The 117,368-nt window shown below is 39.3% G+C and overlaps 2 protein-coding genes across 2 annotated transcripts; both read right to left on the bottom strand.

Annotated features, from left to right (window-relative positions):
- Positions 1 to 2,121: 2,121 nt before the first annotated feature.
- Positions 2,122 to 9,601, bottom strand: LOC121518135 (glycerol-3-phosphate dehydrogenase [NAD(+)], cytoplasmic). Its single transcript, XM_041800361.1, has 8 exons — positions 9,460 to 9,601; positions 7,725 to 7,902; positions 7,352 to 7,492; positions 7,025 to 7,163; positions 6,489 to 6,601; positions 4,055 to 4,291; positions 3,243 to 3,349; positions 2,122 to 3,140 (listed from the first exon to the last, which is right to left on the bottom strand). Exons 1-8 carry the CDS (start codon positions 9,501 to 9,503, stop codon positions 3,044 to 3,046), a joined length of 1,056 nt encoding a protein of 351 aa, XP_041656295.1. The 5' UTR covers positions 9,504 to 9,601; the 3' UTR covers positions 2,122 to 3,043.
- Positions 9,602 to 13,614: 4,013 nt separating this feature from the next.
- On the bottom strand, positions 13,615 to 113,276 carry LOC121516999 (acid-sensing ion channel 1A-like). The gene is made up of 10 exons (XM_041798476.1): positions 112,396 to 113,276; positions 102,311 to 102,506; positions 25,897 to 26,047; positions 25,624 to 25,751; positions 23,319 to 23,469; positions 23,128 to 23,184; positions 22,817 to 22,970; positions 21,927 to 22,018; positions 21,743 to 21,822; positions 13,615 to 17,650 (listed from the first exon to the last, which is right to left on the bottom strand). The coding sequence occupies exons 1-10, from the start codon at positions 112,755 to 112,757 to the stop codon at positions 17,531 to 17,533; spliced, it is 1,491 nt and encodes a 496-aa protein (XP_041654410.1). The 5' UTR covers positions 112,758 to 113,276; the 3' UTR covers positions 13,615 to 17,530.
- Between the last annotated feature and the right edge of the window lie 4,092 nt (positions 113,277 to 117,368).

A 117,368-nucleotide genomic window follows, 5' to 3' on the forward strand; every position in this document is an offset into this window, starting at 1 on the left:
AGAATTTCTGTAGTTAATCTCAATGAATTGCATCCTTATTATCCCATTTTAAAATTCCATGTTTTTGTATCATTTTCTATTTTTCTACTGTCTTAAACTAAGGGTAATTGACTCCATGTGTTGACACAGGCTCGCTGTTTTAGATTGAAGATTATGACATGAACTTAACCAGGGAAGAAAAATAACTTGTTGTGGATTGAAAGGAAATTAGAGAACAGTCAAAAGGTAAATGTTTAATATCACAAGGAGCAGATGACTTTTGACTTGTCCACAAAGCTGTCTGTGATTCATTTTAAAGATGAGATATTAAGGAGCAGTGGTGTACTTATTTTACATCACTGTGGCTGCAGGGAAATGCTGCAGTGGATTAATCAAAGTGTGCTAAAAGGGACGATAAATAATGGGATTAATCGTGATTTAAAAAACTGGTGCACTAATTGTGGACCATTAATCCTGATGGATGTGATTAATCTTGACAGCAGTCACAGTTTTGCTGTGAAAAAGGTCAAAAAGTCTTTGTGCAGTTTCACTAATCACTTTGCTTGACACCTGCCCCTCTGACATCACTTACTGGTAACACTTTAGAATAGAATAAAGAATAATTACCTTGTAAAAAGTTGACATTTAATGAGTGACAACCCAGAAATAAGGTAACATTAGAGAAGTATTTTCCTATTAATAACATTTTATTTGCTAAGTTATTCCACACAATGTTGTGGCAGTTTTCTGGTAATTGCGTGTTTTTTAATCCTAACCCTAACTCACTAACCCAGTGGTTTTCAAATAGTGTGGCAACGCACACTGCTGTGCCTTGGAAATCTGTACAACCATACACCATTAATACAACTCTACAACAACAGAAAGTATGTTATCATGTGTCACAACAATCATTTGTGCAGTGATGATGTGGTGCCTTGAGATTTTGGCTTGAGCTTAGGTGTGCCTTGAGCAGATAAACTTTGAAAACCACTGCCCTAACCTTAAAAATTACTAAATAAATTTTCAGGAAGGATTCATTCAGGTAAGTAGGCCAATATAACGAAATTACCTGGGAATTATCAAGCAACTTATATAGAAAATTATATTTTTTCAAAGAAATTACCTGTTAAAATGCCACCTTATTACCAGAGAAGAGCAAGAAAATTACAAGGATCTGCCTGATAATTAATACATTATTACTAGGCCAATGCTTCCTTAATATTTTTGCATTATTACGCCGTTGAATGCCAAGTTTTAGAGGTAATTACCACTTTTTCTTGAGAAATTATATAATTACTACTTATAACTATGAAATTCTAGGTAATAAGAGCACACTATAAAAAAAGTTACTTTATAAATTAAGTCAGGATTTATGTTTATGATCTTGTTTGCTTTCATAGCACATAGACACCAAGTTTGTTTGATAAACAACTAAAACTTTGCCAAAGCAGCTTTAAATGGAACAACAAGGGGATAATTATGACCAAAGATATTTTGACTGAAAGATTTAGCTTTTTATTCCCATCTAAAAAAAGAAAAAGAACTTACTCCTCTTGCCCTGTAGATGGGGGTGTTGTCATTTCAAAGAAATTGATCAGCTCAGACAAGTTCACACTTTAGTTTTGTCATCAATAGAAGTACATTTGAAATCACTGGCCAATTTAATAAAATAATTTTTTGTTTTCTTAAACTAAAAAACAGTTAAATACCTTTACAACCTAACTAAAAAATGCTTGTGTATGTTAAGTATAAATTCAAGCTAAATGGCTTGTTTAGTTCCCAACAGTCGTCTTCTTTATTGGCACATTGCAGCAAATCTTAACATGTTAAATCTGCCATCACAGAGGAACTTCTAAGACTTCACAAGGAGGAATTTGATAAATTATTATGAAAATTACCAAATATTTATTTAGTAGATATTTGCTGAAATTTATAGTTATAGATGCTGGTATATATAGAATCTGTATCAATGTCTGTGTATAAAAAGGATATTGCTTTAAAAAAAAAGAAGGTGTACTTCATGTCACATGACCTTCCCAACATTTATCTTTCAGTCAAGACCCCCTCTGAGCTGCTGATTAATCTAAATAATAGAGATGGTTGTCATTTCAACGAGAGAGTGAAAAATGAATCAAGCTATGATTTGATGACTTGAATTAATTTATTCACAGACAAATGTTGACACATTTCAAACACAGGTTAGCTGTAACACAGAGGAAGACGGGATCAGGCAGGGTCACAATAACAATTGGCATTATGGATGGACTTAATTAGTCAAGTCTTTGGTCGGACCTCCCCCCCCAAAAAAGACAATAGAGATGTCGCAACTGTGCTTTCTAAGGCACTTGCATTTCTTCTTAAAAACAGTTGCTGTGCGATTTACAGTTTGTGAATATACAGTACAAGACAGGAAATATCTTAGTGAATTATGTAAGACACTTATGATCATACAAAGACAACAAAAGTGAGGTATTACTCTATGATTAGACAGCTTACAGTCATGGACAGGCATTAAATGGACGGCAACATAAATGTTAGATATCAATGATTACCTCATCAGAAGGCTTTCAACAGGTCTTTGCCCTGAGTTGTTGGCCCTGCAGAAATCTGAATGCATGATGTATCAAAAAAATTAACAGTAGGATTAAACTGAAGAAATCGTTTGAAAAATGTGTTCAATATGATTCCGATGGAGTCAAATCTGTGTAGTGTATCATCTTGGCACCATGCACCCAGATTTCATCAAAAACAAAAAAATCAAGGCAAAAAGATCCACCCAACAATGACATGAGGAAAGAAACATCTTCCATCGGTCATCCTTCAAGTTGCAAATGTCAGGAAATACAAGAAAGCACTTAAACGACGTCAGAAACTGAATGTTAGAGGACAAAGATGTCAAACTAGAGCTTAACAAACAAATGTTATGCAACCTGTCAACTCGCCGCCTGGAGCCTCAAGTTTGCATGACAGCTGTGCAGCTGCTGGTCATCCTCCATCTTTTTCTGACAGGTAACAGGTGAGTCATGGTTATGTTCTCAGAAGGCACGTGGTTTCTTTGCAGCTTTTACATGTGCTCAGGATGGTTCTGCAAACAGCTTATGAACTCTGTGACTGGATGGCCCTGATAGCAGATCTGATACACTGCATTGAACAATGGAAACCTGGAGGGAGGAGTGTCGTGTTTAGTGAAAAAAAAAAATCATGCATTGTTTTAGTTTTATTGTCTCATTTAGCGCTGCCGGTAACAACTCTTCAAAACTTACTTGTCAATTAGGTTTTTGTGCTTGAGGATGAGATAGACCTCAGCTGCTGTTGCTGGTCCCTGCAGCTTCTGACCGTTCAGCATCTCTTTCTCCAGCTCCTCAATGGACTGGGGAAGAGAAGACAGGTGACATAAATAAATTTTAACTTAACAAAAGAAAAAATGGTCCACACAATTAATTTACAAGCTCTTATTATTGACGTCAACAAAACCAATTCATTATGAAGGGCAGTAAATTATCTTTTCCATGGTGGATATAGCATGCTCAGCCTAAACATGAACCTTTTCTGTTTGACTGCAGGATTATAGAAAAAAATATACTGGCCTGATTTTCATAAAATTTTTTAAAGAGTGAACAGGCCTAGGAAAAACTTTAGAACTGTTTTTATGTTCTTATCTTGAACACCAAAGTACACACTGTCACATTTTGAAACAATGCTAGTGTGTTTGAAAACAGTGTGCACAAGTCTGCTATTCAGGAATTTACCTGATATTAGGTCCCTCTGACTTGTTTTGCTACTGTGGTATTGAACTAAGTTGAGCTATTATTTGATTTTTACTCATGAATTTTAAAATGCCAGTATCGTGACAGCTCTTGTAGTGTTCATGTATCTGCTCTGTAGCAAAGCTTATGAATCATCAGTCAGTGATTTTAGCATTCATCAAGGGACACCTTCACAGTCACTTTTTCCTCAAACACACACCACTGATTTTGTCAACCAGCCAATGCAAACTATCAGCTTTGATTCAGGATCAAACCAAGTAGGCTGTCAAAATTATAGGCAAAGTTACTTTAAAAATCAAAGCTCTCACCTTTCCCGTCTTCACAAAGGCTTCAGCTACTTTGCGATTACGGCCACCATAGCAGGTTGTGATCAGGTCTGCCACACCACAGCTTTCTAGGAAGGTTGCAGAGGACACGGGTCCAGCAGTGCAGAAGATGCGGGCAAATGCAATCATCTCCATCAGACCCAACCTGATCACTGCTGCCTTTGTGTTGTCCCCAAAACCCAGGCCATCACAGAAACCCGCCCCAACTGCAACAATGTTCTGAAGGAGGGAAGAGGAGGACGATGTCAAGAAAGACCAGTGATACCTGAAGATACCTGGATGCTTTGGACAAGTATTGAAGCAAAGTTACTGCATTCATAGTCTGCCTAATGAACAAATTACTTCAATTTCACACTAAACTTTATAATGAACTACAGAACATGGACGAGTTTAGACCAACCCTTGTTGTATTGAGCTGAATAGTTGTCTTTTGTCTAATTCTTGAGGAGCAGCATGATTGTAGTATTTTCTTTTTTTAAATGTTTCATATATTGATATCTATGTTCCAATGTGCCATCCACTTAATATTTCAGCTGTAATTTGGTACACAGACATCAAGAGTAATTTATAACAATGAATATAAAAAATACTGAATACCAAAATATTTTGAGTATGCAAAAAGAAAAATTTCTTACTGCTTTTTACTTACAGAATCATGAAAAAATATTCCTTCCCTAATACGCATGACAAATCAAATGTAAATAAAATTAGGTAACATGAGGATACAAAGCAGACACAGTGTTTGGTCTTTATAACAAGAGACCAAAGAGTATGAGTCTAGACCTACCCTCTTTATACAAAAATAGACTGACAAAAATCCAAACATAATTCTATTGAAATTTTTATGCTTTTTTTGGATATATGTCCAAAGTACAGATTTATAAATTATCAATATTAAGGAGCCATACTTCATATATTAGTCGATAATCTTTTTTAATTGTATACCACCAAGGACTGTAAAATCTGATGTAGAAGATATACTATTAATACTGTTTTTTTGTTCATGTTGGCTGCATCCTATATTCCAGTGTGATTAATATAACACAATAAAATGCAAACATACAGTGCTTAACAAATTTATTAGACCACCTAAAGTAAAGTTTATGCCACAGTTGCCCTAAATTAACAGCATTGGTAATTACCAAAATTATTTTTTATGTTTCTGCAATGGTTAATACACCAATATGTAGAAGCTCTTTAACCCAAATGATGTTTTTCATGCTAAAATATAATTATTATTGTTATCCATGAATTTTCAAATTGACTGATTTACAAAAAAACTGAAAAAATAGTAAAGCACATTAATATTTCTTGATTTATCTGTTTATTTACTTGCATTCCTGAACAGAAAAGTTAGTTTTAGTGGTTGAATGTTATGCTTGATTCATTTCTGACTTCTCAGAGAAGCCCAGTGAGCCGGCTCAAATTTGGGTGAATTCAGTTTGAAATTCCTCATTCCTGTTCAAAATGGAAAAATGTGGAGAGCTGACTGAAAATGAAAGAGTTCGCATTAAAGCACTTCATGAAGCTGGATGGTCTCTGAGACAAATATGACAGGTGGTCTAATAAATTTGTTAAGCACTGTACATGCAGTTATGACTTTTAATGAAGCCACCAATATCATATATTGCACCTGACACTATTAAAAAAAACCCTCCCTTTTCTTTGTATATTGCAAGTAGCCACTTTCAGGGCTTTCAGTGTGCTGGCATGCATAGCTATGGAGACCAGGCCAGCATCTGTTGGCACCATTTTTAAACATTTAAATAAAAACTGTGGTAATTTTATTTTATTTTTTCTATTTTTTGTCTTGTCTCTGATGATGTCTGTATTGTCTTGTTTGTGTTGTAGAAAATAAAAAAATAAAAAAAAATGGCAAAAAAACAAACTAACTGTGGTACACTGTTAAGCAAATAAACCTTGTGGAGTGCTGATGTGATTGCAAAGACTTAAGCTGTGGGTTATACTTCAACCATCACCATAGCCCGAGAGCTAAACCACCCTATCACAGTAACCTTGTAAACAAACTCTACATGGTGAAAAGATATAATATTTGAAAGAACTACACAGCTGCAAAGAAACTGTGCATTGTAGACTTTGTTGAATACAATCAAAATAGTTTCAGAGGAAGGCATTTTAAATATAGGTTTCCCTTGTGGGAGAGCTCCATAATCAGACTTTGACTTAAATACTGGTGCAACTTTTTTCAGATTTTATGGTACTTTACCTCCACATTAATGCATTTGGTCAGTTTGACTAGATAGGACAACAGAGATGGAATCTAAGCGCATTATTTGTGCACGGTTTAGTTTCCTACTGTATGTTGTGATACTTTCTCAGCCTTGATTAGACCCAGTATTTGATCTATCAGGTATATTTCTGTAGCATTCAACTGATGTTTGAAATTAAAGCTCACCTTCAAGGCCCCACAGATTTCCACCACATCATACTCCTCGACTACAGTCACTCTGAAGTTGTTTGTCTGCATAAGTTCCTTTAATAGAGCTCCATGGTTTTTATTCTTACATCCTGAAAATAGAAAATGTAACAGGTTATATTGTCCTTTTAATTTAAAGCATTTTTCATATTTAGAGTACAGCTGTACTGCTCCAAAGCCCTTAAACAAGTCACATTTATACAGCGCTGATCGTGCAAAACATAATCCTTTCAGGCACAGGTTAGAGTTCCCACAGTGCCATAACAGTAAATTCCATGAAGCATGTTGTTCACATCTAGTAAATGTCAAGCTGAACCAGCTCACTTTGTCATTTTCACAGCGACAGCAAGCTGATTAAACTTTCACCTCCATGCTGACAGTGCAGAAAGCTTTAGAACAGACTGAAACCAGACTTACACACTTCCTGATTCAAAGCCATAACTGCTTATTTTAATTTAAACAATCATTAAAGTTCAAGGTTTTGAAAGGCAAAATACAGTGAGCATGACACTAACCAATGGTGGTCTCACAAAACTTCTCATCAGCAACCTCATTGGCAATGTTGGCTCCCATCAGCACGCTCATAGTGATACCAAGCTTCTCCTGGATCACATCAGAGATAAGTTTCAGCCCATCCGGCCCCTCATCCACACCCTGGAGGAACAAAGGATGCAGGTTTACATTAGGCTGCGGCCAGCTGGTATGTGGGGCAGGGATCACACTGCATAACTGGCTTACATATATTCTAGCAGACATGATTTAGCATCACACCTGGATCCAGAGAGAAAAGGTGAAAAACCCGTACAATTATGGCAATGCAGCACAAAGAGCAAAAGTCACACCTTGATAAGGGATATTCCAAGTGCTTCAGTCTTTATCTTCCCCTTTATGGTGTCGCACACTCTCCCAACAAACTGATGTGGAATCACAAACACCAAAATGTCTGCGTCGCTAGCAGCTTCCACTAGATCTGGTACCGCCAGCTGTGGAGGGCGAGGACGATCGCGTAAGGGACAAATGTTTGCATGAGAACTGATTTAATGACATTCAGAAAACTATCGTTACATTCATACAAAAATCCCAACTGAAAGCTTTGAAAAAACAAGAATTGATGCATAAACATAGTATGGTGAGTCTGTACATCCAGTGTGTAAATGCCTCAAAAAGATTACCATTTTCATAAAAGTAAAGCCTGAAAAACCAACATTTTCTTACCACATTGGCTGGTAGCTTGTGCCCAGGAAGGTATTTCACATTTTCATGCTCAGCGTTAATAATTTCAGTCAGTTTGCGTCCGTTCACAGTCTCCTCAAACACCCACATTTTGACGGTGTTGTCGAATGTTGGCTTCTGAGCAGCATTGGCACCAACTATCTTGGCAATGGCAGAACCCCTGTATGTAAGCAGTTATACGTTATCGTTTAATGTACATAAGCAACTCTGTATCTCACTGCATTTAAATCCATGTGCATTCAATGAAACAGGCAGTGCTGGCCAGTTATTACATTCACATGATGACTGGGTTGATCAACAGGTCATCACTAAAAATGGCAAGTCAGATCATGTGCCGTCTATTGCTTCAGTAAAAAAAAAAATGCTGCTTTTTTTAACTTTCAGCTGGCTGTCAGCACTTAAGATTAGATGATGTATTTTGTTATCTACTCTTGATTCCTGTAGTATGTGACAAACTTCAACGTGAATCATACCAATTAAAGCCACAGTCATATCTTTATGGTAACCATGAAGATTTTTCTGTTTTATTATGGTGCCACCAAATTTATTTTGCATCAAAGCAAAGCATTAGTAAAATTGAATAGATTTAACCTTAGGACCATGCTGCAAAGATAAATCAATTAATCATTTACTGGATTCAATATAATGCTCCCTGGCTATTAAGATATACAGGTGATCCTATAGCTTTTGTGCAATAATGTACATTTGTGGCTTACAGTTTCTTAAACGTTGCATCCTTTCTTTGTGACTTTAAGATTGCAAACGTTTTCATTTTACATCTACAGGAGACAAAATGCCATTTTGGCTCCTATAATGTTAATGATTGTCTATTATTAACATAATTGTTGTTAAATTTTATTGACTAATGGATCAAACAATCCAAAGTTTATTCGATTAATCATTGGTTGAGGCAGCACTTTTTGCTTACCCCTGTAAAACTAAACGCTAAACCTTAATACAACTTGTTTGTTTCGTCTTTAACGGAGGTAATTATAATTTGAAAAAAAAAAAGTGTTGAACAAATCGAGCTAGACAAGCATTTTTTGACATTAACTTAAACTTTGCACTATCAAGCACGATCCTTAATTTCATTACAATAGCTCATCTACCAACACACATAAATAAAACTCAGGTTTACTAATGAAACGGTCTAAAACTATAACAAGTAAAATATTCATGCACAGGTTGAAATAACGTGCAACTAGTGATTTTCGACTCAACACAACTTTAAAATATTCGAAAAATGAATGGAATACGGCGTCTAGTTTCGACTCAAGCAAAATGACTTTCATATGCAAACTGCAGAGCAATGCTTATTGTAACAGGGTGGTTAAATGGCTGTTTAATAACTTGTATTTCGACTTTATCTGTGCCAATGAGAGTGGGGCAACATGTTGCTGACAGAGTGGCTAGCACGACCACAAAACCCACTGAGTCGTGACTGACATGTGGCTAGGTTTCCGTTTATCACTCAGCCTGTTTCCTGGCAACATGATGTGACTCTAATCAATCTGAAATTCAACATAGTAGCTGTAAAGTCTACAAAGCGTGATTAAAGCCTTCACCACTGAAATGCAGCTAGTTAACGTTAGCTGGCTGTTGGCTAGCAACGAGACACCGGTTTGATACGCAGCCTTGAACACACGTAGATGAAAAAAAAAAGCCATTTTTGACCCCCATTCATTCCCCAGTTCAATACATCAACGCAAGAACTTGCCAATTTCCAGAGCCAACGATGCAGACTTTCTTTGGAGCTGCCATTGTGAAGAGCTAAGCCGATGAATGGAGTGGAGACCTACACTGACTGCTGCTGAGTACCCGCAGTACGGTTATGCAACACGCACAGCAAGCTGCGAGCTGCTGCACTCCGATTTTATTGGCCTGTCCGAGGGGGAGACACTGGCCCGCCCATTAAAGCGAGTTACACCAGGTCATTCATTCATCCAGCTGACGAGACGTGAGGTTAGTAGGCTCAAAGTAAGTCGGACAGAAGTGAATGTCAGTGCGAACTCTGATGACTCACATTGATCTACATTTTATGGTATAAACAAAGTGGTTTATTGCTGTGATAACACCAACTTAGAAAAAATGGATCTGTGAATTAAAACTTTTAATTGACAGTGATTGGAGCTGTTTGATCTTCTTTTATTGCAACTAGAAATACTGGAATGTAGGAATCTCACTGTTAGATTTTGTTAATATTCTCAATTTTACACACTGTGCCTTTCAGCCCAATTCACACTTGCACATACTTCATCAAAACCTCTTATAAACCTCTAAATTTATCAGGGTGGGCTGCATGTGTGAATGCAGTCATCAGAGTTTCTCACCCTGACTTACACCTGGGATGGTCCTGTTGGCCCCCCTCGTATTATTCCCCACACCTCACCTGACAGGCAAACTAGAGGAAACATTTTTACAAGGCATTTTTGTTAGCTAGCTTCAAGCAAAAAGTAAATACTGAGCAATATCCTAGCTATTCACTAACATTTATTTGGGTTGTTAGGGGTCTACACACATAAAGAGGTTGGTAACCACTAGTTTGGAGCATAAAGAGCGTACACAAAGGTTATATACACATTAAAAGTCCTTTTAGCACTGTCCTAATCACCCAAATTATGCTGCCCATTCACCTTAAACCCCTTATGCTTGATAGGACAGCATTAAAACAACTTTAATCTAAATACATAAAAATGTTCTGACTGGTTTGGTGGGAATACTCAGATTCAGCGGGTTTGACAATTTAATGACAATAAGATGAAAACCAGTTAAAGCCTGTTTTTCATCTCATGAATTACAGGATCATCCTGTTTGATGCTCACTCAACCCACCTATATGATGTCACACCAAAGAGGGGATGGATTTTTTATGATGTGGTCTCTCAGAAAAATATTTTTATTTTCATTCATCGAGTGAGAAAATAATCCATCTTTTGTTTAACTGTCCCAGTTACCTTATGTCCCTCTCACGCTGAATTAACCTTTCACTGCAAAAACATCAAATCATAGCAAGTGTATTTGTCTAACTCTTGGTCAAATAGATTACACGGCAGACTTTATATTTATATTACTTTATTTCTTATATAGCCACTTTGAATTTAGTGAATGACATAATAACATACTCCTTTGACCACCAGTTTCACTCCGCTCTCTGTTTGTTTGTACAGTCAGCTTACATTCCTTGAACTTAACCTGCACAGTTTTAATGTGCCATAGGAGAAGGTTATTGCTACAAAGTCACATAACATTCAAAAAACGTACATGAAAGGCTGATTTAATGATGTTTTAATGGGTATTTATCTTCTATTTGAAGATATGAGATATGGTGTGTGTGCTAAAGCTGCCAAAGGTCATCAAGTGCTGCACAAGTGATTTAACATGACTACTTCTACAGTTTGTTCCTGGTTTTTATCTTGCAAGCAGGCATTTAAGAAAAAATGTAAGCCGCATGAAAGTTAAAGTAGAAATGCTTTTATCACAGTTGATCCCATGACTTGCCAAGAATTTAGATTTTACTTTCAGCGGCATAAAGCCATATATAAAGTCAAGTAGTGCTTTTACATTTCTTCTAAATGTTCACTGCATTGCATAAGAAAATGTTTGTGGTAAAAAAAAGTAAGAATACATCTCTCCGCAACGTATGAAAACAACTGGCAAATACACAAAGACACACACAGACACAACATTCAAATCCAGCAGACTGAGGTCAGCTACGCTAACAAGGTTTAGGGTTCAAGGTTAATCATTATGCAAGATATGATTGTAAAGTGAGGTTGTAAAAATATAAAGGAAACTACCTCATACTTTAGGAAAGATAAAGACATGTTTATGTAATATGTGCAGTTACAGGACAAGCCAAGCCAAGGGTATGGTAGTGTTCATTAGAAGATAAACACAGTGTGTAAAAATAAATGCCCTGTCTTGTGAAGAACAGAGAGCAGACTAGAAAATAGTACACATGTAGAAATGAGGTTTATAAGAAGAGTACTTCATTTATTGAGTTGAACAGTGGATCTGCTGTAGTTTAGGACTTTTAGCAGTTTTGTGGTCTGGCAGTACAAAACTTGTGCATTGCTTGCTGAACCACAGTAGCGTGTAAAGGTTGTTGCTGGGGTGGTTATGTATTTTCTTATCCTTTGAGCTTTGCACAGACAGAACAGATTTATCTGATTTATATGGTATACTGTGGTATTTACCACTTGCTGCAGGACCATCATGTCCTGACCTGAGCACAACTCATTTTAGGTTTAGGAAAGGATGATTTCAATGGTATCTCTGCCTCCTTTCCCCCCAACATCAACAATCAGCATGCTAGTTTTGCTGACGTTCAGCAGTAGGTTGTATCTCTGCCTTATTTTACCTATCCAGACAAAGTCAGTGGAGTCATCCAGGCTTTTTTGTGTCACGGATTGTTGAAATGTGGGCAAAGGATGAAAGACAGGAGTCCAAGCACACAGCCCTGGGATGCTCCTGTGAGCAACAGACCTGTAGTTACTGTTGAGATTCTTGTTTTTTAAGAAATCAAACATAAAGTTTGGGGTGAGTGTTGAATAGTGCTGATCTTACCTTTAATTCATGCTAAGCTGAAAATGTGACTTGACAATATGGTAGAAAGATAAACTCAAAGATTCACATCTAATATTCAGTTTTGATAGATTTTGTTAAAAATAGTATCGTGTGCCGCATCAATTGCAGGCCTTTATTTGAGATGTCAGACTACATTTCTCCTTTTAGACAAACTTCACGGTCTGTGTTAACATTTTACCTGCCTGTGAAAAGAAAGCCGGCCTGAAGGCTTGTCCTAAACATCTAATTTAATGAATTTGCTAAATTAATTTTTGGCTATGGCTGCATGGTGGTGTAGTGGTTAATACTGTTGCCCCACAGCAAGAAGATTCCTGGTTTAAGTCCCCGTTGGACAGAGATGTTCAGTTTGCATGCTCAACACAATTTCATTTTTAATGCTTGACTTGTATTTGCTATGCTCTGCTTTTGGAGTAGGGTTCTGCTTCTTTGTAATTAATGCTAAACAGCAGCACTTTAGCATTTCAGTAGATTTGCTCCACAAAGCCTTCTTTTAACCATCTCCTTTTTCCTTTACAGTCCACTCACTATGTATTTGCTGTGTTGAATTTGCTCTTCAGTGTGCCCAAATATCCAGCACATTAAAGTCACTTCCGTGACCACAGAAAGTTCACTGTGGGAGAAATTATTTGGTCTGGAGGGCTCAAACAAAAGGGGACCTTGTTACATAAGAGTTGGAACAATTATCAGAGGAGGAGATGTAGGAAGGAACAAAACATTAGATTCAGCAGTCTGGTTTCTGTGAACACGCAGAAGTGGAGCTAACTAAGTGGGATTGTGAGCCACAGTTTTCACAGACTTTATTTCTGTGAGTGTCATGAGTTTTTACATCAGAGTAGTACTTCAACAGTCATAGATTTGTAAGTCTTGCATATGTTTTTAACCACTGCTGTGCCATACTCAATTAGGCACAACACTTCTTTAATCAAAAGGCCAAACTGCATGCTAACAGTATAAAAGGAAGGAGTATTTAGTCTGTAACCAGATTTGTAGGCGCGTGAAAAAGCAAAAGAAACAAACTTCTCATCACTGAAGAATTAAGAAATAAAATGTATACTAAGGCTCATTTTCAGACATACTTCAGCTATTAGAAAGCAGTCATATTTAAGCACTTTGCCAAATATCACTGAACACAGAGTACAACTGAGACTGATGAATGTCATTTATTTTGAAGTTTCAATCAAAAACAGTTTAATATGACAGCACTAAATAAAATATTAAGGCATCAAAGAAACTACAAATCATCCTGAGGCGGACACAAACATATGCACAACCTTTTTTTGTGTAATAATCCATCAAGTATTTGTTGAAACATTTTACTGAAGTCCAAACATTAAAGCAATATCTGTTAAATAGAAAGCGGAGCCACACGGCTCAAATGACCATAAATGGAGAGCAAACGGAAATCTTTATAAAATACAGTGAAGGTTTCCCCATGAAACCATGCTTTATGATTGTTTCCCTCCCCCCCTTTTCCTAAACCTAGAGTATAAATGAGGACACAGAACACATTAAACTGAATAAAAACATGTAAAGGTAGCATTTTATCTTTAATATTACAAATGCTTCAAGTTCAGTATGTATCTACAGGCCTACATCACCAGACTTAAATAAACATCCTGTCATATTAGCGATGAAAAATTAAGAATGGAGGCAAAACTAAAAGCTAAAAGCATGGCGGCTGGAGAACCCTTGAACTCTCATAAATCTGACCTCATGCAGTGGAGACCTGAAAATGACAACCTGTCTGTTCATCCTGATGTAATGATATTTACATTATAAGTACGTAAGAAATAGCGTCATACTTTAATAGCATCTTTGATCAGTATTCTCATATGTACAGAAAGGTGAAGTTTGGATACACAGCTAATCTAAAATAAATGAATTTACAACATTAGACAGATCAGCCTCTAATACAATAACATCATTATCAATAGTTTTTTTATTATTATGTACAATAAATTACATTTAAAAGTAAGATTGTGCTTGATAATAACACAACACAACTACTGGCCAGTTGGGAATAAGATTGAAAATGAGCTGATCATCCAAATGGAAAATGATAAAATGGTTTGATTTTTGTAAACAGCATCAGACAAAACCTTTAACATGCACATGACATGTTTACAGCTTATAACAGATACAGTATTCTAGACATGAGGGCTGCTTTTTCAAATTGCCAATCATATTGTTTACACAGAAAAAATAAATACATGCCGATAATAGACAAATGAACACACAGACACATGATGAGACAAACCACAGACTGATGTGAGGATTAACTGTTGGACCACACAGGAGACATCTACTGTACAAGTGCTACATGCAACTAAGAGCCCTAGAAGATGGCAAAAAACATTCAGTATACTTCATCATTTTATTGACATGTTAACAGCAAAATAAAGAAATTCCCTTTAATATGATGAACAGCATCTATATATAGCCTAATTTAATAATAAATGCAGTTCCATAACTTCCTTTAAAGTTTGTTTTGTTGCCTGGAAACAGAGCTACAGTTGAAAGTGATTGTCATTAAAAGGCAAATTATAGCATGTAGCACCTATTGACATGGAAAAGAGCTTGTTTTGCTCTCATTAGGGTTTATCTGAGAGGAGCTTTGTGGCTGTATCTATGCACAGATGTTTTAGCTCATGTGGTCTAGTCCAGACCCTAATACTTAGCTCGTTTAAAGGTATAATATGCAACATTTAAACATTATAGATATCAAATGAAATATACTGTTAATTTATGAATTTCTGAATAAAAGTGAATCCTTCTGGGTTTGTTGTTGTCAGCTCTATGTTTACATCAACAGGATGACCCTTCTTTCAGTTTATGTTTTATTCAGAGGCTCAAACATGTTTGAAATGTGTTTTTGAAGTGAATTGCTCCCTCTCTAACTGTAAGCCATGCCACAACATAAGGGAGGAGCGATGGCCCTGCCCACTAAGGGATGCTGTATGTAATGTCAGAGTCTTGTTGTAAGAGTATAACTCAAGGAACCAACCTCTGAAATTGAAGGAAAGATTTTGATTGGTAAAAAATAGTTTTGTGGGTTGCACATGTGAATGGAGATCAGCTGCATTGGTCAGAACACTGAGGGAGGGAGGGTCGTGAGGTTTGTTTTGGTCTGAGACACTAGAGCTGGACATTTCTGAAAAGTCACTTATTACACCTTTAAACACTTGACATTTTGTGTCATACGTCAGGCGAGAAAATTGGTACCACTCATATCAAGTAAAGGTCTTTACACACTGGGTCCGTTATTTTCAGGTGCGTTTTTTTCTGATCTGTAATCTGAAAAAAGTCACGCACTTGGACCTTGCACACTGGGTCCGATGCATTTTTTCGCCTTCACTGTGAAAATGCTGAGAGTGCTGAGCCAAGTTGGAGAGATGGAGAAAGACTTTTTAATTGTGTCTCTGTTCTGACCTCTGAGTAGGCTACAGACTTCTGCCTTTATCTGTTATATTTCCATGGTTGATATCTACATTACACACCTGCAAACTACAGTGTTTGAAGTGAGGTTTCAGTGTGAGAAGGAGGAGTTGGGCAGGAGTGAGCGAACGAGAGAAAATAAAGCAACAGGTGCTGATCTAAATAATCATTCATCCATTTAAATGACTTGGACTGATGCGAAATTTCGCATAAAATCATGCCTGTTCCGAAAAAAATATGACAGACAAAAATTTCGGTGTCAGTGTGCAAACTTGATTAGAACAACATGAGCTCAATTTTCCTTTTTCAACGTGCGAAAAATTTGGACGAAGAAAACTGACTCTGTGTGCAAGGGCCTTAATATTACCAGCAGTTAGCGTAGCTTAGCATAAAGGCTAAAAACAGCTAATTTAGCTCTGTCAAAAAGGTAAGATAGAGTAAAAGATAGAAACATTTGTGTTATCAGGGAAAGCTCAATAGCTCAAAGAATGGTCAAAATGAATGCTCCGTTCTTGTTAAGTATAATTTTGTAAAAACACAGATTGTTGGAGTTGTCGCATGTTTGCTAGCAATTTATCCATGGTGGACCAAACTGCACTTTTCAGGACAGCATCAGTGATGGATATTTCTTTGGAAGGGTGCAGATTTTTGGAGCCATGTCATCACTGCCGAAGTGCCTTTTCACATAAAGGCTTGTGTACTGATTATATAGGCTATGCTACACTAACTGCTTGCAGGTTGTAGCTTCTTATTATACAGGCTGATATAGAGGTGGTAATAATATTTGCATATGCTGCCAGATGGTCCTTAAAGTGTGACGAAGCTCAATCTAACACCACAGACTCAGGGATTTTTGCCTCTTCAGCCTTACCTGGTATAATGAGTGACTCTCTGTAACTTATGTTAGTTGATTTTGATGAACATTGCTTTATAATTACACAGATTTAATTAAGAACATCAGACAAAGCTCTTCTGCTGTGTTCAAGTGTTCCCATCTGCTAAAAGAAGTTCAGCTATCATTAATTATATTTTACACCTGTGCTGCTTCTACAGGGACTCATCAGGAGATGTAAGGTGGGTTCTTTTCAACCTGCTAGGTTCATTTCTATACATGGAAATGACCTTTTCATCACTAATTGGCTCGGCCTGAGGACTCTTCAGAGCGCTGTCCTCCTGTAAAGATGAGGTAGTACTGTGTATGTTGGCAAATGCTCAGGGAAGACTGTAGAGGATGATATTTGGGTAAGTCAGACTTCTTGTAAATCAAAAATGAAAAGAGTGAAAATGAAGGAAAAATAATCTGCAGTGTTCACATGCAAATTTCCCAAAAGAAACACCAAAAATGAAAATATTTTAAGTAAAATGCAAATTTGACAGGACATTTTGAAGAAAGTTTAGCCCAGATAATAAACACAAATCACACAGCTGGAATAATAAACACTAACTGAACCCCCTGGTAGTTTAGGCCCTCTTTTACTGTATCTGTTACTGTCATGAAGCTGTTTTAAAGATGACCATGCACTTATTCTGACATATTTTGAATACATTATGCCACGTTGATCACTGGTTTCTGCTGTCCTGCTTTTTGTGTGGCTTCTCCTGGCCTCAGCCACGTGCTGAATTCACCTCGTTGTTCAATAACTTACCCACGGGCAAAGGTCAGGCATTTGATCTGTTGCTTCTGCAAGTCTTAAAGCTCTGCAATGAACAGAGTCCACAAAGCTGCTCAAGAGAGGGTTGTGTTTCCCACCTTACAGCTGCAGAAGTTCAATGAAAGTTACTGACGTGACACTTGACGTCGTCTAAGCTCAGCACCGTGCCCTGGTCGTTGCTGTTGTCATGCTGTTGCCGCCTATCAGAGCAGCGGCACAACTTGTACTTTAACACCTGAGGAGAGACAAAACAGTGGAGTTTAACCTAATCAGTCATAGAAGTAGACTGCCTTTTCCTCACAATGATCAAAGAAAATATGGGGAAATGTGTTATTTCTGTTTAGGAGTCTAATCTTCATGGATCAGTTAAAGTTTTCTAATAAATTTCTAATTGATTTGATATAGTTTGATTTATCAGAATATCTTAATTATCATGATGTTTGCCTTCACTGACAATATTTGGGTTTAATTGCTGTTTAAAAGCCTTTCCTCTGCCATTCCCGACACATCCAGGGTTGCTGATACAGAGACGCGTCTTTAAAGAAACATGAGCTCACTGGGAAGTCTGATTTGAGTTATCAAGTCAGGTCAGGGATGGGAGCATATGCTGGTTTGGCACTTGGCTGCATCAACCTTGGTGCTGTGCTGCTCTGGCCTCCTGATGACCATCCTCCAGACCTGCACTAGGCCCATGCCCCACCTCAAGGTATTCTCCCAGCTGCCCTCTCCAGAACGCACACGGTCGCCCCCAGCGTCTGGACCAACCCACTGCATCCTGGGAATCCAGTATGCGGTGAGCTGGATCAGCACAACCGTTCCCGTATCAGGCGGCTGACCCTTCCCATCTTCACTCTCCTTAGCACGTCAGCATAGACACAGGGTCTTACCAGCGATAACCAAACATGCGCCGTAGCGAAGTTGTCACAAAGGAGTCCAGCTGGTACCTCTGGCCATCAGTCAAGGTCCAAGGCCTAACACTGGCCTCGTACTTTCACTTCATGTATGAATTTGTTTCTGTAAGTGCTCAGAAGAGCTGTCCGTAAAGTTCACTTGGAATTTTACTACAGGAGCAGGAGTGTGTTTAATGGCCACAGAGCTAGATCTTGTCTTGCAGTGGCGTTATTGTTTCTTATGGTAAATGACTCATCTTTGTTGTCCAAGGCTTGATAGTTTGAATGAATGACACCTTAACTGCTTGATTAAAGTTTGTGTTGCACCATGAATGTAAAAACAAAAATGGCAAAGCAACAGCACAGAACAACACAAGTTTAAGAAGTGCAAAAGGCCAATTTCATACTAGTGTATCGCTTAATAAGTAGCGAATGCTCCGTGGAATAAAGGATGTGACGCCTCTTTGGGCATCCTGAAGTCAAGAGTGCACACTTCCCCAAATGGAATTCTATGGTTCTGTTGTAATTATGATAGCAAAATCCAGTGAGTACTGATGTTTAATTTGTTTCCCATTTCTCTTGCTACCTCCTTTAACTACCATGTCCAGTCTGTTTACTGTCTTGCACAGACAACACTTCCCTTCAACACTGAATTCAAGCCATTGAGAAAACCTGTGACAAGGAGTGGTGTATCTATCCTGGAAGCAAGTAGCCTACATCTATTGTCATACCTTCACATAAAGTTTTAAGAGTTAATGCTGGTTGATAGAGATGATATGATACACTCAACTCACAATATGACATGTAACATTATACTGGGTTCAGATTTTTATCAATGTCTACTGTCAAAGAGACATGAAGTTGAAGTGAATTATAAATGAATGTGTCTGTATGGACTTGAACATGGACAAAGAAAGAGGGCGATAACCACTCTGATGCCCCATGTTTGGAAAAATGTCAAAAAAGTGCTCTTTAGGATGCCTTTTTGGAGATAAAAATGACAAAATGCCTTCTTTGGTACCCTCTAAGGGGACAAAACTGCTCTCTTTGGTGCCTTGTTGGTAGATTACTTTGACAAGTGCATTAAAGTATGCAGTAATTCAACTTTTCACACACAGCAGGTGCCCTTATTATCATTTTGGCACCTGCCAACGAACATCCTGAGTCTACCACTGTCCATATGCACATGATAAATACTAATATCATGCTGTGATTAATGCATGTTCTTTGTGTTTTTGATGTTTAGTTTGTTTGAAACATAAACCACACTGTTGACATCTGAGATATTTAAGTACACAGGCCTGCCCACAGAAATCACCGGGCCCCTCATAGGCCCAATTAAAGGGCCCTCCTCAGATCTGATTAAATTTCAACACACAGATTGGCAACGTTAGCACTAACCTCCAGGCTACCATCCAGTAGAAAAATCCAAAATGACAAAAAAAAAAAAAAAACAGTTTTGAATGCAAAAGAAACTCTACAAATGATAAGATGCTATACAAATAGGGCGTTAAATTAACTTGTTATGTATGCATTTTTCAGTTTCAGGTTTTAGGAGCTAAGCAGGCAGAGAAAAGGTGGAAGCTTCTACAGAAACAAGAATATATTGAGCAGGACATCGTGTGGTACAGGGAGAGGGAGGGCAGGAGAAGAGTCTACGCTCAACAGGGGAAAAAAGGACCTAATTTTACTGTAAATAGGGCTGCATACACTGTGTGAATCAAGGCTGTTTCTCTCATGATTTCTGAGTCACATCACTGATTGTGAAGTCAAGCTTAATTTCAGCTCAGTTGTGTGTTGTCTGCTGTGTGATATTCATGGGACACAAGGACCAATCACGGCCCGATCAGCTGCTCCCGACTGGTTTGATTAATGTCCGGCGTGGTTGAAATTTGGTCAGCTGCCTGCAGACTCTCACACAGGGAGAGCAGAGCCACAAGTCCATTCTCCAACTCCATGGCTCTTTTGGTGCTCCTCTCCAAAATGGTGTCAGAAAGCACCATGAAAACAGCAAGTGTGCCTCCCCCATCCTATTATGGAACATTTTAATGAGAAACGGCAGGAATATCTGCTGACCTCCTGCTACCAGGGAACATTTACAGTTTAATCAGCCAGTTAACAGCTATTCCTGCTCAGCTGACAGTCTGCAGCTGCTTTCACCAATGTTCTCTCATCCATGTCTTCCATGATAACGTCAAATAGGCAAGCTGCCTGATGTTGTCTGTCAGACAGCAGGCAGGATCATGGAAAAAAGCCCTGAAGTTGGGGGATCGACTCGGGACTCTGTTCTTGCTTTGTCAGGCTGCAGACAGCTAGTCAAAACTTCAAACATGCCAATAATTTATCCAACCTGTTAGGAGCAGCTGATAGGATTGTGATTGGCCCTCATGTTCCCCTGTTCCCTGTACAGCAGACTGAGCTGAAATCCAGCCTACCTTCAGAATCAGAGAAAATCAGAAATCAGCTGCAATTTGAACAGTGTATGCCCAACCTTACCTAACATAAATTACATACCTCATCCCAACCCTGACCCTCCCTAAGCCATGCTTACAGTAACTTATTCCACCAAACTATGGCTCAATAAAAACAAACCTGGACTGAACTGGCATCAGCAAAGATGAGCTAAGAAAGCTAAAAGTAGCCAAACTGTGGCCATAGGCAGCATAAAGGTGGTACAAGAGGCATTAGGGGGACTCTTCAGTCTTGTAGCACACTGCTGGTACATCTCTACTGGCTGATCAGGATATAATGAAAGGTCAGATATGGAAGGCTGTAGTACCAATGACAGGTAACATATTGGGACAACCTAAGGCAGGTGCCACCACGATTACTTGACCTTAAGCTGCTGTGAGCAGGCAGAGTCAGTGATGATCTGCTGCATTGTCTGCCCTAGTGGTATCTGTGTGCTTTGATAGATTTCTTTGCCTTTCGTTCCACACAACTACTGTCTGCCTATGCAGTGATTTCCTGTACAGAATTGTGCCTGTTTTTAATGCAGTGCAACCTGAGGGCCAGAAGATCACAAGCATCAAATATTGTCGGCATTGTCCCTTGCACACAGAGATTTCTCCATATTCTTTGAATCTTTTGATGATATGAATCTCATACTGCTGACCTTTTGCCAATGAATCAAAATAGTTGCAAAATGTTCCTTCAGTTGCTTTTCATTAGTACCACTTACTTTTCCAGCCTCTTGTTGTCCTGTCCCTATTCTTTGAGATGTGTTGCTGCCATCAATTTCAAAATGAGCTAATATTTTTCATGAAATGGTAAAATGTCTTAGTTTCAACATCTGCTGTGTTGTTTATAATCTATGGGGAATAAAATATGCCTATATAAGATTTGCAAATAATTGCATTCTTTGTTTATTTTAAATTTTACACAGTGCCCAAACTTTTAGGGAATTAGGGTTGCATATACAGCAGGAATGTTCTCACCTCATAAATGTAGTCAAACAGCTCCAGAATAGTGAGTATGCTTGCACCAATAAAAAGCCCCATCTGTCCACCGATATCACCTGGAAAAAGAAAGCAGAGGGGGAGGAGGATGAGGGAGACAGTGAAACTAGAGAGATAATACATTCATAATACATAAATATGTCAGAACTCAACTGATTGTTACCTAAAAGTCCAGCCACCTCATAAGCCTTCTTCTGTTCGATTGTTTCGTAGTTGAGAGCCTCAAAGAAGATGTCTAAAACCAGAAGATTCTCCCTGAAAGAGAGTAAAGACACTGATTTAGTTTAACACTCCAACATCAAGCATCAAGAATCAGTTTGTTGATATTTTCTCAAAAGTTAGAATGTAGTTGCATGCAGATGCAAGTGTCTACTTTGCTCTATAATCTCTCCTGCTGGAACCAATAAGCACAGGCTGCTTGTATAAACATGATGAATCAATATAATAAAACGCAGCTGTCATAAAGTGTAACGTAATTTAAAAAGGTTTAATTATATTCACACCAACCCATAACTTAGGATGAGTAATAAACCTTTTAATTAATGTTTATGTTCAGTTTCACTTCAGTTTGAATTTATATAACCATTACAATGAGTTTTGATAAGTAAATAGATAAATGTAAATGTTGTTGGTGCCTTTTTGGTAATAGAAAAGTAATACATTAATGTATTTTACTTAAATTGATCTTCTTTCTTTTGTTAAATTTATAAGCCAAATTATATTAACTATAATTGGTTTATAGAATCATTAAAAGGGTAAAAAAACTTTTTGTATGCACTGTATATGCAGAAACACATGCTAATGCACAAACAGGTTTCTATGGACACACACTAATGTAGAGATGATTAGTTTGTGCTGCTGCTCTAAAGGGAGCACCCCCTGAGCAGTTTGGGGGTTTACAGTACTTAGGAAGTGAACTGGCACCTCTCCAGCTCCAAGACCAATTTCTGGACTGGGACTTGAACTGGCAACCCTCCAGTTCCAAACCCAAGTCCTCACAGACTGATCTACTGCTGCCCTAAAATACAAACCGTGTCAGAGACTGATGCTTACTTGATATACTGCTCTGATTTGTTGTACTTCTTTGCAAGATATTTAGCCGAGGCCTTGCTGGGGATCTTGACGAAGGACAGCTCTTTACTGTATCTGGTCATGTTGCACGGCGTCTCACACACACAGAAGTCATTGTCTATCTCCACCAGGAAATCTGCAGAGAGGAAGACCCGAGCATCGTGTGACCTTTGTAACAGATCAGGGTGCCTGTGGCTTAAGATGTCATGAGATCTTAGTGTGTGATTTTGTGTGTGTGTGCTGCATCAGTTCCTTAAATATTCAGACCAGATGTGGACGAAGCCTTTTCTTACCCAGAGCTGGGTCAGCACATTCTTTGTACAGCTCTGGGGTGCAGTACGGTGCATCTCCTGCAGTGAAACAACACTCACATCAACAAACTTTTCTTTTTTACCACCTTCAAAACAGAGTCTTCTGCATTTTTCACAGCAGGATTTCACTGATGTAACTCTATAAAACATGCACAGTAAGAGCAGCTTCCTACCAGGCATGTACACCATGCGACAGTTGCAGTTGTCCACCAGGTAGCGAGTTTCACAGTCGATGCGACACGCTGTGATGCTGTAACTATCAAAGAAATCAGACTCCATCGCTGTCACCTTACAGTCTCCCCAGGGAGGGGGGAGATAAATCAGCTGCAACAAACACAGAGCACATACTGAGTTAATAAGAGTTACACATGCAGATGACAGTAGGCCAGTGATTTATTTCAACTTTTATCTTATTTTCAGATTTGTGTGTAGTTTTCTATGGATCCCCAACCTCCCTTCATCTCACCACTAACAGAGTCTTTATAGATAAAATGAGAAAATAAACCTAACATGAAAAAACGACGCATGCGTGGGTTCTCTCCGGGTACTCTGGCTTCCTCCCACCACCAAAAACATGCTCATTAGGTTCACTGGTGACTCTAAATTAGCCGTAGGTGTGAATGTGAGCATGCCTGGTTGTCCGTCTCTATGTGTCAGCCCTGTGATTGACTGGTGACCTGTCCAGGGTGTACCCCGCCTCTTGCCAAATGACCACTGGGATAGGCTCCAGCCCCCCCCACGACCCCCAATGGGATAAGGGGTATAGAAAAAGGATGGATGGAAAAAAAATTGATTGAGTGATTGGCAGAAATATGATTTCTTTCATGGTGCAGATTCATGTTTTGTAGTAAAGTTTATGAGGGTCAAATTGACGCATAAAATAAATACAAGTTTAATTGGGATAAAGGAAATAGCTCCCAAAAAGCTATACTTTGATAAAAGGTCAATGCCTCCTCGCAATGTGTAAGCTCACAGTTACCTTTGACCTCCACAATCTAATGTATTCATCTTCAAGTCTAATTGAAAGTTCATGCAAAGTTTGACAAAAATCCCTCAATGCTTTCTTGAAATATTGCACTCTAAAGATTTGAGGACGGAGTGACCTTGAAGTCCTACCTCCAAAATCTTATCAGTTCAACCTTGCAAAAGAGTCAACATTTGCACAAAAGAGTCTTTAAAAGCATCCCTGAGAAGAATGATCTGGACAGACAGATGGATGGACAACCTGAAAACATACTGCCTCAGGCCCTGGCCATTGCCACCTTGGAGACATAAAAATCTATTATGTCAAACAAAAAAGGGGAGTCTGTGCTTTAGCTGACAAAAACACTTGAAAAATGGTGTGTCTCAGAACAGGGGTAGATGATCACAGCATGGAGGAAAACTTTTTGGGCACTCAGTCAATTCAGCAGTTTTACTTTGGTGCAAACATACTGACATTTCTACACCATAGGTGTCCTCCTCAGAGTCAACATAAAAATCAATATTGCTGAAAGGAGGTCCAACAGAGAAAGTCAATCTAACAGGTTTAGGACAAAATATTAAAAGGGGAAGTCAAACCAACAGGTTAAGAACAAATAAAAATAAATAAATAAATAAATAAATAAACAGGGGAAGTCAAACCGATAGATTAAGGACAAAAAAAAAAAAAAAAAAACAGGAAGTCAAATCAAGAAATTTAGGACAAAAAAAACAGAGGAAGTCAAACCAAGAAGTTTAGGACCAAAAAACAGGAAGTCAAACCAACAGGTAAAGGACAAAAAAACAGGAAGTCAAACCAACAGGTATAGGACCAAAAAACAGGAAGTCAAACTAGCAGGTTTACAACAAAAAAACAGGAAGTCAAACCAACAGGTATAGGACCAAAAAACAGGAAGTCAAACCAATAGGTATAGGACCAAAAAACAGGAAGTCAATTCAACAGGTTTAGGACACAAAAATCTGGGGAAATCAAACCAGCAGGGTTAGGACAAAAAAACGTCAACTTTTTTTTTTTATCACGGTCTTTTTCTTTTTTGATCTCTATTTTTTTGGCCAATTAAGTTCCTGCTTGTTAACTTTATTCATATCATAAGTGCCATTGTGAGGAGTCACCAAGTGGTGAGGCACTGAGTCAAAGTTGGTACTGTACTTTTTTAAAAATGTTTTTAAAAAAATCAATGTTTAGTGTGAAAATTTTGATATTCACACCTGTACCAGTCAGGATGATGATTTATCACTGTGACCAAGGCTTGACTTCTAATCTGGCATTCTGGGCATTATTTCAGGGGTCTGACGCACTATGGGTCGGTATTATTTTATCTTAGAATTTTAATTTTTCATTACTAATTACTGTCTCATAGAGCAGGGGCAGCAGCCAACTGGTTTGTAAAGGGCTGGTTCAAGCCAAAAATGCCAGAGCCAAATTTTCATTCCAGCCCAGCGCTGGCTGAATCGATAAATACTCCAAATAAAAAAAAACAGGATATTCTTTTTTACCCTCTGTTCCTGGCAGGAAACGAAAGTCTGAAACCCTGGAGCCACTCCAAACCCGAGCTGGTCAATAAAGGATGGCTCGTCCTGACTGTGGATCTGAACTTTGACTCCAGCTTCAAAAGACGTCTCATCTGTAAAATCAAACAAACGTGACATCAGAGCAACACAACTAAATATGGTCCTAAGAGGAGGTTGTCCTCACTCAAACACCCACAGACTTCCACTGCATTTCAGAGCATGGCAGAAAAACAGATATGAGTGATGCCTCCTCCTCACCTGTTTCTCCCCAGACAGGCAGGTATTCATCCTGCTGAATGTCCAACATGAGCTCCAGGCCATTACCCATACCTCCCTTGGTGGTGATGAGTGGAGGGCGTCCATCACCGCCGGCGTTAAATGTGTAACACTTCCCATATCGAGTGAAGACCTGAAAAACATACACAACACATTCACTCCCATGCACGTTACTGCAAATGATTCCTTGCAGTGTTTTTCCACTGGGGGTCAGTGTTTGATTCAGTTTCTGAGAAGCGTGTGAGTGAGTACGAGAGAGGTTGTAAGAGAGGAACGAGGAGTGTGACAGAGATAAATCGGACAAGTGGAGTAGACAAACAGAGGAGAGGGAGATGAGGTCTTCCAGTGGGTTTTAGGTTACACAATCAACCCTGTTAGCAGACTAAAATCGGCAAACCAATGATTTAAGATTCCCTCATGTGTTTTTTTTTAATAGCAATTATAAATGACTTGATGTTACCATGGAGACCAAGCATCCCAGCCAGAAGAATGTGGCCTTAATTTTTAAGGAAAGCCAAGACACAGATGTTCAGATTGACGCTGTGCAAGACATCAGCAGAGGCATCAATGGCATGTCAGGACAGCCACGTGTGCACAACAGTAAACAGACAAAAACACACCAGAGCTTGGAGCTTTTTCCATCAGAGTTTAATCCTGAATTAGACTGTTTGAGTCATACAACCATGCAGCGGGAGTAAGTGAGAGAGGGAGGGAGCACCAAGGATGCAAAGTAAAGGAGACAGAGAGGAGGGGAGAGAGGGAGTATAGCCGCGAACGCTCAGCGCAGGCTATTGTTCAGTGTTATGGCGCAGAATGACATATCTATGATTAGAAAGAACAAACCAACCAAGTAATTGTAGAGAAAGAGTTTGGGTCCTGCCAAGGGCAGTTTAAACATTTCAGCCATCTATCATCAGACTGCTGGTTGTAGAAACAAACATAAATCTAAGCAGAAAAAAGCATTCAGCGCTATCAAGTAAGGCATTAAAAGGCACGACAAGCCACAAAAAATATGTGCCAAACATTATGTCTCACCTAAAAAAACGAGGAGTAAGTGTTATTTTGAAAGAGATGTTGCTTCAGGTTCACATGAGATGCCAGAGTAGTTCTTCTGAACTGCTTGTCAGATAGTGAAGCAGCTTTGGAAACCCCCTAAACCCCTGACAGATTTCTTTTTAAAGACTGACATTTCAATGCAATGATTTTCCAGCTGTGTGGAGGGGAAGAAGCAGCAGGAGTCTGAACTCTTTTTTGATTGTCTGTCAAAGTTTGTCTGCAAAATAACCTGTTTTGTGATGATCTCTTCCATGAAAATGTATGCTTTCAGAGTTGCTACCCTTCTTTTCGTTAGCAATATGACTCTAAGGTCTGCCTTGTAACAAGCAAAAGCTAGAGCTGAAGCGAGCTTTGAAGCCAATTTACATATAGTCCATCTATGCAGCGTTTCTGTCCATGCTGGTCAGTCCAGGGCAAGGTTTCAACAACAGGCACCACAGTCCTCCTCCAATGCATGTCAGAAGCACTACTCTGCTCTACTTGAGACACGCACCAAGCATATTTTCAGCTGAGCCCACCAGCATATATCAATCTCCACAAAGCAAACTGACCCAAACAGGAAGACATTCATGCAAAACTTCAAAATGAAACCCCAGGCAAAGACTTCAGAACTGCAGTTTCAGCACGCCCACACTGGCTTCATTCTTTATCTCCATGGGTTGCTTGCTGCTTTTATTAAAACCTAATAAATCCATTTAAATGGACCTTGCTGAAAAGGTGTGGACTAGACCAAAAAAACAAAACAAAACAAAACAAAAAAAAAAAAAAGAGGGGATTTAATTCAGAATCAAAAGGAACAACTGTGCTCCGGGCCAAATCAAACTCTTAAAATTTTGGAAAAAAATCAAAACATGTAAAGTGTTGGATTTCAGACATCACCTTGGAGAGCTCATGGGTTTTCCAGACTCCTGAAAAATCCACTTTACTAAGCTCCAGCCTAACCTGACACGCCAGCTGGATTTGTTTCACACATCCATCTGGAAAACCACTGATAGACAGAGTTTGGGAAAGGGCAAAGCAACTGGGAGGGTGATAGGATGAACGTTCTGTCTGTCACATGTTTACGGGCCAAGCAGAGTAACAAAACACGTGACGTCGTAGCCGCTACCAAGGTGCACGTGCGCCGCCACCAAGGAATAAACTCCATATAGAACAGCATAACGCAAACCATAGTGACGATAGACATGCCAGTACCTGACGTTTGTTGTTTTTGGAAAACAAACCACTCAGTGCCGTTCTTTGTTCTTCTTTTAATGAAGAAATATTGTCAAGTTCTGATAAAACTGGTGCTTTAGCAGCATCCACGCTAATGTCTTCGGCCATAACTGTACCGGCCTCTAGTTGCTGCTTGCTTACGTCACGACTCCACCGCACTGAAAGCCCCGCCTCTCGTCGCTAATTGGTCCTGTCACTGTCTACCCGGGCCCAGACAGTTCAGATGGGAGCTTTGCAAGATGGATTTGCCAGTAAGAAACACGGAAATGGGCAGATCCATCTGCTTTGCAAGGTTAGCTCCAACCAGCATTTATGCAATTATGAAAATAGGAGCCACACTGAAAGCTTTTCATGAAGGAAAAGATGTTTTTGCTCTTCTCTCTGCCTATTTCAGCATGAGTTTGCAATCAATTTGGGTAGGGTTAAGTTTTACTGTAAGCCAGTGTATATAATGGATGCTATCGTTGTAGCCATTACCTCAGAAAAAACAAAAAAAACAAACCAAAAAAACCAAAAAAAAAACAAGTGCAGTTTAATCAGGCCATGACCACATTTCTTTATTATAACAAAAGCACAGAGACAGACCAAAGCTTCTCTTTGCAGGGATGTTTTTGCAGGTCTCTTTATCCACAGACAAGCTCAGGTTTTCATAAACTACAGCAAACTACTAGCCTTTACAGCTCAGGTTAGTACTGGAGCTGTGCATGTCTGTTAGCTTATTTTGTCTTGTCACTCTCAATGGGCCTTAACGAATGTGACAGGCAGAACATTCACCCAATCACCTGGTGAGAATTCTTTGAAAAGTCCTCCCCTTCCCTAACACTTTGTATTGAAGAATCCTCAGATTAGTTTTGAAATATATCCATGCAATGGATATACAAAACAGTCTATCTGGTGTGTCAGGTTATTGCAGACAGGCATACAGTGTAAGAAGAGACCGGACTGTCAGTCCTGATCCTCATCTAGTAAATCAAGTAAAGAACCAAGGGCATCACTATAAATGTCTCTCACGAGAGGCTGTCTGAGAATGTGTGCTGGTTATCCACTAATTAAACAACATCACGTCTCCCTCCTCCCCGATGATGTCCAGCTTCTTCCTCTGCCTCTCAGCGCAGCCTTTTGGGAAGGTTCTTAATTCTTTCGTGTTGTAATCCCACTCTTATGCACAGTGGTGCTTTAGTTTTAGCTCAACTTCCTACCAACAATATAACCTTTTAACCTGCATATTACTGCAGACATGTAATCAGAAATTACAGGGCTATTGAGGACTGCAGGGACTTATGGGGTTTGATTTATCTGTTTCTGTTTCTGTTTCCATCCATCCATCCATCCATCCATCCAATATAATGATAGTTTTCCCAGTGAATTATTTCTGATTCACTGTCATTATGATTACATGATAATATCAAAATAATATCAAATATGATATTTCTGGATTGCCATAAATGTGTGCCGTTATCATACAGAGCTGTCAAAAAGTATTTAATACCTTCCTGATTTTTGATTTCTTTCAACCTTAAATGTTTCAGATCTTAAAACAGATTTGATATTAAACAAAGATAATCCAGGTGAAGACAAAATGCAGCGTTAAATGATTATTTTATTTCTTAAGAATAAAAGCCATCGAAACCTACCTGTCATGATTCAGGTTTTGATTTATTATGTTCCTAAGTTTTTCTAGTGTTTTCCTTTGTTAATTCTGGGATTTCAATGTTTCTAGTTTGACTTTGTATTAAGGTTTTCAGTTTATTAGGAGTTTTTCTGTAGCCCTTGTGTTTCTGTGTATTTTGTGCTTTAAGTTGTATGATGCTCTCATGTTTAGTTGACTACATTTTGTGATTCTTCATTTTTTTTGGTATGGTTCTAGTGTTTATATATCTTTGGGCTCCCCTGTATTTGAGTTTACTGTCATGATCCTGATTTTTTGTTATTAGGTGTTTTATGTGGCCTTTGTGTTTCTATGTATAGTTCTAGTGGTTGTGTAATCCTTTTCCCTCCATGTCTGAGTTCCCTCCTTGTGTTGTGTTCTTTGAATTCCCTTTGGGTGTTAGTTAGCTGTCTTTGTATCCTCCTGTGTTTTCAGTGTTTCCTTATTTAAGCTTCTAGTGTACTGTTTAGTTGTCTTTGAGTCTGCTTCTTGTGTAGTGTTCCATGTTTCCTGTTTTATTTTGTAGTTGCTTTCCCTTATGTGTAATTCCAGATTACTTCCTGCCTGAGTTTCCCTCTGCCTTGATTACACTCACCAGATTCACCTGTGTCTCATTGTCCTCACCTGTTTCCCTTTGTCTAATCACTCCTTGAGTATTTAGTTTCTCTGTCTCTCTGTGTCTGGGTCAGTTCATTGTTTGATGTTTTGCTGCATGTGAAGTCTCCCTCGTGTCTAGATTTTGTAAACTAGTTTGTTATTTTTGTAAAGTAAGTTTAGTTGGAGGTTTTCCCTTAGGATTTTTGTTTATCAAAAGTATTTTGTTTTATCTGCATTTTGGGTCCACCATTTTGAGTTTTTTAAACACAGCTATGACACTACCTGGCCCTCTGTGAAAACTAACTCCACACCCTTTTTAAAATCATAAAAACTGAGATTAACCACATTTTTTTGGAAAGCTGAATTCAGTTTCACTAGCCACACCCAGGTCTGATTACCGCCAGACCTGTTGTGTGAAGGAGGATCTCAAAAGTAACCCATCATGCTGCAGTCTTAAGATATTCAAGAACAGATGAGAAACAAAATCATTGACATTGATCAGTCAGGAGAGGGTTACAAAGCCCTTTCCAAGGCTTTGGGGCTCCAGTGTACCGTGGTGAGAGCCATTATCCACAAATGAGAAAATTTGTAACAGTGGTAAACCTGCCCAGGTGTGGCCAGCCTACCAAGATTACTCCAAGAGTGCATCCAGGAGGCCACAAAAAAACTCAGAACAACATCAAAAAACCTTCAGGCCTCATTTGACTCAGTTAAGGTCAGTGTTCATGATTCAACAATAAGAAGAAAGAGATTGGGCAAAAATTGGATCCATTTGGAAATATTCTGTGGACTGATGAGACTAAAGTTGAACTTTTTGGAGGGTGTGTGTGTCCCGCTACATCTGGTGTAAAACTAACAGCCTTTCATAAAAACATCATAGCAGCAGTTGAACATGGTGGTGGTAGTGTGATGGTCTGGGGCTGCTTTGCCGCTTCAGGACTTGGCCGACTTGCCATAATTGATGCTCTCTGCCAAACAATCCTGAAGGAGACTGTCTGACCATCAGTTTATGAGCTCAAGCTCAAGTGTACTCGGGTTATGCAGCAGGACTATGATCTGACACACAGCAGCAAGTCCACCTCTGAATGGCTTTAAAGAATAACAAAATGAAGGTTTTGGAGAGGCCTGGTAAAAGTCCGGCTTCAAATCTGATTGAGATGCGGTGGCATGACCTTAAACAAGATGTTCATGCTCCAAAACCCTCAATCGTGGCTGAATTAAAACAATTCTGCAAAGTAATACGTACCGTCTCATTGCCCATTATTGCAGTTATAGCACTGAGCCAGTAACATGTAGAAAAATCGCACCGTAAACACAGCATAAACTTCGATGAAAGTTTTATGAAGCAGCTGCCGTTTACCTTCACTGAACCATTATTCACACACATCGATCACTGACCTCTGCCGCCTGGTTAAACATCCATACAAAGCTTCTCCAGCTGTGTTAAAAGCTCCTCCTCTTCTCTACACATGAAAGCATCAACGTGTCAGATCACACTTGGCTGCACTTCATAAATAAATCAATCATTACATAAACTATAACTCCATCTGTCGTGTTAGGCACATGATGTTCATTATCTTAATCAATAGACAGGAATCAGAATATCAGGAAACAAGACCTTTACCTTTTGTTGAATCATACAGTAGATACTGTGGTGCATATTGTTGGTGTAAAAACATGTATAATGTACATAGTCCTCACAGCATGCATGCTGCGGCTGTTTGCATTGCTTGGGTTGAAGAATGAATAAATTATTGTGCACATATGAAAAAGCCTTCTGCAGCAGAAATCATATGGCACATGAGTGATGATACATGTTGGAACAACAGAGAAATTATCACTTCTGGGAGTGTAAGTAAACAGAATGCATATGCTGTTTCCCCATTTCAAGGCCCTTTAGAAAACCAAGAAATTTTTATCTACCTTGGATTTAATACCTTACTTTTCAATTGTTTTACAGGCTACAATCCTCTGCGTTCTGTGATCAATACAGATGTCACTTGCACACAATTTCCTGTGTATTGAAAAGCACTCACCAGGGCTCTGCTGTAATTAATCATTATGCACACGATTATGCAAAACTGTTTTTAGAGCCACATCAGAATTCAGAAAGATCTCTAAATCACAAATCCATCCACTTTCTGATCCATTTATCAAGGTCTTCAATTCTACAATCTGTGAGCTGCTAAAAAAGCCTCAGCAGCAGGGTACGTTGAATTTATTAGTGCTCTGAGTGTTTTCACAGACTTTAAAGCCATCTCATATAAGTGCAAACACGTTGACTGCCATAATGCAGCATTCATAAACAGCTTTCTTTGGGAAAATGGTGTTTAAATGTAACAGTGAGCAGGCAGCAGCACACAGACTAGCACTAAAATATGCACGTTTTGTAGCCTTTTGTGTGTAATGAGGATTAATCTGACAATGACTTCAGCTGACCTGAAAAACTCTACTTGGCCTGCACACATGAATTAACTTGGTTAAAAAAAAAAAAAGGAATTTAATAATAAAAGGCCCGATATTATCTGGCCATGCAAACAGCTCTGTCAGGCTGTGCTTCAATGAAACAGCATACATGGCCACAAAGGGCAACGTTCAAAACCAACATGTAATGGGTAGTGTTCACATTAGAGCTGAGCAATTATGCATGAAAAAATGTGATATTTACTGTTAAGCAGTGTTTTTTCCATCTATATAGTATCACCATACTAGCCCACATGTAGAATTTTTGCACTGAAAGTCTATGTCTAATTGAATTCTTATATAACCTCAAATATTTACAACACTTTCAAAGCCGGAGCAATACTTCATTTTAAAGTTGTAATGGGACATGTCTTGTTATATGTCAGTCAGAACAGAGCCACTGTGACAGGAATGACTTGCTAATTGTTGCTATGAAAATGCTGGTTGTTACATGAAACACTGAAACATAATAAAGCAGGAAGTGATAGTAGAAGCTGCCCTTCTGCTGCTATATCTAATTAATATTTGTGCTGTTTCCTTGTGATGGATCACAGTATTCTCTGCCATCGGTTGCGGGTTCAACCGCACTCACCTCCCCTCACCTTTTGTAACTACGTGGCGTTTACAGGTCGAGTGGAGACCAGACGCGGTGTTCAGCTCTGCCCACATCCACGGCTCATTTCCTGTTTTGAACTGAGGTCTCTGCACTCATTAGTGTGTATTCAAAAAACAGTAAACTGACGTTTTGGTTTCATGGATAAATTTCTTGTAATGAGAGAGAAAAGCTGTTAAAAGTGCCATTTCTGAGGCGCAAATTGCCTAGCAATCAAAGCTCTGCCCAGGTTCATATCTGGCCTGTGGCTTCTTTCCTGTACGTCCCCTCCCCCCCGACTCTCGCATCCCTGTTTCTGACTATCCACTGTCCTCCTCTGTGAATAAAGGCATGAAATACCCAGAAAATCTAGCTAAAAAAATAGGGGGCCTTCCTAGTTTGTGAATGATCCCAGAATGCTGTACAAGTTAACCAGGTATGCCACTTTAACAAAAAAAAAAAAAAAAAATCAGCTGATTCAGAGATGCACCTGCCTATAAACATATGATTTCCATGATCACAGCACAACTATGTGGAATCATATAGCCTACAAAACAACTTCAGATATAATTATTTTTCTATCTATTCATAATTAAAGCTATTAAAAAGACCTGTCTGCGCTACATCAGACAGCATGCAGTTTCTCTCTGCTCTCTGTCTGTCTGCAACAGACACCAACGTTAACGTTCACATTTTAATACAATGATAGAGGGACTTACTACAACTTAAACCATGGTCTTGGAGAATATTTGATCCTGATTGGCTCTTGAAGTTCCATCAGTTAACTTTTGATATATGGACACCCATGGAACTTCTCAAGCAGTTCAAATCAAAAAATCTTTACGCAGTTCCAAATTAATGCACTGCAGCTGTTGAATGAGAGGAGTAACCACAGTAACGTGAAACAGTCACATTCTCAAAGAACACAAAATAGCAAATTAAATACAACAATGAGTGATTTCATGATTGTTTTTAATTCCTTTAGTGAATAAGACAAGTTTGATGACTGGGATGCTGCAGAGGGATGTTGATGTGAGTTTAGTCAGACAGCCCTGTGTCACTGTCCATCTGAGCTTTGCTTTGTCCTGTGACGCAACTTCCTGCTATCCAGGCTCAACTTGATACAGAGAGATGTGAGTGTTGCAAAGAAACACACTTGCCACCCGTTTTAACCTCTATCATACTATTGTCGGAAAATTTAGCTCCGTTTCACATCACCTTGCAATGCGTAAAGAGATATTATTCTGTTTATTCAAACAGAGCTCATCTACTAAAACAAAGCTTTTCTATCAGCTGACAGTCCATGTTACAGATTTATAGTACGATCATAAATGACCTTCTGTTTCCCTCATCTTCATGCCTTTTTTAATGATAAATCCATTAACAAAGAGTGCTGAGTGGACTAGGTTTTCTCCTGTTTCTCCTTCACACCTATGGCTTGTCCTTAGTACTGGAGTACTGAACTACTTTATATTCCCTAAGAACATTCTGGGATTGTAATGACTATTTCAGTTCTTAGTCAAGCCCTCAGGTGTTGCTAGGGAAAAGGAATGATTGGAATATTTCTGTAAAACGTTCTATTTTGATCACAAAATGCATTAAGTAATAAATCAAAGGTTTTGTTTTTAATTTTTTGTCCAGTGATTATGGTATAAGTGGGTTAATGCCCTTTGAGGTGTCCAATTATCAGAGAAAAATAGACTTTGTGGAGGTGACTGTGAAGTCCATTTACCCCATCAGGCATTAACCCTTATGTATTTGCCGACCGGTGAATGAAACAAGCGGCGGGAGTTAATGCTTTGGCCTTGGTCAGATGAGAGTTGACCAACTGACTGGAAGGTGTCAGAAAATAACATTAAATTGTTGTTTTTTTAGTGGCTCATAGCTCTGAAGTCAGCAAAAGAACCCACTTTGACTTGTGCACATTCTACTTTGGACTACTTTGAAAATGTGCAACTCCGGGAATGATTTGGACAAAGAAAAACAAAGTTTAAGATGTAAACACAACACAGAAAAGGAACTATTGCCTGGAAGTCATGTACTGTTAATCGCTGACTTCTCTGGAAGCATGAAAATATCTGTACCCAGGCCAGAGGCATAAAATGTCTCTCAGACGATAATAGACCATGTTTGCAGAAGGGTTCTGAGATTGCTGCTTGATTAAAGCCTGCTCTCTTTCAGATTGGGAGTCTAATCACTGCTGTTTAAAACAGAAAAAGTAAATTTAATAAAGCACTGGTTGAGCTCAGTCTGAAGTGCAGGTGTCCTATGGGCAGAGGCTATAGTCCTTGATGCATTTGCTGCAGGCTCAACTCCCTGCCTTGGCCCTTTGAATCATGTCAACCCCGCTGTTTGTCCTCCCCGCATTTCCTGTCTCTCCTCAGATGTCCTATCCAATAAATGAAAAAAAGTCTTTTAAAAAAGTAAAAATAATTGAGTTACAAAAGCATCAAAACCAAACATTTCAGTCTCCTCTGTTTGGTTCTGAATGAAATGCCAACTCACCACACTAATAACCTGCCTCGCGTGGAGCAGAGAGCCGGTCCAAAGAGAAAATAAACTACAGGCGGGGGGTTGAGAGCCAGAGGCACAGTGGCGTTTGTGTGTGTGTATGTGTGCGTGTGTATAATGATGATGCCCTGAACATGAAGTCAGCCCCTGACTCACTGGACGTCAAGATTAAGAAGTCAAGACGAGAGCCAAACAAGAATAGGTAGAGGAGAACTGCAGGGCTCCAAGGGGAAAAAGGATAAAGATTCAAACAGAGAGCCTTTTTCTACATCAGTGAGATTGCTAATTACTTCGCATACCTCTGACCTCTCTTTGTTCACATCATGAGGTTGAGTTTTTGTTAGTGTCTAAGGGAAGTAAAGAAAAAGACATTTTTCTACAATCAATTATACACATGTAAATATATATGCCCCATATGGATAGATACATTTATGACAATGTATTTTGAAAACAATATAATTAGTTCAAAAGCAATAAAACTTTAGTAGCATGAATCTAAATATGAGGGTGCAGCAAGCTTTATGCTATAAAGGAGGAGGCTGGGGTGGAGGGGGTTAGCTTTGCTTGCAGGAGCAGTGTGGTGAGAAGTACGTCATATTTAAATTAGGGCTGTCAACATTAACGTGTAGACGCTTGTGATTAATCTTGAAACCTTAACGCGTTAAAAAAATAATAAGGCAATTTATATGACTAAATTTGACCACAACTTACTCCCATAGTCATCTAGCGCAGATGTTACGTGCCTGAGGGTGAAGAGGTGAGAGGTGGGTCTGACACAGCCAGCAGTGATGAGTGAGAAGACAGACCCAGGTCTGCTTAACGGCAATTTTCTTTTTTAAAAGCTGGCGAACGTTAGTTAAGATAAAACCAAAACTGTGGGTACATGCTGCAGTGATGAACTGTTAAGAACCACCTTCGGGCAAAGCACTTCTTTGCTAATGTTAGCAAAGACGCTAACAACAACATGGGATCAAGCCATGGTCATTCCACTATTTCAGCTGCTTCAGGACAGTTTTCTTCTTCAGCTGCTCAGATAAATGCTGAAAAGTGTTCCAAAACTTTGTAGCAAGTCCTGTTTGTTAACATTATTAATCCAGTGTTGAAATCCAGAATCAGCAAAATTAAAGTTAAATAGCGAACTTTACAAGCTGAAGACGGAAAATGTGATGTGTTCAGGTAACCTCAGTAAAAGTAAAGTAAAGTAACTGTAGTCTATATGTTATGATGTGTTCAAATGTCACATAAAAATAGGAAAACTTAGTTTTTATGAGAAACTTCAATAAATACAGTTGTGAATGTGTTTATAATTGAGGGATGTACAATCAATGTGACAGACTGAATCATAGCTTTTTAACTCAACCACTACTCAGCTAAGGCCACTTGTAGTTTAAATATCTGCCCTTATTTTGTCCTTCCACCAAACTATAGAGAGTATTGATAGTGGTACTGATAAGGACTCAAATCAGCACTTTCAATGTGCTGTATATAGAATTAAAAGGATAAAAATAAAACACTTCACAAAAACAACCTTTAAAAATCTAAAAATACACTTAAACTTAAAAAATACTGGAATGAATCATGATTAATCACAGCGTAGTTATGGGATTAACTTGATTAATTTTTTTTAATCGAGTAACAAAACTAATTTAAATACACCGCTGTGTTGAGAGAAAGAGCTGTGATTGACTGTGGGAGCTGGGGGGCGATAATTAGGATCAGCTGGCTGTCGGCTGATTACGGTTGGATGTATGACTACCATGTCTTGTGTGAACTAACTTCATGATATAAATCACTTAACTCTTACTTTGTGTTTGCACCCAGCATAGGGCCGCAATGTTAACATTACCTTTAACTTTTACGCTTTTGTCATTTCTAAGCTATTTGTGGCTCTCACTAAAGAGAGAATACACTAAGAGATTTCTAAGATTGATGTAGGGTGTAGATGAGCTTTGAAGAGTCATCATTATGCCAATCTTGGAACCCAGCTCAAATTGATATGTTTAATCTGTAATGGATTGTGAGTTTCACGACTCTGCTGATATCTGTAAACAGGCAAATAAATCATCATCAGGATACCATCAGCTGGAGCAGAGATGTCATTAGAGCAGATAATGTGCCAACTCCTTCTTGCTCTACCTTGACTTTCTCTCACTTACATCAAAATGTCCTGATATTTGGTTGGTCATACAACTCAGACTACAGATGTACTAAAAGGAGGAACCACAACTTCTGCATGTCTATATAGAATCTCTAATTTATCACCATGCAACATGCTTACAATGACAATACAGCGTACTAAAATTCTGCAGGTATAATGATGCGTTTACTACATCTAACATGAATGTTTTTATATGTTAATACTGCTTTGTGTGAGCACAAAGCCACACACAGGCTGATGGGAATGTAGAAAGGACAAAGTTTTGGGCAAGAGTCCCAATAAAAAGTCATTGTTGTGGGGTAATGAGACAGTGGTTACAGGAGCTGTTTAGCTTTAATGCAAGCCTGCAAACATGGCGGCCAGTGAAGAGATTAACCTGGATGTAGCTATCGGCAAGGTCATCCATAAGGGGGGAAAAAGGGGGAAGCTTTCTGAGGCCCAGCCAACAGGGGACCCATGGAAGTCAGAAAACTCATGGTCAAAGTTATTCTGTGACAACCATATTTTAAATGTAACCTGAATAATAACCACTCCTATTAAAGCAACAGTACATGATAGCATTTTCAAAACGTAAACCCCTTTTCTTAAATCAGAATTACTTTTTTATTGGTAATGTTAACTATGTGGATAGGCACATTTATGTCAGACATCATAGCTTAGCCATGATGTGCACAAACGTCAGGATACCACATACTAAAGTAGAAGGAACTAGAATAACTTAAAGGGAAAAATGATTTAATGGTTGCAAAATAAAGGTAAAACTAAAAAAGCACTCGGAGAGCACAGACCTCCACCATTAGCCCTATCTCCCAATAGTAAAGAATCTTTTAAAAAAATTCCTGGATCCAGACAGTGATCCAGATCACTCCCAAAATCTAATCAGTTCTTCCTTATGCCATGTCTGATATTTCCTGAAAATTTCATCAAAATCCATTTATAACTTTTTGAGTTATGTTGCTAACAAACAAACCAACAAACTAACTAACAAACCCTGCTGATCACATAACCTCCTTGGCGGAGGTAAAAAGTGCAAAAGTGGGTTAAAAGTGGTAAAACTGCTGGAAAAAAAGTGAGGAAACATGGTTGAAGAGTGGCAAAAATTGGTTAAAAGTGGCAAAAAAATTGGATAGAGAAGCAAATTTGATTTAAGAAAGGTAAAAAGCTCAAGAATGGATGAAAAATGGTGAAAATTGGTTAAAAAGTAGCAAAAAATAAGTAGAAAGTGTCAGAAATCTGCAATATGGGCAGCTAGAGTAGGGGAAAAAAAGCTAAAAAATGGCAAAAAATTGGCTTAAAGTGGCAAAAATGGGTTTAATGTGGAAACAAATAAGGCAAAATGGGTGGAATCAGTGATCAAAACAGGTTAAAAAGTGGCACTTATAAATAATTTTAACATCGTAACCCAATAAAAGCACACAGATATAATCAATAAATCACAAGTGGCGACGGCCCATTCTCTGGGTTTTTCAGGGGACAGTTCTGTGGGTGGGTCTGGCTATAGGGGTGGTTTAATCAGAACTGGACAACATTTGTTTGTTGGAAGACGAGCAAAGAACTGCACTGAAAGCTTTACTTGCTGGAAAAGATGTTTTTGCTCTTCTCCTTAATTGCCTTGGCAAGAGTTTAATTCATTGACTGGTTCCACTGACATAACAACAGCTGCCTGTCGAGCTCATGTTATGTAGTTTACTCCTTGGCAGAAGCTCACACCTGCTATGTCATAGGTGTCAAACTCAAGCCACATCTAACCTGCCACCAGGCCTCCAGGCCTGCAAGACGTTTTGGGGAAAGGAAGACAAATTTGGAAAAATATAAATTTATAATATTTACTTCTTAGAATATGTCAAACATAAAATTTCTCCAATCTGTTCCAAACTATGTGTGATTATAGCAAAGGGAGAGCTAATCATGATGCAATAATGAGTTAAGTGTGGCACGTTAAACTTTTTCAGCTGGGAGTCACACTGTAAAAAAAACTGCAGGATTTTTTTGAGAAAGCTTAACAAAGTATTTCTTTTGTTTTTTTAAATTAACAAGATCTTATCAGCGCTAAAGAACTAACCACCTGCACACAGCTGCACTCTGCTCTCTCGCCCTAATGGAGCCAAGTCCTGTCCACACCTCTGACCTGTTTCTGTCAAATCAGGTCTTAATGAATGTGAGAGGATTTTGCCTTATAAAACCAAGCCTCGTCCTCTGAGCGGGCCACATAGAGCTGCAGTCTGGTTAACAAACAGTCTGCGTAACGGACTTTGTGCCACCCATGGACAACAGGGGTGTGACAGGGTAAATCTCCCGACTGATTAACTCCTAATTATTATAAAATGGTGATGCCAAACTAATATCAACAGTATTTCTTTACATATACGATTTACTTTTACGCCAACACGAAGAGACTCTGTGGTCTTGATTTCTTACATTTGAATGAGACATCATTTATAAATCCTGTGGCGTATTTAAGTCCAGCTCTCAACAATTGGTAAGAATTGCTCTTATCATGGTGAAAATGTCTTTATAACTGAACATTAAATCCTGATCTAGACACAGGCTGTCCTATGTAATGACAGGTTTGCTTGTTTGGTCGAGAAACAGCGCTAAGAGACATTCTTTATGCATAGAGATACCCCAGTTCATGGCGAACCAGGGATACCAGTGGAATTCAGAGTGAACGGACATGCAGAAGAACAACAGTAGGGGTTCATACATGTAAGAAGTTTCACTCAGCTGGAGTGGTTTGAAACTCTGTGAGCTGATCAGGTGGCAGAGTAGCACAACAGTAAGGGCTAAATCTCAGTAATGAGACTCTCTCATCCTCACTCTCCTCACTGGACTTTGTGCTGTTAACACACTCATCCCAGGGCAGGTTAAATAAACCTGGTATCAGATCAGATAATGTGTAAAACAGGTTGCTGTTAAAGCCTGAAATAACAATTCTGATAATGAATAATTAGACTTAGAAATTCATTTTCAGTGGATGCTGAAAACATTAAAATCTTTAAAAAATACCAAATCTTGTAAAATACAAAGACAGCTTAATATTATCTACTGACTTGTTCTGATTTATTGCTGGTAAACCCTCTATTCAAAGTAGCTAATTAACATTTTTGTGTAAACATTCAACGCTCACTAATTGGTACATGTGCCTAACACTGAATCATTTAAAGTATTAAATAATCCAGCATATGTTCATTGACACTGAAAGGCCTGTAATTAATGACAGACATTGGGTTCTTCTTTTGTTGACCTCAAAAGGTATCAAACTTTATGGCTTTTGTATCCAAATGGCAACAACACTTGCTCACATGAACTCAAACTAGTGGGAAGTGTAGTTTTCTTCAGATTTTTCAGCAGTACTTGTTATTCAGAGGGTCTGATCTTTTCACAGGATTTATGTGGAAGAAAGTTGGGGAAATAATGTCTGTTTTATCCTTTGTAATCGACCCGTGCTCTGCAGGAGTGTAAAGAGGCTGAGCCATTGTATATTTTTCTGAAGGTCAAAGTCAGAATAATGAGCGAGAATTGATCATGCAAATCAACATGATCGCGTCCAGTGCATTGACTGCTGGATGGCACCTTGGGGTGGTGCAGGCTGCAGGGCAGTGATGTGTAATGATCACTTAATCGGTTCAGACATCCAGTCTTCCTGACGTTGGTGAAAAACAGAGGGAAAAACTGGAGGCAGGAGCCGTTAGCATAATATTTTCAGTATGTGTATCAGAAATCAGGTTAAAAGTTGAAATCCAATATTTCTAGGAAACTTTCATCCGTCACTTAACTGTGTTACCTGCTGCTTTATGGATGAAACATCATAAAAACTCTTCCACTGGAGGGAGTTTTCATCTTTCAGCACTGGGATTTTAAGCTTCTGCTCCTACACTATAAAAATATTTCTCCCACCTACCTTTCCTTCCTCCCTGCTCTGCACCTTTCTTCCTTCGCTCCCTTGTGTGTCCTGAGCTGTGATGTTCTTCCCCTGTGGACTCGTCTTCATCTCCTGCCGCACTTCCCCACCCACCGCGGCTTCACTTGATGAATATTTCACAGGCCAGTAGAGACAGCCCTCCTCCTCTCTCATCCTATTCCCAGATAGCGTCCGTGCTCTCAGTACCTATCACCTTCAGAGGCGATCGCGTCTGGTGAGGAGCAACTCAGGAGACCCGAAGAGAGCAGGGAACATATCACATAAAGAAAAATGGAAGTGTGTATTCACATAAGTTATAAATGCTTCAGAGTGCTGCCTCTTTTAACAATCAAGAGTGTGTTGACCTTAGCAGCAAGATAGAGCGAAACTGAGATATGGGTTAAATCAGGCAGGTGTTCCAATACAAGAATGCAACATCCAACAGATAAAAGCAGCTGAAGAGGTTATTTTTAGCCTGTATGAATACATTATAATGCTCTTCAGTGGTTAAAGTAACACTAAAATTTGTAACCTGGATTAAAGGGCCTATGAAAATTTAAAAAAACCTCCACTACAAGAAGAAGTCCACCCAATGAAATCAAGTTTGAGTACTAACATCTAAATTTGCCTGTCAGTGTTGTAAAAATGCCCCCTCGTAGTGCTTATATCACTGCAGGTTTCTATTGCATCATAAAAAATTAATATTCAAGCCTCAAATGCTGCAGATTTAAGTTTAAAATCATGTATGCAGCATTTTATTATTGAGCTGAAGCGGGTTTCACTGAACAAGATATACAATGCAGGGCTTGTGAGCTGATTATTAAAGATGTTAAGTCAGGAACACACTTGTCTTACAGTTTAGCATTTTATTGCAAAATGGATCTACAGTTTTACTTGGTGGAGAATGCTCTGAATCTGAATATGAGGATGCAACAAGCTTTGTGCTATAAAGGAGGAGGCTGAGGTGGAGGAGGTAAAGCTTTGCCAGCAGCAGAAGTGAGGTGCATCAGCACTAATGCAAGCAGGTATTAGTGAGAAGTAAGTCATATTCAAATACACTGCTGTGTTGAGAGAGAGAGCTGTGATTGGCTGTAGGAGCTGGGAGGTGATTATTAGTACCAGATGGCCTTCAGCTGATCACATCTGACTACTGTGTCCTGCATGAACTAATGCTAAGCTTCATTTGTGGTAGAAAAAAGAAAAAAACAAAAATATGTTCACACGGCAGTTTGTAGTTATCCCCCCACCCCCCACCACCATCACCACCACCACCACCATATCTCATATCTCTATTTTTTTCTGAGAGTGTAAACGGCACAAGTCACATTGAATGTGACATTGTCATATCAGATTCAGGCCACATTCATATGAGGTACTAAATCAGATACATGTCTGATCTTTTCAAATTTGACCACAGTCTGAAAGGCCATGTCACATTGAATGTGACTTTGATGACATTCTGGAGTAACACACATCACAGGTCTGCACCAGCAGGCAACAGTATTGAGTCATATGGGTGCAACATAGAAGGCAGGAGTGATGGAGGCAGCCAGCAGAGGGACAGTGAGACATTAGATCCATCAGTATTGAGGTTGACACTTTTATATGAACAAGACTTGAGGGATTGTATCATGATCAAAGCTGCCCATAATGGAGGACAAAGGGGCTAGCACCAATGATCCAACACACATGCAGGGGACAAAAAAGGGGGTGCATTAAGGCTGGTGAGGTCAACAGGCTCAACAAGCTGATGAAGAAGGCCTGCTCCATAGTGAGATTGGAACTGTACCATCTGAAAACAGTAGCTGAGAGGACTGTGAAGGATATATATCAAATCTATCCAGGATAAAAGCTCTCACCCTCTCCATGATGAGCTGTGGCAGATGGGCCGCTCATTCAGCTAGTGCATTAACCCACCCAGGTTCAAAACTGAACGCCTCAGGCGCTCCTTAGTCCCCACTGCTACCGCCATCAGACTGTATAACAGTGGAAGCTACAGTCTGTCATCGCACTGATCAGGTGATCCTCCCCACAACAAACACAGAGAATCCCCACAGCGGCTTGTCAAACGGCTTGTCAATTCATTGACTCCATGTTGGTTTGATCTTTTAATTGACAAGTGAGACTGTGCTTGTTTAATCATCATAGAATATACTGTACTTACTATTTAGCACAATCATATCATAGTGCACTATTATACCATGCCATTATCAAATATTCTGATTTCTTATTTCAACTGCTTTGCCATATATGCTATATACTGTTATATAATCATATTATATTATATTATATTGTATTTTATCATATTATATTATATTATATTATATTATATTATATTATATTATATTATATTACATTATATCATATTTTATCATATTATATCACAATATATTATATTATATTATATCACTAGAATATTATATTATATTATATTATATTATATTATATTATATTCAGTATGAATTATCATGGTCAATATAATTTAGCTTTTTTGACCAAAAAACCCTCTTTAATGTTTAAGTGGAAACGTTTCTATAAATTAATGGCAATGAAATAAAAATACATGATGTAAGTGGCCTGATCTAGGCAGATTAGCACATGTGCCATGTTCTTTCCATTTCTCGGTGATGACTTTAACTGAACTCTGGTTGATGTTCAGTGCCTTGGAATTTTTTTTGTATCCATCCCCCGACATGTTCTCTTCAAAAACCTTTTCTCTGAGGAAGACACTGGAGCGCTTCTGGTGTTCCTCAAACCACTGGTGCTCATAGAAGGGAAAGATTCATTGCATCTACTTCAGGGAAGAAGGCATAACGCATTGGTGTATTTTTAATGTTTTTAGCCCTGTGAATGAAAGGACTTTTCATTTTTCAAACTATTTTGAATTATTTTGCCAATTTTTTTTAGTCATAAGTTTTCCATCCCTATAATGACTCTTTTCTATGAGTTACTTGGAGTGTTCTTTTGTCTTCATGGTGTAATGGTAGCCAGGAATACTGATTAACCAGTGACTGGACCTTTCAGACACAGGTGTCTTTATACTACAATCACTTGAGACACATTCACTGCTCTCAGGTGATCTGCATTTCACTAGTTGTGAGACTACGAGCACCAATTGGCTGGACCTCTGTTGAATTAGATCAGTCAGTAAAGGGCATGAATATTTATGCAGTCACTTATTTTACCTATATATTTTTATGTTTAACTGGCATTACTTACATCTTACAGGCACAGGAGCTGCAATCCAGTCACAGAAGAGTGTAAAGACATTTTCTCAGTAAATGTAGTTCTTTTGTTGACAGCTTCATATTGAGGAGTTTAATTTCTTCAATCAACAAGAAAATGATTTGACCCTTTATGATTTCATGCTTAGAGCTGAAATAAGCAATTATCTTCATGCTGTTTAACTTATTGCTTTTTGTTCCTTTTCCTTTTTTGACAGGATGACTGAAGACGTGGAAAGAGTGAGGAGGGCGTGCAACAGAGGTCCACAGTCAGTGATTTGTGATGAGCTGCCTGTTTGACTGATGCTACAATAGTGCAAAACAGAAGCTAAGGCTATCAGTATCCCCTATCAAATAATAAGACCAGAACAAAACAACTTTATAGCCTATTAATTCATTACTCATTCATACGCATTGCCAGAGTATGAGGAGCAAGTTTTATTGTTTAAGAATTAAGGTGAGGCATATCCCAAAGAACAAATATCCTCAGTTAAAGCTCCCAGAACAGAATCATTTTAAAACAGCATAATTTTCACCATACAAGAACAGGAGGATTTGATACACTATAATATAAATAATTTAAGGAGGAGGCAGATCTGGATAGAGGAATAGCCCTTATCAGGTAATGCAGCACAGAGCTACTTAGTAGCACTATTTGGTAGTAAACAGGGGTGAATTTGTGGTGTGTATGCCAGAGTCTGGAGCCTCTGTAAATGAGGTGACCTCTCTAATGGCTGAGCTAGACAGCCTACGTTCAAGTTATTAAGGCAGGAAAAAAGCCCAAAATTCTCTGACTGTAGCCATAAAAATGTGTGATTTAGCAGTTTTCTACATTCTTCGTGAAATAATTTTTCATCAAAGGTGAATTATCCAAGCAGGACATGAAGAAAACATCCAGAAAACAAAAGGCGGCCATGCAACAGTCTAAACGAATCAGAGCTTGACTTCTTTTAGGAGGATGTGGCACACTGGGAGCCAAACCAGAAGAGGATTAAAGAATGACCCTACTTGAGGAAAACAGAGGAAGATGCACAACTAAACCAAAGAAAACAATAGCTGATAAACAGAGGCAGCAGAGCCTACGGGCCACTATCCGTCTCAGAGAGCAACTAATCGTTGGTTTAATGCAATCCTTCGTCTCCATGGTGGTGGACTTGCAGCTGCACTGCACACTGAGAGGAAATAACTCCCTGAGGGAGAGATTCTCTGCAATTCCCACTGCTTTGGTCGGCAATAAATGAAGAGAGAGGGATTTTTTTTTGTGTGTGTGTAATGGCTATGTTAAATAACTGCTGAAAAATGATACTCTCAGTGCTGAAGGGTTTTGGTAAGAAATGGCAATTTGGATGAGAGAAATAAATGTCTCAGATTTGTCAGATCACACTGAATCAAAGCTGTTCAGTGTTCTATAGAGGCTTTCTGAGTCAGGTGGCGTCCTCATACTCTCCCCAAGGTGAGCAAAAGTAAGTACAGTGGCATAGTAAATGGCCCCTCGGAGGACTAAGACATTAACTACCAGCACTCCAAGTGATGGTGCTCATTTTTATGATCTAATTATATAAAATTAAATAGGAACACGGTAGCTTAAAAGTACTTGCATTGCTTAAATTTTTTGTGCTAAAACATTAATTTCAGAATTATCACCCCCTTTCCTTCCTCTCTCCCCATCCCGGGTGCAGCACCTCATTATGCGGCAGATCCATATGGGATGTTAAAACCACCTCTGCTATGCTGTTTCCCTGCGAGACCCGATCATCACTGTCGCCTACAAATCTCCTGTCTGCCTGCTTGTGCCAGCCATGTGCAGAAACCCACGCTCGCAGACAGCCAGAAAGCAGCGTGATCGCTCCAGTGTGCGCCGCCCTCTCGTCACACTTAGCTGAGTAAACATCAGGGGGTAAACAGCCCCCAGGCCCATCAGAGGGGGCAGAGGACTCGCTACAGCTGAGGGCACTTTAAGTGGCAGACAGCAGGGTTAAGTAGGATTAAATCTTCATGTGTCAAGTGTGAAGGTTGCCTTTATCTGCCTGGATCTGTTAAGCCATCAATGAAACACCTGTGCATGCTAACAAAATTTCATGAAAAACTGAAATACATAGAGATTAAATGATAAAACAACTTAACTGAGAGCATGAATGAAGTGACAACTTCAAACAGGAAATGTAGCACATACAGGCTGTGCAAGGACTGCCAATCCAGAGGCCAAAAAACAGAAATTATAAACCAGACCAGATATCATGGCTAAGCTCAGGGTCTCTAAGGTAAAAGGATTTTGACAGCCTGAGGAAAGAAACTTCTTCTCAGCCTCTCTGAGCTCGCCTCCAGGCTGCAGAAGTGCTTCCATGACAACAACCAAGAAGACATTGTTGAGGAGCTGGTGTCCGTCCTAAGCTCAGAGTTTTAATGTTGCGCCAGAACAATGACCTAAGATGACCTCATGATCATGACACCAAGGATAAAATCCACTGAATATTTCATCAAGTAGAGAAGAAAAAGATAGCAGGAAAGAAAAGAGGAGATAAACAAGGTGTGCAGTCTTTTATAGGGGGCGGGGCCTGCATAAATCTGTAGACTTACAGTGCCTACAAAAAGTATCCGCACCTTTACTGTTATTGATTTTTATAAATAACTCGTGGTCAAAATGATTTGGCTTTTTTGTAAAAAAAAAAAAAAGGACAAAAAAACTCTTTAATGTCAAAAAAGATTTCTACCATGGCTACCATTACACCCTGAAAACAAAAGAACACTCAAAGCAATTTAGAGAAAAGGTTATTGAAAAGCAGAAGTCAGGGGATAGACACAAAAAATGTCCAAGGCTCTGATCATTCCCGGAGTTCAGATAAATCCTTCATCAAGAAATAGAAGGAATATGACACGTGTGTAAATCTGCATAGATCAGGCCATCCTAAACTGAGTGACCGGGCAAGAAGGAGACTATTGAGAGAGGCCACCGAGACACATGACTATTCTGAGGGAGTTACAAGCTTCAGCAGCTCAAATGGGAGAGACTCTCCATACAAAAACTCCAGCCAAAGATTCATGGCAGAGAGAGAAAGAGAAAGCCACTGTCAGTGGACATTTATAACAACAGAAGGAGCTGCTCTAGCAGGTGTATCACTCCTGATCAAGGCAAGCTGTCACTCCACTGCAGTGCCAACTGCCAGAAGTAGGTGAAGTTATCTAACAACTAAGGAGATGCTATGGTTGATGTCTTCTATATCAGCAAGGAGGTACTTTATACAGAAGAGCTGCTTGATTATGGTAAAAATCCTGATCATGATTATTTTGATTGATGTAATGGTTACTACATATGTTATTTTGACTGAAGAAATTGATCACAAATTCAGAAATTCTATAGCTTAAAAAAATCTACCCACATCCAAAACAATGGATGGAAATGTACAACAAGTAAACACTTGGTGCAGACAGCTGTAAAAAAAAGTTAATCACAGCAAACACACAAACCCCAACAACAGCTGCAACAGGAATACAAATGTTAGTACCCTCCTCAACAGAGACAGCAACTCTTGTAGCTTTAAAACGCCAAACTTTAAAGTAAGGCCTCCATGAGGTGTTCTGATTAGGTTTGTGCACCAGATAACCCGAGCCTTTTCAGAAAGATCGGACAGCAGCTCTACTCTGAGCTCTTTAGCCTTTCTTTAAGAGTGAACCCATGCAGCCACCCTATGGGGGGAAATTATTTCAGCTGCCTATATCCATAATCCCATTTTCCCTTCTCTGAGGGTTGGAATATAGATCGACGGGTAAATCAAAAGCTTTGCCTCCTGGCTCAGCTCCTTCTTCACCACAGTGGTCTGGTACAACGGCCACATTAACTGCTGACAGTGCACCCACCTGCCTGTCAATCTCGTGCTCCATTTTACCCTCATAAATTAACAAGGTCCCCAGATGGGCCACTTGAGCTCCCTGACTTAGGGTAGCTGATCTGTCCCAACCTGGGGAGAGATTAAATCCTACAGAAATGTATGACATTAAAGGTGTAGGTTACTACATCCAATCAGAATATTTGATCATATTTTCAGCATGGCTGGACTGACAATTTAAAAATTTCCTGGTAGCTAACGCACTTTGGGGCTAGTATGATTTATCAACAATTTTTCACTAATCACCGGCCCAGAGAGCAGAGGCCCATTGGTTGTTTTCTTCATAATGATCACATTTCCTAAGGGTCACTTTACACCTCTCCCCTCCTCACTTTGCAAAGTGAAAGTAAAATGTCTGGGGGAGGGGAAACTTTAGCGTGAAAACAGGATTTGTAAATAATCAGGAGAAAAAAAAATACTGCTGCAAGGACTCAGCAGACTGCAGCAGACTAGGCCTGATACTACATGCAGCTACATGAGGAGAAGGAGAGGTCAGACACAGTGCAGGTGTGAGACAGGGAAGAGGAGGTATGTGAACATGAGAGTGAAGCAGTGACAAGTCTGTATAGTATCAGAAACATAAGACTGTGGGCTCCCTTTATTCAAATTTATGGTAAAAAAAGTTTGAGATTAAATCTGTAGCTCCTCTGTCATCTAAAGAAATTTAAGTGTAAAAGTGCTACATTAAAGGAAAAGCTCTGACTGGTTATGTCTGAGTGTGTCAGCATTTTCATCAGTGTAAGATTTGAATACTTACAGTATTGATATTAGAGTAAATATTTCCTGTGAGTGTTTTGGTGTTATACTAGTATCACTGCTATATATAAATGTATATTACCTATTTATGTCATTATTCCAGTAAATTAGATTAATTTGGACAGTGAAATAATTAATTTAAATATTTATATTATATTTGGGCCTGTTTAATTGGAACTTATGATGAATTATGCCAATTTCTTTTAATTGCTTTCTTTTTATGTACTTATAACTTAAATAATATGGTGTCCACCATACTCTCCTCACAGAGCTATGGAATAGTTTATGGGAATAAACAGAAGATCTACTCATCAAAGAGGAAAAAGAAATGGGATACACCAGGCTGGGAAATTAGCACCTGCCACCAGCCAAATGTAGGTACTTTTGAGGACTGCCAGATGAATTTGCTGGACCTACGGCCACTGGCTCAGGAAAATAAAAGTTGCATAACCTAACAATGATTTTCTTTAACTGAAAATGGCGTAAATTAGCCCCCCTTTTTATCATCTTGTTCCAACTGACTTTATGAGCAAAGCTGAGCAGACCTACATGCTCACTCATCAAAAAATCTGCCTGTTTACAGGCCACAGTGTGCTGGGATGGACTGACTCAGTATCAAATCAAAGTAGTTCTACTTTAGTTGGTGTATCTGCTAAAGGTGTGCTTGAACCAATGTCTTGCTTGATGCAAGTCCAAGGCCGTTCATATGATATATATAACATAGCATCACTAGATTTCTGCAGCGGCACATTCTCTGCCCTACCTGCCATCTTCTTGGTGTCCATTGTTTTATTTTATCTAAAAAAGCCCTCTTAAACCTAAGTATTGCTCACAATCACTAAGAAAACGCAGATATTTATAGTTTTGAGACCAGTTCAATGGGTCAATGTTGTGTAGTTAAAAATGAAGGGATATTCCCTGGTGATTCACTTGTATTAGAAAATACCATGAGTTTGGTTTTATCAGCATTTAAGACTAAGCAAAGTTTCTGCAGAGAAGACTGAACAACAATAAAAACAGACTAAAAACTCAAAAGCCTGCTAAAGTGATGAACAACAAAAAATAATGATGTCATCTGCATAAAAAATACACAAGGCATTTGACAAGTTATCACACAGATTGTTGACATAATGGAGAATACCATAGGTCCTTAGACTGAACCTTGAGGAAAACCTTTAGGACCTCCAGAAAAGAAGAGGTAGATCCAGCCACCTGAACACATTGTCAATCAGATAGCTGGACAAACCATGATGCTGCTTGGTTTGACATGCCAATGTAATGAAGAACATTTATCAGTTAACTGTGTATCAAATACCTTGCATAAATCAGAGCTGCACACTATGCATGGTAAATGAGAAACTAGTCAACCTCAAGCAAAAAGGGTCATCACACAGCAGTAAAGTTGACAAGTCGACCAGTTGACTAGTCCAGTGTTTCCCAACCATTTTTCCTTGGCGGCCCCTAAATGTACCTTAGAAAAATGGAGCCCCCACAGGACCCAAGAAAGAAGACAAAGTTACACACTGTTGTTGAAAATTAACAGAAATTTTAATTGTTTCATTGATAAAACCCTAGAAGGGCCTATGTGTGCTTTTCTTGTCAAAAGACCTTTGTATAAACAACTTAATAACTGTTTAATCCTGGTTTTAATCAATATTTGCAGATCTAATTTTGGCAGCCTCAGAACAGACAAAGCCTCGCGCCCCCATAAGATCTTTGGCGCCCTGGGGGGTCCTGGACCCCAGGTTGGGGATCACTGGACTAGTCTATGCAGTCCCTAGTCTGTATACAAACAGGAAGTCAGTTAGTTTCATCTAAATGTGATTGTGATTATTTTTAAGTTTCTCATCTTGTGTATTTTTAACAAACACAAGTAAAAAAAAAACACTCTACATAGGGCTGAATGATTCCAACATGGTGCAAAAACAGTTTCAAATGCAAAATTGTGAAATTCTAAAATGCCACATGCGAAGTCAACACCTCATTTCTGCAACAAATGTTGTTTCCTTTGAATGATTTGCTCTTTAAGTTTAGATGAACCTCACATCTCTGTGGTGAAACCAAACACTGACACAACTTAAGTTACAAACTAGTTTCAACACAGGGTTGAGTAAGAACTCAAAACCCTGGCTTAAAGGTCACATATTATGTAAAATACACTTTTTCAGACTTTTCTAACAAAAATATGTGCCCCTGGCCTGTCCACAACCCCCCTAAAGAATCAGAACAACCCCCACTTTCTCCACCCTTCACCCCCTCATGATGTCATGTGGGGAGTTAACACCGCCCCCAGGCTCGGTTGGCCCTCCCACTTGGAAGAAAGTTCTCCTGATCCTCTTCTCAGCTGGCAGCTGATCGGGAGAGCAACATCCATTAAGCCACATCAATTTCCTGAAGGGGGCGGAATCAGGGACAGAGTCAGACAGCTCATTAACATTTAAAGCTACAGACACAGAAACAGCTCGTACTGAGCGGGACTGAAGCAGAGGGGTTTTTAGACATGCAAAATTCAATACTGGTGTGTTTTTTCACTGACAAACTTCACAGGTTTTGGGGACCTCTGAAACCAATATATACTTGTCTTAAAGAGGTAAAATATGTAATAAAAAAGACTCCTGTGCCATCAATAACATCCCTTTCCTCTTATGGCTCCTTAAAAGTTAAACAAACATGTTAGGTTACAATACATGATGGATGCTGCAGAATTATCTCATTTTTCCCTCTAAAACAAGATGTGTTATTGTCCATCTATGAATATATGTCCCTGTTATATTTCAGCAGCCTGAGCAAACCAACACATCAAAACACACTCTAAACAACAGCTCACAAAGGTCTGTATAAATTGTGCCTGAGATAAAATGACAGGTCACTGAGGGCAGGTTTAAATTAGTCTTGGTTGTCAGATGATTGCGTGTCTGTCTGCCTGCAGAGGCAAAGACAAAAGGTTAGCTGTAAATTACACATGATAAGCTCTAATAGGTGTTGGTGATAGATTTTTCCTTTACAATAGGTAGTGGATTCTTTGATAGGCTTTGAGACTCTTTATCAGTCATTCTGCCCATATGTGTCATCATTTGAATATTTAAATTTGCACGTGCCTCCTAGGTGCATGTCTAATTATGCAATGGAAAACATTGAGCTGTAATCAGCCTCCAGCAGGATGGAGGAAAAAAAATCATTTGGGAGAGCCAAAAGGTTGTCACCAAGCACTTCTCCTGCCATCTGACATGAGCTAAGTAATTACTCCAGAAGGCTCTCCAAATTGCACGTTTCACTTTGCAAGTTCATCCTGGCTTTTGTCGCAATTTGCACCGACTTAGATCAATACTTTTAGTCTGATTGATTCAATTTTGGGTCTTATTTAAACAGGTTTTAACTGCTTTTTCTAGGTGATGAAATGAATACAGAGTCTACCAGCTCTTTCTTAACGTATTTCTAAGGTGTGGTGACACCACTGTGCTGCATTATGTGTGCTGCTAAAGCTTTACATAATGGAAACCTCGAGTACTGTGCATGCTGAGCAACAGCCGGGCTGCTTGCGAGGAAAAAGCCACATAAATAAGTAAAAAACAGTGTGTTGGATGTTGAGAAGAAGCCTGTATGTAAGTATGGACATATGGTAATACAGTATGTGGGGGGTGACGGTACACATATATGCACAGATGCACACATGCTGACGGACGATGCGTGACTCACATGCATCTATGGTGCCCTGCAAAACAAACAAACGGTTCATAGTTCAGCCGCACAATAGAGTACTCAAAGATTTATTTTAGGAACCGTTCCATGATTCAACATCTGAGTGGATGAAAAAGCAGCTGAGCTCCTCAAGGGGGATGAGTTGGGACCAGCTCATATAGTGGATCTGCCCTGGGATGGAAACTGGACAGCAGGGAGAGCCATCAAAGCCAAAGACTCAGAAAGAAGGTAGTCATCATCGCTTTCATTTGGAAGTAAACAGACTTCAGAGTATGATCTGCAGGAAAAGAGCACCTTGAAGCTCCTCTTACATCATCTGTCTTTCATTTTGCTGTTCCTAAAATACACGCGCCATCCTGTGATGGTGGGACGAACCCCAATTAATGACTGAATCCATTACAGGGACTCCTGTCACTTTTTGGTGCAGTTTAGAGGGCGGGCAAACTGTCAGGAGGGAAAAAAGGCCCTGTGGCTCTTCCCCTGGAGTGAACCTCCTCCGTGTGACAAATTTCACACTCTGCTGAGAGAAATCCGCTGAGGCTTTAGATTTCCCAGCCTGTCACATGCTGTTGCCAAATACCAAGAGATTAATTCATTTCGCAGATGGTCCATGTAAGCAACTCAAGACTTCAAAACACGCAGCGCACACAGAATCACTACCTGCCGAATCTCAAAGTGACAACAAGGGAAGATTCAAGCTGGGAGGAGCGATAACAGACAGCCAAACACATTCATACAGTTGGTCAACATGTGTACCTGAACATCCTGGGTTTCAAATGAATCCTGTGTAATAAAAGACAGCTACAACATGTTGGTCAAACACAACTGCAGGCACTCATTAAAAGAATCAGATTAACTTAGCAGAGAATAAACTGACAACCAGACTCCACATCCAGCTCATCAAACAGCGGCTTCTTTACTTTTAGGAGCTTTTCTGTGAGTTTCGACCTTGTGATCAGCTGTCCTAGCGCTGCTCTAGACCGTCTCATCCATTTCAAACAAGACAGTCTTGTACAGTTCAAAGAAGAAAAGAACACAAAGGAGTTTTATGCTGCGCCTCCTCTCCTATAAACCAGACATATCAGCTCTGTTTTGCTTGTCAGAATTTGTTTTTAAGTGTTGAATGGTTTCATCTTTCTACTTGTGGCTTTCTGGGAGAAAACAGCTACAGCTGTGATTTTCAACACTACTGTCAACTGGCTTTTTGTTTTATAAGCCTGTTTAGTGGAAGGCCAATCTGTACAGCTAGATTGGCCTTCAACTAAACAGGTTTAGATCAACATTAATTCTTTGTACAGCATCATCTTTAAGTGCACTAGGCAGTCTGAAATCTGTGATATCTTGAATAGCAACAAACTGTTACACATAAGAGAAAAAAGCATGCAATGTTTCCTACGAGGCTCATTTTTTAAAAAGCTCAAACACCTTTGCATCCTCTTCCATTCACTTCTGAGGGCATTTCCACACCTCTAGTTCAGCTGACCTGGTCTGAATCATGGACTTCTTTTTTACATTACTGCACAGCTATGTCAGCTTTGGTCTGTGTTCACACAGAGGCTCAGTTGTTTCTGAAGATCTTTCATGCCTTTTTTCTCAAACACATATTCCTCTGGCGATGGTTTGATCTTGAAAGGAGGCCACAATGCTTCCTGAAGTTAAACCAGATCAAGCTCAGTTCATGTTCTTTCAAGTCCCGACAAACAAACTCCACCAGAGTCTAAATGAACATGGGCCAAGGCCCACCTTTTCTTGTGGACTTGGTGTGGTTGCTTAGGCCACACCAGGGTTTGAAAACAGCCCTTCAACTCAGCACAAACAAACCATAACGGCAGAGCAAATGGACTCGAGTTCAAGTTTGGAAACAAACAGGTTAGGTGTGAAAGCACTTTTAGAAAAACTGACTAGGCTTTTCCCCTGATCCACTCCTGAAAATTACTTTACTTAAATCTGATAAGTTAAAAAAGCAGCTGCAAATGTGATGCTAATTTTTAAGCCCAATGGTAGTAATTTCAGTGCCATAATGGGCCAACAGTATTATATACTGTGTCTAAGCGTCCATATGCTGAGGCTACAGTCCTCAGCGCACTGGTCGCAGGATAGATTCACAATCTTAGCACGTTAGGTGCACGTCTTTCCCTTTTATCTCCCCCAATGTTTCTGACTCTTTAGGCTGTAAACTTTTACTGACCAAACAGCTACCTCCTTTTTCAGATGCACCCTACAGATCAATCTCATATTAGACAATTCCACATGGATCATTCAGCAGTCACAGGCTCACGCATGTAGTCTGAAAGCTCTGATTTGTTAACAAAACAAAATGAAAATCAGGCTGTCAGACTGATGAGGCATGGCAGCCAAGGGCCCAGTCCAAAACACCTGTAAGTTCTTTTTTTTAATCAATTTCCTTGGTGTGTTTAACTTATTCAACATGTTTAGAGCTTTTTCTTTTATGTGCCTAACATTTTTTTTTGTTTAAACTGTGGTGATATTGGTAAGTCTGTTCTTAGCTGTCACCTGTCTTTGGGTCATTTTGAGAGGTCTTTGAGACTCCATGTTTGCTTGAAATGCGCTGAATAAATAAATGCTGACTCAAAAGCAGCTTTTTGCAGATCTAGAAACATACAAGAAGGTGGGGCTTTAAAGGGGACTTAATATGCAAAAATCCCTTTTCAGGCTTTTCTAACAAAAATATGTGCCTCTGCAATCCCCTCAAGTACCAGAACCACCAATACAGAAGCAAGACATTTAGACCAAAATTCTTTTTAAACAATGCTATAAAAGCTTTTATGTCCCCTGTAAAAATGGGCATTTTAACATTGGTTTTATTGGAACTAATGGAGCTTTTAGAGTCAGCCTCAAGTGGACACTTGAGGAACTGCAGGTTTTATATGATAAAATGAGTAGCATGGTGCCTTCCTAATGAATCACTGTTGCAAATTTTCAGTTAACAACCGAAAAGTAGTTATAGTGAAAGATTGTACTTAACAACAGTTTACCTGCCCTTAAATGACCCCCAAAGTTAGCTGAAGCAGATTAAAATAAACTGCTTTTAACACTTGAGTGGATTTTTAGCACTAATTAAAAACTCTGTCTCTTATGAGCATTCTATCAACTGAAAAGCAGAGCCAGTGGAGCTTTCTTAAAGATATCATGTATTTGCTTAGATGCAGAGATCAGGTAACAGTCAAACCATATTAGGAGACTAGTTTTAAAGTCTGTGGATGAATGTTTTTACTGTTTAAAGATACATCAGTAGTGTACATTTACAAACCCTTGGGCTAGCTTTGATTGTAACTTATTCTCTGCTGGTGAAAATCAAGTTTTATTGTTCAACTTTCAAGAGGAATGAGCCCTCGTTCAGATATTCCTTTTATTGTTTTTCACAGCGTTTAAAGGAATAAATTGTCTGCCTCACACTGAGTGTGTTTCTATGGTTGGTCGAATGGGTGTGAGTGTGTGTCAGGAGCATTCTTGTGTTTACTGTGACGGCTGTGAACTAACTCAGAGAAATAAACACTCAGAACAGAGGAGCTGGCCTCCCCGCTGTGCTGGGAGACAGAAAAAGGACAGCAGGCATTGACACAAGTGGCACAGCAAACACTTCACACACAAACACAATCGCCCAGCCACGAGGGCTCAATTGCAGTGCAAAGTTGAAAAAAAAAAAAAACTCACATTAAGTGCAGCTAAAATGTGGGGAACTTGCTTTTTAAATATATTGTTGGAAACACGGAATCGGGGATGCATCACAAATGCTTTCTTCTAAGCTAGATGGGCGGGTCTTTGTTTGATTGACAGCAGTTTACAGGCTGATTAACAGCAGGGGGATTTGAGACAGTGCAAACAAACTTGTGAAGAATTTAAATTTTTATTTATGATCACAGAACAGTTTTCCATTACATAATGCTCCTCCAGCTGTTTTTCATTAGTCCCACACTTCTCCAGCCTCCAGCCACTATCCAATCTGTAGCAGATCCAACATGTGCATAACATCTGTATACTATTTATAATTTTTTTAAATCTGTAAGTTACATTTTTGTATTTCCTATTTTGTATTATTCATTGTACTTTTCTACTCTGTATGCTTTGCTTACACCACTCCTGCTGCTGTAAATTTGGAATTTCCCCTTATGGGACTAAAAAAGGAATATCTTATCTTATCTTTGTTGGCCTGTCCCTATTATTTTGAGATGTGCTGCTGCAATCAAATTCAAAATGAACTCATATTTTTAATGAAATGCTAAAATGCATCAGGTTCAACGTCTGATATGTTGTTCATGTTCTATTGTGAATAAAATATGGATTTATGAGATTTGCAAACCATTGCATTCCTCTTTTTTAGATAGTACCCCAGCTTTTTTGGAATTGAGGCTGTCGCTCAGATGCAACTGAAGCAAAGCAGCTCTTTAATCAGACTTCAACCACCCTTCTCCAGATCTGCCTTGGCATAACTTTAATCCACGTCATGCTCCACTGTCCACTGATACGGCAGCGTTTACATGTCCAGCTAACTGTGTTCCTGCACATGTCTACGACCTCATTTGTCTTGTTGCTTGGATCTGCATGAATCTGACGGACAGAACGTCTGTCCAACTACCTTCATAGAAATTTTTGAAAGTCCTGCCCTTCCCAAATGCTTTCTATGGGAGTTTTCCCAGATCAATGTGAAATATAACTGTGCAATGGATGAATGAAACAGTCAAGCTGGCTTGTCAGGTTACCTCTCAACACCAGGATGTGGTAACATTTGAAGTTACTCAAATATTGCTGACAGTCACATCACATAAAAAATGATAAAACATGATGAATGATAAATAATTGATGGGTTTCTCAGAAATCATCCGTTATTTACAAAGAATCATATTGTTTCATCAGGTTGATAATGTTGTTTCAGAAGATTCAATAATGTTAATACTTAATAATCGATATTTACTATCTGCATTACTGTAAAGATTTGTGAGGGCACCTCAATTATACAGTTAGTTTGTGCAAAACAATATGCAGGTCAGCTTGTTGTGCTGTTCTTTTAGTGTTAACGCAGCACTGAGAACAACAAACCCAAAATGCTGACTCCTTAAGATAATTTAGATTTAGACTGAATAAATCAGCTTCATAAAAGTTGTAGATTGCTGGCATGAAACCTTGCAGCTCCATTTTCATTCTTTTCTTTTTAAAAATCATTGTCTTTGTTACCCTTTACATCTGTCAGTGGGTTTTTATAAATTTTGAACCAAAAAGTATAAAAAAAGATGCTGACTATGACCATTTAGTGTTAAAAGATTTGAAAAATACAGCAGTTTTGACCCCCTGGGAAGAGGTGATTTTAGAGATATGAGGTTTTTAGCCCAACACCAGTGATATTCTCCCTGTAATCAAATGTGGGGGAAAAAATGGAGTTGGAATAATATAAAAAGACCAAATGAAAATTTTGGAGAAAGACTTTTCAAACTTTTAATTTAATGAGCCCCAAATAATCAGCTAATGAGCTCATGAGCTTCCTTCCTGATAAAATGCCTTTCTCAGAAAATATTTGTTCTGAAAATCTTCCAAAGCGTGGTTTAAAAGTTTGTAAATAAGGAAACTTTGCATGAAAGCAAACATGTATTGAGGAGATGTGTGGTTCTTGTTCACTACAGCAGATGGGTGATGTTTTAACTTTATTTATAGATTTAGTTAGATGTAGTGCCACTAGAAGCCTTCTTAAGTAGATAGATATCTAACATTAGTCACTTTATTTTAAGCCAAAAATTAGGGGAAAATAATGAAACAATGAAATAAAGTCTTATCTATGTGGTACATTTTGGATAAGAACATTATCTGACTGGGTAGAAAGCTAGACCTGAATCTGAACCATCAGATAGAATCAGAAATGTCACCATAACTGATGTCTTAAGGCAGGAAAAAACCCTTTTGTTAGATTCACCCTAACAAGATGTGGAAAAAAAACACTGCAGATGTGAGTGCAAAATGAAATGACAATCAGGCTATCTGGAGCTGTTTGCAAAACATTCAGAAATAATTGGCGTCTGTTGGAATGGGGAAAAGCATTTCAGAGGACATTTTACACGACCAGTAAATGAAAGCAGGGAGCAATTATCAACAGACCCGTAGCAGTCTGTGATAAACGGGTACCAAATTGATTTGCATCTGTAAATGATTAGCTTTTATAAATTATTTGTTCAGATTTTTCTACTCTGAATGCCAGTTGTGTATTTCAATTCTTTCCTTATCAGTTAGAAATAGTTGATTAGATTGATTTTGGCTCTGGTGCTTTAAATGGTTCATTTTAGAAAAGCCACTGAGCTTATAGAAAGTGAGTAGAGTTGGTGAAAGTTGAGGGTCAGCTCTGTGCAGCCTCTTGACAGACTGAGGTTTCCATGGTGACCCAGAAAAGGAGGGATAGCAGGAGGCTAACAGCTCGTTTAGATAGAGATTCACCACAATCCTTAACACCAGTCATACTCCTACTTTATGTCTTTTTTTCTATTTTATCAAAAGATTTTCAGAGAGTGAAGATGTTTCAAAGGTTTTCCTCCAAGGACAGAAAAAATCCTGCAGTGATCTCGGTCTGGAGGGAGAGCTCAGAAAATGAGAGGCATCCTTTAAAGTGATGGCATCTTTTCACTGAAATACACAAAGCAGTTAAATGATGACTTACTAAAGCACAAATCAAAGGCAAAGGCTCAGTCCTACATAAAAAAAGGAGAGTTACAAAGAGGTGACGGTGAAATCTTCCCCTACAAAAGCGGTTCCCAAAGTGGGCCATCACCACATGGTGAGGCAAAGCAACTCCAGCTGATGGCTTCAGCACTGCAGAAGGGGAGCAGTTCACTGATGCGCCCTTAGATTCAACAATGAGTTTGCAGTTCAAAACCAAGACATTTTCTACCTTTTGAGATGGGTTTTTCTTCTGTTTCCTCAAAGTGTGCTGAAAGGGGCAATAAAGCATGCAATTAATTTTAGTTTTAAAAAATTAGTGCACTAATGATGGACCTTGGTTAATCGCCATTAATGTGATTAATCTTGAAAGCCCTTGTAAAAGTCAAAAAACATTAATACCTGATTCAACAGTGCAGCAATAGAAGATTTGGACACCTAATACTGAGAGTATTTGCATGAGAATAAAAATTTGCATGCAACCTCCTGCACACAGTCCAAAGTGCACAAAAACACTGGCAATGTTTTAGTATTGAAACTTTGACATGCAAAATTTTTGACAACATATTTGTTCAATTTAGACAATTGATTGATTTATTTTTACCCAAAGCACCTGTCTGAACTTTTATTTAAGCTCTGGCACCTTTTAATTCTATCATTCACCAAAGTTTAAAAAGTGTATAGTAACCCTAGCAAGATTTTATCTCATGCTATCTAGTATTATTGAAGTATCCAAAAATATAACACCCTTTAAAGGGCATAAACACACACTTTGCATAGTTATAGGAGCTGTTTGCAGGTGAGCTTGTTATAAGTTATCTTATTTTGTGACTTGTCTTTTGAATCTCACATCAGTGATCATGATTGTAGATATTATTCAAATGAATGATACGCAACTTTATTTTCAGGTGACATTAACTGAATGCTTCAGGCTCAAAGACCAAAACAAACTGCACCTTTCTCCTCTCTCAGTGCTGGGACTGAGTGCAGCCTTCTGAATTTCCAGGCCCAGTGATTACATATTATTATTGCTCTGAAGTGTTGTAGACTGAAAAACATCTTATCTTGGTTTGGGAAGTCTGCTGGGTTTATTGACTTGCACTCTTACTTAAACTCCATAGTTTCTCTACAAAAAGCATCCCTAAGTAGGCGGGGCCGTCTCTCTTCTAGCAGGTAGCAGAGCTAACGGTAATGGTAAAATGAGTCCCTCATTTTTCTGGTGCATTTTCAGAAAACTAATCATTAGAAAAATGTCACACACTCAGTCCTTGCACACTGAGTCCACTTTGTTGTGAGGCAAAAAAGAGTTTCGCTCCAAAGGAAAAAAAGGTGTAAAGATAATACTTGGGCACTCACACTCCTGGAAAAGAAAACACTGGGTCCACCCACCCTGACAGAGATTTTCATATGGGTTATCTGCACAAGTTTGTGAGTTACGGCAATGTGCCAAGTATGAGCCAGAGTACACAACTTTTCACTTTTGTCTCTTTTATGTGGATGTGAGTACAAATTTTGTCCGTTATCTCTGATGTGCAATGAAATGCATGTAATACATGGGGAAATTACAGTGTTTAATGTGAGGTGCAAGTGAAAGAGAACGAGAGAAAGAAGGGAGCTGCAGCTGCAGCGCTGAATCGCCCATTTAAATAATCCGGATGGATGCGAAAAAATGCAAAAAAATCACACCTGTTCCAAAAGAAATGGCAAATATTTTCACAGCTGGGACAACGTGATTAGCCCAACAAGGGATCAGATTTCTTTTTGATTTGAGGCAATTTTAAATGAACAAATGGACTAAGCTGAGAACAACAAACCCTCTAATCACTCTAATTTCATTTCTTTATTAGAGCATTATTACTCAACATTTGATTTAGTTTGAATACATTTAGATTGAATCAATCGGCTATATCAATTTTTAAAATATTCCGTATTAAACCTCTACTTAAACTTTGAAAAAAACAAGTGTTTCTGATAAAAATATTGGGTTGTGCTTGATGCAGGCAGACACCTACAAAATGTCTTAAGTGCACAAAAATACTTATAACATAGGTTTTTTTTTAAAAAGCTTTTGGCCCTTTTGGAAACTATAGTTCACTAAGTAACGAAAAGTGCTTCATAACCCTAGGCATGGATATTACCCCTGATATCAAGTATTATCAGAGAATCAAAAATATGAAACACTTTGCCTTTAGATATGCAGAAGCTGCTTGTTAGACTCCAGCTAAAGTTGGGCATGTTAGAAATCCACAGGAGCTTTGAGTCTACAGCAGCTTTTTTAAACACCAAACAGCGGTTGTGTTAATGCCGGCAGCGTGAAAAGTAGCTCAATACTGCTGAGGATTGGATAAGTTCTCTTGAGGGTAAAAGAGGAAGGGAGAGGAGGGATTTTGAGAGCATATTAGCTGTTGTCCATCAGTGATTTTATGGGTCTGTCTGCATATAAACGACTCCCCTCAGCATAGCTTAAACTGCCTCCTCGACTCAAACATATATCCTAAACCGCTGTTCACTTTTACCGCATTGACATTCAGCGAGCGTTCGACAGCAGCTGTGCACAGTATCTGTGTGCATCTAAAGCCCATCCTGTCAGGCTGGTCATGAGCCGGTCTGGCAGGTTGTTGACAGGACTGAGAGGAAACCTGAACCCGGAATAAAAAAAGGAGAGATCAAATGTTCAGGTGATCTTTTTTCTTCTTCTTTGTGTTTTGTTAGATCTATAGGTGCTTTTACATTAATGAGGTGCTCTGTGTTGTGGCTCAGTGGTAGCTCACATACAAGAGTTTCCTGAGGGTGTCTCAATGCATGATGGGATACTGTAGGTCCTGTCCTTTCTGTGACCTGAATAAGAACAAGCTGGTGTAGAAAAGGTGTACGGGACTGCTCGGGTATTGTTAGCCTTCAGTTCAATCATGTTTTCTTAATATTTACATTAAAAAGTCCTGCTCAGACCGTCTGATCTCTGATAATAACTGTGCAACAACCCTTTAAAGTCCTTTAAGAAGTTTCTGATGGTTATGAAGCAGGCTGATATTAATGCTAAAGTCTCCACATGACCTGCAAAAGTGAATTAAGTCATAACCCAAAAACCTGAATATAACTATACTGAATCTTTACTGACTGGAACAGTAGACACAGTGAAGGCATCAGATGAGAACATTAGAGCTGTGTTAACATGGAAACGATCCACTGAAAACACAATCATTTTTCATTTTCAGCTCCAAAAAAGTTCAGACAACAGTATTTTGATTGCTTTGATTACATAGACTCACCAAAATGACACGCTGCAGTATACAGTGCCTATGAAATTCATTCACCCTTGGATGTTTTACTTCATTATTGATTTTATAAATCACTCAAGGTCAATATAATTTGGCTTTTTTGACAAAACAAAAATTACAAAAAAACTCTTTAATGTCAAAGTGAAAAAAGATTTCTACAAAGTAATGTCACTTAAATAAAAATATGTCATGTAATAAAGGAGATTGCATAAATATTCACCCCAGTATTTAGTAGATGAGCCTTTGGCTGCAATCACAGCACTGAGTCTGTGTAGGTCTCAGTCAGGCTTGCACATCTGAACACTGCAATTTTACTCCATTCTTCTTTGCAGAACTGCTCAAGCTCTGTCAGGTTACACAGGGATCTGGTGTAATCAGTCCTTATCAAGTTTAGCGACAAATTTTATTTTAGATTGAGGTCTGGTGACTCAGTCACTCCATCACATCCACCTTGTTGCCTTTAAAATATTTCTGTGTAGCTTTTGCTGTATGCTTCAGTTCATTGTCTTCCTGGAACAGAAATCTTTTCCAAAGCCATAGTTCTCTTGCTAAATGAATAAGAGTGTCCTCCAGGAATTTCCTATGTTTTGCCACGTTATTTTTGCCCTCTATCTATCTCTACTGAGAAGCATCCCCACAGCATGATGCTGCCACCGCTGTGTTTCATAGTGGGGATGGTGTGTTTGTGGTGATGTGCAGTGTTTAGTGTCCAACAAACATAGTGTCTTGCCTGATGGCCATAAAAGCCCCATTTTGGTCTCATTAGACCAAGTAACTTTCTTCCACTTGATCATGGCATCTCCCACATGCCTTTTGGCAAACTCTAGTTGAGATTTAATGAGTTTTCTTTGACCCAGGTAACAGTTGTATGCATCTTTCCTATCTCAGCTGCTGAAGCTTTTAACTCCTCCAGACTAGTTAGGTGTCTTGGTGGCCTCTCTCACTAGTCTCCTTCTTGCACGGTTACTCAGTTTGTAAAGACAGCCTGATGTAGGCAGATTTACACATGTGCCATATTCCTTTCATTTCTTAATGATGGATATAACTGAACTCTGGAGGATGTTCAGTGCCTTGGAATTTTTTTGTAATTATCCACCGACTTATCCACTTCTCAATAACATGTTCTGAGTTGCTTGGAGTGTTCCTTTTACTTTGTGGTGTAATGGTAGCCAGGAATACCAGTGACTTGAAGGGGGTGAATATTTATGCAGTCACCCTATATTACATTTTTTCATTTAATTGCCATTAGTAGAGATCTGTTTTCACTTTGACATTAAAGAGGTATTTTTGCCCTGTTTCTCAGGTCAAAAAGTCAGATTATTTTGACTTTAGTTGATTGATGAAATCAATAAAAGGGTAAAAATATCCAAGGGGGTGAAAATGTTTAAAAGGCACTGTATATATTCTGAGTCCCCTTATATCTGTGATTCAGAATGAGCAAACTTAAGAATTTGGAAGTATAACATTTCATCTAAGACTGACGATATCACTGGAGTCAAACTTGAAATAAGAATACGGAATGAGGACACTTCCCTAACCTCAGCACGGTCCATTTTGTAATTCTCATTGATGTGGAAAATCACAGGCCTCTCGATGTCCAGCCAGTCTGAGAAAGTGTTACAGTGTTTGGTAAAGGGAGCAAATACAACCTCAGCATGAGAATGAGTTCTTATTCGGGGAAATGGTTGTTTTGTTAATATCCTTCCTTTTACAACATAAAGCATGGCTGAGTGAACACATGCAGTTTTAGAGGAAGGAAGCTGTGAGGACAGGCACAGAGACGAATGGCTATGTTTGTGTTTAATTTGCTTGTTTTGACTGCTTACAGGCCATGTTAGCTCCTACACTTTATATCTGCACATTGTAATGAGACAGAGGGCCAAAGGTGCAGCAGGAATTTACATTAATAGTGCAGCAAAACCAGAACTCTAAAAACATGCTGTTAAAGATGAATCTGAGGGTTTCTATCCTAAAGGTGTTATCTCACGTAGGATAAAAGATTAATAGAGGAAATAAACAGACTTTTTTCTCTCCTCTTTCTCCTTTTCTTCTCTCAGTGTTTCTCATCCATCCTCCACCATTTATTATGCATCCTTTCTCTCCTCTTTTTCTATCAGAGCCTGTGCAGCCCACTTTGGCAGAGCGCAGCTCATTTGTCTGTCTTCACATGCTAATAAAAGCCATAATGAATGCCACTCAAAATTATCTCCACTGGCTGATATCAGTGTATAATTAAAACAACACTGTCCTTAATAAGGTGTCAGAGGTGATAACACAGAGCCTGGATGACTCTTTAAAGGCACACGCTCACATGCACACACCCATGCCTCCAATCACTCCCTCCTTTCCAGACAACAATAGAGTCATAATGAGCAGGGCCATCAGGCCAAAACTAATTTCCAACTATCAGGACAAATGCTGTGATTGCTCAGTGGCCTTTCATAAGTGCGTTATTGTCTTTAATTATTTACTATTCTGGTTAACCTTTTACCCTCATACATAATTCCTCTTACATATTATTTACATTATGCTTAGCCTAATTGAAATTATTTGAGCAAACAGTTACACTTCTATGTTTTTTTTAAAGAGCATTTTAAGTTTTTTCATACTTGTATTATCTCAGAGGTTCCCTTGACCTCTGTGTTAAAAATGCATCTCTTTTAAAACATGTCTTCAAACATATTTATTTGATGATGCCTACCAATAACTTTCCCACTTGAACATATCTTGAAGAAAATAACATGCCACAGGGCTCAGTCTTGGGACGCCCATATTCACACTTCATATCAACACCATCAGTCATAATGATCTCAATGCAAAGTTTCATTTGTATGCAGATGATACTGTTATTTATTCCTTCACACCTACACCATTTGGGAAACTTTTGTGATTTAAAATTGACTTTAAATCCTGATGTGTACTTATTATTTGATGTATTCAGTATCAACTCATTCAGACCTGTTGCCATAAGTGTGTATAACCAAGCACCTAGCCATGCAGTCTCCATTTGCAAACATTTGTGATACAAAATGTGTCGTTCTGAAGAGCTCAGTGACTTTAAGCTTGGTACTCTATCTCTGCCAGATAGTCCACAGTCAACTGTGATTGATATTAGAAAGCAGAAGCATTTAGGAGCGATAGCAATTTCACCACAATGTGGAAGACTGAATGTAAAATCCCAGAGTAGAGCCAACAACTGCTAACCCCTAAAATACACCAGATACGTCTCCACTGCAGCATGGCTGCGCTGCAGTTTGACTGCGTGCCCACTGACTGCATTTGCAGTGCAGCACAGAGCAGCACCGCTGGACTGCTAGACTCGGGAGACTGAGGAATTTTGCGGTAGTTACAGAATCACATCTGGCCTGTGTGAGTAGAAACGACTGAAGTGCCATAAAACATAATAAACACACGTGAAGCTATTACTCTGACCTGCAGGAATAGGATGAACTTGATTTGTCTCTGTTTCGTCCTTTCATGCATATTTTTCTGCGTCTACTATGGGTCAGTAACCCTTTATAAATATATGCGCTTCTTTTTGCTCTTCTGACCTGTTGAATACAGGCTCTGCTACGGCCCATTAAGACTTTTTGTTGATCTAGTGAAAGGAAATACAGTCTGGCATAAGTCTGGTGTCAACACAGAGTATTTTATTCTGAAATTTAACTAGATATTTTAATTTGGTTTCTGCGACACTTCCTGCCCCATTCAGTCTTCTCTGTGCTGAATTTATGCGCAGAGCTCCAATGTCCAGCAGAAATAGAAGTCCAGCATATCTGCTGCGGGGGGCTCCTGACTGCCGGACCTCTGCCAGAGCAGAGATGCAGAGCAGCGGAGCTGGTGGAAGCATTCTCATTCCAGAGCTGGACAGTGGCATTCAAGCCTCACGTCACTTAAAATCAATGCCAAGCGTTGCATAGAGAAGTGCAAAGCACAAAGCAAGTGTGGAGCAGTGGAAATATGTTCAGTGGAGTGGAGTGACGAATCTCGATTCTCTGTTTGACATTCAGATTGGTAAGTCTGAGTTTGGCAGATGCTGGGAGGGCTGTTTATGGGGCTGTTTTTGAGGGTTTGAGCTAGGCCCCGTATCTCCAGTGAAGAGCAACCTATAGCGACATGGATTGATGAGTTTGGTGTGGAAGAACTTGACTGGCCTACACAGAGCCCTGACCTCAGCCCCACTGAGCACCCTTTGGAAGAACTTGAATGGAGATTGCGAACCAGGCCTTCTCATCCAACATCAGTGCCTGACCTCATAAATGCTCTACAGAGTGACTGGGCACAAATTCCCACAGATACATTTCAAAATGTTGTGGAAAGCCTTCCATTAAAGCAGGAGATCAACTTTTTAGGGCTAGGGACCCCTTACAGGGTAAAAAAAATTCCCCGGACCCCCACATAACCCTCACCCTGATTAAACATATGTTAAATGCCATCTGTACTCCAAGATGCTGTATTCTAAACTCTTCAACCTAAATACAAGCTCTTGTCCAACTGAGTGTGGCTTCTTACTTTTGTGATCTTTTTAGGACCCAAATAAGAAAAGCTCTGTGCTTCTTCTGAGGTTGTGGTCAACTTCACCATTCGTGTTTTCTGGCAGATGTCTTCCTCATCCTTTTGTCAGAAAAAAATCTTTTGTTTTGTCCTTCAACTCTGCATGGTTTGTTATCAGAGGACGCATTAGCTTGGCGGGCTGTATGGCTTCATTTGCTAACACATGAAGACACATTTTGGTCTTTGGTCGCTGTTATCCATCAAACCAAACTCGAGATAGCTGCCATCATATTTTCTCAGTTTAGTTTGTTTGGGCCTAGCATTACTTGATGAAGTGGATGCACTTAAGTATTTATCCATTGTTACTAGCTGGACCTGCACACCAAATGCATCCTGAGCTAAGTGACTGATGCGTGACAAGTGATAGATTTAAGTGATATGTCACAATCATAAATGAGTTTTTATTGGCTCAAAGCTGACTTATGTGGGAGTCATTTAGTATGGTTGTTTTAAGGCGCTGTGGTCCCTCTATGTATTTATTTGCTTTTAAATGACATGGCATTGCTTTTATAATTCATTTTGAATTATGTTGGGGACCCCCAAGCCGTGGCTCACAGACCTTCAAGGGTCCCCGGACCCCAGTTTGAGAACCATTGCATTAAAATACATATATTTTAAAACAATATCATTACAGTCCCTGCTGGTGTAATTGTCAGGTGGCCAAATACTTTTGTCAATATAGTATATGTGGCTTTGCTAAGGCTAAAGGCTTGTTTAATCAACGTAAAATGCAAATTACATGCAATGCAATGATTAGTCTGATTTGAAATGCCTCGATCTCTAACATACAATCCCATTCTCTTATATGGAAATTCCCCACAGTGCTTCTACAAAGCTCTGCCTTAACTATGCCTCTGTACTTCTACACTGATTCACACTCCAGCTGTGCAATATTCCTGCATATGGTGTGATTTTACAAAGTGTTACTGAATTATAGTAGCATAAAGGGCATGATATGCAAACAAACAATGCAATACACAATCTCCAAAGTTTTACAGTGACCCTACTTAGCCTCTACTGGCTACTTAGCAGTAGATCAGCCTTGCCACTCCATTTTTCCCCTGGGTGTTTTAAAGAAGGCAGACCAGAGCAGTAACAATCCAGCCTTGAATAGGTAATATATAAATGCATTATACTTCTGCAAACTGTAATAACAGCAAACAAGAGAAGTGGAGTTTTAAACACCAGTTTATACAACTAAAAATTTGGATAAATGACACAAAAAAAAGAGTGTTTTTAAATGGTTCTAAATTCACTAAAGCCAACAGTCAAATATGAGAGTACAGTAGCTTATGCAGATTCGCCTTTGTACAGATTGTCTTCACTTGCAGAAACAACCGCTTGCACCCTTGATAACCTCCAAATATCAGGGCATCTGGGGAAGTGTGTGAACTTTCTTGCATCTCTGTGAAGACAAACTTCTTTGGCTCTAGAAGAAAAGGGCTTCTTACAAGATTTAAAGGCGGCAGCTCCGAGGCGTGTGAGCGGTTGAAGTTATAACCTGCAGCAGTCCAGGCAGTGTGATGCACTATTCCATCAACTGTGTTTTCTGCAGTTCTAACTGAAAACATATTGCCAACTCCCTTAATTGAGCACTGAAGTGTCGTTTAGGTGGAGAGGTGGGAGACAGCAGCCCCAACCTGCGGGGTCCTCAGGGGCAGACAGCAGCATCTGCCCACAGTGGTGGCAGGCGACAGGGAGAGCATAACAAGTTTCTGCTGCTTTTTTAAACAGGTGCGTCCGTGTCAGCATGAGGAGAGAGAGAGAGAGAAAAGAGCCTGATAACACGCCTGACGACTCTGGTGACACTTCAACTCCAGCACAGCTCCTCTTTATCAGAGCGGTAGAAAAACACTGACCAGCTGAGAGTAAACAAAGAACGCAAAGCCAATTTACTTTTTCAGACACTCCTGTCATTCCCTGCTGCGACCACACACAGCAATGACTGATGTGCTCTCCTCTGTGTGGCTCTTTTAACATCACTCACTAAGTGGTGCTGCCTGTTTTACCTAACATCTCTGTGTAACCGAATGACTGATGAGTTTAATTTCACTTCATTATAAAAAGAGAAGAGTTGCGTTATATTTCCTGAGTGAGCAGGAGGTCAACTGAGGGAAATCTTTAATCATTCTATGATGTGTTTAACATTCAGAAACGCTCCTCTAAATGAACTATGCCTCAAATATAAACTAAACATTTGTCCTGCAACCCTTTTTATCAGTCTAGTAATGTGTGAGGTCACAAAATAATGAGCAAAATCAGCTTGTTAGAATGCAGTCTAGCAGGCTTAGGTTAAAGTGGACTGCAATGTGGTGTGGACCTTGTGTTGTGAATGTGTTGTTAAAAAACACTTAATAAAAACTCAGTTTAAGATACTATTTGTTTTCAAATCACCCCAGACACAGGATGAACCCAAGTCTCTCAAAGATGTGCTCATAGTGTAAGATATGATCTTCAAAGATTTATTTTTGGCCTTTTTTTTGATAGGACAGTGGATAGAGTTGGAAACAGGGGAGAGAGCGGGAAGAGGCATGCAGGAAATAGTGCCACGGGCCGGATTCGAACCTGGGTCACCTGCGTATATGGCATGCGCCTTAACCACTTGACTACTGATGCGCCAGTGTAATATACGATCTAATAGAAACGATATACCACGATATGAGACGATACAATATGATAGGAAATGATTAGGTATGGTAAGAAGCAATGCTATACCAAACAGACGATACGATACAATGATACATGAAGCAATACAATGAAATAATACAATACATACAATATGTCACAATACAGTACTGAATGATAGTATGCAATAATATGTGATGGGATATGAAACTATTTGATTGATGTGAGACTTAACCATATGATACAGAATTATAAAATATGATATGAGACGATGTTACAGTGTGATGCAAATTTGCAATATGATGTGATAATAATAATGTAAAAATGCGATATGATGATCCAATCAATAAGGTATGTGATGCAACACCATATACAATATGATATGATACAATCTGATACCATGCAATACAATAGTATATGATATGGTATGCTACAATACCACACCATACAATATCACACAGTAAGTCATGATATGATACTATGCATTATGATACAACACAGTAGGACATGATATTCAATGCAATACGATATCATATACAATACGAGACAATATGATACAATAGGACACCCTACAACACAATGCAATACAAAAGGACATGATATGCCATGCAAAATGATTCCATATATGATACAGTTCGATATACTATAGGACACAATGCAAATCAAAATACTGTACTGTAACCTGCAATTTCCACATAGGACGAATGCGCCGTGCACCGAAGTGCTGCGGATTCGGCAAGTGACCTTGCCCACTGGAAGTGAGTCTAAAGCACTGCGCCACGGCTCGCAGCCCTGATAAGTAGGAAGAGATCATGGGAGAACTGCGAGTTCACACAGGAATAGTATGTCAACAGCAGTAAATTTTACCTTTTGGGGTTAATTTATCATCCTTTCCGGTATAAGTCCATGATATTATTGCTTCCTCCATTGGGTGAGTACATTAGGAAGTTAAAAGGTTAATGTTTGCTTAAAGGATCTGTGGTTTTATGTAAAATTCATTGACTAAATGTCCTCAAAAGTTAACTTTTCCTCATCAATGGTGCTGTTTTAGCTCTGTGACCCACTGACCTCTTGGTTAGCCTTTGCTCTCACTGCAGGATGAGACATGTTGATATAGTGATGATTTACGATAAGATGTCCGTGCATTGTGTTGTATTTTGAAAAAAAAACCTGGATATTCTACACGTGTGGCTTCCTCTTCTGGAGCTTTCTGATTGATGGGTTTTGACGCAGTTTGGCAACAGCCAGCACTGAAAACAGACCTGCAGCATATCTCAAACGAAGTGGAGCGAAGTGTCGGTCCAGGCACGTGCCGCTGCCGGTCTTGAGCGCCAGAAAAACTGTGAGAATACTCTGATAGACTATAGAGGGGTGATGTGCTGCGCAGTACGATTCGCCGACAGTTCAGAATTAAATAATACAAATAAAAGATTAAACTATTAAAATTATTTAAACTGAATTGTTTAATTCATATCAAATTCTACTTATGTTTCAATAAATCAATAAATGCCTTTAAAGTCCATTCAAAAGGTTGATGCAATACAACAGGACACAACACACTACGATAATAAAGGACACAATATGATATGATACAATTCCATACAATACCATACGCAATACAATACATGACATAACAATACAATATACTTACTGTCCCCTTGGGGGAAATTTATCTGGAATAAAACATGTACGGTTTGAGGAAAGTTATAGGTGTATATTATCATGGTTTCAGAAAGAAGATTACTGAGTTAGAATTTGTAGACTTAATCTGATTTTCAATGTTAGCCTTAAACACACATGATGATTATCCTGCCACCAGGATGCTCTGAATAAAAAAAGGAGATGAGGAGCAGAGATGCTAAGTATGGCCAACCTCTGCTGCTTACTTTTCGTTTTGAATTGAGGACCCTAATGATGAAATCTGCTCTCTTTTTACCAAACAGTACACCACGATAACAATCTATAATGAGAGAGAAAAGCTGTTAAAAGCTGTTTTACAGCACTTATTACAAAGAAGAGGGGAAACACAGGAGGGAATGGAAAGTAGAGCTGTTGAGTCAGCTCAGGCAGAGTATGGGGGAATTTTGTAAAAGTTCAGCTAGTGAGAGAGATGGATGAGGAAATGCATGTCTGATATTTTCTAATGTTGGCAAGAAGATTCAACCAGCTTTATCACCGTCTCCAGCCATTTATCTCTCCCCCGCAATATGCCTGTAGACATCACTGAGAGACGGTCAGTCACCAGGGCTAGCCAGTGGATCAATCACAGTTGTAACTTTACTGAGTAGGTGCATGTAGGCTATGTAGGCCTCGGCATTGGGTTCAGGGCTGTGGACACCAAGATGTAGGCAGAGGGATACATCAGACAAGCCAAATGATGTTTAAACACTATGTATAAAAATAGCAATATAGGGCTGAATAATAGCTCATTGCTGGTTCATCACCACTTCGTCATTTGATTGAGTGTTAATCAAAAACCTCATTTAAATTGATAATCTTTTTTAAGAGACTTCAAAAGTGGTAGCATAAAGACAATGAATATGACAATAAATAAAATATAAATAAAAGAAAATGCTGCAAGCTAATATTATGCTTCACATGCAGGAGCAGGAAAAAGGCTAAGAGTCTACAACCAGGACAATTCATCACTCAGCTCTCAATGACATGTAATTGAAATTTTTAATTGTGCTTCAACAAACGGCGACATTTCAACAGTTTTCTCCCAGGAGATCCTTTCTAATTGAGCCAGTTGAGTGAATTTCAGTCATTATTCATATTTATGGAATTGTCTTCTTGGCCATTTTGTCCTTTTTGTTTCCCCTCTCCTCCTCTCTGTCAGCCTGTAAATGTCTCTCTATCTGTCTCCCAGCTCTGCTGTCAGTCTGCATTGTATTCTGCGCATTTACCACAAAATGTCATAATGATAATCTTTCAAGAAAGTGCAGCACGCAGAGCAGCCAAGGTCCAAACAAATCAACAACACGCACACAAACACATAAAATCCACACCATACATCAGCCGCTGAACTGTGGCTTCTGCCTGGCGGTTCTCGCAGACGTGTCGTTATTTCCCGCCGACACATTAAAACGGAGAAACAACAGAAAAGAAGACGCCGCCTGAACTCAGGCCAAGACAGAGCCAGCGCTGGTTAACTGATTAGCTTGGTAATTGCACTGGAAATGCCAGTCTGAGGTTAATATAAAAGTGCAAAGGCACATTCAGGAAATACTAATCAGTCTCCCGGCTGTTCTCCCAGGAGGCTGCTGTTGCTGTTGTGAATGCCACCTCCGGCAAACAACATTTATCTGTGTGCATGAGGGTTTCTGAGTCTCTTAGAGCTGCATGTCTTCACTACTGTCTGGTCTTACTAGGAAGAAATTAATAACGCCTCTCCTCTCAGTAGTTTTACCTCAGTCAGTAATAAATACCGTTAATAAAAGCAGACTGAATTTGTGTAAGATCCTCCTGCGTATTAGAATAAATGCCTCATTACAGCCGTGTCAAAGAGAGACTTCCCTTTTCCCTCTTGCTCCTATCTCCTTGATTCAAATGTACTCATTATAACCCTCATTTTTTGTTCCAAAGAACGTGCCTTCAGCTCATTTTCCTGTCTTCTCTCCTGCTTTCTTTCATCCGTTTGTCCTTGCCTCTTCAAAGGGAGTTTGCTTCTTCTTCACACCTACAGCGACTACAGTCTGCATCTTCACCTGTCGCTACGGCTGCTCCCATCTGTCTCTCCTGCGTCCATTTGTCAGACTTCGTCACACAGAAACCCCTCCGCCTCTCTGTCCATCTGTCTGTGCACAGTTTACGCAAAAGACATAAAGCAGGTTCACTCTAAAGCAGCTGCCTCTTCTTATTTAGTGTGTTTGTGTCTGTGTCAGCTCTGTGTGCACTGCTGCGGGATTGTTTGATTGTTTACAGGTGTTGGTGCTTGTCTCATATCATTTCCTCTGTTTGCTCACAGTGCAGTCATATTAATGCTTCTGTGTCCCTGTGAATCGGCCTGTGCAACCCACAGAAATGCTCCTAATGCCCCCTTTAAATGTATTTTTTCATCATTTGTTACGTGTCTTCATTTGTTTCCACCCTGTTAAACAGTATCTCCTCTGTTCTGCATGTGCATGTTACTGTGCTTCATTAAAGTCCGATCACATTCATGCTGAGTGAAATATTCAAATCCAGTATGTCATGTTTTCATGGCTGCAACGTTAACAACAAATGAAAACATCTTGTGATTTTATTTGCTCTGACATGGTAACCGTGGAAACATTCAATCTTAGCCTTGAATTTAACATAACCTTCAAGGGGTTTAAACACTGTCTCCTGATAATTCAACCAGCCTTATACAACATGAAAAGCCACGCTGCATCACCTATAGAGACCGGAGAAGTACCCAGATCTGTGATAGTGAATAGATAGTGAATAAACATTAAATCACAAGAGTTATTGTCAGCAAAATGTCCTTAACTCCTCTTATTTTGCTGTATTTGGAATGCTTCCGGGAGTCAGGGGTGTTGCCAGGATTTCCAGGCTCCATAAAAAGAGATCACATTGGGCTCCTCCATCGCAAATCTGAGCCAACTCTGCAATATTCCTGTAATCACAAAATTATTACACAAATGACCCAATAAAAGCTTTAGAATAAGGTTGAAAAATTATCCAGCAATGCTGCCCGATATCCCGGATTATAAGTGAATAAAGTGTCTTTTGTTTGAATACAAGCTGTTGTTTAAAGTACTGAAACTAAGAGGAATGACATGCGTGGGGAATGCATTAGAAACAGCAAATAAAATTCTGTACACAGTCTAAATTGCACATTTGTGGTAGATGTTGCTTACTTTTCAGTGCTATAAAACCTCTCAAGAGTAACCTTGCAAAGGAGATAGATTCGCCCATTTCCGTGATTCATACTGACAAATCCATCTTGCAAAGCTCCCATCTGTTTGGGCCTGGTTAGAAAGTGACGGGACCAATCAGTGTTGAGAGGCAGAACTTCCGGGTGCTGCAGAGTCGTGACGAATGAAAGCAGCGAGAAGAGGTCGGTGCCATAATGGCAGAAGACAGCGTGGATGCTGTTAAAAGCGTAAGTTTTATCAGAACTTGACAACCTTTCTTTGATAAAAGATGAACAAAGAACTACATTGAGTTGTTTTCTTTTCAAAAACAACAAAAGTCGTGTACTGGCATGTCTACAGTCGCCATGGTTCGTGTTATGCAGTTCTCTATGGAGTTTCCTCCTCGGCAGGGGCGCACCTTAGTTTAGGGCTACGACGTCTCGTGTTTTGTTGCTCTGATTGGCCCGTAAGATGTGACAGACAGAATCAAGTCACCCTCCGAGCTTTCAAAGCCTCTGCCCTTTCCCAAACGTTGTCTATGAGTGGTTTACCAGATGGATGTGTGAAACACATCCATCTGGCATGTCAGGTTATTGCAAGAGTATATCCATTTGCAATTTAGACAGTGTGCAGGAGTTTGACTACAACTTTTAGTATCTGTAAACAGGAAATTAACCAAAATTAGATGCCAAGGAATTATTTTTTTTTGGTTGCTGCTGTACTGAAACAAACACAGTACCAGTGTTAGGTGTAATGCGGTTCAAAGTAACAAACTGCTCCCGTGCAAAAACAGGTCAAAATTGGAAACTGCAGGTGACAGCTTAAATGTCACTTTTGTCCTTATAGTGTAGCTGCATTAATTGGCAGAGAAATCTATTTAAAGTGCCATATATTTTTTGACTAATATATTGATTCTTGGCATCAGCAGTAGGATGATTGTATCACACAAGTGAGGATGGCGATGCATTGCCTTTGTCCCACCCCTACTCAGAAAGTTCTTGATATAAGGCTTTGTATCTTAAGCTGACGGGCGTCTCTGTAACATCAAACAAAAGCTTTTGTGTTTCCCAGCGAGAAACAAAAACCCACAATTAGACTGTTTGAGGTCAGGCGAGTACAGAGGAGCTCCACTCTCTTCAACTGCAGCATCGTTCCTCCTCAGTGTCCTCCTCCTAAACTCCATCCAGCAGTCTGAGTCGCTGCCTGCCCGCCTCTAGCCCACACAGAACCCGGCCCTCAAGTCACCTGCACTAATCCTCAGGATAAATAAACCATGTGCAGAGCAGTGCAGCCGGTCCAGGCTATTTTCAGCCCCACTGTGCTTTTTTCCCCCCTACTTCTCCCACGTCCGAAATGTCTTCATAAAAAGCGTTTCCCCCTCTCAGCCCCGGCAAATAGAGCGTGCTTGAGCAGCATTACTGATCTGTCTAGAAACCAGCTGGAGTCATGGAGACTGGGTGTGGCTGTCCGCTCTTTAAGGACAGGGGAGATGATATCTTGGGGCTTAAAAATGAGCAGATTTGTTTGGTGTTTTGTTGAAGGGGCCATTAAAGCACAGAGAAGAATGATTAGGCTTTTAGTATGCAAAAACAACTGATGATGTTTTGAAGCTCAGGCTATCAATCAGACTGGTTCTCTCCCTGTGAAGGGGAGTTTTAGCAGTTTGTTCCCTGTGGTCCCAAAAAGTTCTTTCTACCTGGATTTAATAATGCTGTAAACTCGTCCTAAAACCCCTTAAAGGGTCAGTTTCTTAGGTCTCTAGAGGCTGGACTCTTTAATGGCGTGAGACGAAGGAGTGGTTTTTTGCACAAAGGGGAAACAAAGTCAGCCATTTAGAGAAAGAAATAGAAAAACAGAGTAGCTGTGTTTCCGTTTAGTGTATCTAAGCAAGACACAAGAAAATAAACCAAATGTTTGAAAAAGTACAAGTTTTGCTATTTTTATGCTAATCTAATGGTGTGTGAGTACAAAAAGAGCAACAAAATACCACTGACACAGTATCAGACACAAATACTGACTCAGTGAGACAAAATAATAGTGGATGCCACTGGTTTAGAAACCGGTGGGATCTTTTGTACATCCTGGAGTGCTGCCTGTCAAAAGGTAAGACAACCACCTCCTTGAGGCCCCAGACCAGTAGGGGGCTCCTAAGAGCCAACAAACTTGAACTAAAGCAGTAGCTCAAAATGTGCATAGTTTGCAATGACAGTAGGAAACCTCCCTTAGTGGGCCCCATCTAACTGCACTCACTCTTGTTCCACTGCTAGGCGTTGTATGCACTGTTCCTGTGCAAACAAAAGATCATCAATAAAAAGTCACAAAAAGATCAGCAGAGGAGTTATCTGTCTTGGATTTAAAAAATAAAGAGGAAGAAAGACAAAGAGGAAAAAACATGGTACACAAGATCAGGCTATTCAGTGAAAAAATATGTTCTATAGGTTTTCTCATTTCCCCCATTCTTCTTCTTTTTCCTATCCAACCACTTGCTAACCATCGTTACTACTTTAGCCCCTTTCACAAATACACAGAACTCCTGAAGATTTCCCAGCCTTTTCAGGGTTGGCTGCATGTCTGAACAAAAATGTCAAGAATTTTTCACTCAGACTTAATCCAGTCTTCTTTGTGGCTGTACATCCAGAGGTGCTGCCTGTCAAGAGGTAAGACGGGCACCTCCTTGAGGCCCCAGAGCAGTAGGGGGCTCTGATGGGCTAACAAACTTTGAACTACAGCAGTGGCTTAAAATATGCAAAGTTTGCAATGACAGTAGGAAACCTCCCAAAGGGGGCCCCATCTAACTGCACTCACTGTTGTTCCACTGCCAGACATGCCATGCACTATTCCTGTGAAACCAAAATCACCACTGAAAGTCAGAAAGATTAGAAGAGGAATTATCTGTCTTGGAGTAAAAAAAAAAAAAAAAAAAGGGATGAAAGAGGAAAAGGGGAAAAACACAATACTACAGGTCATACTCTGACCACTGGAACGAGCATTCCTGCTTGAAGCTTTGATGGATACACCTGATGACAGACATCAAATCTGACCAATCCAATCTGCTTTTTTTTTTATAACATATTGGTAATGAAAACTGGCTGAAATGCCCCCTCGGGGGTTTTTCCAAGAGCCCCATCAGACAAAGGTAAAGGTAAGGTAAAAATGTATTGTAGCTGCTTCATACTTTCTTTCTCTGCATACATCCAGTAACACAGCACTAATACGAAGGCAAAAACAGTCATCAAAGCATCAGTCTCTGTTGCTTCATCTACTTGGAAATATTGTAGACTTATCTTACTCTACAGCATCCTTTTTAAGTCATGTCAAGCCCCTTTAGAACCACATCGCTCTTGCCCAACAAGTAAAACGTCTCGTTGTAGAATAAATGTGTGAAAGTGGAATTCTGGGGCAGGCTGTGTTAGAAATGTTCTAGTGTGTCTGTACCAAAAGGGCTTTTCATAGTCGACACCATCTTCTAGGAAAGGCGACGATGAGGTAAGCGGCAGATGGGCCACTCATCTTATGGACCTTAGCACATAAATATAGGGGGAGAAGAGTTTAAAATAAATTGACCAGCTGGCTACGGTCCATTTAATGTTAGAAAAGTCCATTTGATTAGAGGTGACAGATTCCTCACACGGTGGGCTAGGGTGGTATTGACTGTGGTCTCCAGCCATCTGTTCACAGATCAAGCATGAAATATTCAAATGAAATCACAAGGGAGGGAGAGGATGAATGAAATAAGAACTGAAATAAAAAATCAAATGAAAAAATGAAGAGCTGAGAAGAAACAAGAGGGAAAATAATAATAATGCTTTAGGATATCAAATTTATTCATCCAAAATAATCTCATTACCATTGATAGTGAAACACACAAAATTAGCCAAGGCTGAATTCCTACCAAGTCCAGTCCTGGCGTAGATTTATCTTGAAATCCTGACACCAATCTCTTATTCCAGATCCCACGTAGGTGTTTTTGGTCTGCGTAAAATGTCAGGGAACACTTTCTTAAAGCTTTTCCTGCCAGCTTCTTTATGTGTTTGTATCACTTTCATGCCTGATTCCAACTGCATTAATACTGTACAGAAGAAACGAGCGTAATGCTACGTGTGATTAAAGACTAAACTAAAACAATCCAGAGGTCTAGTGGAGACAATGGTTAATGTTGCATTACAAGCCTGATTAACTTCAGTGAATTTGACTTCCAGGCTTTGATAAAAGTGTCTCAGATGTGTTTATTTAAATTCACGCCTTTCCTGCTAAACACCTCGTCCTTTTCTTCAAATGATTTAAGCGCTCAGCTGAAGATTCAAAGCTTTGGATGCTACAAACTTCTAATATATGCATAACAGTGTTGGATGGAAACATGCATTAATTTGCATTTTTATTTTGTGGTTGTTCTTGGAAAATCTTTGTAAATCCAAGCTGGTCTGCCCACAGATTTGGCTGGACCCCTGAAATCCCAGTGAATGAGCCCTTCCCAGTTGTGATTTATTGATGATATCAGTGTATTTGTGTTTGATCAGTGGCATTGGTAACATCCTGGCTAACAGTAACTTCATTTTGGAGCTGAAAAGTAAGTCAAGTTGTTATTGGGTTCTGATGTTAAAATTATTTAATGGTGCCACTTAAAACCCCTTTTCACCACTGTTTTGCTCAAGTATGCAACATTTTTTCCCATTTTTAACCCATTTTCACTACTTTATCTGGCCAACTTGAAAGATTTTTTGTCATTTCTAGCCAATTGTTGATACCTGCTGCCCATTTTCTTCTATTTTAAACCCATTTTGCCACTTTTGAACATTATGACTTTTAACCCCTTTCATCACTGTTACTCTCATTCGCTCACTTTTAATCCATTTTCACTATTTCATCTGGACGTTTTTGCAGGACTTTTTGATAATTCTGCCACTTTTAACCCATTTTTGACATTTTTTGCCCAACTACGCAACCTTTAACCCCTTTTCACTACTTATCCTGCCATATTTGCAACACTTTTGCCATGTTTAACACATTTTTGCTGCCCTTCAACCCCTTTTCATTACAATTTTTGCAACATTTTGCCGCTTTTAACCCATTTTTGATACTTTTTGCTGAAATAGGCCATCTTTAACTCAATTTCGTTACATTATTCACCTAATTTTTGCAACATTTTTGCCCCTTTTAACCAATTTCTGCCATTTTTCAACCTCTTTTCACCAATGTTTTGCTAATTCATGCCACTTTGTTCCTCTTTCAACCCATTTTCACTCATTTATCCTGCCATCTTTGCAAGATTGGTGTCATTTTTACCCATTTTAAATACGTTTTGCCTAATTATGACACTTTCAAACACATTTCACTACATATCTTGCCATGTTTGCATCATTTTTGCCCCTTCAACCCATTTCTCTTTTAACCTATGTTCACTTCTTCATCTGGCCATTTATGCAAGATTTTTGCCACTCTTAAGCGATTGTTGATACTTATCACCAGTTTTGCCTGCATAATTCAACTCCTTTTCACTATGTTATTCAGTCATTTTTGCTAAATGTTATCCATTTTTTGTAACATTTTTGCCCATTTTTACCCAATTTTTGTTACTTTTCAACCTCTTTTCACCATTTTTCTAGCCATTTATGCCACTTTTACCCAATTTTGCCACTGTTTGCCCAGTGAGGCCACTTTCTAACCCTCTTTTCACTTTATCCAGCCATTTTTGCTATATATTTTAAGGGTAGGACATGACATAAAATACAGTGTAGTGTTTTATATTCTATAAAACATATGCTCAATTGCGTAAGCTTGCTTACGGAGATGCTATCCAAACAACATTAGTGTCATGTTGCTCATTTAGTGTTTTATTTTGTTACTTACTTACCTCCTTTGTATACATGGTTCCAGTAAATCACCTTGGTCTGCTGTGTATCAGCTGATAAACCTGAGGCTCATTCATGCACAGGAAGTGTACTATTGTGGACAAGCAACGCAATACTGTTGTAGTTTGCCTAATGGCCGGTAGTGCCACTACACTGATTTTTTTCTTTAAGTTACATATAGCCTCTTTAACTCATTTTTGCAATTATTCAATAAATTATTTTCTCCTTAAAGTTGTCTCAGTCCCTTCTACTTTATTCTCTGGCATCCTTGCATTTGTGCACATCATGGCTTAGCTATAAAGTCTGACATTACTTTCCAAGTGGTTTAGTCCATGTGCCCATCCACATTGTTGACATTACCGATAAAAAGGTCATTCTGTGTGAAGAAAGGGGGTTTTTACAAATAGAAAAAAGAAGCTTTTTACTACAGCATAAATAAAGTTCATTTATTGTTGCTTTATCACAGAATAACTTTACAATGAACCATGATTTTGCTGACCCTTCATGGGCCCACCATGTGGCTGGGTCCCAGAAAGCTCTCCCCTATACCCCCCCTTGAATCTAAGCAACATTTAGATGGAAATAAAAGTGCTGAGGTGCCTTTAAAATCAGAGACATGAGCGATGCTGGAAGACATAAAATAACACGGCTCTGATGCTGAGAGTTTAATCTGCAGGTATGTAAAGAATGTTAATGTTTATTAAAGTTCCTGTTTTTTAAATCAACTTGAGCTCTCCTGCTGTGTTTGTGAGTCTCTCTGCTGACAGACGGCTTTCCTGCGCAGGATTTCTCTCCATTATGAGCCCTGAGTATTCAGCTGATGTTGGTAATGTAGTTACTCCGCTCCTCAATCAGCCTTTGGAGGTGGTCAGCATTAAATACCCCTCATTCAGCACTGTGGGGCAAATATTAAGTTTAATCCTCGTAAGTGTGATCAAATGTTTATCATGGCGCTGTTGTGGGAATACATTTACGGGGCTGTTTAAGTGATTTCCTGTCCTAAAATCTCCACTGATGCTCTGTTTATCAGATTTTTTCCTCTTTTTTTGTTCCGTTTTATCCTTAAATCGGGAAGAAGGAAGGGGGTGTCTTGGGACCGAGGAGAACAAAGGAAAGGGCATAAGAGAGAGGGAGGGTAAAGGAGAGAGAGAGAGGAGAGGCTGACATGAAAACATAATGAGGATTGTCATGCCCATGGGGGCTGATGTGAGGGAAGCACTGCGCAGAGGTTGAGACGGAAGAGGAATGCAGAGAAATAGTAGAAGAAAGGAGGGGAAACTTAGCGAGGATAAATTCTGTGACCGAGAGGTGACATCACTTTGCAAGCTCAGCGCTGGAGGATGATCAGGATGTGGAGTGCGGCCGAGCTGACCCACAAGCTGTCGGGCGGTGTGGGTGGTGGCTGCGCCTCAGCTCTGTCGCTTAAGGCCACAAAACCCTGAAGGAAAAGCAAGACATTCTTGCCAAGGGAAAGATGGGCCATTTCCACATCTCCGAGAGTCGGGCTCTCTTCCAGCTCCGAGCACGGCTGGAGATGTCACAGAAATGTGAGCTCATTGTCACCCTGTGGGTCGCCTTTTAACAGAGTTCAGGTTAGGGCTGGGATGAGCTGTACAGCAGTCAAACAGGACGATCACACATGAGAGCACACTGGATGTTTTTGCTACCGCATCCCTGCACAGCAAAGAAAACATCACAGTGCAGAAATGAAGCTGCATTTGGGAGTAAAAGAAGCACAGTGGCCGTTAATATGTTTTATGCCGTCCCTGAGGGGTGAATTTCACCATGCTGCTGACCATTTTCCATAGCATACCACACATTTTACTTCCCAGACAGCCTTTAGATTCAGTTCATGCCAGCACAGTTTGAAAAATCCCTGCTGGAGAAAAAGAATCCTTTCAATACAAGTGTTTCCATTATTGTCTTGTTATTTGTCAAGGTTACTGTATCCCTTCTGAGTTTTGCATCATGCTGAGGGGCTCCTTAAAAAGCTGAATGCTTCAGGGAAATGGTCTTAGTATTACAATTGAGATAAACAGGCCACAACATGCAAGAATTGTCTTCAAAGGGTTATATAACAGTTTCTAAATCTGGCTTGCACAGCTTGAAAATGATAGAGGTGATATAAAACGCAGTGATTTTTATACCACTAGGCTGTCTGTTCTCAGAAGGAAAACATGTCTTACATTTTGTCTACAGAATTTACAAATGCATGTTGCCTTGTTGAGACATGACAGGAGCGATCAGAGTACAGAAAATTATGACACAACTGTCACGACAGGAGTGCGCAGCGGGAGCCTGCAAACACCCATCTATTCCCGGGGTAGAGCTGTCAGAACCTGAGTTTGACAAACACTTTAAAAGGGCGAGGCGTCGCACCAAAGGAAGTGGGTCTCTGACTCGGTTCTACTTTACTGCAGTTCACTGGTGGGTGTGTTTCTTTTTTTAAACAGGCACAGTTGTCTGCCTTCTTCAGAAATACCTCAGAGTCCAATTAGCAGAGATGATTCTCCTTAGCTGCCGAGGAGCAGAAGAGGAGCTCTGGGTGCTTTCGATAACTCCGTAATAACCGCCAGAGACGTTTATCAGTTTCTCACAGCGCTTTTCAGAGTCAAGGAGCGCAGTAAATTTCACAAGTCTGCTGGAGGGCTGTACTTTTTATTGTCTTATAAAATTAAATCAATTTACCAGTGAATGTTTTGTAGAAAATATTGAAAGAATAAAACAACACTAATGCAAACAATGATTCTGCCTTTGTGGTTTTAAGTCTACAATATGTCGATTCTTTTTACCGAAATGTCTTTATTAATTGAAAATGACTACTCAAATGTTCTATATGTTTAAGTTAAGGTCTTACATTACCTCATATGTTTCCAGCAGTTTATAAAACAAAAACTGAGCATATAGTGTTAGTGTAGAAAGGCCATGGAGTCACAAGCTACCATATAATTGAGATCAGCTGATCTCACACAAGCCCTCATCAGCTGACAGCCAGCTGATTTGCTTCTAAGAATGCTATACCATGCTGCCTAATTGAAGCTGCTCTAGCCTGGCTACTCAACCCCCCTCCACCCCAGCTCCTCCTTTATACTGGTCTAGCCTGGCTACTCAACCCTCCTCCACCCCAGCGCCTCCTTTATACTGCTCTAGCCTGGCTACTCAACCGTCCTCCACCCCAGCGCCTCCTTTATACTGCTCTAGCGTGGCTACTCAACCCTCATCCAACCCAGCTCCTCCTTTATACTGCTCTAGCCTGGCTACTCAACCCTCCTCCACCCCAGCTCCTCTTTTATACTGCCATAGCCTGGCTACTCAACCCTCCTCCACCCCAGCGCCTCCTTTATACTGCTCTAGCGTGGCTACTCAACCCTCCTCCAACCCAGCTCCTCCTTTATACTGCTCTAGCCTGGCTACTCAACCCTCCTCCACCCCAGCTCCTCTTTTATACTGCCATAGCCTGGCTACTCAACCCTCCTCCACCCCAGCGCCTCCTTTATACTGCTCTAGCCTGGCTACTCAACCCTCCTCCACCCCAGTGCCTCCTTTATACTGCTCTAGCGTGGCTACTCAACCCTCCTCCAACCCAGCTCCTCCTTTATACTGCTCTAGCATGGCTACTCAACCCTCCTCCACCCCAGCTCCTCCTTTATACTGCTCTAGCCTGGCTACTCAACCCTCCTCCACCCCAGCTCCTCTTTTATACTGCCATAGCCTGGCTACTCAACCCTCCTCCACCCCAGCTCCTCCTATATACTGCTTCTCACTTAATCAATGCCATTCTTGTGTCACTGATGCCTGTTCTGTTCGTGTGTTTCACTGCTTCTCTCCTTGCCTCAGGCTTTCCTTGTAGGTACAGGAAGGGCAGAAACGTGTGCTCTTATGTAATTTTTAACAAATTCAAGCAATATATCATATATATTATGAACCTAAATCCAGTCAGGAACACTCTCATCATACATTTTACCATTTTATTATAAATGGATATACAGTTTTACTTGGTGGAGAAGGCTCTACTGAAAAGAAGCTCCCTGGGTTAGCCTAGCACAGTGGTTCTCAACTGGTGGGTTGGGACCCAAAAAAGGGTCAGGTAGGAGTTTTCAGTGGGTTTCGACGGGGTGTCTGGGAAAAAAAAATGATGTCAGAAGTCCTGAAGTCCTTATTGGACATGCATTGATATTTTTGTTTTACCCTGTTTTACTGTGAAATTGGGTAAACTTAAATGTTTGACCAATATTTCAACTAATTTATCTCCTGAGATCTTGGGAAAACTGGCAAAAATTTAGTCATAACAATGGGGAGAGAGGGTATAAAATTTGTCAGTTTTGTCCCTTTTCTTTTTTATATCAGGTGTTTTGGTCCGTTCATACTCCAAACTGCAACATATTCAATTAACTAAACATTTGCTGTTGAACATCTTTTGGGTCATTACAGAAGCAATTAATCCATAGTAGCATGAATCTGAATATGAGGGTGCAACAAGCTTTAAGCTAGAAAGGAGGAGGCTGGGGTGGAGGAGGTTAAGCTTTGCCAGTGTGGCGCATCTGCATTAACGCGCGTCCTGGGGTATGACTTCCATGAACAAATGCTAAGCCTCATCAGTATAATATGGAATGAACTAGGGCAGAACAATTAAAAGAAATTTCTAATCGCAATTGTTTCTGCTCATATTGCAAAATTGTTATCAATTGCTTTATCGGAGAGGATTATTATTTTTTGTCACTTTAATTGATTAAGAAAAACATAAAAAACTTGAAAAGGCGGATTTTTGTCAACCATTCAAAAAAATTAACACATTTCAAGCTTAAGAAATATTGCAAATTCTGCGATTCGTAAATTGCAACAGGCCATATTGCGATTTAATCTGATTTGTGATTAGTTGTTCAGCAATTGCCCTACAAATGACAGACTATCTTGGTAAAAGAACCAGAATTTGTTTAAAGCTCTATCTTATAGTCTATTCATACAGCAAAGACTCTAGCGCATTGTCTAAGTAAAGGCTGTCTGTTTAAGGGCACAGCTATGCAAGAAATACTTTATATAATTCCCTTTTTGAGGCCGATGCCTATTGCACATTTTATTGAATATTCCCTCACCAGAAGAAGAAATAAAAGCTGAGAAGAAGAAGAAATCTATGACAGGAGATGACAAGGTGATGTCAACTTTCTGTACCTGCCATCAGATGGAAAAATCTTCCCTTGGGGCATCTCAGGGTTTCTGATTCGCTCCTTCATTTTCCACATAGAATGAAGTAATTTTTAAAAAGAAGAGATCCCGTCAATTCAGATGAGAGCGGATCTGTATTCTAATCAGAACCCGGCTGAAATAGTGTCTTATCAGCTTTCTGTTTCTACTCTTTTGATCTTTTCACTGAGAACAGTCTGTTGGGATACTCGTCTTTTCTTATTCATCAGGCACTTTGCAATGAAACAATGAAAAGATTCACAATGCAGTGCATCAAAGAGGAGGGCCTTCAAAGAAGTGCATTTTCCAGTTTTCTGCGCTGATGTAGATAACAAAAGGGAAGTTGAGAGGAGAGAAATAAAGGCCTTAAACCTCTCCAGGGGAAACACCTCTCTGCTGCCACTACGCTCTGGCCAGATGCAATTTCCTGAACGCCGCTCTGCTCTTCAAAGAGAAGAGAAATTGCTCCATCACAGTCGACACAGCGCAGAGCTGAGGGGAAGAGGTGCAGGGGGAGGAAGGTTAAGAAGCAGCCTTAGACTTCTGAGCTACATAAATTAACCAGCACATGAATTATCCATCCCTCTTTAAATCAGACTAAAACATGTAAAGGTCAATAAGATGCTTGAGTGGGTGATAGAGCTCCACACACACATTCTCTCACCGTAAACAACTATTTACATGCCTAATATATGTGCATTTTATATTCCAGCGCCGAGATGAGTTAGTGAAGCGGCACTAAGTGAAATGTTTGGGAGCATGTGCTCTCAAATCCTATCAGGGAAGGCAATGACGCAATGTTTGGGTTTGGGGCATAACTGCAGCATCATGCAAGAGCACGAGAACAACAATCTTCACCTCGCAGGACAACAGGACTGTGGTGAGCGATTTAGAAAGGTTTTATTCCTCTGAGGACAACAGTCACATTAAAGGACTCATGTTTCCATATGTGCCTTACAGGCAGGCTGAAAGATGATTTAAGCATCTTAGACATTTTTCTGACTTATTCTCAATAAGGCTTGGTAATAAGGCTAAAAATATGACCACAACTTGTTTCATACATAATCCATTGAAATAGCTCATGATTGTCGATAGAGAAAGCGATCCAAAAAACAGCAGCTCATTCTACAACCTTTGGATCAAGGTTGATTACCAGAGGCTTAAATTGTCTAGCATACACTTTAAGGCATTGATTCTTTGATTTTTAAAGAAAAGTTAGACTGAATAAATTTCCTAGTGTATTTCCAACCACTTTCAGTGAAATTGTTCAAATGTTACTTAAGGCTGGACACACACTACAGGATTTTAAGCCCGATTTAAGGCAAGATTTTCCTCCCTCTATAATCTTGGGGGGTGTATCCCAAGCGGAGCCTCATCACTAATGATTATTTGTCAGAATAATCAGCACATGTGTGGCGCTAACACGATTGTTCTACTGCTCAAAATCACATTGTAGCCTCCCAGACCCCGAATCGTAAATATCAAACATGTTTGGTATTTAAGATTTTAGGTCGTAGTGCCGCTGACGAAGTATCCGCAACAACCAATCAGAGCGAGCAGACAGGGATGCATCACCAGACAGATCATACGTACTTTCACCAATCACAACCATAAACACAACTGTACCTTAATTCTAGCCAGGATTTCATCCTGGGTCTTTGCTTTGTTTTATGATTTTTGCTGCACCTGTAACGCATGCCAGGACAGTGGAGAGACAGCAAGACTGGTGTCCTTAAATGTTTTTACAACTAAAATGAAAGACATGGAAGCAGATTCTACAGGATGTCGATGTCTTAGCTCGCATGGATGGTTTAAATCCTTATAAATTGTACTTTGTCTCTCTTTGTATTTCCATCTGTAACTTTGTGTTTTTGCTGCTGCCTGTCTTGGCCAGGTCTCCCTTGAAAAAGAAGTTTTTAATCTCAATGGGACCAACCTGGTTAAATAAAGGTTAAATTAAAAAAAATAATAATAAAAGAGGGTATCAACAGACATCCATGTTTGTTTTTTTTCCTGAAGCCACGTGATCATCCAGGGTTGCTGGCAGGTCAGCTCAATATTCAGATGAAAAAAGTTTGCTATATGCAATATGCTATATGGTGGACCCGGCTTTCTTCAGTCCCTACCTCTAACATGATGCAAAAGGTTTATGGGTCTGATAATGTAAGGTTTTTATCAATGAGGTGGATCATGAGTCCTGGATGGCACTGGAAATTGAATATGAGCTTAAATTTGAGCTTAAACCATGATGTTAATGGGGATTTAATAAACTGTGAGGGTTTTACAACCTTTACCATGTGTTAGAGGCTTTCTTGGACAAAGTAGAGAACTGAAGATAAAAAGTACCTTAAAAAAAGCACTAAAAGGCTTCTTGTACATCTGTATTAAACACTATGCTTCTAGGGAAAATCCTGGCACTCAAAGACCTTAAAATGAAACAACTTGATGCATTTCTCACAGATGTTCTACCTTCTCATAGAAGAAAAAACAAGAAAAAACAGATGGGTTTAATAAGAGCTCTGTTTTATAAGAGTCTTCGGCAGTCTCTGAAATAAGTGGAGTAAATTCAGCGTTTATTCATTTTAGGTTTTATGCCTTCGTTTTTTCTACTACGACATGTCAGAAGGTCTCCTGAGATCTCTCTCCTGTCTACATCAGCCCAAAGATACAGCAGCAGCTCTGTGGACACATCTAAGACAAATTTGCAGAAAGAAAAACTTGCTAAGAAATAATAAAAACAAATGCAACCCTGGAGAATATGGATGTGGAGATCTGACTTCTTCTCTCCTAAAGCTGTTCAAACACCATTTCAGTGTTTAGATGCTCTCTGCAAAGAGTCAAACTCAAGGCGGAGAGGTACGAAATAATGAGACTAAATAAGAATTTTTTGATCCAGAGAGAGGTGGGGGCGGTGGGGATGATGAGCTTTTCAAACATTAAAAAAAATGACTCCAGAGACGCAGTTAGAGCGCTGGTGTAAAATAGAAAATAATGCAACACAACAGCACAAGATTTCACAATAATTTCAAAAACAAATTATTATTTGGGACTTTTAAAAAGCAAGGTTTGCAAATGCAAGATGACTTACCTGTTTAGATGTATATAATGTGACATTTTAAACAAATACATAGAGATCATTTTTATCCAAATTAAATCTCTTGTTGACTTTCTGAAGAGTCAAGACAAACTCCCCACTGGGTTTGTTGTTTTTAGCTCTGTGTTGTGTGAGTTAGACAGCCCTGCCCACTCAGGAGGTGATCAAAAAGAAAAACTTGGAACACCAGAGGCAAAGTTCAGTCTCCATCTAATCATTATGAGAGAAACAAAAGAGAAAAAAACTAATGGACAGAGGTATCAACAGCAGGCAGGCAGCAGGGTCAAAACTACAGAAAAACTAGCCAAAAATGCATCAACATAAGATGGTTTTGTATAACACAGATCCCTCCTTGCTTTCTATCCATGGTTGAAGTAGTGCTGTTTGATACAGGCTCTGTAGCTAAACTGAGAAGCAAAAGTCGATTGTTGCATGCCTCCTTGGATGCACTGATTTTAGTTCGACATCTCAGATTAAATTTGTCATAAAAATCCAAGCTGTCTAAATTTAAAGTGATCTAAAGAGGACAACAGCTCTCTCTACATTCTCCCTCTTTCTCAGTCCGTTTCAAACAACATCATCCTTACCCCCCATCTAACAACATCATTATTAAAGTTCAACAAAAATGAAGTGAATTCTTCACTGCATCACCATGTATCACAATTGAATCTCATAAAAATTACACATGAATTATTTGCCACATTACTATGGAAAGTAGGAAGAAAGAAATAGTGCAGAAACAATTATTCAAGTCAACATGTGTGTAAATGTATTCAAAGGAAATTTTTAAAAATAGGACAGAAGGCTGGATCATGATTATTAAAGAGTGAAGAAAAGGAACATCATGATGCTTTAACTAACCAGAACACAGGATGAGAAGGAAAAGAGACACCAAACATTTTAAGTAACAAAGTCTACATGTTTAACACAAATGTCTATAGTTATGTTCAAAACTCAAAGGTGCCTTTAATTTTAAGAGGTAAAAAAAATCAGTTTGCATTTATAAAATGAAAAATGGCACTGCAAAATGAAAGTCTTCATTCTTTAAGACAGACAGACAGACAGACAGACAGAGACAGATAATCTTGTTTGTCTGTCCAAGAAGTTACAGAAATCATATTGTATTGTATTGCATCGTATCATGTAGTATTGTAATGCATCCTATGGTGTTGTAATGTATTGTATTGTAATGAGTCCTATCATATATTTTGTTTTGTATCACATTGTATCACATTAATTTTTATTACATTGTATTGTATCATATTTTATCGTAATGTATCATATCCTATCCTATTGTATTGTATTGTAATACATTATATTGCTTAGTATTGAAATCAAAGATTCTATCATATGGTATTGTATTTTAATACATCATAACAAGCTGCATTATATCCTGTTGTACATTGGGGTATTGTATGATATTGTACTTATCCCATTGAATCATATCACATTACACCATACTGTATTATGTTGTATTTCATCAGATTGTATCATATCTTAATTTATTATGTTTTACTGTCGCACATCATATTATATCAAATCATAATCATGATCATAATCATCGTGACTTCTGTATCATATTGTATTGTGTTCTATCACATCGTATCATATTATATCGTATTGTGTCGTATTGTGTTATTATGTATGTATCATATCATATTGTATAGTATCATAGCATGTCCTATTGTATTGTATGGTAGAATATTGTAATGTATCATATAGTATCACAAAGCATCTTATCATAGTGTACTGTATCATGTAATAATGTATCAGACCACACATATATTTTATCATATCACCTTGAATTGTATCATATCACATCACATCATATCACATCATATCATATCATATCATATCATATCATATCATATCATATCACATCACATCATATCACATCAAATCGGGTCAGGGGACTAAAGTATAATCTGTTTTTCTGTCAAAACCAATACACAAAAAAAGGAAAAATGGTGCCCTTTGTCCCTTTTTCGTTTTCAACCAAAAACAAACAAACAAACAAAAAAAAACGGTATCCTATCATATCACAGTGTATTATTTATTACCACATCACATTGTATCGTGCAACATAGTTTCATATCACATTGTATTGCATCATTTTGCATCTTTTGTCTTAAAAGAGGGGATTTACACCCCCTTTCTTAAAAATCAGTTAAGATTTAAAAATTAACAAGCACGTTTCCTACTTTACCAAAACGGAAGAAAAAAGTTTTCTCTAAAGTTTATGCAAAGAATTAAACCAACTTCGTTCTTCAAATATGAATGTAGATCAGTCTTACACTGAGGGACGGCTGGGCTTGTTTTTGTTGGTCAAAAAGACTGTTGCTTTATCGTGACATATACAGGACATCTGCATTAAAGATGCATATAATACCTAAGAGTACACCTATGTGAAAATCCTGCAGTCTAATAGAAAATATTGGCTGTAACTCCCATCTTCAAGAAGGTAATAAATCTAAGAAAACGTCAATACTTGACTGATTAAAACAGCTTCAAGGTGCTTTTATAATTTCTCAATCAATCCAGAGGATGGAGTTTGAGGTGCTGTTGAACTGTACTGCCTTACACACAGTGGTGCTTCTGTTATTAAGCTGATCCCTATTGACATAAACGGGGTTGACAAAATAATAGAATCTGTCAAACTGGTGTATGCGTGCAGAAGTAATGAGTCTACTTCACAAGGAGATCTAAATTAAAAAACACACTCTGATACAAATTGTTTATTTTGTTGTGGTTTAAAGACACTGAAAGTGCTTTTATTTAGTTTTAATCTCAGTAATAAGATCAACTCTGATTCTGATGCTCTGCTGTTATACTGTTTGTTTGGTACACATAAGCACAAAACCAATATTTTATACGGACTGTTAACAAGGTCACCAGCTCAGCAGCCAGCACCTTGTGACAGTTATCACTTAATGATTGTTTCTGTGGTTTTCACACTCTTCTGATGAGCTTTTAATGAGGATGAAATCTGCTGTGAATCACAGCCGAGCTGACAGCTACCAGCAGAGCCCTGCTGCTTACAGCTGCTGATTAACTGGAGAAATGTGACTCAATAAGGGTTATAATGAAGTTAGAATCATTTTATATAAGCTCATATTATCCTGTAGCTCTATACATAACTTTTAAATCTGTTGAAAGAGCTGCAGAAGGGATCGAAGTTTGGTCATACTGCGGCGTTCAAGAGCAGGCCACAAGTGTTGAAAGTATTTTATAAAGAGATAAGGAGTTGTTAAAACGTGGGTGTGAGGTTAGAGGGTGTTGTATGCTGTGAAGCCCTTTAAGAGAAATGTGTGATCATGGACTTTGTTGTTACATTCAGTTGACTTAACAAATGTAACAATAGTTTTATTCATTTACTGTTGTTGAGAGTCATTAAGGGTAATCCTTCATTTTTAATTATGTCGGCAGCAATACTAAAACAGAGTAATTACACGTGTGTTGTAGATGGAAAAATAAGTACATGACAAAAAAAATTATAAACAATGGATGCAGAGGATGATTCAAAGACAATTTAAGACTAAAGTAGTTTCCATCAACCATAAAGGACAATTATGTGTTGTTAGAAAAAGTTTTCACAAAGTGAATGCACCCTGGACTTGGAGCATTAGTAAATCACTTGGATGAGTCCAATAATGACTATGGGACTAATAAAGTAGGGAAGGGACACATGTTGGCAAAGTGCCATTAAGGACTTTTTGAATTAATAGAAAATGTATATGAAGATATCATTAATCAATTAATCAATCAATTAATCATTACTTTGAGTTTTCAGAGAGGTTATATTAAATATCTCTGGATCTAAATGATAGGAGATAAACAATGAAATGTATGAGCCAGTGGGTGCTGTTCAGCAGTATTTGCCGTGCCCCTAAGTTTAATAGTAAAGCACACAATACACAGAACAATACACATTTCTACCCTTGGCCTTTATCTTAGTCCTTCCACTTGGTTATGTGTATTCACGTCAGGTGAAGGGGTATCCCACTTCTCTTTTGAATCAAATGCTAAGGCTTAGGGCCTTATGATGAATTTCCCGTGGGATCGTAGCTAATTCAACACAGAAGTTTCACGTCCCACCGAGCCAGTTGGCTACTGTTTTGATGAGCTTGTTGTCATCGATAAATGCAATGAACATTTTTTTTTACGTAGCAAAAGCTGATCCGCCAGTATTGGAAAGTTCTGCAGAACCATCTTCTCTGATAGCTTTGGTTTTCTGCAGACAGGTGTAAAAAGTTGGCAAGGACCCGAGCAATTGACCATGCCACATTTGACGAGGGCATCTTGTTTGAGTGAACTCTGTGTGTGATGACGCAACAGCAATCAAGTGGCGTCTCGTTTCTTGGGGGACTGTTTTCACCCCTACCCCTTACCACTCTGTTTCAAGATGCAAGGGAAACGGGCAGGACTAAGGGGTAGAAACAGGACGGTGAGGGATAAGGACAATCTTATTTCAGTCAAAAGAAACTTAATACTGGTTTAAGAATAATTTATTTGAAACATTTTAATGAAAGAGAAATATGAAAAGTCTTTGGTGACTTAGACTCCTTTGTGATGACTTCATATACTTGAAGGGGAAGTGAGGCCCTGGGCAGGAACAGGATACCTCTCTAATGAGTCTGGACACTGATGATGTTGATGAGGGACACAGGATCAGATGAGGAGTACAGTTCTGAGAAGCTAGACCATGAGACCAATGAGATGGCTTGGAGGAGGAGATGTAGAATGCAGGATGAGATGAGCAGAAGACCTCTAAGGAGCTTGATGCTGATGGACTGAATGGAGGTTGCTGGGGTGGAGGAGGGCTGCAGACTGAAACGACAGGCTGACTGTGAAAGAGAGGATGACAGATTTAAAACGTGACAGGTGCATGATGATTGGTCAAACCAAGTTGTGGCAGAATCTGATTAGCATAGTGCTTAGGAGAGTGAATTCCCATAATCAGCTGATCACCAGAGCGGGGAGAGAAAGAATGGAAAGTGGATGAAATATGAAGGAGTGGTGAGTAATGAATGAGTAGAGGCAGTCTTCCTATACTTTGAGATGTCTCAGCATTTAAACTGGTTTATAGATTGCACAGGTAAATAGGACCCAGATCAAATTTTAAATGAAAAAACAGGTATTACAAATGCATCTTATATACCAACTGTTTTGTTTTTCACACAATTTTTGAAAAAGAGGAAAAAGGATATCACAGAAGATCACCAGACTGTAATGAAGTAAACATTGATGCCTCTGTTTATGAGCTACAAAAGCAAACAAGATCATCAGCATTAAGACTGTCTAAGACTGTTCAGTTGTTGTAATGTTGGCAAGTGTTGCTGCAGGGTAGCTGTCAAACAAAGTAAGGCATTTTTCAGAAGCAGATTTTTGTCCCTTTTCATCACAAAGATTTACAACCACTGAGAATTATATAAGGAGCTCAGCGTAAGTTCAAGCAGGAAGGCTGTTTCTACTCGTTCATATCTCTCCCTTTTTCATTCTTTCTCTCTTCCCACTCAGGAGGTCAGCTTATTAGAAGCACTCTCTTAAGTACTAAGCTAATCAGATTCTGCCACAACCTTGTTTGACCAATCATCATGCACCTGTCATCTTTCAAATCTTTCATTTTAGTGTGAATGCTGCAAGCCTCCTCCACCCCAGCCACCTCCATTCTTGTTCATCAGCTTCTAGTCCAGATCCTCACAGGTCTTCTGCTCATCTCATCCTGCATACCTCCATCTCCTCCTCCAAGCCACCTCATCTGTGTCCTGGTCCAGCTTCTCAGAACTGTACTCCTCCTCTGATCCTGCGTCCCGCATCAACAGGGCCACCAGTGTCCGGACTCCATAGGGGGGTATCCTGTTCCAGCTGTTTGCCCCACTACCCTTTCAAGTACATGAAGTCATCATGATGGAGTCTAATCACCAAAGACTTTGCACATTTCTCTTTCTTCAAAATTTGTAAGTCTCTCATGACTGAATTGATAAAAGACAGGGGGATGAAATTTTGCTGGAAAAAGTACTTAAACATGCAAAGAAAAAAATCTGCTAAGAGACTAGTCATGGTAATTTGTTCATAGAGGGTGCCAAAATAAACAGGAGCTTTAATGCCTTTAACTGAATACATGAATAAATGTAAATCTAGGATTTAGGCTCTGCTTAGGCTGTATGCAGGATGTAATTTTGTGGGGCTCCACCATAGGAGAAAAAAGGTTTATATTTCCATCCTCTATGAAGATTTCTAATCCTTTCAGAAAAGCCACAGTGTGGCTGTAGAGCGCTACCATCTGTTTTACATTATGTGAGTTTGCCATCCTGCCAGTTAACCATTCAGCCCACTACAAAGTTGGAAGTTGATCCAAAGCTTTCTACCAATTTGCCTAGAGTTATGCCGCTCATCTTTGCTGGTAATTTATGGTCTTTATTTCAGGAGACTTGGCAGTCAAGACAAAGTTTATTTACTTAACATTATATCACTTTTTAATGGCCTAAAAGGCCATTTAAATGTTCTGTCAGCCTGGTCTGCAGTGTTGTGCATTCCAGCAACACAATAAATAAAAGCAAATTTTCAGTGTCAGGTGCTATGCGTTTGGAGATGTCTCAGCATTTTAAACTGGATTATGGATTGCACCGATAAATAGGGCCCAGCCAGCGTTTTAGATGAAAAAAAAGGTAATATAAATGTGTCCTAAACACCAATTCTTTTGGTATTGACAAGATTTTTGCAAAATAGAAAAAAAGATATCACAGAAGATCTTGATAGGACACCTGTAAAGACAGTTATCAGTTGTTGCATGTTTACATTTTCATTATAGCAAACATAGAGTCTTGAAGAATGAACACCGTACAAGCCTTCCAGGGCTGACTGCCAAGAAGCATCCCCATAGCATGATGCTGCCACCACCGTGCTTCACAGTAGGAATGGTGTGTTCGTCATGATGTGCGGTGTTCACCAAACATAGCGTCTTGTCTGATGGCCAAAAAACACCATTTTGTTCTCATCAGACCAAAGAACTTTCTTCCAGATGTCTTTTGGTGAACTCTAGTCTTGATTTAATAAGAGTTTTCTTCAACAGTGCCTTTCTCTTTGCCACTCTCCCATATAGCTTTGAGTGGTGAAGAATTTCGGCAACTGTTATTGTCTGTGGAGTCTCTCCCCATTCAGGTGCTGAATATTGTAACTCCTTCAGAGTAGTCATGGGTGTCTTTGTGGCCTCTCTCACTAGTCTCCTTCTTGTCACTCAGTTGTGAGGACGGCCTGATCTAGCCAGATTTATGTGTGTGCCATATTCCTTACATTTCTTGATGATGGTTTTAAGTGAACTCCGAAGGATGTTCAGTGCCTTGGAATTTTTTTTGTATCCATTCCCTAACTTATACCTTTCAATAACCTTTTCCCTGAATTTCTTGAAGTGTTCTTTTGTCTTCATGGCGTAATGGTAGACAGGAATACTGATTAACCAGTGATTGGACCTTCCAGGCACAGATGTCTTTATATTACAATCACACGAGACACACTCACTGCACTCCAGTGATCCACATTTCACTAATTGTGGACTGCTAGCACCAATTGGCTGAACCTGATTATTATCACAGGACAAAAAGTAGTTTTTATCCCAAGAAAATGAGATAAATAAGGCGAGATCCGCCGTATAAATTTTCCTGTTTTCATGGGAAAACAGAGTAAAAAACAATGCATGGATGCTAGTGCCTTAAGTCCTTCATTTCTATTAATTTTACCACAGTGATCAACAACCAACAGGCAATTTGAGACAGCGCTCTTAATGTAATTACAAGACTCATTAATTGAATTAAAAATTTAGAGGGACACTATTCACAGAAAACAAAACACATCAGAGTGTCTTCTAGCTTCCAGACTTTTAATTATACAGACTATCTGGACTAATCTTGTTACTTCAAACTGCTTGCAGAGAAATAAAAAAGCAGCTTGAAGAAGATTCCCTTTTACTGGGTTAGTAGGAAAAATAGTAAAATTGCCCACAAGCAGAAAATATCACTTCAAAGCTACTTCAGTGCAGCTGCTGCAGAATAAGTATCAGCTTGTAGAGCTCCACTTTTGGTGTTATTGTGTATGAAAGTGTGTATAAATATTCCTATGACAGAAATAAATCTCTAAAGCCAGAACACAACGACTCTTCTGGTTAAATCAGGTGACGCTATAAAGCTCGCACACGTCGTTGATCACTTTATGGATGGAGATTTCTTTTGAGGGTGAAATTAACCATCGTATAAGTAAATCTAAGTGTTCATTCGGGGCTGCAGTGTGGAATGATCAATGTTCAGCTCCAAATTAAAAATCACATCGGATGCCAGTGACCGTTGGCAACAGAGTGGGGGCACAACAGCAGTGACAGCAGGGTTTTATGGCTGAGACGTTACAGCCAAGAGAGCTCCACTTTCTGCTGAACTTGAGCATCAGTCAGTCAGTCGCACATATATAATGTTAGTGGGCTGTTCAAACATATTTCTCTGACCAGCTGCACTGATTTTCTCCACATTTTCTCCCCACAAGGGTTTAAATTCAAAAAGCCTTCCCGTGCAGTTTTGCTCCCTCCTTTTTATTTTGAACTTCAAAATAAAAAAACAGATAAGATAGATGTAAACAGATACTAGGCTTAAGCCGTGGAGATTCGGCTACATAAACAAGGAGATGAATGTTTGATACAGAGTTTTGACAAGGAACGTCAGCTCTGATTTCAAATCTGTCTACTTTCAGATTGATGCAAACCAACCCTGACGTTATCATCAGAGAACAAGAAACGAGAGATCAATCATCAGCATATAAATGTCTGCTTTTACATGTGGGAACAAAAGGCCTACATGTGTTCAAAACAATATACTTTCATTATGCTTGACTGGCATTGTCAAGAACAGAAACATGCACAAAGAAACAGCAGGAATCCTGAGGTCAGAAGCAGACATGCCTGTTCCTTTAGTTCACTCAAAGGTTTACTCTGTCTTTGCTGTGGGGGTGTTCATCACTCTTTAACTCTATAAATAGATAATCATATGATTTATACAGTTTGTGTAAGCAAGTGATGCATGATTTTGTTTGTTGTAGAAATACTAACACTCTGTTGCACTGGAAACTAAATTTAAAGTGATTTGTTGCTAATACAGACTTAGAGGTAATGGAATAGGGTAATATCACTAAACAGGCAGAATTCTCCTCTGAGCATTGACATTTTCAGTAAACATTAAAACTCCTCTTTGGATTTTAAGCTGGTTGGGAAACAGACTGAAAACAATACTGACATGTCTTTATGATCCACTAATCTGATGAGCTCATCAATAACAGGACTGACTATTTCTATACTGTAACTCTTTAATGTCTGTAATAGCTGCAGCAGAGTAGGCATCATAAAGAAAACACTTACAAGGAGTTGAATTTTAGTTTCTTAGAAGGAGGCAAACAAGTCAGAAAATACAACCTTGTTACACTTTATGGACAAAAGTATTTGGTCACACATGTTTATTTTTGAATTCAGGTGTTCCAATCAGACCTGTTGCCACAGGGTCATTCTGAAGAGAGCACCATGATGGATGCCACCTTTTGCAATAAGATGGTTTGTAAAATTTCATCCCTGCTGGATAATTCACAGTCAACTGTGATGATATCATTGCAAAGTGGAAGCGTTTAGGAGCAACAGGAACCCAGCCACAAAGCAGAAGACCACGTAAAAATCACATAGCGGGATTTATGTTTGCTAAGGTGCATGGTGCATGAAAGTCGTCAACGCTGACGCTAACATAGCTACGTTACATTACTTACGTTACTACATAATGTAGCTTTGTTAGCTTTAGTAATGTGAAGCAATGTGAACATAGTTAAAGCTAACATAGCTACATACATAATGTGCCTATGTGGCTTACATAGCTGCTTTGTGAGCTTAGCTTTAGCTACATTAGCTATGTAGCTCTGTTATCTGTAGCTTAGTTGGCTTTAGCAATATGAGCAAACATAGCTTATGCTAACATGTCTAAGCAGATAACGTAGATACATAGCTTACGTAGCTGCTTTGTGAGCTTAGCTTTAGCCATATTACCTATGTAGCTCCGTTATCTATGTAGCTTATGCAGGTAATGGAGCTATTTACACTATGCCCGTAAGCAGACTGTTTGCTGGGCTTTATTAAAAAAAAACAACATTTTGTAGTTAGTTTTAGCAGGTCAGGTTTTTAACTTTTAGTATCCTCATCCTTGGGCTTACCCTTAACGGAAGTTTGATCTGATTCTATGAAGGTTTTAGTGTGTATACGGCGTCTCAGACTATCTACCTGTGAGAGTTCCCGTCAGGAATGAATGGTCTGCAGCCAGACTGTCTTGACTGCCACTGGGGGGTAGGTGTCACACATCATTAACAGCATCACACTTTCCACATGAGATTCCTTCATGTGTTTAAGAAACCAAAATTAGACTTTAAGAACCAGCTGAGAGATACTTTGCACTTCTTTGTCCACAGGGGTCGCCAAAGTCAACTTAAATCAAAGTTCCTAACAGGAGCTTCAAGTCTAGCTCTGCTGATTCCATAGTGGAAGAGCTCCAAACTTCCACTGGCATCAATGAAAACCCAAAATGGGCAGCAGGAGCTTCATGAAAAGGGTTTCAGTGTCTGAGCAGCTGCATGCAAGCCTCATAACAGTGAGTCAAATGCCAAGTGTTGGATGGAGTGTGTAAAGCACACCGACACTGGACTGTGAAGAGTGGAAACGTGTTCTGTGGGGTGACGAATCATGCTTTTCTGATTGGCAGTCAGACGGATTTGCTTTATGCTGGGGGAAAGTTATCTTTCTGACTGCACTGTGACAACTGTGTAGTTACGTGGAGGACAGATAATGGTGTCTGGCTGTTTTCCAGGGTCGGGGCTAGGCCCCACATCTCCAGTGAAAGCTGATCTTAATGCTTCAGCACACCAAGGCATTTTGGACGATGCTGTGCTTCCAACCTTGTGGCAGCAGTTTAGGGAAGGCCCTTCTTTATTCAAACATGACTGTAACCTAGTGCACAAAGCAAGGACTATAAAGACATGGTTTGATGAGTTTGGTGTGGAAATCTTCACTGGCCTGAACAGAGCCTGGGCCTCAACCCCACTGAGCACCTTTGGGATGAACTGGAAGGGAGATTGCGAGTCAGACCTTCTGGTCTAACATCAGTACCTGACTTCATAAATGTTCTACAGAATAAATGAACACATTTGCCACAGAAACAATCTTGTGGAAAGCCCTCCAAGAAGAGTGGAGGCTGTTTTAGATGCAAAAGGGGGTCAACTTCCTATTAAGGTACATGTATTTCAATACAGTGTCATTGGTGTAATGGACAGGCATCTGAATATCACAATCCAGCTCCACCAGACTTGATAACATTTTTTTTCTTAAATCTTTATACAATTTTAAGAATATATTGAGTAATATGTAGCACCGATGAATAATATTTAGTTCAGGATGTATTCATACCTTAAGCATGAGTTCCTCCCTTCTTTCTGTAGACCCAAAAGTTGCTGCTTGAGCTCAGCTCACAGCAGCAGGTACTCACTGACTCACACATTAATAACAGGTGGCACTGTGTAGCCAAAGTTACAAAAAAAACTAAAGAGCATCAAGTTTTGCTTTTAAATATGTAAATATAAAAAATTACAGCCTACATCTTTATGCAACTGCTAAAGATATTTTCATCCCTACTTTGGCTGCTTAAGCCCTCTTCTTTGCCAGCTAAAGTTAGTTATGTCTTGAGTTATGAGAGTGAGTTCAGAGCCAAGCGAATCCCAAGGGCAGTCTGAGAGTCACAAGGGAATTTTATCATTTTATTAGACAAAAAAAGTGACAAATCATTAAATTTTATGTGATAATTTCATGTCAGGATCAGGGACAATTAAAAAAAAGATTAAAAAGGCGCCAGCTAAATAGGTTTGAATGTAGTGGGTTTGTTATTTTTGGTGAGACAAACAACTATGATGGGCTATCTTCCTTAACAAAAATGTGATTGATTGGTGGAAAAAGAGCAAGAAGATGAACTTCATGTTAAGCCTTGTATTCCAAACATTATTGATCTGACAATTGAAAGCTACAAACTACTGTAATCAGGATATGAGTCATGTGAGGCATGTGAGGCTGAGATCTGCAGCCAGACCCCTCTTGCACAGCTGGCTGTGGCTTTCACCTTATCACAACTAACACAAGCACTGACCCAAAACTGTGGAGTTTTCAGCAAATAAAATCAAACAAGCCCAGTTTGTGACACTGTGACATTTGAGTTTTTTAAGCACTTCAGTGCTATGACCATCACGTACAACTGCAACATCTTGCACAACTTGCTCTCAAATGTGAGTCAACGGCTGTGTAAAGTGCTACTGAAAGCTAGCTCCTGAAGTGAGTCATAAAATTATGTTATCTGTGAAAAATTACCTGCACAAGCTTTGCAGCTTGGTCATATTACCTTAACCAGAGAGAAACCAGTTCCACTGAATAAGAGTAACAACAAATGTCATCTTTTATTTTCACAGATAATAATACGGAGTTATTACCTGATGCTTTATTCCTGTCTTCACATTACTTTCCCAGTATCAAATAACACCATCAAACTTAAATCAGTGTCAGACTCACCACTTTGAAGTCCTCCGGTCTGCACTCTGTGCCGTGGAAGTGGCAGGACAGCAGCATGTCGTTGATGTCATGACCAGTTCGGTCGTAGAATTCCCTCATGTTAAAAGGTCTCGGCTTGAAATTATGAAAGTCAGCTTTGACCTTCAGGCTCTCCAGAACGCTCTCCTCCACAAGATGCATGTCCCTGATCTCATACCTAGGAAAGAAAAACAGGCAAAAATGATAGGAGAAATATTTCACACATTCACAAATGCAAATGTCATGTCCCAGAGTGAAGAATTTCCTCAAGCGTCTTCACAGCAAATAATAACTGCCTGATGTTAAAGAAGACTTAGAGCAGTCAGTAAACATCCTCTGCACTCTTCAGGAAGGTTTACGAGTCTTTCTCAGTAAACTTTTGCTCCACTCAAGCACGCTAAAAATAACAGGGTCCTGAATGAATCAAAAGAGGCTGAAAAAGGACCATTAAAATGCACAAGATGGTTTTACTTGGGCATTTTCTGGCCATGAACTGATAGCACTACCAGAGTGTAGCGGTTTATAGTACAGTACATAATAAAGATCAGACTAGACGTACAGAAGTGAGCTATAAAATCAGTCTGCCATTTACTGTTGATGCAGCAGCTTCAGCTTCAAAGTGCTTCAACTCACGGCTCCTTTGTGGATTCAAACTTTGAGAAAGATGTTTGTGTTTTGCATTTCTGGATAGTTTTTGTCAAAAAAATTCTGAAACTGACCTCAAGTGTTATTAAAGTTACTGTGAGGAACTTTAAGCTTCTCATGAAAGGTAATGAGATTAATAGTGATGCCTTTGTATGACTTTAAAAGAAAAAAGTGCCTTCAGGGACAAGAATGACTATTTTTACAATATCATTTTTAATGAGTAAACTCCCACAAGAGGGGTCTGGCTGTGGGTTGTTCATTTCTGACAGTCAATCACACAGACAGTTCATCTTAGATGCCATGTATCTCAGAAAGAAAATTCACTGGCCTACCATTAATTGGCTGGTATAACATATTTACAGTTATTTTCTTTTAAATATTCAACTTTTTTCATAAACAAAGTCTGGCAGTTATGTTCAGGGAATAACCAAATTGCAAATATTACAGACAAGGAAATATTTCATAAATAAATTAGAGAAAAAGGGTCAGAGGTCTAATACAGGATAAAAACATGTAGAGACCCGTTATAGAAGAATTTACGTGAATGGTGGCTTGTTTCAGCTTCGTTAGCTTAGCTTCAGCAAAAGCTAACATACATATGCTAGCAACTTAATGTAATTTACATTACAACATAAGCCAATGTAGCTAAGTTAGCTTTAGCAACATGAGCTTTGGCAAACATAGCTATATATAATATAGCTACATAGATAACATACCTAAATAGCTGCTTTGTGAGCTTAGCTTTAGCTACATTAGCTACATGGCTCTGTTATCTGTGGCTTAGTTAGCTTTAGCAATGTGAGCTCTAGCAAATGTAGCTAAAGCTAACATAGCTATGCAGATAAAGTAGATATGTAGCTGCTTTGTGAGCTTAGCTTTAGCTACGTTAGCTTAGTAAGCTATGGAGCTCCATTATCTACGTAGCTTATGCAGCTAACAGAGCTACTTAAGCTTCACCTGTAAGCAGACAGTTTACAGATGTTTTGTAATGTAGCTTCACAGGTCAGGTTTTTAATTTTTAACTTTTGAAATCCTAACCATTGCCCTTACCATAAATGGAATTAATCCAATGTTATTACAAAATTTTTAGTGTGTATTTCCATTCTCAGATGAATGGTCCTTGAGAGTGGCCATCAAAAATGAAAGGTCTGCAGCCAGACTGTCTTGACTTGAGGCTAGGTGTCACACAACATCAACAACATCACATTTTCCACAAGAGAGATTCCTTTAACCAGGAGAAACTTTTAGAACCAGCTAAAAGATATGTTGCACGTCTTTGTCCACAGGGGGCACCAAAGTCAACTTAAATCAAAAGTTCCTTACAGGAGCTTTAAAACAAAGCTAATATATGAGGCCCACTTCACACAGATTCATAGGGCAACAAAGTAGTTATACAGCATTGCAGGAAACTGCTGCCACTGTGAACTGAACCGTCACAGCTCAAATCAGGCCTGCCCCCTGTCACAGTGGTGTGAACCGATAGACTTTTAGAAAGTTGCTGAGTGATGTGGTGGAAGAAAAACTACTATTATTTAATCTTTAGTCTGAACTGGGCTTTTTGTGGCAAGAAACACGTCCTTTCTCAATGGTAAACGTTTCATTGACAGTAATGGTTTTGTGTTTCTGAGTATTTTAGAGTGATGTATGCTGCAGGCTGTTGACTGTGGTTGTGTTTTGCTTTTGACCCTTTAAATGTGAGTGTAACGTTTGTTTGTTTTTAAAAATTTGGTCCCAAGGCAACAAGAAGCGAAATGTTCTTCTAGTCTGTACTTTAGATCAAGTGCTTACTGTTGTACAGACAGTTTAGAATTGAGTTCACATCATTGTGAGTGATTTAAATGGATGATGATAGTGGTGGTGTACAGCATCAGTGTCATAAATTGAAGCACATATGCTGTCATATTTAATATATGCACAGATAATGTTAAATCAGAGCTTTGCTTAGAATTCAGAGATAAGTGTTCACTGCTCCATACTGCTCATCTTTTGTGTAAATGTTTCCAAATTCCAAAATGGAAAACTCAGGTGGAATATAATGATGCACAGTGGCAGTAATAGAGTCTGTTGAGGCCCTTGGTAAAAATTCACAGAGGGCACCTCCAACCAGCAATCACCATTATTATGTTACAGACAATCTGATATGAACAAAAATTTGAAAATGAAAATTTTTCCCAAAAGCTCAAAACAGATTTTTAAATATGAAGAATGTTAAAAGCCTTTATTTTCCTGATTACTTTCATTGAGAAACCAAGGCTTTCTCTGGAATGATAAATGCAATGCAAAGAGAGGTCGCTGACATTTGAGTCAAGTAGGCTAATTCTATTTTGTTATTTTCTGTTATTTTTAATGCTCCCGAATACAACTAGAACTTAACTGCAGACTATACAGCAGCCAAATGCCAACACTTCCACCGTCTGTGTGAAGTGATGTCATGATAGTGAGGTAACAAAAGGTCTGTAATGAGGCTACAGTCCACAATGCACTGGTCTCTGTTTCAAATCCTGATTCAGGCACTGTTTGCTGCATGTCTTACCCCACTCTCTCTGCATATTTCCTGTATCCCCTCAGCTGTCCTTTCGTATAAAAGCAAAAAGGCCCAAAAATAATCTTTAGAACAAAACAGCAGAGCAAAGAGAGTAAGTGCTGTTAGATGGGGGTCCCTTAGAGAGGATTCCTACTGTCACTGCAAACTCTCAGCCACTGCTGTGGTTTATTGTTGGTCAACCCTCAGGGAACGTTATACTGGCCTGGGTCCCCAAGAAGTTGCCTGTCTTAAAAGTTGACAAGCAGCACCTCTGATGGTGCATTTATAAACATACAAAGATGGACAGTTTAAGCAGTTTTGTTTGCCTCTAATAAGTTTCAATCCCAAGCGGCAGTACATACGTTATTTATGATATCTCAAGGACCATCGGACAGATTTCTGTGGAGTAAAATGTGATTGGAAGCTTACCTTTTTGTTGATCTATGGAGAACTTATGGTTGTTAATATTTCTTTCAGAACATTTTGATCAGATGCAAAGCATGGCATTTATTCAGAGCTTTGATACTATAAATCTGCATTGCTAAATCCATACTAATTTGACTATTTAATATGTTTTTCATGATGAAAAACTAAGTAGTGTTGCTATCAGTCCTCCCTTTTGACATCAAATGCAAAAGACAACAACTTCCTGTCAGCCTGCCAGCCAATCCTCCAATTTCTTCTTCTGTTGTTTTCTTGGTGGTAGTGACCAATCAGGGCCATCCAAAGATCCACAAGAGACAACATAGTTGCCTGCCAGTTTGGAAAGGTAAGAAAAATAGTCCTCTATGGCCCAAACACTAAATAGAGGACATATGCACTCCTAAAATGGGATTAATGTGCAGTATTATTATTATTGCCCCCCTACACCCTTAAACTACATTGTACGTAAACACCTATGAATGAAAAATCTGTGCAGGGGTAGGACTCCTGACACTGCAGCTGTGAGATGAGCTGTTCGTCTTATGAAGGTGGCAGGCAAAGTGCTTGGGACCCTCTCTGCCAAACTAGCCTATGCTCAAATACCTGACCTGACTTGACCTGAACACCACATGGGTGCAAATGTGAATTGGTTTTATGGAGATAAATGATAGTGATAGTTTCCGTTGTGTGTTTGTTCGCAGGTTTTTATTTTTTCTCCTGATAGGCAAGGCCTGGGGGAACTAAATGCAGAGGTGAAAATGCTCCTTCATTGTTGGACTGGGTGTGATTTGTATGAAGTTCTATGAGACTCATTTTCTGTTCCTTTACTTGGTCTTTCTGCTCATATAACTTTTGATACATTCATCTGACATCCTTACAGCACATGGATTCTGATAGTCCAGGTTGTCTTGAAAAAATAGATGTCTTCAACTTCGTTTTGGTAAAAAAGGTTTGAGATTCTATGGCAGTTTTGCATAAAAAATACAGGCGGACCAAAAACAGAAATAACTTGCTTCGTTCCAAAGGTTAACAAAATATTGTATTGGTTTGATTTTCCAGTAGATTCTAAATTACAGTGTTATTAGCTGGATGAAAGGAGTGTCTGATCATGTTTCATCTTATAACAATCACTAACAGTAATGTCTCAGTGATTTTCTTTAATGGTCAAGCCTCTTACATCTCAGCCTCAAATATCACCACATTATTGATAGCTTTGTATTTTCTGCATATCCGTAGTATTTCATTTTGTCCGCAGCTGAAGTTCTTTTGTTTGTGTCTGTGCCACGTTGAGAAATAAAAGCATGTGCGTAACTGAGCAGGGAGCCAGACAACCCACATCACAACCAGCATTATCCAGGGCACTGGGAAATTTCCTTTTCATTTAATGGAGCTCACAGAAATCTGACCATGCTGCCTTGTGTTAAAAGAGAGCAGAATAGCTGTAAATGCACCCACTCTCTCCCCTCGCTGTGATCTCCCACTGTGCTATTATTAAAAATGTCACCATTTTAATGGACTTACCAAAGAGCAGATTGGATTTAGTTTTTTTCTCTCTGCCTTAAATTAAATGTCTTTTAAAGAATTTTCACATGAATGCTGGCACAGTTATCTGACTAGGGTCTTTTATTGATCTTTTGTGTAACATAAAATTGATGTGTTCATGAATAAGAATGAGATTAATTGTACTTAAACAAGAGCTGGTAGAGTGTGATGTATATTATACAGCTTTCTACACAACTGCAAACGTCTTGTAAAATGTGGAATTGGTGCAGTAATCATCTTGTTTCACATTTTTCATGAGTTTAAAGGGATATTTAACACTCTGTGTGAAATCTTCCAAGCGCCTAATCGATAATAAGCGTCAGTCAGGATTAAAAATAAGCCCATTGATTTTTTTGTGACATTAGATTTGGACGTCAGCCTCATTGTAGCTGAATGTTTTTGTTTGATTGAAAGAGGCCTAATTGAGCAGAGGCATTCACTCCCCGCTGTTTGTCTAGTGGACAAACCTGCCAAGAAGGCACTTAGGAGATAAAACCCCATAAGACAGAGCTGACAGGATCAGCCAGGGCTGACACTTCAGCATGTGTGCAGCTAAAATATCATGCCACAAGACATTTCCCAGACCAGTGACTCCTAACATGGGAAGTGGGCGAAGAGGCGTCTTAAATGGATTTCATGCCCTGAGCACTTTGCTTTCTGGCCGGGGGTATAACAGCTAAGTGTGCCGTTGCATCGCCTCTCTCCACCTTGCCAAGGGAGGCAGGATAATGAGCACTAAACCTACTTGAGAGTGTGAGAGTTGAGATGAGTACATGAAGAAGGAAACTTAGATGGAGATTTAGGACTCATTATGCTTTGAGCTCCGGTCTTTCTTGTGAACTGCCGCCTGGAAAAGCGAGATTAGGAGATGTGTTTCAGCAAAAATAAAAATCCAGATGGCAAGTCTTGATTGAGAGCCACACTAATGTCACAGAAAAGGCTCTAATTTTGGTGATCAATCTGGGGTCCTCATTAAAGATTTAGCACAGAAGTGGCAGTACTCCACATAAAAGAAAAGCCACCAGAGGACTTTCGCTGCCCCGTCCTTGATCTCTTCAACTGACAGGCCATCAGAGGTTCACATCATTTCTCTCAGAGTTTCCAACATTTTTTGATCAGTGAGATAAAAGACAACACTCTCGTCTCCTAAAATACTATACGACTTAATGCTGTGAATAGATTTTTCTTGGCTTACTGTTTCATTAGCTGTTGACATTTGGAGCGACAGGCTACTGCACCACAGGGAGTGCAACATGTATCAGAAAGCTTTTGAGGCCACTGTTAGTCACAGTCTCGCTCCTTCTCCTCTGTTTCTCGAACAAGCCTCTGAAAGATCGTAATCACAAGAAACGTGCAACTCCTTCATCACTGTCATTTTCAACTATCAAGAGATTTAAAAATCCCTGACAGCACAGAAACAAAGTGGATTAAGAGAGCTGGATTGGAGTGTTTTTTGCAGATAAGGATCTAAATGTATAAATGACAAAAATACCCACGGCATATGCAAGTACACTAGTAATCAAAGGAAGCAGACTCTCCACATCTTTTTCCTCCTGTGCATACACAGCACTCGACGTTGCCAGCTCCAGCATCCAGAGCTCTCAGCTGCACCGACGAGACGGCTGGCGCTCTCTGATTATAATGCCTCAGTTAATTCGAGCCCCGCTCTCCAAGCCACTGAATGACTCAACAAGGTAGAAACTATTAGAGCTCCTTGGATGAGTGAGACACAGTTGCCAGTGTTGGATGAATGCCTCTCAGGTCATCAGGCGGCAGCTTCTGGCTGTAACCAGAATTAGATCCGAGTCTGGGGGGGGTGCTTTCAGTCACTGTGGTCCTGCTTTTTGGTACAAGCTGCCTGCTGATTTGAGATCCATCACAACTAAATTCATACTCAGCAGCAAAAATGTTCCCATGCTCATGATTTATTACTCTTACTATAACTTTAGGTGTTTATGTGTGTCAGAATATTCCTATGGTAGCTTTTGAACCTTGCAGGTTTACTCATAATTAGTTTACTCAACATGTCCTCATGTCTCATTCTTCATCTGCCTGACTGCACTGTGCCAGCTATGAAGTTTGGTAGAGGACAGGGATGCACTGTATTGGATTTTTGCCGATATATATAGTTGATATCGATACTGATATTTAGATTTGGTTTTCAGACAAGACATTTCAGTCCTTTCGGACACACTTTAAAGTTTGAGGATGACCAAGGAAACAAACTTTAGTCCTTAAAAACACTTTAAAGTTTAAAGAATGAGGATAAATAATGGGAAAGACCTAAACTGACATAGGTCTGTTGGTTCAGCATAAAACTCCACTAATTTATCAGTATAAATGGACAAAATTTACAGTTGATATATGCTGGAATACACAGGCAAAATATCCAATGTAACTACTGTCAGAAATTTCGATACCTGCTGATACCGATACCAGACCAATAATATCATACATCCCTAGTGAAGGAGGGATGATGGTGTAGGGCTTATCTTCAATAGAGAAAAATATTAATGCTCCGCATACTAACACTTTTTGGACAATGCTTTGCACCCAACTTTGTGGTAACATTTTGGGGAAGGCCCTTTTCTATTCCAGCACGACTGTGCTCCAGAGCACCAGGCAAGAACATGGTATGATGAGTCTGGTGTGGACCTTGACCGGCCCACTCAGAGCTCTGACCTCAACTCCATTAAGAACTTTTGGGATGAACTGGACTAAAGATCCCAAGTCAGGCTTTCTCGTCCAACATCAGTGCCTGACCTTATCAATACTCTACAGAGTGAATGGGCCCAAATTCCCACAAAAACACTCCAAAATCTTGTGGAAAGCCTTCCAAGAAGAGTGGAGGCTGTTATAGCTGCAACTCCATATTAAAGTACATGTATTTGAATACAATGACATTACAGTCCCTGTTTGTGTAATGGTCAAACAGCTGAATACTTTTGTCCATATGATGTATGGCAATAAACCCAGTATATATCGAAATATTATCATTATGGGATTTTAATGATTAGTTATCTGCTTTGCATGCCTTACAGTGTTTTACTGCTCCAAAGTTCCCCAGCCTTACCTTTTTAGACACAGTTTCATCAACTGGTGTTGCCAAATCAAAGCAGATTCTGTTTTCTTTCTCATTTCTGGGCTCTGTTTAACAATCCAACCCTGAAAGTCTCCCCCAGGATTTAGGCTCACAGTTTGCTTTGTCTGAGTCAGGCACAGCTGCCCAAGAAAACTCCCCGCAGTGTTGCCGTGGTGCTGAAATCTACTCACAGTCCAAAATCTCAACACTATCAACTGTAGCCAAGTGTTTAAAAGTCCTTTAAATAATCCAGAAGATATAATAAGTGAATTTGTAAAACATGATTCTAATTAAATATCAAAAATTCAATTATCAAATTACAAGAATTGAGGGAAAGAAGATGAGAATTGAATAAACATATAAGAAGGCACAATAAATACAAATATATGAAGGATGTTCATGGGGAAACACTTGCTGGTATGAGAGCCACAGGTGCCTCAGTGAACACTTGGGCTGCAATTCTTCAAACATTAGGGCACCAAGGGGGATGACTGCCCCCCTTTGCCCCCCACCTACAAAGTCCACCAGTGAGCCAGGTATGATAGCTGGAATCTTAATCTGTCACTTGAAAGTTAAGTATAGTCCTGTAGACTTCTATGGAAGCCCATTTCTGCCACTTAAAAAGGAAAATGGGGAGTTAGGCAATTTAAAAAAAAGTCTCCTAAATCATAATTATGATAAAAAGTAAAAATTATGAGATTAAAAGTTGTAATCATGAGATAAAAAGTAGAAATTATGAGAAAAAGTCAATATTTTGAGTTAAAAAGTCAAAATTATGAGATATAAAGTTGTAATTATGACATAAAAATTCAAAATTATGAGATAAAAAGTTGAAATTATGACTTTTTATCTCATACTGTCTACTATTTATCTCATTATATTGACTTCTTATCTGATAATTTCAACTTTTTATCTCATAATAATTACTTTTATCACACAATATTAATCTCATAATAATGACTTTTCATCTCATAATTTTTATCTAATAGTCTTGACTTTTCGCCTCATAACTGTTACTTTTTATTTCATAGTTATTATCTCTTGTTGTGTCTTTTTATCTCATAATTTGGACTTTTTATCCTGGAATTCACTTTTTATCTAATAATTTGGACTTTTTATCTCATAATTTTAACTTTTTTCCTCATAAATATGACATTTTATCTCATAATTTCAAATATTAATCTCATAATTATAACCTTTTTTTCTCAGTATTTCAGCTATTTATTTCATATGTATGACTTTCTTTCTCATAATTATGACTATTTATCTTATAATTATGACTTTCTAGCTCATAATTTTGACTTTTTATCTCATAGTTTTTATTTTATAATTTTGACTTTTCGTCTCATAATTTTTATCTTGTAATTTCAACTTTTTATCCCATAATTATGACTTATCCCATAATTTCGATTATTAATCTCATAATTATGACCTTTTTTCTCCGTGTTTCAACTATTTATCTCATAATTATGACTTTCTATGTCATAATTTCCACTTCTTGTCTCATAATTATGACTTTTTATCTCATAATCATGACTTAGGATTTTTTTTTTTTAAGCATTGCCTTACTTTCTCATTTTTTCTTTATTTGGCAGAAATGGGCTTCCATAAACTTTAGCCTAGCTTAGCTAGTGCAACAGAGGCGTGAACTGCTTAAAAACACACACACATTTAAAATGAGAAGCTTTTATGATGTTTTCCCAAGATGAAATTTTGTTTGTTTTGTGTCAGAATAGTGTGTTATTTAATACAGGGTACAGAGAGTAAGTAAAAGACAAATAAAAGTTACAAAAATAGAAAAAAACAGGCTTGGTTCTAACTTTGTTTACTCTCTAAATGAGTTGTGGTTACCTCTGGTTGAGCAGGGCCAGCAGCTCTCCTGCGTGGTACAGGTCGTTCCGCGTCAACCGGCTGAAGCGGAAGGCGTTCAGGTTGCAGAAAGTGACCGCGGGAAACGTCATGACCGGGGTCGTAACCTCATCCAGTTTGGTGACGTGCGGGTACTCAAGGTAAAAGTGGATCCGGTCCACGCACACGAACACCAAGAAGGTCAGGGAGCCCAGGAAAAACACGACCCAGAGGCAGCGCTTGACACAGAAGCGCTCGTACGTAAAAATGTGAGAGATTCCGTGCAGAGTCGAGCTGTGCGCGAAAACTTCTATGGGTGGAGGCTGATTCGTGTCCATTTCTTCTGGCTCTACTTTGAGATCCATTGTAGCTGTGCAACAAGATCACTCTGAGTAGAAAACAGCTCAAGATCACTCCCTGTTAAGTGAATACTCGCTGATATTCATTCACCTGTAGCGTAAGCTGTCAATATCCATCCGAACAGGTGCAAACGTGGAGATAAGCGCGCGCGAACTTGCTGCGATCTGCTCGCCATTCCTCATGCAAACTGATCGAGAGACATTCCCAGCATCCGCCGCGCTTTCAAAAAGTCAGACGAGCAGGGATAGTGTGCAGGAGCGATGCATTTCTCATCAGCTGGCATGCGAGAGCAAGGGCGACTCATCTGCGTGCATTACAAAGATGTCTAAATAAAGGTCCATCAGCTCTGCACAGCAGGGATGTTTCGCAGGTTACTCAGTAAGTTGCAAGAAAGCTAAGAAAAAAGGGCTGTCAAAGTGTCTCATCAGCCTGAGAATTCGGTGGTCGATAAGTCCAGAGAAGCACGCTTCAGTTCTGCACGCCAGCCAGAGGAAACCGAGAGAGCAAGAGGAGGAAGAAATCCCTCTGACACTTGCGCTCATTTATGAAGAGTTCCTCTCGACGCATGTCCTTTTCAATCCGCAGATTTTTGGGTCAAGTCGGGAGATTTCCCCCCCCCCCCTCAAGAATCTGTGTTTGGGAGTCTGGCGGTGAGTTATTCTGGTCGGTGGTTGAGTCGTGAGCTTTCCTCTGGTGGACGAGAGAGGAGAGGAGAGCAGACTGCCGCTCTGCTGCCCACCTGAGAGTTACTTTAGTTTAACATCTTCAGACCGCAGCCCGAGCAGAAACAGAGAGAGAGAGAGTCCTGTAGGGACTTCTAGAGTAGCATGTGATAGGAGGATTTAAAATATTCTGTTTGTGAACATCCTTTTGCATCGTTTCATGACAGGGACAAAGGCAAACAGGATAAGAGAAGCCAATCCAAGATGAAGCCAAAGAAAGTCATAACAACACATTTTGACAATGAAAGCAAATAATAAAGCCACATTTGGATGAAACTCTTTCAGGAAATTGCCACAGCAGTTTAGTCTAACACTGTCATGAAGATGCGTTTGCACAAGAGAAAGATTTAGAGCAGAAAAACGCAGGGAGCAGAGGATATAGTCCAGCATTTAAGCCTCCAGCACTGGTGGGCTCAGTGTCCTTCCAGTGGACAAGGAATGATGAAGTGCCCCATGTAGTGCTCTTCCAGTGGATAAAACTGAAAGTGCTGTCAAGGTTACCCAACCAATGGATAAAACTTAATGAGACGCTCTTGGGGGTCCACACCAATTGATAAAGTACCCTTTTGGGGGCCCAAGCATGGAAAAAATGGATAAAAAAAACTTGATAAAGTTGCTTTAAGGCTGCCCTACAGGGGGACAAATTTGATTAAGAATAAAAAAACAGTTCCCTCTTGGCTGCCCTTCAGGTGGACAAAATGATAAAGTGTCCTCCACTATGTTCCTCCAGTGGGCAAAATAAATAAATGCCTTCTAGTATAACTCTCCATTGTACAAAACTTAGTAAGTGACCTCTAGGTTGCCCCACTAATTGACAAAACTAGATAAAGTGCCCTTTGGGGGCCTAACCATGGAAATACTAGACTAGACTAAACTTGCAAAAGTTTCCTCAATGCTGCCCTGTCCTCAATGCAAAACTAAATAGTCATCTTAAGGCTGGCCTACTGGTGGACAAAGTTTGATGAAGTGCTCTCAATGTTGCCTTTCTGGTGGAGAGAAGTGTCTTTTGTGGGGCCTAACCATGAACAAAACTTAATAACAAACTTGATCAAATGGCCTTAAGGCTGTGAACACAATGTGATCACGTGCCCTCTAGCGCAACCTTCCAGCTGACTAATGATAAAGAGCCATCCAGGATGCCCTGTCATTGGACACAATGTGATAAAGTGCCCTTTTCTACCCGGACCAAGCTCCTCAAAATGCAGTTTATGAATGCTGCTTGGTTGATGGTTTCTCTTATGTATTAGGAGAGAGATGTATTCAGTAGCTATATCAACATGATAGAAAAATTACTAGCATGGATTTCCATCCATTTCATCACTCCATCCCTCATTTTGCCCCCTGCCCTCAAATATCCTGAGTCCACTACTGGGCACCAGCACCAAAAACAGTGGATTGTCCATTTTCCCATTACCAGATATACAGTCATGCTTCCATCCCTTTTCCAGTTGCATGTGTTGCAGTCTTCCCTTAGTGTGTTCTACAGGTCTCAGAAAAATAAGCCTGTGTTTATAAGCCTATCTACATCAACACTGAGTTTGGTTCTGCTTGAGGTTTCTACCTGGTATGATGAAAGTCTTCCTTTGCCACTGCTACCCTGCACTTGCTCATACTGGATAAATATTAGAACTCTCTGTAGAGCCCATGACTTTACAAATTTCTGTCCATTAGTGCTGTAGTGGTAGAGTTGATCTGAATTGAATTAAATGTTCTGGAGTTTTGTAATAAGTGAGACAAATTGCCTTTTACTCAGTAGCTGGGAGAAGTGGTAAAACTTTTATGATATAAAAAATTAAACCAAAAATTGTTTTTTGGCATATACCCATGAAAATGTGAGAGTGCTGTTAGGCAGGTATTTAAGTAACCATAACTTGGTTTGTTACATGAACACAGAAGGTTGCCAAAAACAGAAGAATGCTGCATTTACATTAGAAAATAAGAATTTGCTGTTCTTCTGATAAATGATATTAATATCCAAGATAATGGTGTCATTAACTTAGAAAAACAGTCTTTTTTGTTTATATGAATGCAATATGCTTCCATACCAAAACTCAAAATAAAGTCCTTTTTTAAACACCAGAGCTGTCTAAAGGAAACTATCTTTCCATCTTTTCATGAAAGAGTTTTTGCTCTAGCTGTGGTGTTAAGTTTGTTGTGTTCTTGGTTTAAGCGTTACATGATAACTCTCAGTTTGAAGGCTGATTTTTAGCTAAACGCACTATAAAAAATTCAACGTTAGATTGTAGCTCAGATGTTCTTATTTCAGAAACAGAACCAGGAAGACACTTGTGTTTAGCTGTGCCTGCTCTGCAAAACCTGCATATTCACACAGCACATCTCCAGATTTTAGCTGGTACTCAATTAAAGATGACCCCAACTGTCTAAACTCATAATCTCAAAATAAAAATGTCATGTTGATGTCTCTGTGCATGCGTGAGTTCTCTCTTTGCTCTGGCTTCGTGCTCATTAGCTGGATTAGTGACTCTTAATTGTCCAGAGATGAGAGCATGAGGGCTTCTGCATACCTCTGTATGTCAGCCATAACCTCTTGCTCAGTGGCAGCTGGGATCTGCAACAGCCCCCCAGAACCTGGAATGGGACAAGCCATATAATAGTTGGAGTTCCTGCATTGTGACTGAGCTATCAGTAAGGCACCAATTTAACTGGGGGAAACTCAAAACCTGGAAACTCAGAGCAACAGACTGAGAAAACACTTCCTGCAGCCTTTACAAGACATAAACTAAATTCCAAACACCAAGATGTCAACTCTCTGTAAGACCAAAACATCATTTGGTATTTACTTAGGGTTAAAAATTAATTATACCGAGCTAGTCTCAGGCTGAGGGGAAAACAACACATGAAACTTTACTGAGCTCCTTCAAAACCAGCCTCCTCTTTTTAAATTTGAATTTATGTTTCATAATAAGATCCCCATCATACCATTGCATTTTAATAAGAGGCTGAAAGATATTTTTCACAACTGATTATTCCCATCATTCCAGTGATTTACCAACTGACTATTAAAACATCTAAAAGTATGCTGGCTTTGGTGCATGAAATGCCTATAAAGTTGTTATTAAAAATGCACTGCTGTGCAAACTTTCACATTTGAAATCAACCAAATAAGTGCAGCTGAGGATAGACTTTGATTTCCCAACTTAAATCCCAATAAACCTAAACACCATATCTATCAAAAGAACAGGACTAAAGGGTCATTATGTGGCACGATGAGGTAAAATAATGTTTCCATGTTTAGGCAGGACCATAAATAAAGAGTGACATTTAGTCCCCAGCTGGATACTGCTGTGAAAAATTGATCTGACTTTGCAACAAAGCTGAATCATCCTTTGTTAATACGACAAAATATTTATTGCCTGCCATGAAAAATGCAAGGATGTTAAATCTTAAAAATATCAGCATCAAAACAGATTATATGTGGCATTAAAAGTTCTACTCAGCAGTGGAGTGTCTCTACCATCCTGTATAAACAGCTTTAATTTATGCAGAAATGACTATTAAAGATGATGTTTTTATGAAGTTTTTGCCAAGATGTATGACTTTGGAAATTGAGTCCAATAAATTATTGGCTGTAGAGTACCAAAATTCTGCAAGGACTTTGCAGGAATCTAACTAATTATTTGCCACCAAATCCAGACATCATTAAAATGTTTAACTTCACTTTCCTGAACTACTATCCCTTCAGCACTGTAACAATTCTTTTAGTCAGACAGGAGTGTGCTGTTTACCTACAACACACTCCTGTCTGACTAAAAGAATTGCTACAGTACAGTTTAAAACAGACAGAATGAATCACTACCCAAGAGTACTATCCCTTCATTTCAGGCTGGCAGTTTGTATGGGCGCCCTTTTTGTTTGCCAAGTGCTGATCATGAA

This window comes from Cheilinus undulatus, linkage group 11, assembly GCF_018320785.1.
Source record: "Cheilinus undulatus linkage group 11, ASM1832078v1, whole genome shotgun sequence".
Classification (NCBI taxonomy): Eukaryota; Metazoa; Chordata; class Actinopteri; order Labriformes; family Labridae; genus Cheilinus; species Cheilinus undulatus.

What these genes read in the sequence shown, in the direction of transcription:
- LOC121518135 (XM_041800361.1), bottom strand. Translation starts at nt 9,503, where the DNA reads ATGGCAGCTCCAAAGAAAGTCTGCATCGTTGGCTCTGGAAATTG. An exon ending in GTTTTGTGAGACCACCATTG is followed by an intron (nt 6,602 to 7,024) that starts GTTAGTGTCATG and finishes TTCTATTTTCAG; the next exon opens with GATGTAAGAATAAAAACCAT. An exon ending in AAATCTGTGGGGCCTTGAAG is followed by an intron (nt 4,292 to 6,488) that starts GTGAGCTTTAAT and finishes TCCCTCCTTCAG; the next exon opens with AACATTGTTGCAGTTGGGGC.
- LOC121516999 (XM_041798476.1), bottom strand. Translation starts at nt 112,757, where the DNA reads ATGGATCTCAAAGTAGAGCCAGAAGAAATGGACACGAATCAGCCTCCA. An exon ending in AAATCAGAGCAGTATATCAA is followed by an intron (nt 22,019 to 22,816) that starts GTAAGCATCAGT and finishes ACTCTCTTTCAG; the next exon opens with GGAGAATCTTCTGGTTTTAG. An exon ending in TGTTTGACTACATTTATGAG is followed by an intron (nt 17,651 to 21,742) that starts GTGAGAACATTC and finishes GTCTCTCCTCAG; the next exon opens with GTGTTAAAGTACAAGTTGTG.